This window comes from Canis lupus, chromosome 10, assembly GCF_011100685.1.
Source record: "Canis lupus familiaris isolate Mischka breed German Shepherd chromosome 10, alternate assembly UU_Cfam_GSD_1.0, whole genome shotgun sequence".
In the NCBI taxonomy this organism is placed as follows: Eukaryota; Metazoa; Chordata; class Mammalia; order Carnivora; family Canidae; genus Canis; species Canis lupus.
In genome coordinates this window covers 29,021,316-29,162,867 of record NC_049231.1, presented here as the reverse complement: position 1 = coordinate 29,162,867, position 141,552 = coordinate 29,021,316, and the positions used below count along the sequence as shown (strand labels likewise).

General features: G+C 51.7%; 3 protein-coding genes across 15 annotated transcripts; all 3 read right to left on the bottom strand.

Annotated features, from left to right (window-relative positions):
- Nucleotides 1–13,261: 13,261 nt before the first annotated feature.
- Nucleotides 13,262–19,635, bottom strand: LOC119876746 (apolipoprotein L3-like). The gene is made up of 5 exons (XM_038551574.1): nt 19,281–19,635; nt 18,986–19,099; nt 17,870–17,996; nt 14,221–14,674; nt 13,262–13,453 (listed from the first exon to the last, which is right to left on the bottom strand). The coding sequence occupies exons 2-5, from the start codon at nt 19,014–19,016 to the stop codon at nt 13,262–13,264; spliced, it is 804 nt and encodes a 267-aa protein (XP_038407502.1). The 5' UTR covers nt 19,017–19,099; nt 19,281–19,635.
- A 5,670-nt stretch (nt 19,636–25,305) lies between these two features.
- LOC102156332 (apolipoprotein L2-like) lies at nt 25,306–37,064 on the bottom strand. 13 transcript variants are annotated; one of them, XM_038550693.1, is made up of 8 exons: nt 36,948–37,064; nt 34,922–34,987; nt 31,995–32,033; nt 31,756–31,819; nt 31,378–31,420; nt 31,084–31,198; nt 30,014–30,146; nt 25,306–27,196 (listed from the first exon to the last, which is right to left on the bottom strand). In XM_038550693.1, exons 6-8 carry the CDS (start codon nt 31,112–31,114, stop codon nt 26,359–26,361), a joined length of 1,002 nt encoding a protein of 333 aa, XP_038406621.1. In that variant the 5' UTR covers nt 31,115–31,198; nt 31,378–31,420; nt 31,756–31,819; nt 31,995–32,033; nt 34,922–34,987; nt 36,948–37,064; the 3' UTR covers nt 25,306–26,358. The 13 variants fall into 13 exon arrangements, with proteins under 13 accessions (XP_038406621.1, XP_038406618.1, XP_038406620.1 ...); XM_038550690.1 differs by lacking the exon at nt 36,948–37,064 and adding an exon at nt 36,299–36,453; XM_038550692.1 differs by lacking the exon at nt 31,995–32,033.
- A 3,321-nt stretch (nt 37,065–40,385) lies between these two features.
- On the bottom strand, nt 40,386–131,858 carry MYH9 (myosin heavy chain 9). Its single transcript, NM_001110767.1, is given in 41 exon segments — nt 40,386–41,923; nt 42,663–42,835; nt 42,922–43,030; nt 43,594–43,802; nt 44,027–44,150; nt 44,243–44,331; nt 45,273–45,401; nt 46,575–46,736; nt 47,039–47,251; nt 47,402–47,614; nt 48,914–49,162; nt 50,248–50,400; nt 50,605–50,709; nt 50,956–51,162; nt 51,643–51,787; nt 52,058–52,270; nt 52,991–53,162; nt 54,776–54,899; nt 55,874–56,011; nt 56,500–56,706; nt 57,105–57,236; nt 58,681–58,789; nt 59,641–59,801; nt 61,220–61,289; nt 62,125–62,246; nt 62,590–62,783; nt 64,659–64,773; nt 66,827–67,000; nt 68,802–68,975; nt 69,898–70,050; nt 71,927–72,045; nt 73,087–73,182; nt 73,932–74,075; nt 74,419–74,517; nt 75,256–75,319; nt 75,747–75,839; nt 79,918–80,011; nt 80,815–80,842; nt 94,342–94,498; nt 99,416–99,767; nt 131,697–131,858. Coding segments are annotated over 40 exon segments (5,883 nt in total). The 5' UTR covers nt 99,749–99,767; nt 131,697–131,858; the 3' UTR covers nt 40,386–41,805.
- Between the last annotated feature and the right edge of the window lie 9,694 nt (nt 131,859–141,552).

Below are 141,552 nucleotides of genomic sequence, written 5' to 3'. Positions count from 1 at the left end.
TGTGGGATTCGATCCTGGGTCTCCGGGATCACGCCCTGGGCCAAAGGCAGGCGCCAAACCGCTGCGCCACCCAGGGATCCCGTGTATACCAGCTTTTTCTAGCACGTTACCATTTTGAAACAAATCTGGGGCAGGGTTTCCCACAATCCAACAGAAAAACTTGGCAAATGCTGACAATCCGCAGGACACACACACTTTTTCTTCTCCCATCGCCCCCAGACCTGAAGAGCTTCCAGCTGCCCTCTTCTGTGAGGGTTGTGGCTGGGGTAGCACCTGCAAGAACCTCCGAGCTTTCCGTGACGTTAACTCTTGTACGAAGCTGTGAGTGCCAATGAGGAAGCTGTGAAGTCATTTCCCACCATATTGCAATGATGGGTTAATGAAGAAAGCTACACTTGGATCTGATTCTCTTTTTCTTTCTTTCCTTCTTTCTTTTTTTTTTTTTTTCCAGAGAAAGAGCTCTAGAGCATGTGTGGGAGTGGAGGGGGTGCAGAGGGAGAGAGAATCATAAGGTGCCATGTTCAGCATGGAGCTGGACGCAGAGCTCAGTCTCACGACCCTGAGATCATGACCTGAGCCAAAATCAAAAGTCAGACACTCAACTGACTGAGCCACCCAGGTGCCCGGATCTGACTTTCATTTGGATGAAAATAGTCTCTATTACAAGCAACAGTTCCCCAGGACTTACTCCTTGAAGGAAGGATCAGAAACTCCTGGGCTCGAGGCTGCCAAGCATTGACTAGTTGTGGTGACAGGTACACATGATGACAGAGGTTTAAATGAGGAGGGATTTTCATCAGGATGACTATGGTTTGGGCTAGTGTTCCAGCTACAAAGCCACACAGGTTTTGAGGGGTCTTTCTCAACCTAGCTTTTGCATGAGCCCAATTAGCTGTGGTTTAGGATCTTGCAACATGTATGGTGTCAGAGCAGAGACAGCTGTCCTGATTGTCATGTTGAATGCCATCTACCTACCTGCATGCCTCCAGGTGTTAGTTTAGAACATTCCTTCTACCAGGACACTTGATTCCATCACCTGGAAAGACCTAGGCCATCCTCCAAAGCCTAACCTGCTTGGAAAAACTTTCTTGAGTCCTCTGTGGCAGAGTTGACTGTCACCAGTCAGTGCTTCCCTGGTACCTGTGATTGCTGTAATCTAGCCTCATGCCTCTTTCCTTGTCTGTCTCCTTCTGCTGGACTCTGGTGACTAGACTATGGTTTTCCCTCATGCATCTATGTTCCCAGTGTCCTATGCAAGGTCTAGACTTGAGTAGGCAGAGGTGAATAGTTTTGGAATAAAAGTGGAAATCAAAAAGCATAAGTTGGTGCCCACGATGTTTGGATGGACACAGAGCCTGGATTTTCTGCAGCAGCTTATCTCTGCTTGACTGCATATCCTTACCTGGAAACAGGGGGAGCCAGGAGTGGTAAGTATCACAGTAACTTGGAAGGCCCTCAGGAAGGAAAGCAAATCTTGCTTCTGCCCAATGGCTGTGGAGAACAGGAGTCAGCTCTTGAAGGCTTCGCATGCTAAGGTCTTTACGAGCAGTTTTGAATTTAAGTCTCACATCCACTCGACATTTTCTCAATTAAGAAATCAAAGCTCAGAGAGGAGAACAAATTACCCAAGACCTCAGAGACACAGAGAGAAGTAAAAATCCATGTCTGACCCCAAAGATAGTCTTAATTATTCTGATTTATCTCCAAAAGGAAGTGAGTAGGAGTGGAGCTAGAATACAGAGGCCCAGGTTCACTCTCACTATAAGAGTTTGTTTTACCAGGATAAACATCATGGGGTACCCTGGACCCTTAATAGTCTGTGAAGAGACAGAAGAGAGATGAATATTATTATATCAGAAGAGCACAATGCAGTTTGAAACTTACTTTTTTTTATCATATACTTTTTTAAAAAAATAATTTTATTTATTCATGAGAGACATAGAGAGGCAGAGACACAGGCAGAGAGAGAAGCAAGCTCCATGCAGGGAGCCCGATATGGGACTCGATCCCGGGACTCCAGGATCACGCCCTGGGCCAAAGGCAGATATTCAACCGCTGAACCACCCAGGCGTCCCTATCATATACTTTTGTGTAAAGACAAAATTACCTCCTTATGTATAGAGGGAAATTGAGGCAAGCTCAGGGGCAGTGGTTTGCTCAACATCACACAGCAAGTCCTCAAAGGACCTAAAGCTCAAAAATAACTTCAATTAAGTTCCTAACAAATGGACTCTCCAGCAGATAACAACCATATACTCTGGACAGAGTACAAAACAACTACTTCAGGGCTCAGCAGAGCGAACAAAACTAGGAAGATTTTGAGAGGGGTCAGAATGAATTAAGTGATGAGCAAAGAGTGAGTTCTCCATTTTTGCAGCTTTCCCTTGAAAGCAGATGTAATTTGGCACAACTCAAAGTGACTAAAACTCTGATAGAAAGCCTTCCATCTTTCTGGAAAAATTAAAACCAGAGAACAAAACCCAGGACAACCATGAATGCTGGAGAGTGCCAGCAAATTGTTAAAGGAGAAAGCCAAAGAAGGGAAAACAGTAGACTTAAGTCCAAACATATGAATAACTACAGTGTATGTTAATAAACTAAATACTCCAATAAAAGGCATAGATTATCAGAATAGATGGGAAAGCAACATGCAACCATGTGCTGTTTGTAATTTACAGATTATAAACAAATATATGTAAATAATAAATGTAAAGACACAGATAGGTTGAAAGTAAATGGATGGTAAAATACATACCATGCAGACTGTCACCATTAGAAAGCAGGAATGGCTATCTTAATATCAGATAACATAGACTTCAAGACAAGTATATCACCAGACATAACAAGGGGAATCTCATAATGATGAAAGGGTCAATTCATTTGGAAGACATGATAATAAAAATTTTTGTATGCATCTATAAAAGAGCTTCAAAATATATGATGCAAAAATTAGAAATAAAGGAGAGAGAGAAAGTTCCAACTGGCAGTTAGAAAATTTAACATCCTCCTTCTTAACAGTTGGTAGACAAGTAAATAAAAAATCAATATTCATAGAGAATCTGAACAACACTATTAATTATTTTGATATATACAGTGATATATACAGAATCCTGCACACAACAACTGCTGATTACATATTCTTTTTTTTTAATTTTTATTTATTTATGATAGTCACACACACAGAGAGAGAGAGAGAGGCAGAGACACAGGCAGAGGGAGAAGCAGGCTCCATGCACCAGGAGCCCGACATGGGATTCGATCCCGGGTCTCCAGGATCGCGCCCTGGGCCAAAGGCAGGCGCCAAACTGCTGCGCCACCCAGGGATCCCTGATTACATATTCTTTTCTGGAGCACATGGTATAGTCACCAAAGTATACCATTTTCTGGTCCATTAAGTGAGTATCAATACATTTAAGGGATTTAAATCATGCAGACAATGTTCTCTAACCACAACTGAATTATATTCAAAATCAATAAGAATAAGATATCTAGGAGAATCCCAAATATTTGGAAATAAAAATATTAACTTCTAAATAATCCATAGGTCAAAGAAGAATTCTCAAGGGAAACTTAAAAAACATCCAATTGAACTGAATTAAAATGAAGAGTTGGTGTATAAAAATTGGTGGGATGTTCCAAAAGCAGTGTTTAGGGGAATATTTATAGTGATGATAGGCTCCCAAATATGTTCATGTCCTAATCCCTGGAACTGTGACTATTGCCTCATATGACAAAATGGACTTTGCCAATGTGATTAAGGTAAGGATCCTGAATAAAAAGATTGGTTTGTGGCAGCCCGGGTGGCTCAGTGGTTTAGTGCCGCCTTCAGCCTAGGGCCTGATCCTGGAGACTGGGGATCGAGTCCCACATCGGGCTCCCTGCGAGGAGCCTGCTTCTCCCTCTGCCTGTATCTCTGCCTCTTTCTCTCTGTGTCTCTCATGAATAAATAAATAAAATCCTTTTTTTTTTTAAAGAAAGATTGGTTTGAATTATCTGAATGGGCACAAAATTAATCACAAGTGCCCTTATAAGAGGGAGGAAGGAGGAGATTTGTCTACAGAAGAGAAAGCAGGAAATATATGTTGATTAAAGCAAGAGGTTGAAGTCATGCAAGGAAAGGGTCATGAGGCAAGGAATGCTGGTGCTTCTAGAAGCTAGAAAAGATAAGAAAACAGATTCACGTCTAAAGCCTCCCAAAAGAATCAGTCCTGCTTATACCTTGATGTTAACCTGGCAAAACTGATTTCAGACTTCTGATCTCTGGAACTGTAAAAAAATACATTTGCTGTGTTAAGCCATCAAGTTTCTGGTAACTTGTTAGAGGTAACAGAAGACTAATGCAACAGCTTTAAATGTGTATATTAGAAAAGAAGAAAAGTCTAAAATCAAAGGTTTCAAGTTCTAGACCTAAGGTTCTAGATCAAAACCTAGAATGATAGATCAAGAAGCTAGAAAAAGAAAGAAAATTAAACTCAAAATAAGCAGAAGGGAGATGATGAAGATGGGAGCACAAATCAATAAAATAGAAAGAAGATCAACACAGAGAAAATTAACAAAACCAAAAGCTAGTTCTTTATTTGTTTTCTTCTTTCCCTTTTAGAGAGAGAGCAGGAGTGTGTGTGCATGCGCATGTGTGACCTGGGAGGCGGGGAGGGAACAAGAGAATCTTAAGCAGGTTCCATGCCCAGCGCGGAGCCCAGTGTGGGGCTCAATCTCATGACCCTGAGATCACGATCTGAGCTGAAATCAAGAGTTGGATGCTTAACTGGCTGAGCTACCCAGGTACCCTCAAAAGTTAGTTCTTAAAAAAAAAAAAAAAGCACCAGAATTAATGAACTCCTAGCTAGATTGATCAGAAATAAAAGAGAAAGAGAACATGCATTACCAATATTGAGAATGAAATGAGTTTATCATTATAGATTCTACAGATATTAAAAGGACAGCAAGAGAATATAATGAAAAACTTTATGCCACAAATTTGACAACTTAGATGAAGTGGGAAAATACTTAGAAGAATTCAACTTACTAAAATTGACACAATATGAAATAGAAAATATTGGAGTACCTGGCTGGCTTAGTTGGTAGAATGTATGACTCTTGACCTCTGTCAAACCCCATGTTGGGTGTAGAGATTACTTTAAAAATGATAATAAAATCTTAAAAAAATACAAAGAAACATTCTATTTACAATAGTGCCAATAACACTTGGCCGGATGAGCACTGGGTGTTATGCTATATGTTGGCAAATTGAACTCCAATTAAAAAAATAAAAAAAACAATAGTGCCAATAACCATTAAAGTCTTAGGTATAAGTTTAAAAAAATCATATGAGACCTCTTCACCAAAAACTACAGAACATTGCTGAGAGCAATTAGACAAGACTTAAGTGAATATAGACATATAACATGTCAAGGACTGGAAGACTCAATATTGCTACCACAACAGCTTTCCCTAAATTGATCTGCAGAGTCAATGTAATACCCATCCAAATCCTAGTACACATTTTTGGTAGAAACCAAGAGGCTGATTCTAAAATGTATATGGAAATGCAAGTGATCTGGAGTGGCCAAAGCAATTTAAAAAAGAACAAAGTTGGATGTCTTACATTATTTGAGCATATGACTCGCTTAAGCTATAGAAAACAAGACAGTGAGGTATTAGCAAAAGGACAGCCATATAAGTTAATGGGACAGATTGGAGAATCCAGAAGTAGACCCAAATACATGTGATCAATTGATTTTTGGCAGAGGAGTAAAGGCTGTTCACTAGAGAAGAAGTCTCTTTAACAAACAGTACTGGAACAATTGGATATGCATGTGACACAAATGGTCATTAGTCTTTATCTCACGTCATACACAAAGCTTAACTTGAAATGGATCAAAAAGCTAAATGCAAAAGCCCTAACTTAACACCTGCAGAAGAAAATATGGGAGAAAGTAATTGTAACTTTGGGGCTAGGCAGTGATTTCTTGAATTAAGACTCAAAAAGCATGGACCATAAAAGAAAAAAGTTGATAAATTGTATTTTATCAAAATGAAAACTTTCAATTTTCAAAAAACATTAAGAAAGGGAAAGACAAGTCCCAGAACAGGAGAAAATATTCTCAGCACACATATCTGCCAAATGACTTATATCTAGAATATACTAAAAATTATTTTTTTAAAAAAAGATTAAAAATAAATAAATAAAAATTAAAAATTAAAAAAAGATTCTATTTTATTTTTTTGAGAGAGAGCACGAGAGGGTGAGGGGAAGAGGGAGAAGCAGCCTCTCTGCTGAGCAGGAAGCCAAACAAGAGACTTGATTCCAGGACCCTGAGATCATGACCTGAGCCCTGGCAGGTGCTTAACCAACTGAGCCACCTAGGCGCCCCATACTAAAAATTCTTACAACTCAATAACAAGACTACAACTCAATTTTTAAAGAGGGCAATAGATTTATTTTTATTTATTTACTTGAAAGAGAAAGAATACAAGCAGGGGGAGAGGCAGAGAGGGAGGGGAAGCAGACCCCCTGCCTGTTGCAATACTAGATTGCACGCCACTGAGATCGTGACCTGAGCCAAAACCAAGAGTCAGATGTTTAGCTTCACCGACTGAGCCATCCAGGCTAAGTGGGCAATAAAGATAAACAGACACTTCATAAAAAAAGATACAGGAATGGTTCATAAACATATGATAAGATGACTGACATCATTACCATAAATGCAAATTAAAACATCAGTGAGGGGCACCTGGGTGGCTCAGTTGGTTGAATGTCTGCCTTCAGCTCAGGTTATGGCCCTGGGGTCCTGGGATTGAGCCCCGAGTTGGGCTCTCCGCTCAGTGGGGAGCCTGTTTGTACTTCTCCCTCTCCCTCTACTGCTCCCCCTGCCTGTGCTCTCTCTATGTCAAATAAATAAATAAAAGATTTTAAAAAATCCATCAGCAAGACACCACTACACGCCCATGGGAATGGCTACAGTGAAAAAGACGGCCAATTCTAAGTTCTGGTGAGGATACAAAGCAACCAGAACTCTCATAAACTATTCGTGTGAGTATAAAATGTACAACCGGCCTGGAAAACTACTTGGCACATTCTTCAAAGGGTAAGTATGCACCTACCATACAGCCACTCTCAGCACATACCCAAGAAAAATGAAAACATGCCCATGCAAGACTAGTACAGAGCAGTCTTGTTCACAATTGCCTCATATTAGAAACAGCCTAGGGTGCCTGGTTGGCTCTGTGGGTGGAGCATGTGACTCTTGAACTTGGGGTCATGACTTTGAGCCCCATGTTGGGAGTAGAGATTACTTAAAAATGGAATATTAGAGAAAAAGAAAAGAAACAACCCAAGTGTCTGTCAACAGGATAAGCAAAATGTAGTATATCCATACATATCACTCGGCAATTTTAAAAAATGAACTACCAGGGCGTCTGGATGACTTGGTCAGTTGAGATCGGACTCTTGGTTTCAGCTCAGGTCATGATCTCAGGGTCCTGAGACGGAGCCCCACGTCAGGCTCCCTGCTCAGTGGGGAGTCTTCTTCTCCCTCTCCCTCTGCCCCTCCCTGCCACTCCCTCACTCCCTCACTCCCTCACTCTCTCTCTCTCTCTCTCAAATGAATAAATAAAATCTTTTTTAAAAATGAACTACCAATACACACAACAATGTGAATAAATCTCAAAAGCATTATGCTGGGAAAAAGAAGAATACGTACAAACATATACTATATTATTCCATTGATACAGAATTTCAGAAAATACTACGTAATTTTATTTATATACAATTCTAGGAAATTATATATAGTATATACATGCAATATATATAAGTCACTGTAGCGACAAAATGTCCATAGGGGTTGCCTGGGGCCGGCAGAGAAATGGACCAGAAACAGGAATCTTTTGGGGTCATATACATGTTCCATGTCTTGATTGTGCCTGCGGTTTCATCTGCTAAAGTTCTTTTTTGTTTGTTCGTTTGTTTCCACTGCATTTATTACTAACATAAAAAAATGTTAAAAAGAAAAAAAATTCATTCTCAGTTCTCCAACGGCTCTCATCCTTCCCCCTTGCCCACACAACTCCTGACCCATTTCCTCAGGGCCAGTGCAAAACTGAACCTGTTCACTGTCGTTTTCACAGAAAACAACCAGTGCCAGGGATGTAGGGAAGAAGATTAGATGAGGGCGACAGTACTGTCCAGGTTCCCAAGGGTAGGCTGGGTGGAGATTCACAGAATTCAGACGAAAGGGCTGGTGGCCTCGCAATGACATACTCTAACTAAAGTGGCCTGGAGAGGAGATAGGATAGCCCGTAAGAGGCTTTAGAGGACATCTCATAGGCTTGTGTCAAACCCCAAAAAACCGACACCAGGAGGATGGGGAGACCAGGGAGGCAGTCTTGCGGAAAGTTTCACAATTCTCCCATGTTGGGAGGTGTGGAAAGTCTAGAGGGTATCAAGAGCCTCACTCATTTTGGCAGGAAAACTTACTCCAGTGTTGGGAAGTCATAATGATGCCACGGACACCGAGAGAGGCTACGTACGAGGGGATGCGTGGTTTCACAAAGCACAGTGATCACAGACCAGAGCGGTGGGGACCATGCTACTGACGCAGGATCTACAACACCCAAAAGCAGGGAGAGTGGCCTTTCAGGGAGTGACTCTGCACCAGTCATCCGTCCTTGACCCCAGGTCAACCTGGTGAGTTTCACGGAGCAACTGGCAACTTTGGGGGTAGGATTTGTTACATAAAGAGGACTTAAAACAAGCAGCTAGAAGAAGGGAATGGTAGGAAACTGCTCCAGGGCTCTTAGGAATGGAGGGCAGTACTGGGGGCAGTACCGAGGGCTGGGTGGACAGATGCACAAGAAACAGCACCAGAGGGCAGCCCCGGTGGCGCAGCAGTTTAGCGCCACCTTCAGCCCAGGGTGTGATCCTGGAGACCCTGAATCGAGTCCCACGTCGGGCTCCCTGCATGGAGCCTGCTTCTCCCTCTGCCTGTGTGTCTGCCTCTCTCTCTCTCTATGTCTCTATGAATAAATAAATAAAATCTTTAAAAAAAAAATAAAAAGAAAGAAAGAAACAGAACCAGAGAGGTTTCCTGTTCAGTGGTCAATCGGCGAAGGGGAAGAGGATCCAGGAGGCAGTTGAAGAGAGCAAAGGTGGGGTCCTGAAGGCGAGTCTCTGGAGGCTGGATTGGAAGAAAGCCCACATTCTGGGCACGTGATGAAACACAACTCTGGACCCCAAATGGGGGAGGTGGGTGTCACTGACTGAGGGTGGTGGGTGGAACAGCCTCACAGTAGCCGTCACAGGGCCACAGGGAAATATATGGCCGCAGGGTCAGAGGGCCCCTTCCAGCCTGGATGGGAAGGCACGGTCTCACAGAGGAGGTCCACTGACGCCTGGGTGGTAGAAGGCACGGAGGTCCTCATATCGACAGTGGCCCTTTTTGGCAAAGTGTCGGCAGACAAGGAGGTTGTTGGATTTGTCTTCTGTAACTTGGAGGCCGTCCTTGGGCGGGCAGGTATTTTTGATAAGAGACCAACTTTTGAGCCTTCGGGGATTTCTCTGCTCTTTGTGAAAGCCTCCTCTGGAAGGACCCCCATGGCCTGGTCCAGAAAAAGGAGGTTCAGTATTGGCCCCCCACCAGCCACAACCATATGGGTCACACCTGGGGCCCAGGCCTCCCTGAATTGGGCCTCTACCCCTGGGAGAGGGTAGGAGGCTCAGCTCATCTGCTAAAATTCTTGAATTGTGCACTGGAATTAGATGTAGTTTATCATATGTAAAATTTGACCTCAATACTGTTGATAGAAAACAAACCAACCAGTCCTCTCTCTGTTACACACATTCCATTTGGGTCCCATTGCCTGCAGCGGGTCAGGGGTGGGGAGTGCACAGGATGACCCTGGTCCCTGCAGCAGGAGCGGGAGCACATAGAACAGTGCATGAGGCTATGCTGCGTCAAGGCTATGCCAGAGGAAGCCCGTGGGATTGTGGGAGCCCAGAGGAAGAGCATCAGGATCACCCGGAGGGTCTGGAGAGGTCTAGGGAAGAAGTCACTCTGTGTCGAGGGAGTCATGAAGGATAAGCAGGAGGTGGCCACTGCGGGAAGGGCCAGGATGCAGAGGAACCGAGGAGGAATGTCCCAGGGGACGTGGAGGAAGCTGCCAGGATTTCAGGGTTGCTGGGGCACTAGGGGTGAGGGAGGCACAGGGACGGGATGAACATGGAGAGGGCATGGTTGGGAACCCCTACCCTCCTCTTGCACTGTGCACACATGAGTGCTCCCTTGGTTTCTGAACTCCAGAGAGGGCAGGAACTTATATGATCTCTGTGTCCCCAGAACCTTGCAAGTACCAGGCACACAGAGGGGAGGGATGTCAACAAGTGTTTGACAAATGAATGATGAAATGAATGAATGAATGAATGAATGAATGAATGAATGAGGGGCTTGCCTTGCAGATCCACTTCTTTGGCCCCATTCTGTGGTCTCCTGCCAGTGTTGACACTGGAGCTCACCCCTCCTTAGGTTCTTCTGGGGACCATGCTTTCTCCTGGTTCTTCTGTCATTGGCTAGACAGGTCTGTCACCCTGGGGACAAAGGCAGCTATGGGAGGGATGCAGGTCCCATTTGGACGCCACCTCAATGTTCATGTGAGACGAGGCTCTGGAAGCAGACAAATCTGAAGATTACTTGGGAGAGACCAGTAGACTGTGGAATTCAAGAACAAGGTATAGTGAAGGGGAAGAGGGTGGAACGCCAGTCAGGAGGCCAGTGCACCCCATGGGCCGCCCCTTCCCAAAGCCACCCTTCCCTGGGCCTTGGAGCTTCCAGGCCTGGGGAACCCATGTGGCTTCTGTGGCAACATTCTCTTCAGCAGCCTCCCTCCCTGGAGAGGCGAGACAAGCCTCTGACAGCCTCTGCTCTCAGATCGGTCCCTGCAGGGACCCCAGGGGCTCCAGGATCACACCCTAAGCCATAGTCAGAAGCTCAACCACTGAGTCCCCCAAATACCCCCTAATCTCTTTTTTAAAAAAATTTTATTTACTTATTCATGAGAGACAGAGAGAGAGAGAGAGAGAGAATGAGAGAGAGAGGCAGAGGGAGAAGCAGGCTCCACGCAGGGAGCCCGATGCGGGACTCGATCCTGGGTCTCCAGGATCACGCCCTGGGCTGAAGGCGGCGCTAAACCGCTGAGCCACCTGGGCTGTCCAAACCCTGTCTTTTAAACCAATCTAATTCCTTCCTAATCCTCTGAGTAACCAGATTCCTACAATCCAGACTCCTAAGGGCCTTTTCAATTCTTAGCTGCTGGGTTTTCTCAAGACTACTGAGATCTTTTGCTACTTGAAGGATAGTCGGGATGTCATAGCACCTGAATGATTAGGGCCCACATGCTCCTGGTTGCTTCAGCGATAGAGCCCATCAGTCCCTAGGGTCCAGCGTCCTGTGGCTGAGGCTGGCACATCCCCGTGCATCCCTGTGATGGGGGAGGGACGGTTCCTGGGTCCCACGGTCTTTGATCTGAGAGGTCGGCCCCACCCAGGGCCCTCCCTGCAGCAGGATGACATTCAGAGAATGCCAAGAACAGAATTTGGGGTGGCTGGTCTATTGCTCCTAGCAGTACCCCACGCCATCCAAAGGCCTCAAGCCTCGCACTCTGAAAACTCTACTTTGCATGGAACACAGCAGAGGTTATGGCCTCTAACGGGATGGATAAAGGATGGTGAGAAAAATAAGAAGCCGTGGAGCAGAGCATTTTTCCACTCACCAAAGAGGAGTTATTCGGAAGCCTACTACCTGCTTTGTGTGGAGCCTCCAATAAACGGACGAGGCTCTTTTCTCTCTGGATGGACGCCTGCCTTGGCCCAGGCCTGGCTGCTGCAGCTTCACTACCTGGGGCCCTGGGATCCCCACGTGACTCCTTGGGCCCCAAATCCTAGGTGGTCGTTTGCATCTTCTCAGCCTAACACACCCTCCCATACATGGGGGGATTTGGGTGAGGCTGGTTCCTTGAATTCCTCAAGGCACACCACCTCCTTTCTTCAACTTCCTGTTGTGCTCCCCAGACACAGAAGAGCAATAGGCACGTGGAAAGAAATTAAGGGCTAGATTCTTTACGCCGGGGACATCTCCCATGCATCCTTCTCTTTAATCCCAAGGCAGAAAATCCCTGGTCATGAATCCTAGGTGACAATTGGACCAGAAAACTAGGTGAGGGGCAGCCCTGGTGGCTCAGTGGTTTAGCGCCGCCTGCAGCCTGGAGCGTGATCCTGGAGTCCTGGGATCGAGTCCCACGTCGGGCTCCCTGCGTGGAACCTGCTTCTCCCTCTGCCTCTCTCTCTCTCTCTCTCTAGTAAATAAATAAAATCTTAAAAAAAAAAAAGAAAGAAAAGAAAAGAAAACTAGGTGAGGCTTTTCTTGCCTTCCCCCGAGATCTAAAGGCTGGGCTTGGCCGGTGAAGCCATAGGACAACTGTTTATCCAACCAGCCACAAGGGTGGCCAGGAGCCCCCTCACCAGGGCTCCTTTCGGGGACAGACCAGACACAAGGCAGGATGACTGACCCAGAGAAAGTCAGGTGGGTGGAGTCTGGGAAAGAAAGAGGGAAGAGAGACTCACGTGACCCTGTGGTGCTTGGCAATCCAAGAGGAAGGGAGTGAGGATGAAGTCTGCGGCCCCCAAGGCTCGGGCCTCCTGCCCACCAGGAAAACACAGCCATGTGTCCCTTCAGTCCCAGGTTCTGGACACGGGCTGAGGGACACGCCTGTGCTCAACCCGACGCCAGCCGGGTGCAAGCTTCCCCGGGTGTCCCACTGGGGCCAGCAGGGTGCCGGGGTCTTGGGAAAATAACCAGATGGGGGCGGGGGGAGCCCAGTGAGCAAGCAGGATGAGCCAGGGAGGACATGCTCCCCAGATCCCAGGACACAAGCCCCGGGGAGGGGAAGTCAGGCCTCCAGAGCCCAGGCGAGCGCAGGTGCATGGTCCTGTCCCCAAGCAGTCTGGGGAGGTCGAGGCGGGGAGGCCGCCGGGTCCCCGGTACTCGGCCCCCACCCCCAGCGGGGAGGCTGAGGCTCAGACACGAGGGGTCTCAGCCCCAAGCTGGTTGACCTCCACCTACCACAAGGTTCCTGGACATCTGCTGGCACCTGCTCTCCCTTTTCTGTCCACCCCCTACCCCGCGCTCTTCTCTTTCTTTCTTCCCCCCCCCCCAAATCACCAGGGCTCCAAACACCACCTTGAGAATTTCATTGGAACTTCATTGGTGTCTCAGAGCACCCGGCCCCGAAGAGCCCCGGCAACTCGCCAAACGTTCCCCGCCCTTCTGCCATCGTCCCCACCGCCAGCATCGTCCCCACTGCCACCATTGTCCCCACCGCCACCATCGTCCCCACCACCACCATCGTGAGGAGGTCGCCGCCTAACGAAGGTCAGTCGACTGAGGCGGGAAAGAGTCCGTTCCTGGGGAGGGTGGGCAGAGGAGCACTTCTCGCAGATTCCAACCATTCTCGCTTGAGTATTCGGGCCTCGCTGCGTGTTCCTGCGCGCCCCTCTTTCCCCACATCCCCCGTGTCCTCTTTGGTCCATTCCCCTCTCTCTCTGTCCCTCTCTCCTCATTCCAGTCCCATGTCCCTTCCTCCCCGGGACCCCTGCCACTGCAGTAACCCCACCCTCACTGGGCCCAACTAGCTAAATGCTAAGCTCCTTAACACCCCACCCCCAAACTTTATTTTACCCCCTTTCCCCTCTAATAAAGAGCCTCCACATCATTGTCCCACACACACCCCTGCTCCCTCTCTGCTCGGAGTCATGGAGTCCGGCCCTACTTCAGACTCTCATAGATCTCTTTGAGCAATTCCAACTTTCTATTCAGCTCCTGGGCCTCCTCCCTCATACTTTCAGCTGACCATGTCTTTGCTTCCTCATGCAAATTCCCTGACTTGAACACAAGGCTGACCGCTTCCATCAAAATGAAGAGACCAAGGCTGGCCGTACCTACGACCCGGGCTCCTCTGGCTATTGCCCGAAGAGAGCCTCTAACAACTCTCTTCACCTGTGCCCAACCTAGACCTAAGGCTGTGCTTGCTGTCAGGAAGCCTGCGGCCGCGACTACCGGTTGACAGGTGAAGCGGCCTAGCCTGAGGTTACGAATATCTCTTGCAGCGCGAGCCAGGACTTTCATGCTATCAAGAGCTAAGGAAGAAAAAAAAAAAAAAAAAAAAAAGAGCTAAGGAAGAAATACTGGACCAGTTTTCATGCAGAACCTTTGCAACTACCTCCTCTTTATCAAGAGTTGTCTCGGCAGTTGCAGGCGACTCATGTGAGCCTTCCACGATGCTGGTGGTCACCTGGGTAGCATCAGATGCTGCTCCCAGCCCCACTCCAGCTACCAAGGTTTCCGGACTGAGACCCCCTATGACGGGTACCAGACCCAGACCATGAATGCCCAGAGGGCCAGTCGCAGCACCAGTGGAGCTGGCTACTATATTGGTGATGGTGCAGCCCTCGTGGACCTGGTCAACCTCATCTGCACACTCACGGAGCCTTTTTATGTACCCCTCAAGCTCCACTTTCACCTGGGGAAACACATTCAAAAACTTCTCCCTAGCCTGGCCTTCATCTTCAATATCCATGTCTCCTTCCAGGTCATTCAGACCTTCACGTAGCGCATCGGCGTCTTCCCTGTAACAGCAAAAGTCAGGTGATGAAGAAAAGCTGATCTGTCAAAGGGGCTTGATTCCATCTGTCCTACATAAACCACAGAACTTTCATTAGAAATCAAATGGGATAGAATTTTACAAAGGTAAAGAATTTTTCTTGAATGCAACTTTTTTTTTTTAATGCAACTTCTTAAATGCATTCAACATGAGCAGTGTTCCATAGTACACAGTCAATAGGGAGAAAAGGTGTCCATGTCATGTTAATGCTCTTGAGTGTTGGGTATTTGAGGAAGATAGCTCCTCATCAAGGAAAGGTCAGCACAGCTAGTGTCAGTGTTTGTAGACTGGGAACTCTGTAGATGAACATAGGGAAGTGGGGTGGGAGCAGAAAAACCTTTGCTGGGAAAATCTTCGTATGTGCTGAAGGATTAGCCTTACTCTCAGACCCAGCCCTTTGCCTTTGGCACTGGGAGGTGAGCTCTAGGCCGCACCTAGGGTGTCAAGGGTTCTAGAGTGATGATAGGACTGTCTTGCTTGGCCTGGGCCTCAAGCTGCTGGACAGCCTGACAAGAAAATGTATGATGGGGGCTTTTGGGTCATGTGCAGGGTCATGACCTATGGAAGAACTAGAAGATAAAGATATTAGTGAGACCTCCAGCAGGAGCTGGAGACCACAGGTCAGCCATGCAGGCAGCATGGGTTTGAGCCCCATAAAACTCTGTATACTGAGGCTCAGGATGAAAAAGACTCTTTCCCTGACCAAACATTATTTGGGCTCTTCTGAGCCCTCTTCTTAACTAGGCTTTGACCTTAGTCTTCTGTGCTCTGTCCTTGACAACCTGTAGTGCCCAGTTTTAGCAACAACCCTGTTGGATCAGGTTAGAAAGAATCCTCTACCTTCATGTCTTCTCTTAGTGATTGTTCATCCCCTGCCCCTGAACTTTTCCTTGGCTATAAATCCCTAGGTGTCTTCACTGTATTCCAAGGCGAGCCGATCTCTCTCCCTTACTACATTCTCAATGCCTGCAACTGAATTAAGTCTTCTTTATCATATTAATAAGTGTCATGATATGGTTTACTTTCATACCTTGAGCTTCGCTGGTGGGCAATGCTTCATGGGCTATTGTCACACACTGAATACTGGACAGTAATGCTTCCTGCAGACAATTAAAGCTTTGCATTGACACCCTCCTGGACACTGCCCCAAGTGTCTCTTTCTTCGGTTGATGATAACCCATACCCTGCCCTTTGACACAGCATTACCGAGAGTAACAGCTCTCAGTGAGTTCTACGAGTGCTCCCAAAGAAGCATTCAATCTCAGGTGGTGGGGAACCCCACTCCCCAGTTACCAGTTGGTTTCAAAGTAAGAGCAATGTTAGGGAAATCTCTCAGAATTTACAGTGTAGCTCACTGTGGGCACTTGGAATTCACGAGAGAAAACCAACAAACGCTCAGAGCAAGATGGGACCTTAATGATCATTTTGTTGTGCACTTGCTGTCTCTGAAAAGCATGATGTCCTCTGCTGGGGCCCAGCCACTGCCCCAACTGACTGAGAGGCAGCACACCCGCTACCCTGGTTCCCCTCAGACTCTCCAGCTCACATCACAGACCTCTGACCCAGCACCCCCCGACCTCACAGGTGTCACCAACCTAATTCACACCCCAGCTGGTGACAGATTCGCATGCATGCCCACCAAGACCATGTGCAACTTGACAAAATCTCTTAAAGATACAAGAGAGCTTGAGAACCTTCTATCTGAAGCACTAAGCCAGAAAAGACCTACCTTTGGGCAAGCTGGTGGAGGAAGTACTTTCTTCTTTGGTGGGTACTTCTGAGTTTCCTCTTTGGTGGGCACTTTGGTGTCCTCAATGAGGACAGAATTGGCAAATGCCCCTTAGGTGCTGGAAGTTGTCACATAGCCACACTGACTCCCACTGGCCTGACTCTGCTCTATGTAGAGGACAAGACACTTCCAAATGGTAATCAATACTCCCAACTCCCAGGCAAGGCATAGAGGAAACACCTTCTTATGGCATCAGATGCCTGGGGGGAGGAGATCAAAGAAGAGAGAAGAGAAATGTCCCTTCTCCCTCTCACAAAAGCTCTGTTTGGTCCAAGGCCTCCTCGAGTTTTGTCCTCTAGAGCTTCACCCAGTCCTAGCCCTGCTGCCCAACCCTACCTGGTCCTCCAACCTAGACACCCCTTGTCCATCCTGACAGCCAGCTCTGCCCTGGTCCAAGCCTCCTGGGCCATCAGATGGGATGACATCTCTTGGATCCTCAACTTTGGTTTTTTTTTTTTTAAGATTTTATTTATTTATTTATTTATTTATTTATTTATTTATTTATTTATTTGAGAGAGAGAGAGAAAGAGAGAGAAAGAAAGAGAGAGAGAGGCAGGCAGAGACACAGGCAGAGGGAGAAGCAGGCTCCATGCAGGGAGCCGGATGTGGGACTTGATCCTGGGACTCCAGGATCACACCCTGGGCTGAAGGCAGCGCTAAACCGTTGAGCCACCCAGGCTGCCCGGATCCTCAACTTTGACCTTGCAATTCACACTGAGACCTTTACCACAATCTTATCAGATTCAATTCGAGCTTCCATTAAACAAATAATAAATCTGAGACTCCAAGACATACAGACCCAGAGAACCCACTAGGACTGGGCAGAGATAGAGTCAGGATCCAACCCATCTCAGTCCAATTCAACCCAAGCCTCTCCATCTTGTGGGCCAGCAGGATCTGGTATGTTCATTAAATCCTTTGACTGGGGGGTGGGGGTGGGGGTGGGGAAAGGCTCTAGTCTGAATCCACAGGGCACAGACTGATCTGTCAGTGTTTCTGGCGTGTCCCAGAGCAATTCCTGCTTAGCCCTCATCTCCAGGAAGAAGACCCATGGCCCTGTCTTTTCCCAGCAATCTTCTAAAAAGTTAACATCAATTGAGCACCTACTATGCATCAGTCACTATGTTCAGCATTTTACCTGCAGTATATTAGTTTCCTTGTGATAAAATTGAACAGATGAGGAGATCAAGGAAGAGCTAGGTCTGCTTTAGGTTAAGGCCCAAGGTCGTACAACCTGCCCTCAGCCAATGTCATTGAAGACGTTTCCCTATGGAATGTTGAGAGGAACATACTCAACCCCAACCCCAGGATACTGCTGTGCAGAGATTGGGGTGTCCATCCTGGGACATTCCCGGGGGGGGAGGGGGTTACCTGGACAATGAGGTCTCAGCCACAAATTTCTCCCAGGTTTCATGGTTGATCAGCAGGAAGTGCAGTACCTCTCGATTCACCGTGTCCTGGAAATACTCAATAGCATCCTCAATAAAACTTTTGTTCTCTAGATGGATAGAAAAAAAAATGAAAGGTCGTATAGTTTTTTTCTTTTTCCTGTTTCACTAAGGGAGACAGGAAACTTGGACTTAGCTGGAGGAACCCACAGTGTTAAATCTGAGTATTTATGAACTGATTGGCGGAAGAGGGATAAGAGAGAGCTGGCATAGGGAGAGGTATTGAGATCAATAGAATCAGTTCCTGCTCCACTTTCATATCAGATAAACAGGTGCTTATGGTAGGGACACAGGGCAAGTGCCCTAATATAGCCATCGGGGTGGGGAATGCTGGGAGAGAGGAGGTAAGTAACAGGTTCCAGGTCAAGAGGAGAGTAACAATACTTAGGGAGGACATCCAGTGTAGCAGGTACTGGCTCAAACCACATAAACACAGTATATTTGATCCTCATAACAACATAAGGAAACATCCACATTTATAGATAAGGTTAAGTAAGGCACCCAGGTCACACAGGTGGGTTGTGGCAAAGACCCGACTGGGGGCCTGGTCGGTGTCCCACTGACCCTCACAGAGCAGTCAGGCTGGCAGCAGGGTGAGAGCTGGAGGGAATGGCCTCTGTTGCAAAGCCCCCAGTCATCCTGAGCCATGCCGGAGGCTTGACCAGGGCAAGAGGGCAGGAGAGGCCTCCAAGGTTGCCAGTCTATCTCCCCTCCCACCCTGCTTCAGGACCCATTCATTCTCCCTCCTTTCTTCTCTGTTGTCCCCCCCACACACACACTCCTCCGCATCCTGTGTGCTATCCTGGCCTCACTTCTGAGTCATTTGAAGGATAGCAAGGGGAGGGAGAAAATGGGCATCTAGGTCATGACTCTGAGAAGGCAGGAGGGAAGTGTCCCTACAGACCTTGTGGTGGGGACTCCCCTTGACCCCTCTTGGGGGCTCAATGACACTCTCAAGGGACTGACTCCTCTGTAGGTTAACTCAGCTGGAGGCATCCCCGCAATACCAAGCATCATCCAGAAAGTGGAAGGTGACTACCTGGAGAGAGTTCACGGCCTTCCGAGGTCATGGTGCCAGCAGTGGGATCTGAGGGTTTCCCTACAGTTGTGTCTGTGTCTCAGCTGGAAGGAAGTATTGCAGAAGAGATTCAGCCTTGGGGAAGAGAGAAGAAATGGTGGGGTCAAATGTGAGAGCCAGCTGTGGCAACAGGGAGCAGCCAGGGTCCAGGCCTCTGGTGGTTCCCTCTGGGATGGCCACAAATGCCAAAATGGACTTAATCCCATGTGTTTCTCCACTGGCCTTGGCTGGCTGCTACTTAAGGAAGGTTCCTCACCTCACTCCAACTCACTCCCAAGCCAAGTCAGAGTCCTGTCCTCCTGTTGGGGCACAAGGAGAAGATAATCAGACAAGGAGACTGCCATCTGAGAAGCTACGGAAGCAATAAAACCAAACACAGAAGAAAAGATGGAAGACATGTTCTGGAAATTCCTTGAGGTCAAGAACATGTGTGTTTCCTAACTGATAATAGCTAATATTGATCCACTATCTAGGACAGGCGGGGCTCCTTATGTGATCCCTCACTGAATAGCCACATGCACTCCATAAGGTGGGTGCTCTTGTGGCTCCCACTTTAAAGTGGAAGAAACCATCACCTGCTCCTTCCCCTGCCAGGATGCCTTCCCCCCCTTCCTCACCTGGTCAAAGTTTACCTGTGCTTAGAGGTCCCCGGCCCAAACTCCTCCTCCCCTGCCGGCTTCCCTGCACCCCCCGACTGACTCTCTGGGCTCCCCTTGAATGTGTGCTCTCCTGACTGCAGTCCTTCTCTTGTGTGTTCTCCTCCCTGAACTCTGATGTGCTCTAAGAAGAGACAAAAGCTGAGCAGGCACCAAACATGACAGATCCTATGAATCAAATTGAAAAGACTGAAACCAAGATTTTAAGAGACGTGAACAAAGAATCTCCAGGGAAGGGACTCACCCAGGGTCACACAGCCTCCGGGGGTGGGCAGGGCAGACGCAAAGACCAGGCCTTCTGATGCAGGTGTTTGGCTAGAAATGTGACTTTAACCATCCAAAGGCTTCTAGGTTTTTCTCTGCTGTTACATCCAAACGCGTAAACACAGAGATCTAAGCTCACACCCTTATCGTCATCCCCATGAGTCTACAGTTTGGTGTTTTTAGACTATGAAGCCCAGACCGCCTCGCTATGATGACTCAGCCTTTCTTACCCTGGCCCTTCTCTTCCTTCTGATGGGGACACTCAGTCCGACCTCTTCTCTTCCTGCCCCATGATGTGAGAACAGAGGGTCCGGCGTGAGGTGATGTAGTAAAAGACATTAGGGTTCAGGGCCATGTTCAAGAAAGAATTCATCAGATGTCTTTGGTGCAAAAAGGTGGTTTTATTAAAGAACAGGGACAGGCCCCGTGGGCAGGAAGACCTGCCCCAAGGTCATGAGGAATGGCCCCTTATAGACTTTCAAGTTGAGAGGGGGTTAGGGAGAGTGTGAATCTCTAAGGAATCCGGGAACCAAGATTTCTAGGACCTTGACGGGGCTAGTGACTGTTGGGAGAAGGTCATTTTTTACTGTCTAATAAACCCTTAGTCATGAGACCTTCAGATGTATATCGGTGGGTTATATGCTTGGGGGATGATTGCCAATGAGTATCTTGAGGGTAGAGATAAAGCAAATTTCTAAAGAAATTTTTGTATGTTAAAGTAGACTCACAGGATTCTGGGGATCAGGCTAGGATTGCCTTTTGCCCTTAGCAAACTGTCAATATTGAGGTAGTTGTGTCCCTAGAGGAAGGTCACTCTGCCTGTTTCAAGGACTTGTCAGTGGTCTGTAGGGCGTAAGCATATTTCATAATTCCTCTGCTGCCTTTATTCCCACATCATTCCCCCCTGAACACTTGTGACCCTTAAATCTTTAATGTTGCTGAGAGTGGAAGGGTCATCTTCCCTAACTTCCTCCTCTGATTAGAAGAAGCACAGATGGGATCCCTGGGTGGCGCAGCGGTTTAGCGCCTGCCTTTGGCCCAGGGCGCGATCCTGGAGAGCCAGGATCGAATCCCAAGTCAGGCTCCCGGTGCACGGAGCCTGCTTCTCCTTCTGCCTGTGTCTCTGCCTCTCTCTCTCTCTCTCTCTCTCTTTGTGTGTGTGACTATCATAAATAAATAAAAAATTAAAAAAAAAAAAAGAAGAGGCACAGACATGGCCCCACCTATGGGTCGACCGTGCTCAGTTGGGGCTCTTATAGATACTGGGGTTACAGAAGACAGAGGCAGCTGAATCCATGTGTGAATCCACATGTGTGGATCTTTCTGAGTGGAAAGGATCACCCGTTGGCTTGAAATTATGGCAGCGAAGGTGTCTCGGCACCACGTGGAGAGACGTGGGAGAAAACAGCAAAACATGATTAGTATAACACAAAGAAAGAGAAGGCCAAAGAAGACTCCTCTGATAGTTGACAAAAGTCCTTCTCTAGTCTATGTGTTTAACCAATCGTTAAAGGAAAGAAGAGGGATCCCTGGGTGGCGCAGCGGTTTAGCGCCTGCCTTTGGCCCAGGGCGCGATCCTGGAGACCCGGGATCGAATCCCACGTCGGGCTCCCAGGGCATGGAGCCTGCTTCTCCCTCTGCCTGTGTCTCTGCCTCTCTCTCTCTCTCTCTCTCTCTCTCTGACTATCATAAATAAAAATTAAAAAAAAAATAAAGGAAAGAAGAATCCTTTAAAGCACCAATTTGAGTATACACGTTGCTTAGAAACCCAGATATGTGGTAATCTGGAACATACCCAGAGCGTTTTGTTTTTATGATAGCACAGAGCACCCAGTTAAACATGTAGTGCTGCTCTATTTTGTAAAACTGCTTTATGCATTTGTGTTACCCCAGTATTTAGTGGAGAAATGCTCTTTTGAGTATCACTTAGGGCTTTGACCGTGAACTTACTAAGAGCTTCTGTGTGCCATACGCCACTGTCCAGTCCCAAAGAGGCAACAAAGTTGGATGCGAGGTGGTTATACCAATGAGACACAGAATGTGTCCACCATTGTCTTAAATTTGGAAGGTCGACTGGCTTGGTAATGGTTTTAATAATGCATCTGTGCATCCAGGCAAAACCCTGAGTACAGTGGCCTATCCAGCCATGGGGAAAGCCATGGACACAAGTTAGGGCCACAAGGACATTGGGTCCCATTAGGAGACAATCATCTAATTCTGGGCCTCCCTTAACTGCAGTCAAGATATCAAGGGCGATTCAGGCTTGGAGGGCCACCTTTTGAATTGAAGTAATAAAAGAGGTCTGCTGTCACTTTGTAAGGACCAAGGGAGTCCAGATCCAGGGACAATTTCTCTTAGTTTTTTTGTTGCCTCCAAGGTCTTTTTTTTTTTAACCCAAATCAGTAGCCTGGTATAAACCCTGTATTACCTTCCTTGGTTATATTTGGGTATAATGATTTTTCTTTATTATTACCAACTCAGTCTTGTGGCATTTCCTTGTCTGAATAGCCTGGACTTACAGACTTTATTAGAGGTAAGAGTGGTAAAAGACTTAATGTTGTTTATTTTGTGCTGTCTGCTTGGCTGCATGGTGAATTGTTCCCTTTAGAATCTCATTCCTTTGGATATCCTTTGAGGTGAATTACAGGTACTTCCTTAGGTAGGAGTAGCCTTAAGAAGAGTAATAATTTCAAGTCCTTATTTGTTTGGGGATAATGGCTTGATAATAATCCCCTTTTCTTCCAAACGGCTCCGTGAGCATGTAGGACTAGGAAAGCATATTTGGAGTCAGTACAGTTATTAATTTTTAAGACTTTGGCAATTACAAAGCATGAGTGAGCACTATAACATACCCAGCTATTCTCACTCCATTTTCCACAAAACTATTGCCACCAGAAAACCGACTGTTGTCTGTTGGAGAATCTTTGGGGAATCTTTAAACTCTGGTTGACTAAAATACACAAGGTCACTAACTTCTGAATAGTTGTGCTCTCTGGAACTATGATAGTCAGGCCAGGCATAAGGTAGCTGGTTTAGCATACGTTTGACACGTGTCAAGTGCTATTTCAGGTATGACTATAAGCACAGCCTGGTATTCAAGAAGTTGGCCTCTCATCATCTATTGGTAGCCTTTGGTCTCTATGACACTCTGGAACCAATGTGAAGTCATTCCACTCAGGGACTGTCCCATAGTGACCTTTGAGGCTCCTTGTACCAGGAGACCTGTTGTATGCTTGGCTAAAATCTTTGTTTGCAATTATACATCAACAGAGGTGGTTCTAGGATAAACGTGATTAAGGGGTAATACCATCAAGAAGCCCTCTTTTATGTGAGATCCAACTTTAACAAGATACTAATATAAGGAATCAAAGGCAAATGGGAGAAGGCTGGTCTCAAGGGATATGGGCATCCCCAAGTGCATCATCCAATCCAATCACAAAGCGGGGTCATCCGTTATCTCCACAAACCCACACTTAGCCCCACAGTTTGGGTATGCTCTGGCTTTTAGGGAGGGATTTTGTCATCCCAGCCACACAAAATTGGTCAAGGTGCTAGTTGAGTTATACAGTCGTTGGGGACCCAATCCTATTTTCCAGTTGTTTAAATGATCATATACCCATGGGGTCCTGTTATTCCCACGGAATAAAAAGCATGAAGATTGTCTCTATGAGCTTCTGTGGCAATTTCTCTGAAGTTTACCTCAAGTTGTCGGGCTTAGGCAAACAACATTAAAAGACATTTAGAAGTAGAATTTAACATCCACAAAGGTGGGTTATCGAAACATCATTTTTCTCTCTGAAATAACCCTAATTTCTAGAGATAGCCAAATCACGACTCATTTATTTGAAAAACAAGTCCAGTTTTAACAAACTTGGAATCATTATTTGCATAAGCTCAGCAAGAACAACCATTGATCGTATAGACCCTTAAACCTGTTTTTCTGGAACATTTTATAAGGAATCTCTAGCTTGAACTTTTAGTAGCCTCTCCAGGCAGAAGCCAAGTCAAGCACTCGCCTCCAGCATGCCTGCAATACCTGTAGATGTGGGCAGATTGCTCTTCATCAGGTCCCCAGTTATCCTGAGGTTCTTGTACCTGCCAGGAGATGACGACATTCTTTACTCACCTGGTGAGGCTGCTGGGAACTCTGTAACAGGTATCAGGCCAACTGTTCCAAGGGGCTTTGTGGCTTTATGCACGTCTCTCTCAAATATGACATTCCAATTAAAGCCTTGGTAAAATAACCAATGTTTCCAATGCTCTCCTATTACAGAGAGAACAGATTCTTATTGAACTTATGCAAATTACTGTGATTGTCATGGAAGAAAGAATACTCACTGAGACCTTTTGATTATCAGAGGGTTTAGGTCGACAGAAAAGTTAAACGCTTCAATTTGTTCATAAGTGAATGCTTTATCAAATTTCTGTAAGTCATAGGTATCTTACTTAAGACTTTCCTTATTCTGGAAGCACAGACATGAGAGAACCAGCAGTGTTTCAAACAGAAGTCACAAAACCACACTCTTCTACTTAGTTCATTTAGTCCCATGTTACTAGTTCTTGTTTAATTCGAATGCAGCTTTTTAGTTAGTTCTGGAAATTCTTACCCATTCAGTTTTATGATCTTAAAGATATCGCATACCTGTATTCGTCCTAAAAATCCTTTATATGAACCTCCTTCAGGATGAGACACGGTTGACCTTGGCCCCAAGTTGACCTCAATCTACCACAAGGTTCCTTGACCCGCTGCTGACATCTGCTCTCTCTTTTCTAACCCCCCCCCCCCCGACCCATGCTTTTTTTTTTTTTCCAGATCACCACGGTTCCAACACCACCTTTAGAATTTCATTGGTCTCTCAGTGCACCTGGCCCCCCAAAGCACCAGCAACTTGCCAAATGTTCCCCCACCCTTCTGCCATCGTCCCCACCGCCACCATCATGAGGAAGTCGTCATCTAATGGTCAGTCGACTGGAAGACAAAGGTGAATTGAGGCAGGAAAGAGTCCATTCTTTTTTATATATATAATTTTTTATTTAAATTCAATTTAGTTAGCATATAGTACATTATTCGTCTCAGGGGTAGAGTTTCATGACTCATCAGTGGCATATAATACCCAGTGCTCATTCCATCACGTGCCCTCCTTAATGCCTATTACTCAGTTACCCCCCCACCCCCCACCTCCCCTCCAGAGACTCTCAGTTTGTTTCCCAGAGTTAAGGGTCTCTTATGGTTTGTCTCCCTCCTTGTTTTCCTCTTATTTTATTTTTCTTTCCCTTTCCCTATGTTCACCTGTTTTCTATCTTAAATTCTACTTATGAGTGAAATCATGTGGTATTTGTCTTTCTCTGATTAACTTATTTCACTTAGCACAATACCCTCTAGTTCCATCCATGTTATTGCAAATGGTAAGATTTCATTCTTTTTTGATGGCTGAGTAGTATTCCATTGTGTGTATCTACACATCTTTATCCACTCATCTGTTGATAGACCTCTGGCCTCTTTTCAGTGTTGGACTATTGTGGACATTGCTGCTATGAATATTGGGGTGGAAGCCTGGGTGTCTCAGTCAGTTAAACATCTGCCTTCAGCTCAGGTCATAATCTCAGGGTCCTGGGATTGAGCCCTGAGCTGGGTTTCCTGCTCATGGAGGAGTCCGCTTGGCCCCCTCTCTCAGCTCCTCCCCACCCTTCCCATGGCCTCTCTCCAATAAGTAACATCTTTGAAAAATAAAATAAATAAATATCGGGGTGCACATGCCCTTTGAATCACTATGTTTGTATCATCTGGATTAATACCTAGCACTGTAATTACTGGGTCATAAGGTAGCTCTATTTTTAACTTTTTGAGGAACCTCCACATTGTTTTCCAGTGCAGCTGCCCCAGCTTGCATTGCCACCAGCAGCATCAGAGGTTTTCCCATTCTCTACATCCTTGTCAGCATCTGTTGTGCCCTGATTTGTTCAGGCCATTCTGACCAGGGGGAGTAGAATCTCATCACGGTTTTGGATTTGTAGGAAAGAGTCCACTCCTGCCAGTGCGTCACCACGGGGAGGGTGGGCAGAGGAGCACTTCTCGCATATTCCAACCATTCTTGCTTGAGTATTCCTGGCCTCGCTGCTTGTTCCTGCGTGCCCCTCTTTCCCCACGTCCCCCGTGTCCTCTTTGGTCCATTCTCCTCACTCTCTCCATCCCTGTCTCCTCATTCCAGCCCCATGTCCCTTCCTCCCTGGGACCCCCCCCCAAAAAAACTGAATAAACCCCGCCGTCACTGGGCCCAACTAACCTAATGCTAAACTCTGGAACGCCCCCCCCAAATGTTATTTTGCCCCCCTCCCCTTCTAATAAAGTCCCTCTACGTCTTTGTCCCACTCTCGCCCCTGCTCTGTCCCTGCTCGGAGGTCATGGAGTCGGCCCTACATGAGACTCTCATAGAGCCGTGTGAGCAATTCCAACTTTCTCTCCAGCTCCTGGGCCTGCTGCCTCAGCACTTCAGCTAACTCTGCCCTTGCCCCCTCATGCAAGTGCCTTGACTCTTTTACAAGGCTGGCCACATCCATCAGAAGGAACACACCTGAGCTAGCCATGCCCAGATACCGGATTCCTTTGGACATTGCCAGAGCAGTACCTCCAAAAGCTTTCTGCACCAGATTGCCACTTCGAACTGAGACACTCCTACCTGTCATGAGGCGCCTGGCCTTGTCTACCAGGTGAGGTTGGACTGTGGCTACCTTCTTGGCACTATTATTCTTTGCAATTTTTTTCAGATTTCTAATGACAGATCCTAAAGAAAGAATTTTGAGTATGGTGTTCTGCAGATCCAATCCAACTCTGTCCCCTTGATCAATACCAGACACCAGGTCACTGGCTTCAGCTCTTGCAGACGATGTGTTTGAGTATTCCACAAGGCTGGTGGACATGTGAGTCACAGTAGCTGCAACTCCCAGCATCGATCCAGTTGTCAAGAGTGTCAGACTGAACCCTGCTGTTACAGGTGCCAGACCCAGACCAAGGACGCCCAGGAGGCCAGACGCAGCACCGGTGGAACTCGCTACCATGTTGGAGATGGTGCAGCGCTTGTGGACCTTGTCAACCTCATCTGCAAGCCTACGGAGCTTTCTTATGCGTTTCTCAAGCTCCACTTTCAACTGGGGAAACACATTCAAAAAAGTCTCCCTAGCCAGGTCTTCGTCTTCCATATCCATGTGTCCTGTCAGGTCATTCAAACCTTCACGTAGTATGTCAGCCTCCTCCCTGAAACAGCGAAGGTCTAGTGAGTAAGAAAGACTGATCTGTCAAATGGGCTTGATTTGATCTATCCTACGTAAACCACAGAAAATGTTTACTAGAAATCGAACGGAAAAGAATTTTACAAATGGAATGAACTGTTTCTGCAGTGTTAAAAACATTCTTCCCATTGCTCATGTTCCGTAAGACACAGTCAGGTCGGGGAAAAATAAGTCCGTGTCATCTGAAGATGCTCTTACTTGGTGGGTATTTGAGGAAGATGCCTCTAGAGTCAAGGTCAGGTCAGCTGGTCAGTGCCACAGTGTTTGTAGACTGGGAACTCAGTAGATGAACACAGGGAAGTGGGGTGGGAGCAGAAAAACTTTTGTTGGGAGGCTCTTCATGTGTACTGAAGGATTAACCTTACCCACAGAGGCCTGCCCTTTGCCTTTGGCACTGGAGGTGAGCTCTAGGCCCTACCTAGGATGTCAAGGCTGCTAGAATGATGATGCCTGGGCCTCAGGCTACTGGACAGCCTGACAAGACGATGTATGATGAAGGCGTTGGGTCATGTGCTGTCAGTTCTGATCTATGGAAGAACTAGAAACTAAAAGCGTTAGTGTGACCTCTAAGTGGAGCTGGAGATCACCAGGTGGCCATGCAGGGAGCATGGGACTGACCCCCAATAAAAGTCTATACCCTGAGCCTCAGGTTGAAAAAGACTCTCTCCATGAACAAACATTACTCAGGCTCTTCTGAGCCCTCTGCCTGACTAGGCCTTGCCGTTGGTCTTCTGTGCTCTGTCCTTAACAGCCTGGAGTGCCCAGTCTTTGCAAGAACCATGTTGGATCAGGTTAGTAAGAATCCCCCCACCTTCATATCTCCTCTTAGTGATTATTCATCCCCAGGCCCCATCCTGCTCCTTGACTAAATCCCTAACTATCTTGCTGTAGTCCCAGTTAAGCCAGATCTCACTGTCCTATGACAAACACTCTCTGGACACCTACAACATGAATTAAGTCTTCTTTACCATTTTAATAAGTGTCACGATAATTGTTTACTTTCACACCGAGAGCTTCCCTGCTGGGCAATGCTCCACATGCCATTGTTACACACTGAATACAGGACAGTAATGCATCCTGAGGACAATTGAAGCTTTGCACTGGAAACCCTCCAGGCCTCTGCCCCAAGTGTCTCTTTCCTTGGCTGAAGGTAACCTGTATCCTGCCCTGTGACACAGCATTACCGAGAGTGACAGCTCTCAGTGAGCTCTACAAGTGCTTCCAGAGACTCATCCAATCTCCGGTGGTTTGGGGAACCCCACTGCCACAATTACCAGTTGATGCCAAAAGTAAGGGCAATTGTAGGGAGAGTGCTCTCAGACTTTACAGTGTAGCTCACTGTGGAACTTGGAATTAAAGAAAAAAAAAAAAAAACCCTCAGAGCAAGAAGGGATCTTAATGATCATTTTGCTTGGCACCTGCTCTCATCCCAAGCATGATGTCCTCTGCTGGGGCCCAGCCACTGCCCCAACTGACTGAGAGGCAGCACACCTGCTCCCTGGTTCCCTCAGTCTCTGCAGCGCACATCACTGACCCTCGACCCAGCACCCAGCACACCCGACCTCATAGGTGTCACCAACTTAATTCACACCTTAGCTGGTGACAGCTTCGCATGCATGTCCACCAAGACCATGTGCAACTTGACAAAGAGATCTTGAGAACCTTCTATCTGAAGCACTAAGCCAGAAAAGACCTGCCTTTGAGCAAGCTGGTGGAGGAAGTACTTTCCTCTTTGGTGGGCACTTCTGAGTCTCAGAATCCCTCAATGAGGACAGAATTGGCAAATGCCCCTCTGGAGCTGGAAGCTGTCACATAGCCACACTACCTCCCACTGGCCTGGCTCTGCTCTATGTAGATGACAAGAGCTTCCAACTGGTAGTCAATACTCCCAAACTCCCAGGCAAGGCATAGAGGAAACACCTTCCTATAGCCGCGGATGCCTGGCGGGAGGAGATCAAAGAAGCAAGAGGAAAAAGGTCCCCTCTCCCTCTCACAACACCTCTGCTAGGTCCAGGGCCTCCTCAAGTTTCGTGCCCTAGAGCTTCACCCAGGCCCCGCCCTGCTGCCCAATCCTACCTGGTCCTCCAACCTAGAACCCCTTGTCCATCCTGACCACCAGCAGGAACTGATCCAAGCCTCCTGGGCTTTTGGACGGGATGACTGCCTTTGGATCCTCACCTTTGACCTTGCAATTCACACTGAGACCTTTACCACAATCTTACCAGATTCAATTCCAGCTTCCATTGAATCAATGGCAAATCTGAAACTCCAAGCCATACAGACCCAGAGACCCCCAGGACTGGGCAAAGATAGAATCAGGATCCAACCCAGTTCAGTCCAATTCCAGTTTCTCCACAGACTGATGTGTCAGTATTCTTCTGAATTGTCCCAGAGGAAGTCCTGTTAAGCCCTCATCTCATGGAAGAAGACCCATGGCCCCTGACTTCTCCCAGTAATCCTCTGAAAAGTTAACATTGAGTACCTACTATGTGTCAGTCACTATGCTAAGTAATTTACATGCATTATCTTAGTTTCTTCAGGATAAAATTGAACAGTTGAAGAGACCAAGGCAGAGATAGTTCTACTTTATGTTAAGCTCCAAGGTCACATAACCTGCCCTCTACAGGTTTCCCTTCTCAATCCGAGGCCATTCACTGCCAGTGAATATCATGGAAGACATATTCCTTATGGATTGTTGAGAGGGAACATACTCAACCTCCACCCCAGGATGCTGCCAATCAGAGATCGGGGTGACCATTGTGGGGCATCCCTGAGGTGTTACCTGGGCAATGAGGCAACAGCCACAGCCACAAATCTCTCCCAGGCTTCATGGTCGTTCAATAGGTGATGCAGTACTTCTGGGCTCACGGTGTTCTGGAAATACGCAATAGCATCCTCAAGAAAACTTTCGTTCTCTAGATGGAAAGAAAGAATGAAGGGTTGTTTAGTTTTTTTCTTTTTCCTGTTACACTAAGAGAGAGAGAAAACCAGGGCGTAGCTGGAGGGAAACCACAGCTTTAAAGCTATGTATTTATGGATAAAGGAGGGAAGAGCTGAGAACTGGCCTAGGCAGGGGTACTGAGATCAAAGAATCAGTTCCTGCTCTGCTTTCAATACTGATAAGCAGATGCTTAGTTGGGACACAGGGCAAGTGCCCTAATATAGCCGTCAGGGTGGGGAATGCTGGGAGAGAGGAGGTAAGTAACAGGTTCCAGGTCAAGAGGAGAGTAACAATACTTAGGGAGGACATCCAGTGTAGCAGGTACTGGCCCAAACCACATAAACACAGTATATTTGATCCTCAGAAACATCCACATTTATAGATAAGGTTAAGTAAGGCACCCAGGTCACACAGGTGGGTTGTGGCAAAGACCCGACTGGGGGTCTGGTCGGTGTCCCACTGACCCTCACAGAGCAGTCAGGCTGGCAGCAGGGTGAGAGCTGGAGGGAATGGCCTCTGTTGCAAAGCCCCCAGTCATCCTGAGCCATGCCGGAGGCTTGACCAGGGCAAGAGGGCAGGAGAGGCCTCCAAGGTTGCTGGTCTACCTCCCCTTGCACCCTACCTCAGGACCCCCTCTTTCTCTTTCTGCTGTCACCCATGTCTTTGGGCTGTCCTTGCCTTACTTCTGGGTCATTGGAAGGACAGCAGGGGGAGGGAGAGAAAGTGATCATCTCAGCCAAGACCCTGAGAAGGCAGGAGGGAAGGGTTCCTGCGACCCTGTGGTGGGGACTCCCCTTGACCCCTCTTGGGGGCTCGATGACACACTCAAGGGACTGACTCCTCTGTAGGTTAACTCAGCTGGAGGCATCCCCGCAATACCAAGCATCATCCAGAAAGTGGAAGGTGACTACCTGGAGAGAGTTCACGGCCTTCCGAGGTCATGGTGCCAGCAGTGGGATCTGAGGAGTTTCCCTACAGTTGTGTCTGTGTCTCAGCTGGAAGGAAGTATTGCAGAAGAGATTCAGCCTTGGGGAAGAGAGAAGAAATGGTGGGGTCAAATGTGAGCCAGCTGTGGCAACAGGGAGCAGCCAGGGTCCAGGCCTCTGGTGGTTCCCTCTGGGATGGCCACAAATGCCAAAATGGACTTAATCCCATGTGTTTCTCCACTGGCCTTGGCTGGCTGCTACTTAAGGAAGGTTCCTCACCTCACTCCAACTCACTCCCAAGCCAAGTCAGAGTCCTGTCCTCCTGTTGGGGCACAAGGAGAAGATAATCAGACAAGGAGACTGCCATCTGAAAAGCTACGGAAACAATAAAACCAAACACAGAAGAAAAGATGGGAAGACATGTTCTGGAAATTCCTTGAGGTCAAGAACATGTGTGTTTCCTAATTGATAATAGCTAATATTGATCCACTATCTAGGACAGGCAGGGCTCCTTACTTCAACAACAGCAACAACCAAAAATAAGCTGGACTAAGTAAAATTTTAAAAAAATGACATCAAAAGAATTTTGTAATTTCAATATAATTTCATAAATAAATAAATAAATAAATAAAATAAAATAAAAATAATTTTTTAAACCTTGAATCAGTGTCCTCAGGGAGATCAGAAAGGTGTTTTCTTCATAAAATGAGAGCAGGATGCACTGAAAAGCGGGAAAAAAAAAATTAATGGGACCAAAAAAGAGATCTTGGGTATTAAAAAGTGACCAACAAACTAAAGAAGTCTAAGGAAAGGTTGCAAAGGCTAAGGAAAATTTCCAGAAAGTGAAATGAAAATGTGAAAAAATAAATGGAACTAAAGGGGGAATGACAAGTTACCTTTTGAGGTCTTTTCTTAGAAAATCACTTGAGGAAGAGCTGCAGGAACAAAAAGTTTGTGTGCTTATGGGGGAAGTTGACGGTACTAACCAAGACCGAAAGATGTGAGGGATCCAGGAAACAGGAAACAGAACATAGGGAGAAAGGAATCCAAGGAATACAGCGGGGCATGCAGCAAGCCTAGAGAACAACCAGCCCAGGATGGAATAAGAAGTGAATAGTTCTGTGGGGAAAGGGGACTTGACCTAATACCTCACATAATGCACAGTTGTAAAGAAATTGAGGAAATGTTGAACGCAACACGGCAAGGTGCAAAAACAAAGGCAACTAGAAAATTAGGAAAAACTAAAGCTGTGCAAGGAAGCATGTGCAACTGTATTTCACAAGTTACCTCTACAGTAAACAATACTGAAAACAACACAAAGATGTAAACAATCTTGTTTGCTCTTTCACTTTAAGAACACAAGAGACTATTAAATAAGAGAACTAAATGCCCTCGTTGCCAATCAACATGCACCTAAAGTACAATAGCAGAAGCTGAGAGGTGAAGCATGAGGAGAGGAGAAGGATTAACATCCTCATTTCACAGAGTGCGGAGTCCAAAAATCTTGAGTGCAATTGAGAGGCTAAGAAATAAAGACATAAGAAAAAAAGGAAAAAGAAACAAAGGTGTAAATAAATTGCGACCACTAGAAAGGTTTCTCTTTTTTTCTTTGTTTTTCTTTCCTTTTTTTTTTTTTTTTTTTTTTTTTTTTACTAGAAAGGTTTCTAATAGAGGATATAATATTAGGGCTATATTATTAGGAGAAGGTGGAAAAGTGTGTAAAAGAAAGTATAAAAATAAGTGAAACTCTTCTCTGTCCTGGTAAGAAAGAACTTTTAAATATCACAATTTAAAAATCACATTTTAAAAATCAAGGGAAAGAGATTAGCTCTAGTGGTTGAGGACTACCTGCATTGCGCCAGGCACTGTTCTAAATGCTCTGTGTGAATTAACTCACATACTAGTTCTCACCATGACTCTGTAAGAAAAGGAACCGAAGCTCTGAAAGGTTAAATAATTTAGCCAAGCAGCCGGCTAGTGCCAGAGCCGGGACTCAAATCCAGACTTCCTGTCTCCCGGAGCCGACTCTTGCACCTATTCTGTTTCCAGTGTAAGAATATCACTTAAAGATCTTGATGAACCACGTAAAGAAAAAGCAAAAAATTAAAAGCGCCTGTGTTTCACTGGGAAGGTGGGTGGGCATATGGGTAAAAACAAGTCCGTGAGTAGAGAGGGAATCTGTACTCTCCAGGAGTGGCCCTGGTGGCTTCAGGCTGAGGGGCACTGACCAGAAGGCCGTGGGTGGACCCTGTGTCAGGACAGGAGCAAAGCAGAAACACAGCTGTCGGGTGATCAGGGCAGGTCCAGCGAGGGGGGCACACGGCTCCCAGCAGGTCCCTCTCTCTGTCTCCAAGCCACTGTGGCTCTGCTCGCGTCCTGCCACCCATGCACGGCCAGCTCTTTGCTCTCAGCTCTGGCCTTCACAACGCATTGGTTCTCCTGGCCTTGCTGCGTCCTGCCCACCAGGTCCCACACACCTCCACGCTCCTCCAAGGCCACTGACCACCCCCTCCACCTGCTGCCGCTCGTCTCTGGGCCTGGACATCAGGGACGAGTTTACTGGTCATCTTTGCAGCAAGGGCTGGCTGTCCGGCCCAGCCTCGGCCAACAAGATGCAAGGGGACCTCAGCTTAGGGGGGGTCCCTTGACCCTGGAGAGGGGGGAGAGGCAAGGCAGCCAAATGACACCACGAAGCCCAAGGACCAAGAGAAGAAGGAGGAGAACCCGGGGTGACACCAGACGTTTGCCAGAGGTCCATCCGTCCCGTCTTCTGCTATTCTCGGCCTGGCCCTGCCCTCGGCCTGGGCCTCAGCTGGCCTTGGAGGCCGGACCGTGCTCCCTCCTGCTTGCTTAGTACCCGGGGTCCTCGGCCAGCCTGCGGAAAGCTCAGTTCCCGGCAAGGCCGTCAGGAGGAGGAGGAGGGAACCCGACTGCACGGCCCGGACAGGACAGGGGCCCCCCCGGCCCCACCGGCTCTGTCTAAGCTCCAAGGCAGCAGGACCGAGATCCTCACACAGCATCGCCCTGCAAGTGGCTGCGGCCCCTGCTCCGGGGCAGGAAGGGGAAGAGGAGCCGGAATCAGCCTCACACCCCTTGGCCTGGCCCCGGGCCCCCACCCGCGCACCCCTGTGTTCCTCTCTGCTCCCCACCTGCACGTCGCCTCCGTCCAGGCACCCCACGCACCCCTCCTTCCGGCTTCTATTTTTCTTTTTAATTTTTATTTTAAGGAGGCTGCAAGCCCAACGGGGAGCTTGAACTCACCACCCTGAGATCAAGAGTCGCAGGCTCGACCTGCCCCGGCCTTGCTTCTGATCACACCTCAGCCTCCAGGCCTTGGCTTAGGCCGCTCCTTCCGCCCCGGGATTCCGTCCCCCACCTCCCTCACCAGGTCAGGGTTTGGAGCCCCCCTCTCTGCGCTGAGAGGCCCAGGAGCCCGACCTCCTCCTCCCCTGCCGGTTTCCCCCACTGACTGACCCTCCGGGTTCCCCTGAATATAAGCTAGAGAGAAAACGCTACAAATGTCCTGGAAGAAATATTAAAAGAAAAAAATAATGTCAAGTTGGGGAATCGTTCCTAGTCAAGATGGAAATCCCGGATGCAATAAAGGGAAAGTTTCAGTGATCTGACCTGTTAAAAATTGAAAATTGCAAAGGGCACCATGAACACAGTCAGCACAGTGAGAGGCCAGGAGGTACTAGCCAGGATCTGAGAGCAGAAGAGCTGAGCGGGCCCCAAACACGACAGATCCTATGAATCAGCGTGAAGAGACTGAAGCCAAGTTTTGAAGGGACGTGAACAAAGAATCTCCAGGGAAGGGACTCACCCAGGGTCACACAGTCTCCGAGGGCGGGCGGGCGCACGGGAACACCAGGGCTTCCGATGCAGGGGTCTGAGGAGGAAAGTGACTTTAACCATCCAAAGGCCTCTAGGTTTGTCTCTGCCGGCGGAGACACACAGATCTAAGCTCACACCCTTAGAGTGGTGCCCACAGGTCTACACTTCGGCGTTTTCAGATTACGAAGTCCACCGGCCTCTGCTGCGACCACAGACCCTTAACACCCGCCTCCACCTTCTTTCTTTCTTTCTTTCTTTCTTTCTTTCTTTCTTTCTTTCTTTCTTTCTTTCTTTCTTTCTTTCTTTCTTTCTTTCTTTCTTTCTTTTCTTTCTTTCTTTCTTTATCTTTCTTTCTTTCTTTCTTTCTTTCTTTCTTTCTTTCTTTCTTTCTTTCTTTCTTTTTCTCTCTTTCACTTTTAGTATTTATTCATGCGTGACACAGAGAGGCAGAGACAGAGGCAGAGGGAGAAGATGAGGGGCTCCTTCCCAGGCCCCCGGGATCATGACCTGAGCCAAAGGCAGACACTCAACCACTGAGCCACACAGGTGCCCCTCTGGCTCTTTTTTTTTTTTTTTAAGAAGTTATTTATGATTTGAGAGAGAGGACAGCGAGCAAGCAGCAGGGCTAGTGACAGAGGGAGAGGGAGAAGCAGGCTCCCCTCTGAGCAGGGAGGATGTGGGGCTCCATGCAAGGACCCTAGGATCATGATCTGAGCCAACCAGGCCCCGCCCCCCTCTTTCTGATGGGGACACACAGGCCTCTCCTCTCTTCCTGCCCCACAGAACACGGTAGAGAGGGCCCAGTCGGGGGGGTGGGGGGAGCAAAGCCCGGCCACCCCCCTGCTCTGTCCCCAGGTCACGGTCACCCCACTGTGGGCAGTCACTCCCCCTCAGGTTCCCTGCAGGCCTTCAGAGACAATGTGGGCGACACAAGGACCCCAAATCCTGGTACCTCAAGACAACCCACCCGAGCCTTTGCACCCCACAGAACTCCTTTGCTGGTCAGCCTGGCAGCAGCGCCCTGGGGACGCTCCAGAGGCTCTGACTCCCCTCCCCTCCTCCACCTCCTCTGCTTCCTCCCAATTCCCCAAAGACATGAGCCTCCGGACCTGGCCCTGCCCTCTCGGCCTCGAGGGCCGTCTGGAACCCTCTGGAACCCGGGCTGAGCACTGTCCCCTCCCTCTCTACTGTTTGGGGGCTCAGGGGGAGGGGGGAAGCTATCAGATGAGCGAACCCGGGTTCCAATCCGGGATATGTCCCTGCTTAGCTTAGAGCCTGGGCTGGAGCTCCAGGTCACAAGGATCCTTTCCTTATAGAGTGGCTTGGAGGGGGAGCCGCCGGGCCGGGCCCCAGCCCCCCAGCTTACCAAGGGCTCTTCATCACACTCGGCCCACCACGTCCAGCTGGTCTCAGCCGTGGGGACCCAGTCGCCGCTGGGCGTCTTGTGGGAACCACACGGCTGGGCCCAAAGAGAGCAGGGCCCCGATGGGAAACGGAAACCCCCACTGCTCGTGGTGAACCAATGACACCCAGGCTCATCCGGAGCCCGTCCTCCCTGGGCAGTCCCCGGCCGCCACAGGAGCAACCGCGCCCCTGACACCCCCACCCCCCACCCCACAAGCGTCCCCCTCCACCCTGTGGGTTCCTGCCCAGCCCCCTCCTCCCTGTCCTCCCACCCCACGTCCCCCCACGCCCGCCTTATTCTCCTTCCTGCCCCAACTTGCCGGATGCTCCCTGCGCACCTACCACTTCACAGCCACAAAAGGCCACACCCACGTGGCTCCTAGGCACCCGGTACCCAGATCCCGCTGCAGGAGCACCTGCTTCTGCCACCCGGAACAATCGGGCTCATACATCAAAGCCCAAATCTAGCATCACCGCCTCTGAGAAGCCCTCCGCACCGGCCTGGCAAAGTCCACGGTCCCTTACTCTGCTCCCATGGGCCCTGGGGGAGGGCTTAGCTCCCCGGCTCGGCCACCAGGTCCCGGTCTTCGCGCCACCACCGCGGATCTAACCTGGTGTCTCTAGACTTGTCCCTGATGTCAGGGACACCCCAGCAGGCCCATCCTTGGTGGCCGAGTGCTGTTTGCTCGGGTGCAGACCTTGTGGGAGAGGAAATGAGGGTAAGGCTGTTTTCTCAAAAAAAAAAAAAAAAAAAAAAAAGGCTGTTTTCTCTCCACCTATTTCCACTTGATGTAAGATCTCTTTCTCTTTCTCTTTCTCTCTTCCAGGAAAGCTAGTGTTTCTAGGAAACAGAAACAGCCAGCGAGGCCTCCTTCCCACTGGGAAGGCAGATGCCCAACAGCAGAGTCACGCAGGCGTCCCTTAGCCACTACGTCTAAAACAAAGCAGCATCATGGGTGGGTGGGAGGTGGGCAGCTCGGCTCCTTCCCTAGCACAGTGTTTATGGAGATGGCTCTCTTTCAAGGGGATCCAACAGCAACGAAAACCTAAATCACGGTTATGCTCCGTTACAAAAAAGGGAGGCACCTGGCCAGCTCAGTCCATGGAGCTGGCCACTCTTGGTCTCAGGGTCATGAATTCGAGCACCATGGTGGCTGTGGACATTACTAAAAGTAATTTTATACTTAAAATCCCCAAAGCCAAAGAATAACAATGATGGTGGTTCTGGCCACAAAACATTGTGAAAGTATTTAATGTTACTGAAGTGTTGGGCGCCTGGGGGTTCAGTGGTTGAGCGTCTGCCTTTGGCTCAGGGTGTACCCCGGCGTTCTGGGATCGAGTCCCTCATCGGGCTCCTCGCAGGGAGCCTGCTTCTCCCTCTGCCTGTGTCTCTCCCTCTCTCTGCGTCTCATGAATAAATAAATAAAAATTTAAAAAGAACACTACTGACGTGTATGCTGAACAATGGCTACGACGGGAATGCGGTGGTGTGCATATTTTACCACCATAAAAAAATCGGAGGGAAAAAGCCAGTCACCAAAGAACAAATACTGGATGATTCTACTCATATGAGGTACCTAGCACCCTAAAGTAATTAAACTCCTAAAGACAGCACAGCAGTGGTTGCCGGGGGGTGACCAGGGGACAGGGGCCTAATGTTGAGTGGGGATGGAGTTTCAGTTTGGGAAGATCAAAAAAGTTCTGTAAGTGGACAGTGGTGATGGTCACAGAACAGTGTGAATATGCCTAATGCACTGAACCGGACACTTAAAATTGGTTAAAATGGTGGGGTTTCTGGGTGGCTCAGCAGGTTAAGTGGCCAAATAACTCTTGGTTTCGACTCAGGTCACGATCTTAGAGTCGTGCAATCGCCCTCTGCCTTGTTTTCAGAGAAGAGTCAGCTTGGAGATTCTCTCCCTCTGCCCTTCCCTCTGCTAATGCTCTGTTTCTTTCTCTCAAATGGAGGAATGGATCTTTAAACAAAAAATTTTTTAATTAAAAAAAAATGGTTAAAATGGTGAGCACCGACATCTGGCAACATGCACAGATCTAGAGGATATGATGCTAAGTCAGTCAGTTAGAGAAAGATGAATGCCATATGATTCCACTCATCTGTGGAATTTAAGAAACAATACAAATGAACAAAGAAAAAAGAAACAAAAATGAACTCTAGACTCTTTTTTAATGTTTCAAGATTTTATTTAAGTCAGACTCTTAAACACAGAGAAGACACACTGGTGGTTGCAGGAGGGAGTCGGGCAGGTGTATGGGGGGACAGGGGAACAGGATGAGGAGAGCGCTTGTCATGATGAGCACTGAGTAACGTACAGAACTGGATTTCTGTATTATACACCTGAAACTAATGTAACACTGCATATTAACTATACTGGAATTCAAATTTTTAAAGTTAATTAATTTTTTAAAAGAACGCACTTCTTGTGATGCATGTTGAGAAACAGAAAAAATTGTTTCATCATATTGTGCACCTGAAACGCATATAAGACTGTATATTAACTACTTGAATTAAAACAAAATAAGAAACGAAAAATAATAAATCCCTAAGAAGCTCAACCTTGGTGGAAAGAAATAAGAGCACCGGACTCCTCCACGAGGGCTGTGCATGTAGGGATTTTACCCTCTGCTGTCAAGAAAAAGAAAGAAGATCCCTCCCTGCCCAGCCCCGACGCGCTACCCACCACTGGCGGCCAGTGAGCAACCGCACAGACCTTGAACTCCTTTTCTTCCCCATGGAGCTTGTGTTCCCAACAACCCTCCCGGATTTCCTCCAAAAAGGGAATAAAAGCTACCTCGCCTTTGTCTCTCCTGACTTGCCATGGTTTGTTCTGAACTGCCATTCCTCTGCTGTTCTCGAATAAACTCATTTTGCTGGTAAAATGGCCCTTTTATTTTTAAGGTTGACAGCCCAGAGGGAGAGAAATCCTTAAAACCCTCAAGTATTCTAAAAATGTGGTTTTCAGCCCTAAGTTCTCCCTGTTGGCTGGAGATGAGTCACAAAACTTCCAATACCACGAGAACTGGCTGCTGGATCTCAGCCGGCCAGCGGGTGCGCCCGACAGTCTGAGTCCCCAGTGGCCGGGCCGCAGGGGGTGGGGGCTAGGGCTGGCTGGGCCCATGTTGGCCCGCAGCCCCTGGCGCGGGTGTCAGGTGCTCCTGACCCAGCTCCTCACCTCCAGGGGGTCGGAGAAGCTGCCCTGAAGTGCTTCTGTCAGGGCGCCGTAGGCCCGAACCCCGCTGTGTCCAGGTCTCCCTTCCACGAGTGGTGGAGACTTCAGGGCATCACACAGCCCTGCTCAAATGCCACCCCCCCCCCCCCAGCTTCTCACCACACCTCGGTTTCCTTGCTTTTGGAAAGCGTACATACCTGACCGTGGTACTGAGGGGATGAAGAGAGGAAGGGATGAACTGTGCTCGGCACACAGTAGGTGCTTAATAAGAATTGCAATTTCCTGAGCACTCACTGTGTAGCTCAGGCACTGAGCAGTCCCAGTATCTGCATGACCTCCGTCCGTCTTCCCAGCACACCCTTGAGGGCGTCTGCTGTCCCGGTCACCTCCATCTTCAGACGAGGACACACACGGACTTGAGAATCTAGTCCTTTCCCCCAGATCATGAAGCTGCCCGTCACCGACTCCCTTGGTCCTGCTCGTCCAGAACTCAGCTCCAGAGGAACCTCCAGAGAGCAGGCTTTGTCTGACAGCGAAGGAAGCTCCTGGAACTCAGCACCTAGGTCCGTGTCCCTAACCCCAGTCAAGCACACGTAGGTACTCAGTAACTGAAGTCAGCAGAAGTTTCCAGGAGATCCTCTTAGCGCCCTTGCCCCGGGCCCAGCCTGCCTTTTGAGCTTACCCTTCCCTGCACAACCACCGCCCCTCATCCAAGCCTGTGCCTCAGCCATGTTGCACTTCCAGAAGCTTCCAGAAGATGCACAAAGTAGGTGCCCGCTGCAGAAGCCCAGCACAGTCCCATCCAGGCCACCTGCTTGGACACACAGACACCACCAGACACAGGGCTCGTAGCACATGGTTCTCTTTATTGTGACGCTCAGTGGAAAACATCTGTAAACCAGCTTACTGTAGTGGTGACAGCTGTAACACATGCTAAGGCACTTTTATTATATAAAAAAGGGGTGGGGCTGGGAGCTCCGTTCACTCCTTTGTGACAGCAACTGGGACCTGAATTCAGAGCTTTTTAGCCATATGTAGCTTTCATATATCATCATGACTTCAGTTGGTTTTTCTTTAAAAAAAAAATGCCTTCTTTGCTATAAGTAAGTCTAAATGCAGCATATACAAAACAGTTAGGAATACAGGTAAATTCAGCAACCAGTGTAGACCAGTGTAGGACAAGCTACTCTCTTCTAAACATGGTTCCAAAGGAAAGGCAGTGATAAAGACTTGGAATTTTATCATTTATTATAAGGGGAGGGAAACTTTTTTTTTTCCTTTCAAACACAACCGTGCAGATGACAGATTTTTAAACCATACCGAGTCCTCGGTGCGGATAGTCTACACTCGGGCCCCAGTCTCTGAGTAGGTACAAGGTCATGCGGGAGGGCCACTGGCCCTTTGCAATGCTCTGGCTGTCAGACTCGGGACAAGTCCCTTAACCATTAAATATATTTGGTCCCCAAGAACGTTGGGAGAAGCCACTGCTGGCCTTTCCAGCTTGGCCCTGAGGCCCTGTCTGCTAGGCCTGGCCCCGCTGTGGCAGGGGCAGGCTGCCCTCGGCAAAGGAGGGAAGGGGGTCGTCATTGCACTTGAGACACTTTAGAAACAGGAGGGGACAGTGGCGCTGCCCAGAGCAGGTGGGGAGGAACGACTCTCCTTCCCCGCCCCCCGCAGTCTGTGCCCCGCACAGAGGTGGCAGCCCTGGGCCTGCTCTTCCCCAATCACCCAGGGCCCACGGGAGTTGGGGGGGCCAATGGGGCGGAGGTTGTGAGGTCGCCGTGTGTGATTGCCAACAGCAAAGGAGGAGGGGGAGCTGGTGGCGGAGGTGGGGGAAGGTGACAACTCTCCTGGGGTGTCGGGCTATCAAAACTTCTTAGTCTGAAGAAAAATAGATTCGTAGAAAACTCTTTGCCCCTCCCCGGTGGCCTGCCCTCCTTGCCTCGCCATCTTGTGCTTTTTTGGCAAGAGAGGGCCAAAGATCCTGCTGGTCACTCTGTTCCCAGGCCAGTGGCCCAAGACTCTGACTCTTTGGTATCAGGTTCTGGGGGTAGGAGGGGAGCAGGAGGGGGCTGCAGCAGAGAAAGCCGAACGCCCTGGAAAGGCCTGGGGTGGGGAGCGGGCAGGGAGGCACAGGCCTGAGGTCCCCCGGCCTGGTGGGACTGGGTGAGGAGGTCATAGTCACAGCAGTCCCAAGAAGGTGGACGGGGTGCTGCGGGGCTGGAATGGGGAGGCGGAGTCGTCTGTCGGTCTGTCCATCCGTCTTGGGCAGCCGGAGGAGAGGTTACTCGGCAGCTTTGGCCTCAGCCCCGTCCGCCTTGCCGTCCACCTCCTCGTCTGAGCAGTCGCCAGCACCTTTCCGGGCCACCCGGCGGGGCACAACAAACGGCAGGTCCCCTCGCCTGGGGGCAGAGGCACAGCGTCAGCAAGGTCGCTAGGGTGGCCGAGTACCGCTCACACACTTCAAAGCCATCTTTAGAGGGACACGAGGCCCAGATATCCGACAGGGCCTCAGGCTCCCTGGCTTCCCACTTTACCCCAGAACACGGGTGCACAGACGTCACCTTTCATACAGATGCTCAAATGGCATACAAAATGAGGTGAACCCAAGAGGTCACCGAGTGACCATCCTGTAAGCACATCCCAGCACCTTCTCCTGATCACGCATAAGAAAGTTAATATTCGTTGTGGGCCAGAATGTTGGAGAGAAGTGAGAATCCTGGAGAAAAAGACCCTCTGCCTCCCCCACTTGAACTTCTTCAGTGGACCCGCTCCTCAGGAGCCACACCGCAGCCCCCCAGGGGCGCAGGCCTGGATGGTCAGGGCCCTGGGCCACACCCAGCCCATGCATGCCAGGGACCGGCAGGCCACCTCGGGCCACCACTGGGGCGAAACACCCAGCCTGGACACCTTGTGAGGTTTGGAGCTACCAGGCCAAGTGTGCAGGCAAGATGGGGACAAAGGACCCCAAGAGCCGCCGTGCACCCGGAAGGCCGGGGAGCGGTCCAGCCGCGGAGGACAGCGCAGCATGGGGCGCCTGGCCACTGACCGCCAGGGCACAGATAGAACCAACTCTGGAAGCTTTGTCCACAGTGCACCCTTCAGAGCCCACGGGCTTCGGGGAGGGGAGGCAGGGCTCACCTGAGCTTGTTCTTGAGGGAGCTGACCTCGCGGTTCATGGCATCGGCGGTCTCGGTGGCGTCCTCCAGCTCGCGCTGCAGCTTCCGGCGGGAGGCGTTGGCCCGCTGGGCCTCCTCCTCGGCCTCCTCCAGCTGCCGCTTGAGCTGCTTCAGGCGGGTGGATGCCTTGTCGGCCTGCAGAGACAGGCGGCCGGCAGCCCCGGTTAGGGACGGGGGCGCGGGACGGTCCCGGGGCCCCACCGCTCGGTGTGCACACACACCTGGTCCTTGAACTGCTCGGCGTTCCTCCGCTCGTCGTCCACCTGCAGCAGCACGTCCTTGAGCTTCTTCTCGGCCCGACGCACCTGCTTGCAAGCTGCCTGGCGCTCCCTGCGAGGCACAGACGAGGCGGCTCAGGGACCCTCCTTCACAGGGTCCGGCTACCTGCCAGCAGCCGGATGAGCTGTCCTTAGGCCTCGCTGGCATCTCCCCACCTGGAGGCTCTGAGGCTGAGGCAGGCGCTCGTCACTGAGCACCCACGACCGTCGGTCTACGGGAGGCATGGTGACCAGCTCCATTTCACAGATGAGCAAACGGGCTCAAGGAGGGAGGGGCACAGTCCCAAGAGCATGTATGTGGCAAGGAGAGGGAAAACTGAGATTTGGGGCCCGGGGCAACCTGCCCATTACCACCAAAGAAGCCTCAGTCTTACTGAGCCTGCAGACTGGCTGCCCGATGGGACAGGAACCCTCACCTCTGCTGATTCAGCCCCCAGGGACGGTCACCAAAGCCCCCAACCGCAGAGGTGGGCCGTGGGCTCCTCCGCGAACTCCGTGAAGCCCAGTGGAAGGGACGAGGGCAGGTCAGGAGGGGACATGGGCCCCGGGACTTGGGATTCAGGCAGGCACAGAGCACCCTGCAGGATGTTGCAGGTGATGGGCAGGAACACCTACTTGGTCTCGTTGTCCAGCTGCTCCTCCAGCTGTGCGATCTTGGCCTCGAGGGCAGTGATGGAAGCTTTGTACTTGGACTTGACGGTACCCTCCATCTCCTGCAGCTTGACCTTGAGCTCCTTGTTCTGGCGCTCCAGCTGCTGCCGCGCGTTCTCGTTCTTCTGGGCGTGGCTGCGCTCGAGGTTCAGGTCGGTGTTGATCTGGTCGATCTGTGGGAAAGAGGGCAGGTGACCTCGAGGAAGGCCGGGCACGGGGGGCAGGGAGCACGATGGGGCAGAGGTGGGGCCACTGGGTCCCACAGAGCCCCAAGCTCTGGGCCCTCCCAGGGTAGGGAGCCCTGCCACATCCAGGGTCCAGAGAGGGAAACCAAGGGAGGCTGTTGCAGGTGCCAGGATGCGCTGGGAGGGGCGCCCAGGGGCCCGACCCCGCCCACCTGCAGGTTGGCCTTCTTCAGCCGATCGTTGACCAGCTCCGTGTTGCCCTGCTCCTCCTCCAGCTCCTCCTCCAGCTGGGCAATGCGGGCCTCCAAGCGCCGCTTCTCCTCCAATGCCAGAGCTCTGGGTGAGGCAGGGAGGCAGAGTGAGACGGGGCCTGTCCCGGAGGAGGGGCGCCCCCCACCCTCAGCTGAACACGCCACGCCACGGCTCACCCCTTGCCGCTGCTGTTGGCGATCTCGTCTGCCAGCTCGTCCCGCTCCTGCTGGGCCTGGCGCTTGGCACGCTCGGCAGCTGCCAGTTCCTGCCACGAGAACCCAGACCGTGACCTGCTGGGGCCGCCCACCTGAGGCCCCGCAAGCCCCCTCCCCCGTTCCTGGCACTCTACAGCACCATGCTCCCCAAGCCCCCCAAGCCCTGGCCCTTCCTCTCGAAACCTCTCCCAGGTCTGCCTCCTCCATGAAGCCCTTCCTCATCAGCTCCTCTGATTCCTTCCACTGAGGCCACAGCTTAGGCACCACATGTTTGCAGAGCCCCTAGATCTAAGTGTGGGAACCAAGTCATGTGCTGGGGATGTAGACATAAATAAAAAACCGTTCTTCCCTGACGGGAGGCTGGTCCCTCTGCATCCCAGGGAGACCAGAAGTCAGAGGAACGAGGCAGGGATGGGAGTTAGGGCAAGAGCACGGGGCCTCTGAAAGTCAGGTGGGTAAGGTGGTCTCAAGAGAGACCCACACATGACCTCAGAGGGAGGGATCACCTCAGGCCAGGCAGGTGAGAATGGACTAGGACAGGCCTGGACACCCAGCCCAGCCAGGAGCACCGGGTGGCCAGTCAGCTCACACTGTAGACCACCTAGGGCGGAGGGGAGGCTTCTGGGATATGGCTCACAGGTGACCGACAAGGCAGTGCGGGTCTGGGAAGGTTCCCCCTTGACAGGAGCCAACGCCCAACAGGAGGTGGTGATTATCACAAAGCCTCATTTCACGCAAGGGAGCTGGCCCCAAATGGCGACAATTTAATTCACACAGCGTTTTAATCACACCAGGGAGCCCAGCTACTTAATGAAACCCTGCAGGGAATTGTTTCACGAAGCCAAAACCACCCCCAACCCACTGCTGGAGTCAGGCTAGTTCGCTGCCAGCTGCGCTGGGTGGCCCAGGCTGGCTGGGTGGAGGCCCTGGGTGGCGGCTCTGGGCTGCCCCCTGCTGGTGACCCCGAGTGCCCCCCTGAGGCCCGGCCCACCTCCTGCAGCTGGATCATCTCGGCCTCCATGCTCTTCATCTTCTTCTCGTTCTCCTTGGCCTGAGCCAGGATCTCCTCACGGGAGGCACGCGTGTCATCCAGTTCCCGCACGCAGTCCTTCATCTGGGCCTGGGGTGCAAGGACAGGCTTGACACCCTCACCACGGCCACCGCCCCTCTCAGGGATGCCCCACCCCTAGAACTTCAGGCGGCCCTGCAGCCCGGAGCCATGTTCAACCGACTTGGCGGTAAAAGGGCAAAATAATAAAGACAGTCGTCTCTTTTACCCTGTGCCATTTTCACATGATTTTGACCATCAGGATTTACCAAGCACACCTCTGGCAGCGTTAACGTCGCTGGCTACGCCTTAGCCCAAGCTGCAACTTGGGCCACACTTTCTACAACTGGCTGTTGACCCGAATGCGGCACTCTGACACCATTCCCGGGACACCTGCCACTCTAGGTCAATGCCCACCTGCCGGATCAGCCCCCACTACAGGGTAGAAACGCGTCTCCTCTGTTCTTCTCCCATGATTCGTTTTAACTCTAAAGATCTTGCTCAAATAGGGTTTTTTTCCCTCTTCTGCAGATAAATCCCAAATTGAGATTCCCTGGGCCACAAGGCAGCAGATAGAATTGCCACCAGCAACAACCCTAGGACCTCACCAATGGCCCCGACTACATTCTTCCCGTGGCTGCTCTTCTGGGTACGATGTGGTTTCGATGTGGTTTCTTAGGATTTTTATCTTTAATGCTTATCTTGATGAACACTGAGTTCAGACATACTGACACATCAGTGCATCGTATGCCTGAAACTCATAAATAACACTGTATGTTAACTACGCTAAAATCATTATTAAAGTACAAGAAGGAATACATGAATAGACAAGACTTGTGATTTTTAATCCTTGATGAGGTGAGAGTCTCCCAAGTATGTGTCCTGTGCTCTGGGCTGCACGTGGGGTTCTGTGCTCAGCTCAGAAGCTTCACTCACTGTCCACCAAGACTGGATCAGGTCGGGAGCCAAGGCTCTCTCTGGTTTACTCTGGAAACCCGCCACCAACTGACTACCTCCCTAACGTCACTGTGTTTCGAGGTTTCCATAGCTTTGTTTCCTTGTTTACTAGACACACAGTCAATGATCTCAGAGCAGCTTTGCTTCTGTTTTGCTTCCCCTCAACCCCAGGGCCACAGTCTCCATCTGCGAGATAGGGCTAAGGGCACCCCATCTGTCCGCGGAGAGGGGAGGGTGGCACCTCTCAGCATGTCCCGGCCACCATGCTGCTGGCCCAGCCGACCTCACCTGCAGCTTCCGCAGCTGCTTGATGGCCTCGTCTCGGTTCTTGTTGGCTGAGTCGATGTGGGCCTCCAGGTCCTTCAGATCCATCTCCAGCTTCTTGCGAGCAGCCACAGCCATCGAGCGCTGCTTCTTCTCGTCCTCCAGCTCAGCCTCCATCTCCCGCACCTGGGGCACATGCCAATAGCTTGGGAGGCTGCACCCAAACCCAGACCCAGGCCCGCTCTGAGCCCGGGTGGGCTACACAGGGCCTCTGGGGGCCCATGAAGGTTACTGGCCTTAAGGAGAGGGTCCCTGAACACTGAGACAGAAGACTGGAACATAAGGACAGGGGAGGAGTGGACAAGGAGCCCCCAACACAGCCCAGGGAAAGGGAGACGGGGAGGGGGAGGGAGCTGTCCCCAGCATGCCCCTGCCCAGAGCCGTTCTCAGCCTTGTTCCAGGGAAGGGCAGTGGGAGGGCCTCCACACCTGTCTAACCAGCTGCTTCTTCTTCTCCTCACTCTGCTCGTCGCGGCCCTGCAGGTCCCGCTCGAACTGGGCCTTCATGGCCTGCAGGTTGACCTCCAGCCGCAGCTTGGCGTCCTCGGTGGCCTGCAGTTCATCCTCCAGCTCCTCTAGCTGGGTCTTCATCTCCTCCACCTGCTGCTCCAGAGCCCGCTTGGACTTCTCCAGCTCGTGGACCTGCCACCCCAACCACCAAGGAAGGCTGAGTCAGGAGCAGACGGACAAGGTCCCCAAGGTCCCTGACCTCAGGGTTTGCTCGGCCCCTAGTCCCTTGTGACTTCCCCACTCAGGTCCCTCTGGAACCCTGGCGGCTGACATGGTACTCACGCTCTTGCCGACGTCGTCCTTGGAGCTCATGAGGTCCTCCATCTCAGTGCGGAACTGCTTATTGAGCCGCTCCAGCTCCGCCTTCTGCTCCATGGCCTCCTCCAGGGCCCGGGCCAGCGACAGCGCCTTGGTCTCCTTCTCCCGGGCCTCTGCCTCGGCCCGGTCACGCTCCTCCGCATACTTGGCAGAGATGGTCTTCTCCTCGGCCAGTAGCTGGGGAAGAGGAGGTCACTGTGAGCATGCTGACCTCAGGTGGGCTAAGCACCCGGACCCAAAACTCCTTGGGGAATGAGCATCCTAAGTGCTGGTCTGAGGGGAGGGGAGCACAAAGAGCCGCCACAAGGCCATCACCCAGGGTACCCAGCGGGCTCCAAGTGGGGCACATGTAGTCCAGTGTGTCCTCGTAACCAGACAAGGTGATCTCTGTCAGCACACTGTGAGGTCTGTTTAGTTTGGATTATTGGAGAATCATGATTCTGTACGTCACATGGCGACCCTTCCAATGAAAACCCACAGGAAGCATGACACAAGAAAGGCCCTGTTCTCCTGAACAACCACTTGGTGTTTCCTTTAAAACCCATGTGGAAAACAAAAAAAACAAAACATGTGAATCGGGACGCCTGGGTGGCTCAGTCGTTGGGAGCCTGCCTTCGGCTTAGGTTGTGATCCCGGGATCTAGAATCAAGTCCCACATTGGGCTTCCTGCGAGGAGTCTGCTTCTCCCTCTGCCTAGGTCTCTGTCTTTCATGAATAAATAAATGAACCTAAATAAATAAATAAATAAGTACATACATACATATGTGAATCTGGTTGCTTAGAGGCCCCACCTGCAGCCCGCATCAGAGATGCCCATTTACGTTCAAGTTCTCAGGTGTTCACTCTCCGTGCGGGCCCACCATGGCCAGACCTCGTCTCCCCATCTCCCCAGTCCCTCTTGTCCAGGTACCTCTTTATTCCCCAAGGCCCTTAAAGGGCCAGGTCATGAATGCTCTAGACTTTGCTGGACTCTGCTGCAGAAGCACGGAAGCAGGCAGAGACAGCCGCAAAGAGGGGAGCATGATGGAATCCAGCACAGGGGCACAGGGCTGCACTCGGCTGGTTTTGCCGACCCCTAATTTATTCTATTTTTCTATCCTACCCCACAATCTGGGTCTCTGAAAGCTGCCTCAGACCTTGTGGAATGAGGTGGAGGTATGCCAGATAAATAAAAATCCTACATAATGGGGGTATCTGGCTGGCTCAGTTGGTAGGACATGCACCATCTTGGCCTTGGAGTTGTGAGTTCAAGCCCCATGTTGAGGGTAGAGAAAAAGAAAAAAGGCAGGGGGCGGGGGGGGGGGGCGGAGGGAATTCTACATACGAATAAAACTGGTTCCATAGAAACGATCTGAAAGATGGTAAGAAATGGGAAAGAGGAAGAGATGCCCTGCCCTGAGGGGGACCCCTGTGTGCCTGCCCCGTGGCCTGTGCCAGGTGGGAAATGAACGGTGGGGGGGTGCCTGGGACCCACACCTGGTCAAACTTCTTCTGCTTCTTCTCCAGGTTGGAGGCAGTCTGGCGCTGGTGGTCCAGGTCCACGAGCAGGTCGTCCAGCTCCTGCTGCAGCCGCGTCTTCGTCTTCTCCAGCTTGTCGTAGGCAGCCACCTTCTCCTCATAGCGCTGGCCCAGCCCCTCCAGGTCCTTCTGGAGCTTCCTCTTCGCTTCTTCCGCGGTCTCCAGGCACCCCACGCCATCCTCCATCTTTTTCTTCATGTCCGTCACCTGGGCAGGAGTGTGGAGTTAGGGAGACAGCCCCGTGCCCCAGGGCAGTGGCAGCTGGCCTACACCCCACGAGTGGAGGCCCAGGCACGGGGATGCCCCTCTTCCATGGAGGCAAGAGAAATGGGGTTTCTGCAGAGGGTGTCTGCCCAGTGCATGCAGCCCCGGGGAAGGCCTCTCAGTCGAGACATACACCAAGCCTCTTGTTTCTTGTTTTACAGACAAGCCCAGAGAGGGGAGCCTCCTCCATCGGCCTCTGCCCAGGGACAAAATCTGTCTGCTGCGGAGGCAGGAGCTCTGGGGGGACCCACCCCGCAACCCCTCTTGGCACCCACAGACAAAACTGCCTTGACGCACACACACGGGCTACCCCCACCCAGACTGAACACGGACTATGGGCCACCCCCAGGAGGTGGTGTAGATCTTCTGGCCCGGCAAGGAGAACCCAAGACAGGATGTGCAAAACAGGGCTCTTGATCTATTTCTGGTTGCAGACCCTCTGGGAGTCTGGAAAGAAACTATAGTTTTAATAGGCATAAAATGCATAGGATCAGCAAGTAAACCAATACAGGAAAATGCAGCTGACGGCGGTGGTGCTGGCATGACTTCCTGCCTACATTGGCGATACAAGAAAATGCTACACATCCGTCAGGTTGGTGGAAATACAGACCTGATTATCTCCTCCATCTAAGCTGACAGACCCCTGAATTCTACCTGGGGACCCTGGCTAGGAGCTCCAGCTGGAGAGGGCAGGAGGTCCTGCAGGAGGACACCCAGCTTGGGGCAGGCCTGGGCCTCCTCTGCCCCTCAGGCCTCCCCTGCTATGTCCCAGGCGCCCCCTGCCTCCTGGGCCCCCTCTGTCCTCTGGGTCTCCCCTGTCCCCCGGACCCCCCCTACCCCCGGGCCCCCCTTATCTCCCAGGCCCCCTCTGTCCCCCGGGCCTCCTCAGTCCCCCAGGCCTCCTCCTGTCCCCTGGCTCTCCCCTGCCCCCCTGGACCTCCTCTGTCCCCCCCTGGGCAGACAGGTGCCCAGCAGGAACTCCCCAGCCTGCAGCACCCGAGTCATCTGGGTGGCACGCCGATAAGAACCTGGGCATGGAGGGTGGCGATCTGCTTCTCCAGGTTCCGCTTAGCCTCCTCCTCCTCTTCCAGCTGCTCCTTGAAGGAGTTCTTCTCATCCTCCATCTGCTTCAGCTTGGTGCTCAGGCTCAGCTTTTGTCGGTTCTCCTCCTGGAGCAGCTCCTACACCAAGGATGAGGGGGCCGTGTGTGCTCAGGAGGCGCAGGGTCAGACCCATGTGGGCCCCACACCCCCAATGGGAGGGAGGAGCTGATCCCTTGGATCCGGGCGACAGCTGAATTCCTGGTGGGGGCGGGGGGTGGAAGACCCCATGGATACAGGGAAAGACAGGGCATCGGAGGAGCTGGGACCCGCTGCCACCTTTACCTGTGTGTCCTGAAGCTGGGACTCCAGAGCAGAGAAGTCCTTGGTGAGTTTGCTGGACTTGCTGTCAGACTGGGTGAGGAGACCCATCACATTGTCCAGCTCAACCTGTGGCATGTGGGGGAGAGATGGGACAGGAGGGACAAGGCACATGATTGCTCTGGCGCCACCTCAGCAGTCAGGCAAAGGGGAACTGCACCCCGAATGCTTTGCTGACAAGCCAGTTTGGGGGGGGGGGAGAGAGAGAGAGAGAGAGAGAGAGAGAGAGAGAGGTGCACAGGCGGGGGAAGCCCTGGAGATCTGGGCCAAGGCCGAGGAGCCACAGGCAGGAACTCCCGGCCATGGAGGCCTCACCTGCAGCTTGGTGACCTTGTCCGCCAGCTCTGTGCGCACTCGCTCCCCCTCGGTGAACTTGACCTGCAGTTCCTGCAGCTGGGCCTCAGCCTTCTTCCGCTTGTGCTCAGAGTCCCCTTTGCCCTGCTGCAGGACCTTCACCTCGTTGGCCAGCTCCCCTCGCTCGTTCTCCAGGGTCTGCTTCGCCTTCTCCAAGTTGGCTTTCACCTGGTGGGGACACAAGCCAAGATGTGGGAAGGGGCGTCTGTGTCCGGGCAGAAGGCTGGTCCTCCTTCCAGCGCTGGGAGAGCTGTGAGCTCCAGATCCAGAATGTGCTCTCAGCGAGCCTGCTGGCAGGCCAGTTCAGGGATGGTGTGCTGGCAAGAGCCCTGGACCCAGGAGCGCAGGCCTGACCCACACTCATCACTCGGCTGAGTGTGACACGTGGCCTGGGTCCTCACCTCTAGAACGATCCCTGCCCAGCCTCCTTCACGTTCAAGTGTAAAACGTAATCATCACTGACGCTAGGACTTTAGCAGTGTTAGAAGATGAAGGAAATTATAGTTGCTGGGAGTCAGGCTTCCAGTAAAGCCTCTGAAATTTGACATTCTGGCTAATAACATAACGATCTTCCAGAAAATATAAAAGTGGCATTTATAGAGTCCACCCGACATTCCCATTCTATTGGTCTTGGGGGAGCCCACGCACCCGTTTCGTCTGCTCCAGCTGCTCGGCCAGCTCCTCCACGGCCTGAGAATGCTTCTGCCTCATCTCCTGGATCTGGGCCTCGTGGGTCCTGGCCTCTTCCTCGAGGGTCTTCTTCAGGATGTTCACCTCCTGTTCGCGTTTGGACCTGGAGAGAAGCACAGAAGGGCCTCAGAGCGGAGGCCCGGGGCCGGGCGTGCCGCCGGGCTCTCCCTCCCGTGTGTCTCGGCTGTGCGTCTCCAACCCACACTCGCATACCCACTTTGCGGAGGAATCGGGGCCCTTTCAGCCTGAGAGCCCACCCTGGCCTCACTCGAACTCCAAGCCAGCTTCCTCGACGGGCCTCCCACTCCCGACCGACCTCTGCCTCCCACGCCCCCCCGCCTCAGGGACTTGGCCACTTGGCCGCATGGCACACCTGAGCTCCTGCTGGGCAGCCGTCGAGTCCAGAGTGTCCTCCAGCTCCGTTTTCAGCGCCTCCAACTCTTCCCCAAGGTCCCGCTTCTGCTTCTCAGCTTTATTCCTAGAAGCTCGCTCAGATTCCAGGTCTTCCTGGAGCTCGGAAATCTGCGATTCCAGCTCTCGGATCTTCTTCAGGGCCATGTTCTTCTGGGTGGCTTCCTCCTCCACTCTGCCAGAGAGACCAGCAATATCAGGGGAGGCTCTTCCCACCCAGAGAGCAGAGGGTGCAGAAAAGGCTTCAGAGAAGAGCAGCCACCGCCGCTTCTGGAAGCCATAACCATGCCCTCAGGTGCTCCTCTCCGCAAAAACATCTAAAGCTTCCAGGAGATTTAAGAGCAAAACCACTTTGAGAACTGGAAAACCTCATAGGGGAGCCACGTCATTTTCCAAACTGAAATTCGGTGCTCTGAACATGAGGAGAAGAAAAACTAAATATTAAGTGAAAATGAAATAAAATGCTAGAGTCCATCATTCCAGCAACTAAGGAAAAAATACGAAGGTGCCAGAGACGCTCTCTGGGTGATGACCACCTGTTGGTGCAGGTTCGTTCGCAGCAGCCAGTGGGCCCCCCCGGACTGGGATGTGATAGTGGGGGATGGACAGGGGTGTATAGGAATTCTCTGCACCTTCTGCTCAATTTTGTTGTGTATCTAAAACTAATCTTTTTTTTTTTTTTTTTCCCAAGCACATCTGTAGTCAGAAAGTTTAAAAATGCATGAAAGACCTATGGTGCTTGGGTGATGTTGTGGGTGACTTCTGGGGGGGTTGCAAATAAATGACAACAAAGGAGCCACACGGGTGCTCTTGGTGGACAGGACAGGTCTTGCTGTGCAGCGGCTCCGAGGGCAAGGAGTGCTGGCCCCACCATGGGCTGAAGCGAGGCCCTCACCTGGCCAAGGCGGCCTGCAGCTCCTCCTCTTTCTTGGCCAGCTGCATCTTGAGCTCGGCAATCTGAGCCTGCAGCTCGGCGATCTGGTCATTGAGGTCGGTGGAGTCCCCCTCTAGCTTCCGACGGGTCTTTTCCAGCTCCTGACGCTGCTTCTCCTCTCTTCGGAGGCGCTCTGAGGAGGGAGCCCGGGGAGATCAACAGAGCCCTCAGTGCCCACTGATTCTTTTTCCGTTCTTGTTTTTCATTCTTATGTAAAATACTGAGTTTTTGTTATAACCCACGTGAGCCTTAAAGGATAACGATATGAAGATACTCGTACCCAACGCCCGGATGAAAGAAAGCACATCCCTGAGCTCCCACATCCGAGGTCACCCCAAACCCCGTTGACCTGCCCCGCCAGGGACCTATGCTCCCCTGCAGGTCGTGTTCACAGCCCCCTTTAAGGCTGCACCAGGTTTGCCTCCCTAAAAACCAGCTTTAGTTTTGCATGAACTTAAATTATGTAAAGAAAGTCCTGCATGAATTCTATACGGTCGGCGTGGGGTGTGGGTCAGGGTCCAATGTCTGGCTTTATGATTTCCACTAGGACATCCCTCAGGTAATCCCTTGACCTTGCTGTGGGGCATCTGAGTAACAAGGATGAGGAGACAACCCGCGCCATTAGGTCGTGAGGCTCATGGGCATGAGTATCTGCAAGCACTCACCACAACCCCTGACGCCGTGTGTGTGTGTGTGTGTGTGTGTGTGTGTGTGTGCGCGCGCGCGCACGCGCGCGAGGAAGCGCGCATGCACATGGCTCACTTGGGCTATTCCACATCTTTGTTAACACTCATCAGGGTCAAACTAAGACCCTGTGTGTTCGCCTGCCCAGTGGCTATGCCCTCCTGGACCTGGATGACATCGTGTTTCAGACTGTTCCCGGGTGGAGGGAGATGACGGGCAAGGCCTCTGCCAGCACCTCGAGTCCCCTTGCCACCCTGTCTCACCACATCCCCCAAATGTGAGGGGGGCAGGCGGGGCTGGGCAAACCCTCCTGGTGGTCAGCCTGGACAGTCTGGGCCCGACATGTGCAGGGAGTCAACAGCTGCCTTGGACACGCCAGGTGGCCCCACATCTCTGCTGAGGGAGCACTGGTTTCTGGCATGAGCTCGGAGCCCCCACAGCACTCTACTCTCTCCTCTCCCTCTGCTGTCTACACCTCTCAAGAGGCAGGGGCAGGAAGTCCTCAGATAGACCCAGACCTGCATGCTACCCCGTCCTCCTCCCGGGACTCAGGGAGACAAAGGCACAACGGGTCACCTGGCCTGAGTCAAGCAATGGCCTGTCGCGGCATCTGTCCAGCACAGCAGAGCACGCATGGTGTGTCTGTACGCATGACTCAGTTTAGTCCCCACGGATGCCCGTTCCCTGTGCCCCCTTAGAGGGAAGAGAAACCAAAGCCCACAGAGATTATGGGATAGCTGTAAGATGACCCAGAGCTGGGCTCAGACCTACGACCTCTTAGCAAGTGAATCTTGTGCAACTCATGACACAGACAGTAGAGAAATGCCAGTGTTCTGAGAGCCCTTCACGTGGGGGGACATTCCTTCCCAGTCCTGCCAGTGCCTGGAGGCCCAGACCCCGTGGGGACCAGAGCTGTCGCTGCGGTTTTCAGGGCAGTGGCTGGGGGGTGCAGACAGTGAACCCGAGACCAGTGCAGTGCTCCTGATCCTGGCAGCCGGGCCCACGAGGGCGCTGGAGCAGCGATGCCTCGGTTCCCAGGTCAGATGGCTGTTACCCTCTTACCTTCCAGGTCGGTGATCATCGCCTCATGTTTGTTCTTGAGCTTCGCGAGGCTCTTTGATTTCTCCTCCTCTTCCATGAGGTTGGTGGTAAACTCGGCTATTCTGTCTTCCAGAAGCTTCTTCTCCTGGGGGGGGGGGGGGGGGGGGGCAAGGGTGGATCAGAGCTTAAAGTCAGTTGGGCACAGAACACTTCAGCTCTCTTCAAAGTATGACTTACCCAGAAATTTAGGATTAAACCAAGGAGAGGGCATTGGTTTAATACTTCAGATTCATTAGGATTTTCTGGATCAAAGGATAACCTTGAAAGATCACTAGCACCCCTGAAATAGCTGGATAAGCTTCCTTAGGATATACAAATGTGGTTGCTATGTCACCCCTTTGGGCTCAGGTAAGAAAGGCGTCCAGCCAGCATCGGCAAGGGGGTGGCTCGACGCTCTGTACCTAGCACTCATCCCCTGGGTAGGCTGGGATCTCTGCCTTCCTCATCTCCCCAAGCACCCAGGCTGCTCTCCCCACTTTCTGCTGTGTGGCCATCACTGGAGTCGTAATCTCAGCGAGGTTCCCAACAAGGCTGACTACACAGGTGACAGCACGGGGATCTCGGTCTCGTGTCACAGAGTCCACAGGCAGGCATCCTGTTGCTTCAACCCCCACCACATGCTCGGGACTGAGGATGGCCTTCTGACCCTGTCTTTCCTTCTCTGACACGACTCTGGGCTTTTATCTGCTCAGAAGCAGACTCTGACAGGGACCCGACTTGGCTCTAAGAGGAGCAGTCAGTACCCTGGGGATAGTTGGAGGAGAGCACCTGCCCCTCAACAGTAAGCCACCACGGTGCCCAGAGCCGCTGGTGACGGACGTGCAGAACCTCGCAGGTGGCTCAGCTACAAGTCTCAGGAGCCTGTGGAGAGCTTCGCTAAGAAGGCCAGACCTTTCCCTCGGGCCCCACTCAGCGGACACATGCCTTCGAATAGGATGCTGGTGCTCAGAGGCCACGGACACCCAGGAAAACCATGGCAGGCGGGAGAGGGAGGGTGGTGGTGGGCCCATACCCTGCCTGCGCCCAGCCACCAGCGCTCCGCAGCACCACGGGCCTCACCTTGGCCAGTTTGCAGTTCTGGTCTTCCATGATGATCTGGTCTTCCTCCAGCTTCTTCAGCTTGGCCTCAGTGGTCACCTTCTCCAGCTGTAGCTTCTGGCGCGCGCTCTCCTCCTCCTCCAGCTGCTCCTCCAGTTCCTACCATGGAGTCGGGGAGACCGTGAGGGGCGCAGACCACAGAGACCCCGCCTCGGGACCCAGACCTGGCCCCACCCCGTTGAGGGGTTCAGTCTTCCAAACTGAGGCCAGAGCACAAAGGACGCCAAGACCCCGGACCCATCGTGTGCTCGGCTTGTTATGAGGGGCTTCCTTGAGCAAGCTGCCCACCAGAGGCATGGGCAGAAGGCAGAGCTGCTCGCCCTGGCTCCCGGGACTGGCCGCGGTGAGGACAGAGAGAGGGAAGTTAGTTAAAGTGGCTTTGGTGCTCTTCTGACGGTGCTCGCAGAGGTCTGAGCCCGTGGGAGAAATCACTGCCCCCAGAGAGCAGCTCTAACAGGCAGCCCAAGCAAACAGAAGAGGGGCCGTCCATGGCCCTGGGATTTCTGCGTTTCCTCCGGCTCCGGGGGCACACACCTCCCTGCACCCCATCCCCTTTGCCCCTCCTTGCAGGGAGGGAAGGGGCTCACTTGGATGTTCTGCTGCATTTTCTTCTTCTCTGCCTGCAGGTGCTGGCAGCGCTCCTCCTCCTCCTCTACCCTGGCCTCCAGGTCATGGCAAATCTCTTCCAGCTCCTGCTTCTTGGCGGTCAGACGGGCCCGTAGCTCCTCAGCCTCAGCACACAGCTCTGTTTCTGCCTGGAGCTGCTCCTGCAGCTGCAGCTTCTCTGCCATGAGCTGCCAAGAACACGTGAGCAACGTGAGCCCCCGCATGCTCCTCAGGCCCCAGCAGTGCGGAGAACCCCTCACTCGGCCTTCCGTGGTGAGACCGTCCCAATGAGACCAGTTCCCATCTCTCATGTTCTTGATCTTCACCACTACCCAGCAAGCTGGGCACCGCCATCGCCAGGAACAGGCTCATAAGGCTAACCCAACACTCAGGAGCTTTCCGCCACACCGGGGGCCTCCCTACATCACAGGACCCCGAATGGGGCCTGCAGGGAGGTGAGCTGCTGATACAGTGACAGCAAAACCTGGCTATCAACTCCAAACACGCCCCGCCCGCTGGTGGCCAGCAGGTGGCGGCACCTGGAGCAGCCGCCCCAACTCCCTGGGCAGAGCCTGCTGACACCTACCTGGGACTGCAGCGTCTCCATCTCCGTGAGCCTGTTCTCTGCAGCCAGCTGCTTCTCGCGGACCTTCACCAGCTCCTCCTCCTTGGCCATCATCTCCTCCTCCTGCCGGCTCACCTGCAGCAGTGGCTTGACCTAGAAGAGACGGAGGTAGACGATAACCATTCGGGCCAGCAGTCCCCTCACCTGTGCCCAACGTAAGCCCGAGGGAGTGACGGACACCCAGACACGCTGTGGGGAGGAGGCACACACTCAGACCATCTTTCTGGAGATGGATTCAGTGCTATGCTGCTAAGCACGGGTCAGAGAGAGGACCCCGTGTGTGCATGAAGATGTGCAGGGCGGCATTGTTTACAACGGTGAAATACTGGGAATAAGAGAAAGAAACACCGCGGGAAAGGTCACCAGATAAAATCGGAAACGGCTCCAGGGAACGACATGCTAACTTTTAAAAGATGATGCTCATGGGGATCCCTGGGTGGCACAGCGGTTTGGCGCCTGCCTTTGGCCCAGGGCGCGATCCTGGAGACACGGGATCGGATCCCACATCGGGCTCCCGGTACATGGAGCCTGCTTATGTCTCTGCCTCTCTCTCACTCTCTCTCTCTCTGTGACTATCATAAATAAATAAAAATTAGGGGATCCCTGGGTGGCGCAGCGGTTTAGCGCCTGCCTTTGGCCCAGAGCGTGATCCTGGAGACCCGGGATCGAGTCCCACGTTGGGCTCCCGGTGCATGGAGCCTGCTTCTCCCTCTGCCTGTGTCTCTGCCTCTCTCTCTCTCTGTATGACTATCATAAATAAGTAAATGAATAAATGAATGAATGAATAAATAAATAAATAAATAAATAAATAAATAAATAAATAAAAATTGAAAATTAAAAAAATAAAAAAATAAAAGATGATGCTCGTGAAGGAATTTTAAATGGAAAATACAAACACAACTGTTTATGCAAGTCAGAGCTCAGCTAGGTAAGAATGCATACGGTTTACAGAGCGGAGATTTAAAAGGAGTAAAGACGGGGGATAACATGGAAACATCTACCAGACGCCAGCGCTGGTTCAGCGCTGGCTGAACGGATCACACGGAAAGTTTTATTTTCTTCTTTATACTTTTTGTTACCCTGCCTTTCACCAACTGCCAGAAATTATTTACTACAGACAAAAGCAGCCTGAATGACTTTTGTGATGAAGGGATGGGGGGGTGGGGAGAGAGGCAAGGGAGCAGAAGGCCTGTCCAGCTGTGTGCAGGTTCTGACCCACCGCCCTGCGGCTCCCTGGGAGGACTGAGCCCCAGCATATGGGGCCCCAGCAGCCAGGGCCCTCACACCCTGGGAGCTGCTCTGAGCCTGATGGCAGGCTGCGACCCTCCACGCCACATGCTCTAGACCCCGGGGGGCAGGCCCAGCTCAGGCTCACACCGGCAGGCTGCAGGGCGGTGGGTGAGAGGCAGAGTGCTGCTCCCAGGGCCCTGGGGCCTGCAGAGGCCAGTGTGAGGCCTGCCTGTCCCCTCCACCACATCAGAGGCCGTCACAGCGCTCGTAGGGCTGTGGTGTGGGAGGGGCCCCTTCCAGAACCCACCTTGGTGAAGAGCCTCCACCACTGCCAGTTCCGCAGCTTCAGGTAAGCGGCGCAGTTCCTCTGCAGGACTTTCATGGCTGTCAGTTGCTGCTGCCGCTTGGCAAAGGCCCTGGGGAGAGGGACACAGTCAGGGCAGGGGACCACAGACCTCCAGCAGACCGGAGGTTTTTTCAGGGGAGCCTAACCCTTCCTGCCTGAGACACCTCAAAACAGAAGCATAGGGAAGGAGCCTGGCCTTGGGGTTGAGTCCTGTGGGTGCCCCCGTAGAGGGTGACAAGGACCTAGGTCACCAGGCCACTTTCCTTCACCAAGGGGCAAGTGAGTTCTTGAACTAACGAGTTCTGCATTGAGTATGACACTGGTCATTAAAGAGAGGCAGTGACTTCAGCTTTCCAGCCTCCTGCCACTCGCTATCGGGGGCCTCTGATACAGGGGGACAGGGGGATGTCAGCAGCCAATGTCCTGCAAAGGTGGGCTTAATGTGTCAGCTTGGGGGGCTTTGGGATCAATGAAGGCTCCGCTTGCCCAAACACCACAAAGCCATGCTATGTCTCCCAGGGCTCCCAGCTCACACCGGAACATTCGGCCCCGAGCACAGACACGGGTTCAGGAGGCCAGCATGCAGCTGCCGCGCCCACTGACTGCTGCAGGTGAGTCCCTCTCTCAAACAAATTGCTTGGGACTCAAGGACGGTCTCCTGCCCCAGGAGCACAGGCGACTCGGGGGACAGCCAGGCTCCAGGCATCATCCTCACACGAGGGACATGCTGAGGAATACTGGTAAGCAGGCCTGTGTGGGGCAGGCAAATCAGGCACTGAGTCACCCCCTGCCCAGCCTCAGGCATAAATCCAGAAAGCAGGGGGCAGGGAGCTCCTCCTGGGCGCCCCTCAGACAGACCACCGACTGGTGCCACAGCCCTGTACAGCAGGAAAGCCGGGAAGGGTCCCTTTAGGAACTCACTTCCTGGCCAGGTAGCCCCTGCAGCAGGCCTGGAACCCGATAATGACGTCTGTGATCTTCAGGTCCCGCTCCTCCTCCAGGTGGGCCAGCACGCCGGCCCGGAAGAAGACCTTGCTCTGGCCGATGCGGTACAGATTGCTGTCCAGCTCCAGGGCTTTGATCTAGACGGGAGCAGAGCGATGCATCACACAGCGGAAACACACAGAACCTCCACACTAATGGGACCTAAAGGTCTTCCCTCCTTCCACCTCTCGCCTCCACGCTCTGCAATCACAGCCTACAAATGCCCAGCTGGGCCACTTTCCACCCAGAGGTGGCCGAGCGTCATCATTATTGTCACGACGAGGACATGCTCCAGTTCAGGCCAAGCCCAGGACCAAATGCTGATTAGGTGACCTGGGGCTGTGCTTCCTCAGCTAGAAAATGGGAATAATGCTTTCTTTAATTAGAAGTGAAGAAATCAAGCAACTAACAGAGCCTCCTCCCCAATACAGCTGTGAGAAATGAATAGGAGGGCACAGAGCTTGGCACAGGGCGTACTGTGTACACAACAGATCTGCGTGCTCGTTACCATCACTGTGTGGTTTGGGTACAGGATGGGCTCTCTCTACCTGGGAGAGGATTCAGAACAAGCTTTGAAAAGGGAGGAGTGGGATCCAAGGGAGCTTGGGGCCCCCATACAGTCCCGGTAACCGTGGAAGAGGCCCCGGGAGGGGCCAGCACAGGCATCTTCCCTCCCTGTCTGAGGGAGGGACACCCCTCACTAGGACAGCCACTAACCATGTCTCCTGGAGAAAGGGTGGCCCACGCACCCTCCCTGGTCATGCCCTGCTTCCCCCCAGGCTGGTGAGCCCTGGACAGAGGGAGTGGTCTCCTCCCTCCTCATCCCCACCTCCCAATCACCTAATGCAAGGCTTTCCACATAGTAGGTATCAAATCCCTTCTTCCCTTTCCTTTTTCTGCCAATCCCCCAGCTTATCCTCTCTCCTTTTTGGAAAAGAATGCAGAATAAAGACCACGGAAGGCAGTGGCCACTAACCCTGGCCCTGTTAGGAACAGTGTGACACCCATATAATGGGAAATAGGACAGGGTGGGATCCAGCCCCAGCTTGGCCACTGAGTCACTGTGGGCCACCATTCATTCTAACAGAGGTCAGAGTGCTGCTGCATGTCAGGCACTGCTCCAGGGGCCGAGAGGAAATGTCCAGAAGCGGGCACTGCAGGGGCTAGGGGCAGCTGCCGTGCTCCGGGCCTGCTGCCCTGGTGCCGACCATACGGGGCACAACGACCAGAGGAAACGTGAGCCAGAAAGCATGAGAATGTGCCCCAAAGGAAGGCACCAGCTCACAACAGTACCCTGCCATGGCCACAGAGCATGTCCTCCACCCTGCCCACATGCCACGCGACCATCCCAGCATCCCAGTGCCGAGGGGGCCTATGGCTCGAGACACCCTGCAGATTCAGGACTGGAGCATCAGCAGGTCGACAGGGCACAGGCATCATCCAGGTACATGGATGTGGGTGCCCACCTGCCAAAGGTCTACCCCTAGAGGGAGGCAGAGGCAGCAGCTCTACTCACCATGAGCACACACGCCTGCTTCCCATCCATGAAGCCCTTAGGAATGGAATTTGGTGTCAAGATCTCATATCTGAGGGAAAAAAAAAAAAGGAGAAAAGCCTGGTCAGTCTACCCCTTGCTTGTATTCCAAGTGGCCTGGGACGCACAGGAGAGAGGAGAACTGTCCCTCCAGGACAGCCCATGTAGGATCCTCCTCCCAAAGTCTCCCAAGGAAGGAAAATGTTCGGTAAATCCCACCCTGCTCTTTCCTTAGACTGAATGACCCAGAAAGGCTGCGTTGTTTTCCAGAAAGTGAATGGAAACTCACATTGGACCGTTTGGATCACACTGGACCGTTTGGGTCACTCGGACCTTGTGAGTCACATTGGACCATTTGGGTCACTCAGGGGTGAGCTTTAGGTTGGCCTCACCGACTGCTCATGGCCCGGGATGGCCACACTCCCCATTCCCCCCAGGTGCTGCAGAGACTGCTAACAGGTGGGATGGTCACAGAGTCAGAGGGCTGCATGGCGCCAGCAACTGGCACTAAGCGTGGTTATTACATGAATGGGACCGTGTCACCCATGCCCCTCTCTGCATACATGGCCAGGAGCCACAGTGCCCTGAGATCTGCATTTCTATGAAGCTCCTCTGGCACCCCACTTTCTGGCTGATTCCTCTTTAATGCCTCTTCCAAGATCCTCTAACAGTAGCAAACAGGGCTAGGCCCCCTGGTTGCTAGGCATGACAGCCAGCTAGGTAATTTCTGCTTCGGTAATAAAATGGGGAGATCCTTTCTCATACAGAGGGTGGCAGACAGCAGGGATGGGAGGAGCCAGCCGGACCTCAGCTCCATAGGGATGAGGAAACTGCTCCCTCAAGCAAGTGCCCTGCACCGGATGAGGCAGGCTACAGGCCCCGCTCACCTCTGCCGGAACTCCTGGAAGACCACCCTGTTGGGGAAGCCCTGGCGGCAGATCCGGATGCCCTCGAGGACCCCGTTGCAGCGCAGCTGGTCCAGCACCAAATGCGGATCCAGTTTGCCAGCCTGGAGACAAAAATACACACATGTGGTCTTAAATCTGTGCCTAGGATTGACGGAGAAGGGTGGGGCAGGCCCCTGCGGACTCAGCAGGTAAAAGCCCCCAGGAGAGGGGTCACTGCAGCCCACAGGTTTGGACAGCCAAGTTTCCTGACTGTGGACCGGGAAAGGCTCCAGTCAGGTAGTGCACCCCAGCCGGAAGACAGGCTACCACTGCAGCCTATCTGCTAAGAGTGCCTTGTGCTGACCCGCAGAGGGTCTCCCCCGAGGCTCACGTGTCGGGGGGGGGCGGTGGGGAGGAATCAATCACTTCTGCTCAGGGAGACAGACAGGGGCCCAGCACCCGCACCTTCTTCTCGTGGTTGGGGATGATGCAGCGGACAAAGTTGGGGTTGGTGTTCCTCAGCGTGGCCATCAGCTTGGCCAGCTGTTCCTTGTAGAGCTGGCCCACGGTCCGGAACATGCCCTTCCGCGTTTTAAAGGCCCCGGGCAGCGCCGTCTCAGACATGCCAGCCACCTGGTCCAGGCCGATGATGCGGTCCACTGCAAAGACCACCCGAAAAGCACATGAATGCCCAGTGGGCCTGGAGGGGGGTGGAGGGACAGGAAAGAAACAGACACCCAGACAAGAGGAGGAGAGACCACAGGACAGCAAAACCATTTCTACTTGGAATCTACACAGATGGCTAGGATCAACTCCAAACGCTCAGCAAACTTGTCTTTGTGAACAGGAGGCAGGAAAGGGTTTGGAGAGCCTGGAAAGCCACAGTGGGGTGGGAGGGTGCGCGGGGAGTTCATATTGCACATCTTCAGCCCTACTCAAGCTCTTACTGCCAAACAGATGTACTAAAGTGGCAACACTATTTCAGAATAGCAAGGGGGCTATTCCACTAGGCTGGCTCTAAGGAGGTGTTAAAATCTGATCTACAAAATCCTGTAGTAGTTTCCTAGTCCCATTTAAAAAAAAAAAAAAAATCAATATCCTGAATTCCCACTGACCTTTACCTAAGAGCAGTAGGAGTTAGAAAGTAAGAGCTGTACAGCTACCTATTAGGACTCTGGATGATTCCCTTACCATTTGGAAGCCTGCCTGTGCAGAGCCCCTAAATCAGGGACTTAGAGCAGCACATGGCATCAGAACAGAGGCCCCAAGAACCAGCACTTGTCACAATGAATATTCTGAAGTCTGTACACCCCCCCTTCCTGCTCTTGTGTCTTGCTTGGGCTCCTAGCGCATGGGTCTTTATCATCTCAAACACCCTCCGAGGACATAGCCCTTGCGCCATGGCACCTGCCCAGAGCAATGAGGAACCCTTTCCTCAGGGGTGAAAGCAAAGTAACAAGCAAACCCAACCAAAGTGGCTGGTGATTTGAAGTCAGTTTTAAGCAAAAGCCAATATTCAATCTAAAGCCTTCCACTACTGGATGTAAAAGCTAAGAATTCTGTGACAAAGTCACAAAGTTTCCTATTCCTTTGTGACCAGACCTCTAGGATTTGTCTGAAGACAGCAAAAAGAACAGGTGCTCAGGACAGAAGCCGGGAGTGAGGATAGACCTGCTGAACCGGTCAATAAAAATGGGAGGCACTTTTGACCTCACGCACCCGGAGCACATTTCACTGGCTACTGAAGGTGTCCTGAGAGTGGGTGGCTGGCAAAGGCCACTCAGGTTGCCCAGAGAAGGTCGAATGTGCCCCATGATAACTGGCCGTTTCATGTGAGCATGTCCTGCCCCCCAGAGGCCCAGCCTAGAAGGAACAGGCCCTTGCTGGCAGCGCCAAACAAAAGCAGATGCTATTTTAGTTTTAGCTTTTGGGTGCAAATACACACAGCAGGGCGCACGACACCTAAACCTCATGCTGAGACACCCACAGCCATTCAAGCAGCAAAACAGTGCTGCCTCCCCGGGGTGGAGCTCTGAGGAGGATATGAATGTGTACACTGGGCTTTGTGGGGGTTTTCCCCCTCTCTCAGATCTCTATACAGATCGAGGTCGACAGCCTGCCCACAGGCCAGAGGCAGACCAGGGAAAGGGGCAGTTGGGCAGGAAGAGCCAACAGGTAAGAAGACTCCACAGAAGCGTGCCTCACACAGCCCTGGATGCATCACACACAAGGGACAGCACTCCGGGGGGCCAGTCACCTGGTTCTAGGTGGAGAATGGGAAAGCGTTGATAGAAATAGGCTCTCTGAGTGCTCTGCATCTCTGCAACAGAGAGGTCAAAGCAAAACCAGGCAGAGGGAAAGGAGGAACCAACAGAAGCAAGGAAGAAGAACTCCCGAGCAGCAGCCTGCCGAGGAGGGGCAGGCCACCTGCACCACGAGGCTCTGGGCTGCCGGGCCGTTCCCGGAGGTGGAGGCTGGAGGCCCAGCCCTCGTCCAGGGCGGGAAGAGGCCCGCCGCGGCCAGGGGGCACGTACCATCCTTCCACAGCTCCGAGACGAACTTGTCTGATGACTGGTGCAGAAGCGTGGCGATGTTGTCGTTCAGGGGGTCCATGTTCTTCATCAGCCACTCGTCGGCTTTGTAGTCCACCTGCAAGGGTTGGGGGCCCAAGTCACAGGTTGCCCTGGAGACACAAGCTCTCACCCAAGTGCTCCGGAAAACAGCTGGCCCCCATGGGTGGCAGGGTTTAAAAACACGGACACCCCTTGACCTGGTATTTTCTTCCTCAACAAAGAAGTGAGTAGCAAGGGCGGTTGGTCGTCAACAGGACATTCCCCGCAGTGGGATGTGGAACAGCAAATAAAACTAGACATGACACAGATAGCCAGCAATGGGGGATTGGCTGAGAAGTGTTATGTTGCAACCTTTGATAGAATAGCTGGTTTTTAATATTTTTAAGGTAATATAAAAAAAAAAAAATCCTGGCAGGACATAACCAAAATCTTATAGTATTTCTTTTTAGTAACAGGAAATGGATTTTTGTTTTATCTTTTCAGGATGTGTGAGTTTCCCCTGAGCTTGTATTCTTATCTTTTCTGAAATACATTCTTAATAACTAATCCATTGCACTTTTACTGCAGAACTGCCTCAGCCTCCCTCAGTGCAGAGCTGATCACTGTTTTGGGGCCGATGCTCCTCTACAGCCCCTTTTGGAGGCTCTCGCACATGTGCACTGCTGTGGATGATGGGTTGTGTGATGCTGGCTTCTTGTTACCTCCTGGGAGGTGAACAAAGGCCCAGAGACAGCGCCTTGGCAACCTGGCCATAGCCAGCATGCTTGTCCTTTTAGCTGCTGCCCTGCAGCCCAAGCGTGCACACACAAGGCCAGTTTCGTTTGGGCTCGCCCCCAATGGGTTTTCAGGTGTGCCCATCTTTTTTGCATTATAAATAATACTGCAATAAAAGCCCTGTGAGTGGCTCTGTACATGCATTTCTAACAGAGACAGATGTGGAAATGCAGGCTCAGGGACATTATATTAGGTAACTATAGAAACAAGGTTGTTCGGATTTTTTTGTGTTTTTAATGGTTTTTATTTTATCTTATCTTATCTTATTTTATTTTAATTTATTTTATTTATTTTATTTATTTTATTTTAATGGGTATTTTTAAAGTCAAGAGTTGTGTGCTTCAGCAGCCATAGGAACCAGACAAGCTACATAGAAGAGGCCGGGCAGTGCGGGGCCACAAGAGCAGCAGGTGGGGACCAGGTGTGGCTCGGCAGCAGCTGTGAAAGCTCACAGTTCGCCTCGCCTGATTCATCACACGTTCTGGCCGCGAGTGTCAGGAGCTTTGAGCAAGGAACACAGAACTTGCTGCAACCAGCTTGATTCCCAGTACAGACCTTTATGGACTCGGGATACCCCTCTTCGGTTAGCAAGGAGAGCGATTTTGCCATTTTGTGGCTGGTCAAACTTGGCCATGAACAAAGCTGTCACCCAGAGTGGTGGCTCTCAACCAGGGTGACGGTGCCCGCCTCGTGTTTAGCGATGCCTAGGGACCTTTTTGTCTCATCTAGGGAGAGTGCTACTGACCTCTGGTGGGTAGAAGCCATGAGTGCTGCTGAACAATGCACATGACAGTCCGGGGACACTGCAGATGGTATAGCCCATGGTGTGAGGAGCGCAGAGGCTAAGCAGCCTTGCCCTAGACTGCTGACCTGTGCCGAGCACTGGGCTTCACAAGCTTATTTAGGACACCTAACACTGCCCAGCGGCAGTTACTTATTTTCCAGATGAGGTGATCAAGGCTCAGAGAGATTAACTGGTCCAAAGTCACGCCACTTATGAGTGGCAGGGTTCTAGTTCAAACTCCAGTGTCTGCCTTAGCACAAATGTCACTTCCACACCCGGAAAATGCCACTAATGATGGGACACCTGACTAGCAGTCTGAGTACCTTACAGGACTGCTGCAAGCCCTAAGTACAATGGTGCACAGGACAGTGCTCTCGCAGGTGTGAGAGCCACATGAATGCAAATTCCTGCCACCAGGCACACCACTGGAGGCATCAAGAGATAAGCACTGTCCTTGCCAGCCGCCCCCCTCGGGCTGCCCAGTTCCTAGGCCTAGACAGCATCATCTCTGCTCCCCCCCACCCCCCCGGAAGGGCCAGCCGGCGCCTTCCCGCCCACGTGCTTGCCTCACCTTGCCTGCATAGTGGATGATGCAGAAATCGGCTTTGTCCTTCAGCTGCTTGGGCTTCTGGAACTTGGGGTGGGTGCCCTGCTCCTGCACCACCTTCTCCACGAAGCTCTTGTCAGTGGCTTTGGGGAACCAGCATTCCTCATCCAGCAAGGCCAGGATGCCAGGGGGCCCTGCCTGGGAAAAACACAGCATCACACAGGTGAGCACGACCTGGGGAACCCACCCCACACCTACCCTCACAAGAAGCCAGAGGTTAATATTCAGAATCCCCAGAATCTCAGCAAACGGTAGGTGGCACTTGTCACCAAAGGCAGCTGGTAAAAAAAGCATTAGCAGAACTCAAGAATTCTAGTCTGGGGGGTCTGGCCAGCTCAGCTGGTGGGGCACACAACTTTGACTTCAGGGTCATGAGTTCGAGCCCCACATTGGGCATAGAGCCTACTTAAAAATAAAAGGTAGTTCTAGTTTAAAAAGAAACTTCTGGGGTCTCAGCTGTGGCTGACACACCTTAACCAGATGATCCATCACCAAATTTCTCCAGCTTTGTTGCACTGGAAATCCCCTGGGAGGTCTGACAGATGTGGGCCACGGCCCCCATGCCCAGGGGCTGTCCTCAACAGGCACCTCTGTCCCTGGAGCCACTGAGACACTGCCCCACATGCTGTGTCTGTCCCACTATGTGGTGAAATGTGACACTTCAGTCAAGTCCTCCAAGGAAGCCCCCACAGCCCCAGAAGCACACTGAATTGATAAGAAAGCCAATTAAAATGCTGTGGGGCCTAGCCAAGAAGACTCTGAGCCAGATGGGATCTTATTCATTGGAAAACTTAACTGAGGGGGCACCTGGGTGGCTCAGTGATTGAGCTCAGGGCATGTTCCCAGGGTCCTGGGATTGAGTCCCACATCGGGCAGGGAACCTGCTTCTCCCTCTGCCTGTGTCTCTGCCTCCTTCTGTGTGTCTCATGAATAAATAAATAAAATCTTAGAGGGAAAAAAAAAAGGAAAACTCAACTGATTTAAGAGAAGCTCACCATAGAAGTAAATTGCTTAATGTTAGGATCACCAGTCATTTCAACCCCTGCCCCCTGCCTTAACTAACACTTCCAAGTGCCCAAACTTCTTCCTAGATCTTCCAACTAATTGGCATTTTGGTATAATTCTGGTTGTACCCATTTTCAGCAGCTCAGGACTCTGGGAAGACGTGAGTTCAGTGCTTTAACTCAATCAAGAGATAACCCAGGGGCACCTGGGTGGCTTAGTGGTTGAGTGCCTGCCTTTGGCTCAGGGTGTGATCCCAGGGTCCTGGGATCAAGTCCCACACTGGTCTCCCCAGAGGGAACCTGCTTCTCCCTCTTCTTATGTATCTGCCTCTCTCTCTCATGAATAAATAAAATCTTTAAAAGAGAGAGAGAGATAACCTAGAAAAAGAAAGGGCACACCCTGTCCAACCTAAAACACAAGATGACCCCAACCACATCTGGCAAGACCTTTCGCTATGAAGTGAAGGCAAAGGAGAAGGCTCCTTGGCTACCGCCACCCACCAACAGCCAATGCTGGGGGACGGCAGCTCTGGCACCGAGTTAGTCCTAAGGGGAACAGACCACGCACGCCTCAGCACTTGTACACCCTGGCTCTGCACAATGCCACGCTGCAAAAGCACCTGGGATAGGATGCTATGACACAGACGCATGCCTGTTTCTTTAAGACAAAGAAAGGCCTGTTGAGCCCACCCATCAGGTAAACACTGGGTGGTCTTGAGACTGAAGACGGGATCCTTGGGCATCAGCCACAGCCTCACCTGGCCAGCAGCTGGGTGAGGCCCTCAGGCACCAGATCTGAGCCCGCGGGCTTATTCCTGCAGGTGGCACCCACAGGGAGGGGGCCCAGACACAGCCCCCCATCGGTGCCCCCCCCCCGACACTCAGTGTCCCGAGGGGACGAGTGACAAGCCAGGTCTGACAGGTCTGGCTCTTACTGGCTTCTCGATGAGGTCGATGCAGGGCTGCAGGTCAAGGCCAAAGTCGATGAAGTTCCACTCGATGCCCTCACGCTGGTACTCCTCCTGCTCCAGGATGAACATGGTGTGGTTGAAGAGCTGCTGCAGCTTCTCGTTGGTGTAGTTGATGCAGAGCTGCTCGAAGGAGTTCAGCTGCAGGGAGAGAGGACTGTCAGAGAGGGGCCCACTCTCCTGCCACGACGCCGTGGCCCTCCTCGGGCAGCTCGGTGCTGGCCCTGGGGAGCCCCAGTGGGCAGGCACCTTCCCTTACCAAACCCAGAGCAGGGGCTCCTGCTTTCTGGGGCCCAAGGACCTTTCTAGCTGCTTGGGAAAGCTTCTCTCAGAACAAAGTTTGAAAATGAATAAACTAGATTGACTGATGACAAAGGAAAGGATGCTAAAATATAATCATCAAATTACTGTGCCATACGAATAGATCATGCTTCCTTATTAAAAAGCACGAGCTGCGGGCCTTGTAACTTCCAGAAGTTTGAGGCAGATGAGTGTAAATGACATCAGAACATCTCTACAACTGCTATGCATGAAAAGCATCTGATTTCCACTAGAGACAGACCCCAAGCACTCCTGGGGCAACTGCAGTTTGTATATTTTGCTCAACTCACAGCTGAAAATAAATGTGCCACATCAATGAGATGTTAGTGAAAAATAAGAGGTCATTTCCACCCCCACCGAGTTCATGATCTCTCTAAAACCTGCCACAGACCCCAGGTTAAGAACCTCAGATCTCCTGCAACTATCATTTTTCCCAGGCCTTGGGTCTTCATGGGCAGAGACAGTGTCTTGTCCCAACGCTCAATAAATAGTCGCTGGAAGAGTAAATCTCAGAAAGCACCTGCCCAGGAAGGCTCCCCTCCCAGGACACCCAGTAAAAGGTCCCATTGTTTCTAGCACTGCTGGTTGGGAATGGGCATGAAGCCCCAGAGGGGCCTTGAGCTTAAAATATGCCCAAGTGAGGTGTCCTGTCTCCACATGAGGGAGGAGGTGGCCCACTGAGATTGCCATGGGGCCACAGGAAAGAAGATTCCTAGCCCCAAGAGCTAGGAGAGGAGCTCACATCAAAGATCTCGAAGCCAGCGATGTCCAGGATCCCGATGAAAGAGGCACCCTGCCTCTTGGTCTTGTCCAGAGCCTTGTTAATGCGCAGCACCAGCCAGCGGAACATTCGCTCATAGGTGGCCTTGGCCAAGGCCTCGATGGCAAAGTCAGCCTGGGGTGGGGGGAGACAGGGAACACACCCAGGAGAACAGAATGTCAGATGCAGGTGCTTTTAAACTTTGTAACCCAAAATAAATAAATAAATAAATAAAATAAAATAAAATAAAATAAAATAAACTTTGTAACCCTTTGCTCCAGTAACCCCCCCTGTGGGGGGACCTTCCCCCAGAGACAGCTCTAAGGACAGGGTAAAAACGCTTCGAACACAAGTATATTCACTGCAGTGTCATTTATAATGACCTAAAATTTAAACAACTTCTATGCCCAACAATATAGGCATAGCATTAAGTACTTAGATACAAAAAAATTTTTAAGATAAAGAGACATACTGTGGTAAACTACAGAAGAAATGATGAAACATACGAGGTTTCCTTCAAATAACAGGTGTGGGAGGTGGGGGACTAAGATTAATGATGAGCCAAGACCTGCCAGGAGTCAGTTAACTCTTGAAGCTGCCTGTGCAACAGGCACGTGGGGCTCATTTCTATTTTGCCAATGTTGGAATAGTTCCATGATTTTAGAAAAAGCCAGGGCAACAACTAAATTTTAGGAAAAAAAAGCCTCAGGGTGCGAGGGTGGCTCAGTCGGTTGAGAGTCTGATGCTTGATCTCAGCTCAGGTCTTGATCTTGGTTGTGAGTTCAAGCCCCACATTGGGCTCCACGTTGGGCATGGAGTCTACTTAAAAATAAATAAATAAGTAAAACAAAAATGTAAAAAAAAAAAAAAAAGTAAGTAAAGAACCTTGTAGGCGCCAAACTGCTGTGCCACCCAGGGATCCCAAAGAACCTTGTAGGAAATAAATATCCCACAACGGTCACTGGCTAGGACTGTGACAAATTTTTTTCCCTTTTTCTAGCTTCTTTTTGTATTTTCTGAACCTTGAAGTGTTCATGTAGAAGTTTCGTAACAGAAAGATAAAAGTTCTTTAATTATTAGAGAACTGAAGAGTTGATAATAACTACATGCACTGTCTTTAGAAAACAGTGTCCCTGGGACACCTGGGTGGCTCAGTGGTTGAGCGTGTCTGCCTTCGGCTTGGGGAGTGATCCCGGAGTCCCAGGATTGAGTCCCACATCGGGCTCCCTGCATAGAGCCTGCTTCTCCCTCTGCCTGTGTCTCTGCCTCTCTCTCTCTCATGAATAAATAAATAAAATCTTTAAAAAAAAAAACAAAAAAGTGTCCCTGGCTGTGGTGGGACAGCATTGCCTGTGGGCCACCAGCCACCAGCATGGGGCACTGTGGACAGCACCCTTAGGAAAAGGGACTAATCAAGATGAACTTTGAAGTATATTTGAGAGGTGGGATTAGCACCTTAAAAACACCCACCACCAGTGGCAACAGAGGGGCCTGGCGAGGAGAGGGGACCCAGCTCCTGGGGGAGTCAGGGTCCCTGGTGAGGGTGCAGCTGAGGCAGGATGCTGATTTCACCACACACAACAGGACAGCAGGCGGCGGAGAGGCAGCTGCTTGGCACAGGCCCGAGGGTAGGGATGCCGCCGTCCTGGCCCCAGAATGAGCTGTGCTAAGACAAGCAGCAAGTTCTCGCTTCACCCTGTACCAGCACAGGACGTGCCCCACAGTCGCCGACCAGCCAGTCTTGACGTCGACTCCATGCAACGGGACACCACATACATGTGGCCCTTCCCTAGCCTGCAGTCTCGGGTAGCATCCTGACTCCCAGGGCCAGTTTCCTCGTGTTCCTGCTGCAGGTAAATGCCACCCTGCTCCCCGAGCTGCTGTGGGGACTGGAAGAGGGCCCCCGGCCAGGTGCCTATCACTGCAGCGGCCCAGAGTGGGCCCAAAACCGGCTGCTGTGGCCAGCGACCCTGTAAAGGAGGCAGCCCGACTCCCCGGCCAGAGAGCCTACCTGTTCCTTTGTCTGCGCCTTCTGGACGTAGTCCCGTCCCACCTTGATGCGCGGCGTGAGGATGCCTCGGGTGAAATCCGTCACGTTGATCCCCAGCAGGTGGGACACTTTCTGGGCAGCTGCGATTTTTCAAAGAGTAAGAAAGGGAGGGATGAGAAGTTTTAATTAAACCCAAGAGATGGGCACCTGGGTGGCTTAGTGGTTGAGTGTCTGTCTTTTTCTCAGGTCATGATCCTGGGTTCCTGGGATTGAGTCCTGCATGGGGATCCCTGCAGGGAGCCTGCTTCTCCCTCTGCCTGTGTCTCTGCCTCTCTCTCTGTCTCTCTCATGAATAAATAAAATCTCAAAAAAAGAGAGAGAGAGAGAGAGAGAATGAGTCCCTCTGCTTAGCTGAGAGGTGGTAACCGAGAGGTCACTACTAGGACAACTGGCTCCAGGCCCTTCCTCAGCAGGGTGCAGAGTGCCCAGCTCCCCGCTCAGACCCCATGGCCATGGCACAGCAGCAGCCACTATCCTCACCAGGGCAGGGAGGCATGTGTCCTCGCTGGGGGCCCGGGCTGCTTCCTCTGCCCATCCTTGGCCACAGGGTGAGTGTGGAAGTGGGCCCTACCCGCAAACAGGATGAGAGGAGCAGCCCTGCCACCCCACCCGCAGTGCTAGGAGGCGCAACAGCACACATCCCACGGAAATAGCTTTTATGGTTCAAACACGCATGCATTACTATGGCTGATGGCTCAAATGGAGTTCCCTGCAGTGACTCAAGGGAGCGGCAGTGGCCGAGGAGCAGGTGTGGCGATGGCAGTGTTTCGTGGTCCTAACGTGTTCATGGGTAAGGCACGCGCGAAGATGCAGCAACAGCAGGAATCACTGTTTCACTAACTGGGACAACTGGTTTGGCCTCCAGAGAGAGAGGGAAACCCTGGTCCACACAATCAAGGGCTTTTCTAATTTGTCCTGATGCTTACTCCCTGATGCAGCACCAGAGTCACGTTCCTGTATGTTTTACTAAAAAAAAAAAAAATTACAGAGCATAGCCAGCCATAAATACACATAAAATGAAGAAGAAAGAACTGACTGGACTTCCTACAAGACTTCTCCTGAGCGAATCCAAGCCCAGACCCCGGGCCCTGTGTTCCAGGTGATGGGACCACAGGCGTTACCTGTGTTGTCGGGCATGGACGCCTGGTCGGTGTTACGTTCCTTCTTGAAGACGATGTTGCCGAGCTGGAGAACCCCTGAGATGACTCGCAACAAGCCTTCGGGGGGCAATTAAAGGTAGGGATTTGAGTAAGTCCCTGGGTGAGGGCAATCACTCCCCCAGGGGCCCTTGGACATGTGGAGGGCCCAGCCACCCCAGAAAGCTCACTACCAGAGCCTTGGGCAGCCCTATGCTTAGACCCGAGCTCTGTTAAAACTCCCAAAACTTCTAAATCTGGACCAAGAACATGCCTCTGACCTAAAGGGCCCACTGGTTATTTTTGCAAATGAAGTTTTATCAGACAAAAACTGTGCCCACCATTTACGTACTATCTGTGGCTCAGCCAAGGTGGTTCCAACCCTCACGTTAAGAACAGGGTGTATTCCCTTTCTCCCCCAGTCTTTTAAAAAATGAAGCCAAGAGGCCTCTTTACCCTCTTTCTGGAGAAACAGGAAGACACAGGCATGTTCCACACTTGACCAATGCAAAGATCCCAGCCCTGGCCCCTTTCAATCCTCCACTGAGATGAAGCAGAGATGTTCCTCTTTCAGCAAATGGCAAGCCCTGGAGCAGGAGGCCCAGGCCCTGAGCAGTGAAGCACCTGACCTTACTCCCCGTGTTATCGCTGGGAGCAAATAACCCTGGAACTCTGATCTGAGGTACCATTTCCTCCTGGCCTCTAGAGGACTCTGAGTCAGAGCCAACAGGAAGCTCTCCCCAGGCTGATCAGCTGCCCCAACGCCTCCAATGGCGCAATGACCAGTCTCCCACCTCCCCTCCCTCACCCCAGAAGGGCCAGCTCTGTACCCATTTGTTCTTCTTCTGGGATGCCCATAATCCTCATGGCCTCCATGGTCTCCTGGAACATGTCCTTGTCCTGCTGCCCAGGGATGGTGACATGCCCATTGGACAGGAAGCGGTATTTGTTGTATGGCTCCAACAGGAGATCAGCTGAAAGGGGTGGAGGGCAAAGATGGGGTCGGTGAGGTGCTGCAACCAGGGTTCTAGTCAGCACTGACTGTGACCTCAAAGGTTTTGGAACATGGGAAGCACCCCTGAGGCCTGAGCTATCCCAGAACTACAGAGTAGCCAGTCTCTCTGGGAGACTGACCCCTGGGAACGTCAGGGCCCCGTGATTCACAGAGGCACACTCCACCGCCCTGGCTTTTCTCTGGCGTGCTCAGCACAGAAGGCCAAGGCATCGGAAGGTGCCTGGCACTTTCACTCCCCGACTACAGTGTGGCCCGACTGGGGCCAGCAGCCCATGTGCCAGGTTGCTGGGCTCACTACTCACTCTTCAGGTGCTCTCCAGCCCCAGACAGGAGGTAATAGAAGATGTGGAAGGTCCGCTCCTCCTTGGCTTGGCGGATAGCACGTGATTTCTCCAGAAGATCTTTGCAAACGTTAAGGAGCTGTGTAAGCAGGAGGGAAGGCAACTTTCCGCTTTCCCCACCCCCATCAAAACGAACTGAGGAACGCCTGAGTGGCTCAATGGTTAAGCACATCTGCCTCCAGCTCAGGGTATGATCCTGGAGTACGGGGATCAAGTCCCACATCAGGCTCCCTGGATGGAGCCTGCTTCTCCCTCTGCCTGTGTCTCTGCCTCTCTCTTTCTGTGTCTCTCATGAATAAATAAATAAAATCTTTTTAAATATAAATAAATAAATAAATAACCAACTGAACCTCATGAGGCAGCAAAGGGCAAAACAAAACAAAAGCAAACTATCTTGACGCTCCTTCCGGGGAGGATAGCCTGTCAAACAGCAGCTCTGACACTCGGGAGCCCTGCCTATTTAAATAGCCCCTGCCCATGAGGGGATAGAGACCAGAATATTCTTGCCAGTGAGACTATAAGGCCTACGTCCAGGAGACATAAAGTAGCACCCACTCAAAATCTGCCCCTCTGGGAACCTCTTCATCATCCCATCTCTTCCAAAGTACAACTCCGTCCTGCCACTAACGAAAAACTTGAGCTCAGGGTTGGGTGTTCAATGAGCTTCTCCTGGTACCCTTGCCAATGCCACAGGTGAGGCGTCCCAACAGGCCCATAAGCGGGGGAGGACAAGAGCTGGAAGCGGCCGCTTCCCTCCCCACCAGACCCAGGATTCCTGTGGCAATCAACCAAGGATACAAGTCTCAATGTTGGCTCCAACGATATAGCCATTGACATCAAAGTTGATGCGAATGAATTTGCCCTAAAAAAGACAGAGGAAGCGATCAGAGGCCAGAGGCCAAGGGAGAAAATCAGGAGACCACCCACCTCGGAGGCCAGGGACCCTGCGCCCCGCACTGCAGAGGTACTCAGGACTCCCAGGGCCACGCTGCTTAGAGCCCGGCCCGCACATGGTCAAGAGGGCCCACGTTCCCCACAGAGGTGCAGAGATGTTCTCTCTCCTCGAGCTGGCCCTGGCTTCTAACCCGCTGCAGCCTACAACAGGACAATCCGTGGGACTGGCAGGTAACTCCCCACTGCTTTCTGCACTGCTGGGTTGAAGAAGCCACTTATACAGGCCTGCCCCGACTGGAGCGTGACCCAGCCCACTCCATGCAACAGGCCGGGGAAGGCAATAGGCGCTAAAGCTGGGGATGGGTGCACTGGCCCCGCAACTGGCCGCTACTCACAAATCGTGAGGAGTTGTCATTCTTCACAGTCTTGGCGTTCCCAAAGGCCTCCAGGATGGGGTTGGCCTGCAGCAGCTGCCTCTCCAACTCACCCTACAAGGGAACCCAGACATGCAACTGAAGTCTGGGCAGCGGCATGGGCTGTCACGCCTGCTCTGTCAGGCAGAGGGGACACTGGCAGAGCCATGTCTACGACCCATGTGCCGGGAACAGAGGCTTCCAGATGGGCCCTGGCCACACCGGCCCCGGCCTCACCCCAAGTCACTCGAGAGCAGCCTTCCCGCCAGGCCTTTGGAAATCTTCAGTGGCTCCGACTTACTTCCCAGGACTGACCAAGTAGTGTCCCTAGAAAGGGAAGGTGGGTGGCTCTCCCGGCTCTAGGAACCTGGCACAACGGCCCAGACTGCCAGGGAGGACGTGTTGGGAAGCAGCCTGAGAGTCAAGGAGAGGCACCGTTTCTTCTCCTGGACAGAGTCCCTACCCTCTAGGACAATGGCTCCGCTCTGCCCTGCTTGCCGCTGGGCCCCACCCAATACCCGACAACACTTCTCTTCCTTTTTACAGGACAAGGAGAAAACCAGCTCCAGAAAAGACACCAGCTCATTTCATCCGTGTCCCACTAAACTCTGTCTTTTCCTTGCTGGACCCTGGCCTGCCACCCTCCAAGCCTGCTGCCAGCATGTCAGGTGTCCAAGCAGGTGGCCGACAAGGCCCACTACGGGCTTCGAACCGCCTATCGCTAACACGGACGAACTCTACTGTGGTCTTATGAGACTCCATGGTTGACAAAACACCCCCTTCTACCTCCTATCCTGGGTCCTCATGATGCTCAGGGTGATAAACAAGGTGGTCCCAGTTCCCGGAAAAGAAAACAGGTCGAGGGAGAGGGCATGATTTGCCCGAGGTCACCCAGCTGTCAACCAGCACCGTGGGTACCAAGTCTTCTATCGAGCACCTGTTGGTCCCGGCCGTAGCCCCCACCCTGTACAGCCCTGCTCAGGCTCTCCTCTGTCAGGTTAGATCAATTCTAGAAGCAGCCATCACCTTCCCAGAAGGCCTGGTAATAACCGACACTGGCTGAAGAAAACTCGGCTCTCATTCACCTTAATACCTGGATCCTCTCTAGGGGGAAAGAACATCGCACAAGGGCTAGGCTGGCTTTTGTATTTATTAGCAAGGCTGGACCCCGGCCAGGACTTTACGGGAACGGCTGCCTGTGAGTGATGAAAAGGAAAACTGGTAGTAGCAGGAGCTCCCAGGAGAGTCGTGACAGCCTTCCAGGCACACCTGCTGCAGACAAGACTTGTCTGCTGAGCTCTGAGCCAGAGACGGGAAGGGGCCCGAGTGGGCCCTCCTCCTCCAACTGCTGTCCTCAGCCAGGGCTCCCCACAGGGGTCTGGGGATCTTCTGTTTTCACACCACAGAGATGAATGAAGGAAGGTCAGCAGAGCCACAGTGAAGGGCAGGGGTCCCTGTGTGCTTGGCACCAGCAATCCCAGGACACTGGGCTTCCACCCACAGGGCTTGGGTGGGTCTGCAAAGCCTGCGAAGCCAGCCGATGGAGCCTGATTTGGATGAGCGCTGCTCCCCCACCCACTAAAACGTTCCTCTCGAAGCACAGGCCAGGCTGCCAGGCTGGCTGAGCCACTCCCATTCCTATTTCCACAGACTGGGAGCATGGTCCCCACCAGAGCCTGCCGCCAGTTCCTATTTGAAAGCAGAGCTAAAGTCTGTTTTGGGACCCCACACTGTTGCCGTGGAACGTGGGACCACCTGGCCATCTAGGGAGTGGCGACGTCGGGCTCCAGAGCCAGGCTCCATGCAAACAGTGGTGAAGGCCAACCTATGGGTTCTTCCTTATTGACCCATAACTGGGCACGGGAGAGACCTTTATTTTTCAATAAAATCTGCACACTATGACATTAGAAGGGTCTGTTGGCAGTGTATGCTCATAAGATATGGAATTACCCATCCAGTTTATGAAAGGCTTCACTGGGTGGTGTTTCTGCCAGTGGCTTCCAAACTAGCACATAAAAAAGAGAGGGAGGAAGGGGAGGGGGAGCCAAAGGTCACTGCCCAGGCTACAGAAGTCTACCTGGAAAGTCCCTTCCCCCAAGCTGTGCCTTGCCAGGCTGCAGCTCTGGCCAAAGCCTGGCCTTCCCATGGCAAGGTGAGATTTGGGACATTCCAGTGAGTAGTCTCGGGACAAGCAACTGGGTCAATGCAAGGGAGAGCTCTCGCCCAGTGTATGCCATGATAGGTTCCAGAATACGAGAGCCACAAACCAAGTTTGAGCATCTTGGGCCCCAGCTGTGTGCAGAAAATCACTGTACGGATTCAGGCAATAAATCAACCCAACTGTCAATGGCCTTTACAACTGAGAGCCTGAGCAGTAATCAGAAGCCAGAGGCAACCTATTCAATCTCCCGGCTGGGGACAGAGTGCCTGTCACAGGCTACGACCTGAGACATAGAATGTGACAAGTTTGCTCCCACTTATCACCCCATCCCCAGCACACAGTCTTCTCCAAGCGGGGTGCCAGGGGCCAGTCGGCCCCTCTGCAGCGGGAGCCCCATGGGTCTCCATTCTTGCTCTGTAACTGTGGTCCCATCTCCCATCCTCCAGGGCAGGGACTCCAAGGTCACCCTCCAGAGACCCAGGAGCATGTGAGGCATTTAATAAATAGCTGGAAGATGAATCTGACTGCAAATCCTGAGAAGGAAAACCACAGCTAGGGGACTCCTAACCTCACAGTCCTGTGTTTAAAATAGGCCTCCTAAAAAGAATGGAAAATGGAGGTTGGAGAGAGAGAGCAAGAGAAATTTTATTGGTTTCTAAATATAACCCCTGACACCCCACGGAAAAAGATTCAGAATGTCTTGAGGAGTTTGGCATATGAAAAGTTACTTTTGGTTCAGTTCCAGAAGACTGTACTCATTAGGACATTCTGCAGGACACACCCCAGGTCTGCATGCAAAGAGACACACACCGCTACTTACTGACACGCTGTACACAGCTCCCCAGTAAGGGGGAGCCACAGAGAGACGGCGCAGGTACCCCCGATGGCTTGAGGGGACACCGTGGGCACTTAGACTTCACAAGGAAGCTTAAGAGTGTGTGCTTAGGAGAAAGAGAGAGAGCACCACACGGGCATGCTTTTGACCGATCACCCTGAGCCCTGGGAAGCTCCAGTGTGGGGCCTTCTGGGCGCAGCTCCTGACAGGCACACTGGTGGCGGGTGGGGGGCCAGCCATCTCCATCTGGTCCGGACACTGACCACGTGGGGCTCCAGGGGAGCAGATGCCCGTTCCACTGTGCCCCCTCCCCCCGGTCGGGGTTCTGCACGGGGCCTTATGGCTGCCGCGCGCGTGGGAACAGTGGGACTGGCCAGAGCTTCTGAGAACAGCTTCCGGGACAAGGCCCATACCCGCTCTGCAGGAGCTGACATTTCAGAGTGCACAAGAGGTCACCGTGTGTCACACACCCCCCTCCGCCCAAGACAGTCAGTGAGCCGAGCCTACAAGAACAGAGGTCTAGCCGCAGAAAGTGACAATGGTGTGGAGTGAAAAGCTGCTCAGGAAAAAAAATACATAATTCAAGGGCACACGATGGGCAGAACACGCATTCCCGGTGCAGAACGTGCAGTAAACGTGCAAGCTCACCTAGCGAGGACACTGCTGAGTTCGACCATAATCCATCAAGAGGGAGGGGGAGAAAAAGGGAAGTGAGATGACTTTCCAGTTGCCCTTCCTCTCTTCACTGGGGGAATGTCCACCCAGAGGCATTTCAACAGCGGGGGAAGAGAAGTGGGGATGCAAATGCAGGCCTGCCCGAGAGGCTTCGGGTCTCCATCAACTTGAGAACCAAGTTTTGGGATCTCTCTTCTGACCTCAGGGGTAGGAGGTCACACAGCAATTAGCTGCAGACCCCGGGAGGGCTGCTTCGCAAAACCCAGTGCTCTCCCGTTTCCAAAGCAACTCAGAAAGTTAGGAGGCTGGGGGAGAAGCGGACTGGCTACCACCGGACCCACTCCCAAGACGGCCACGCTGCAGCCGCCGGGAGAGTGGGACCAGCCTCTGCTCCAATTCCCAAAACGCTCCAAACCACAGCTCGTTAAATGCTCTTCCTCAGGAGGATCGGGCGCCTCCATGGGAGGAAGGCCCGCACTCACCTGATCCTTCTTGCTCTTGTGTGAGGAGGCCACGTGCGCCAGATACTGAATGACTTTCTTGGTGTTTTCTGTCTTGCCAGCTCCAGACTCACCCCTGCCGAGACAGCCACGAAAGTTCTCAGGGGAGACACGGCCAAATCCCCAAAGTCTGTCCCTTGCCCAACGTACCGCGCTCCACTATCTCCCACTTGCTGGCTATTAGTGGGGGACCCAACAACACCTAGCGGCGGGAAAGGGAAGATCTTGGCAGATGAATGCTGGGTTCTGGGATCCTCACTCTGGCCGCTTCCCATGGCCCTCGGGCAGCCGGACAGCAGTACAATCAAACACATTGCCTGCCCTGGTCACTTGGCAGCCCTCGTGTCCACAAGTCTCAGGCATCAGTTTTAGGCAGCTATTGACTCAGAGGCCAAAGGCACTTATACATGTCCCTTCGAAACCCCTTGAAGGAATGTTCTGTGCCATCAGCTCCCCCAGCAACAGGGTTTATTTATCTCCTTGTTCGGTTCAGAGGAGGGCAAGCAGCCCCAGTGTCTGCTGCAAAGCAGGTAAAGAAAGCCACTGTTCAGAGCCAGAAGGAATGTGTTCTGGAGGGGCCAGTCAGTTCCCAACTGTGCTTTGCTGAGAAGACTCCTGCCTCTCCCTGATACGAACCTCCCCGCACTGGGAACTGGCTCCTCCGAGGAGGGTGAGTCAGTCTTTGACCCTGAAATAAAGCTCATCCGTGCTGGGGGGCTGCCAAGAGCAAACTTACTACCTCAATTAAGACATATCCCTTGGGGAAGGAGTGGGGGCTTGACGGGGAATGTTACCCATTGGTCTGGGTTGGGGTAGGAGCCCTCAGAGTCAGAACAAATTGGGGTGACATAGGCCCCACCCCCAGGCAGAAACACTTACGTGCACAAAATGGACTGGTCCTCTCGGTCTGAAACAAAGGAAACATCACGTTAACTTCTACGGGATACAAAAGCCTCCCCCTTGGGCTTCCAAAGAGCGGCCCGTTTCACAGAAGCAGAAAGCCTTGACTACCACCCTTTGCGGAGGGTCCCGCACACCAGCCGGTGACACCCACCCAATGCCTCATTGGATGAGGGAGGGACATGGGCAGGTGGCAGGAGCTCAGACTGCCCACCCTCGCGCCTGCCCCACCCCTAAGAGGCCCCCTCCCAGGAAGCTCCCCGGGAATCTGCTGCACTGAGTATTGAGGGGTGGGGTATGCTCTGAACTGGGGCCGGGGACCCGTGTGCTCTGAACTGGGGCGGGGGTCCTTTGTGCTGTGAACTGGGGCGGGGGGGCCCCGTGTGCTCTGAACTGGGGCAGGGGAGACGTGTGTGCTCTGAACTGGGGCGGGGGGCCCTGTGTGCTCTGAACTGGGGTGGGCGCCACAGGGAGAGGAGGCCTGTGCAGGTGTGGGAAGTACCATCCCGACCTCACTCAAACAAGGATCACAGGTGAAGCAGCTGGGTGCGGGCTGGGGTAGACAAGGCTGGCTTTGCAGTGCATCGGCCCTCGGGGTGCGTGGGCCCCCCAGACACATTGATGGGTGCCCAGAGCCCCAGGCCCTTCGTGTGATGGGGAGGAGAGCACACATGCACGAAGCCCCCACGGTGTCTGGCACATGGGGGCCGTGACGCTGGTGCAGGGGCCGCATGGAAGGAACAAGATCACAGCTTCCGACTGGCCTCTGGGACAAGCTGGGTCTCGAGGCCCAACTGTTGGGATCTTTCAGCAACAGTCTCCAGCTGCACCTCAGTGAGCAAGGAAGGATATAAACAGCCCACTCCCCTCGCTGCTGCAAGAACAGTAACATCCACACTCTGCAAGCGAAGTTTGACAGAAATGCTTGCAGGTGTTTGGGCTGACCTGGTTCAGTGCCGGGGGGGGGGGGGGGGGGGGGGGGGGTGCAATTTTAAAGCAACAACTGAGAAGACAAACTTATTTTTTTCCCTCTTCATCCCACCCCATGTCATACCCTCAACTCCTTGGGGTCAAACCAGCCAAATCCTGGACCAGGCCACTTACTAATATTTGAGCTGCAGTGAGGCATTTCAACCTCATGTCTCAGTTTCCTTATCTATAGAGTAAATATGCTACTAGCTCCCTGGCAAGTTTAGCTTGGAAAACAGAAGTAACAGATGAAAAGAACCCGGCAAGGAAACAATGAACTCCACACATGGCTGCGGTTTACTTCTCCGTCATGAAGTCTCCACGATGGGTGGTGGTGGCACTGTCAGGGCAGTGGGAGTACTAGTCGAGGAGTCATAGGAGTACTAGTCGAGCAGTAACAGAAGAGTACTAGCTGAGGAGTAATAGGGAAGTAGCGGGTACTAGTCGAGGAATAACAGAAGACTAGTCAAGTAGTAATAGAGAAGTGCTAGCTGAGGAGTAACAGAAGAATGCTAGTGGAGGAGTGATAGAGGACTACTGGTCAAGCAGGAACAGAGGAATAGGAGCTAAAGAGTAATAGAGGAGTACTAACTGAAGGATAAGAGAGGAGTGCTAGCCAAGGAGTAATAAGCACTACTCAAGGAGTAATAGAAGACTACTAGCTGTGGAGTAATAGAGGAGGACTAGTCACTGTTAGCATTAGAGGTACTGCATGAAACCCAACGTTGGGGACCTGGAAGGACACCTGGAAGGACACGCTTACTAGCTGCCCCTGGCCGGCCAGGCCCTGCAGAATGGAACAATGGGGAGTGACTCATGGCTCCCTGTGTGCACAGCCTCAGGAGACGGATTTAGCCATTCAACACCAACAGAAAGCACTCAGCTGGGTCACCTGCTGGGTCACTTTCCTGGTCGCCAGGAAAGCCTCCAATGTGCCCACCTCAGCAAGCACAGGGGGCTGGGCATTCCTACCATCTCTGCCCCCATCTGACGGTCACTCGGGGCGGCGGGGGGGCGGGGGGGGAGAGGACATTCAGAACAAGAGGCAAATATGAGCCACACACCCGACACCAGTGGCAGCTGCTCCCATCCTCCCCCCAAGAAATCCACGGTGCAGGGGTGCAAGGGAACTCAGCCAGGCACCCTCATGCACGTACCGCACACCCAGCTCACCACTGTGGAACTGCCCAGAGCAGGCAACCTTGCTTCCCCACTCCCGGCCCCTGTCTCCACATTCCCACAAAACAGAGACCAGGTGGCCAGGGTTGCAGGAGCCTCCACAGCATCTTCATAAGACAGATGGGACGAGGCAGGGGCTGAGGGCTGGAAGACGGGGCAGTCACCATCACCTGCCCCCCCTCCAAAGACACTGTGGCAATTGGCACGGTCTGGAATGCGCAGGGCTGTGATCCCTGGGCCTGGCCTCCCCCGCTGCCCACCCCCCACCACCCCACCCCACCGCCCCGCGCCAGCCCCAGCTGCAGGCATGTTTAGTCACTGCTCCACAAGTGGGCAAGAATGTACCTGCACGTTCTGGCAAGCTGTAAGGCAGCAGCAGCCGATGCTACCATAAAAGGAAACATTCCCATCCCTTCCAGAAGGAACCGTTTTCCCAGGGCTGTCCAGGCCCCGTCCCTGGGATGGCTGGAATTCCTCTAATTGTGTGAGGAGGAGTCAGATGCTGGGCTGCTGAACAACAGGAAGCAGAGCCCCACAAACACACACATACACACACACACACACACACACAGACGTGGACAAGCTGCACGAGGACGCAGAGACAAAGATGCGCATGAGCACAGGCAACACACATGAGCACATACAAGCACACATGTAAACACGGACACGTGGCGGGGGCACGCAGGAGCCTGCGCACCTGCACGTCAGTACATACACAGAGGCCTGCATGCGTTTCAATTTCCAAACTGAGACCCAAATTCTATGCAATTTACATCCACCCCACCACCACCACTCCCTCTGCTCCTGACCTTTCACCTCCAATCCCTGAAGCATGACTATCGACACAACCCAAAAGGATACACGCCCATACTTTCATTTTACACTTTAAAGAAGCGTCAGTTCACTTTGCCAGAATATTCTTGTGGGCAAATGCTTTTGCAGGGGAAAATTGATGGAGGCCCCTCTCATCACCTCAGCTCTTATCCCCACTGCTTGGCACCCCAAATCCACCTGTCTACAGTGAAGGACACCGTGGCCCCGTGAGTCTGGAAAGGCCCGTTCAGTTCTTACAGTGAGTCTGGGTCCATCATCTTGTGGCCTCACCACAACCTGAGAGTGAATAAGGCAGGCACCGTCCCTGTTGTACGTGTCTCTTCTCACAGTGCTTCTGGGCTTGCTCCTGAGCTCTGAAGCAACTGTTCCCGGTACTGAATGGTCAAAATTCTCAGCCGCCAACAAGCTCTCTGCCTCAGTTTACTCTGCCACACTCCAGTGCATTCCAGCGGGGACCCTCCCGAACACCCACTCCCTCAGCCCCTCCCCACACGGTCACCTCACGGCACACACACTCCAGGGCTCAGTCTGCTCTGTTGTGACTGAAGTCCTCCTTTGGGCCTATGAGACTGAAGGCTTGTTTGAAAATGCCCTTCCTTCCGCCACACCAGGAGACAGACAGCCAGACAGGAACCTCATGGCCCAGAACCATGGAGGACACCCACCAGAGACAACTCAGTTCTGGGAAACGGGTTCCTTCCTGGAATGAAGGCATGTTAGCCTGCCAGAGGCCCCAAACCCATCCTGCCTGGTCCCTAACTTGGTGGGAGTTGAGTAGAGACAGGACACGAATCTCTCTATGGTGATTTTCAACTCTTTAAGAGAAGCAGCAGCCTTGCCTCAGATACAATCTTCTCGAATTCCTCATTTGAAGAACAGGAGATGAACACCAGAGCTGCCTGCATAATGGAGACAGGGTTCATCAGAGCACCCTTAGCAGACCACTGTCCAGGCATGCAGAGCAGTGCCAGAAGAGAGAGGACAGAGATTCCCACTCTGCACTCCCCATGGAGATGCCTGGCCCCTTGACCTCTCAGAACCAGAGGCCAGGGCATCACCAGCAGGGCTGTTCTAAGGACTGAATGACATCGGTGCCTGAAGCATGCAGAACAGCCCAGGTGCCTGGAAACATTGTCCTTAATAACCCCAGGCCTTTTGCACCTCCAGAGCTCTGCACTGTGCACCATCCCCCAAACAACAACAAAAAGGTTTTAAGTTACATGTTCAGCGATGAGGCCATTCCCTCTCCTGATTTTATTTTAAACCCCAAGCCCCCAGAGACCTTTCGGAGCTGATGGACATCCAATGCAGACAGGTGTTTCCAACCAGCTCAGAAGGCCCAACGCAGGTGGGAGGAGGGGAAACCTGACCACAGGTCTCTCACCCCAGGTACAGACGTATGCTAGGGGCTTTATTTATCGTTCACTTCCTCAGCAAGAGGAGCTGCTGATTCTTGTCCATAAAAGGCCACAAGGCTCGCAGAGTGGTGACATCAGCCCCAACAGGAAGTACAGAAGGAAGAGACCGGGCCTGGTCCACCAACAGCCGCTGCCGGGACTGACTCATCAAACTCGGAGATAAAACCTCTCGGGCCTCCTGCGGACCTGCTCTTGGAGGCACACCTGGATGAGCACTGTGCCCTCAGGATCTGTCTTCAGGCCAACCAGGCTTGATCAATGGCCGTGGGCCAAGAAAAAGGGAAAGCAAAGGGCAGGTTCAGGTTGGCTGACACACCTGCGTGGGGTGAGGCTGACGGGGTGACGCACGACCAACAGGCCTACACTTTCCATCACCCTGGGGTCGCTCACTGTGCTAACTCTTGCTCCTTGTCGCCTGGGACAGGAAGCATCAGGCTGCCCAGGGCAAATCCCTGGGCTCCAGAGTCAGTTCTCCCCAGACTCCCATGAGCGTCAGGATCTCATGGGCCAAAACGCAAAGTCTTTCACCAGGTTCAAACTGTGGAAAGACCTGTGGGTTCAAGCTCAGAACTCAGGGGGCTGGGAAGGCCCGGGGCCACCAGCACTCCTGCCCCAGGCTGCAATGAAAGAGCTGTCCACTCTCTCAGAAGTGTTGGGGGCCTTATAAACTCATCTGGGACTCTGCCCAGAGCCAGCCCCATTCACGAGCTTGGGCTATAGGCACCTGGGGACAAGTAGGGAGGTGAGAACAGTAGGTACAGCTGGCGCTCCATGTTGGCACAGGCTGCACACCGACGCCAAGCCCCAGGCCCCCTGGGTCATGGAGCCTCTGGCAGCCTGCTTGCGGAGCCACCCACTGCCCCTGGCTCCTGAGCACGCAGCGTGGTTGCCAGCAATGTCCTCTCCAAGGCACAAAGGTAGGCCCAGACCAGGGAGATGCTGGCTCAGCAGCAACCCCAGCAGGAACACAGCTGGACTTGGCCCAGAGTCTCCACCCACACCCTCCCCCAGGTGAGGCCGTGTGTGAACCCCACTGAGGCGGCCCACGTCTCTAGTCCCAGGAGGCCAAGAGGCGGAGAACAGGCACCTCCCCCAGCAGGCACCCTCGATAATTAGAAAGAAGCCCCAGGGGCTACACTTACAACTTTCATTATGGTAGAGGGCAGGCGAGGTCCCAAACAAGCCCTCTCTCAGCCAAAATGCACCCAGCCACTCACACAAGCCGAGCTGAGCTGCCGAGCTCCCGGTACGCAGGGACACCTGCCAGGAACCACTGCTGGCTGCTCAGACACCTTGTCCATGGGCAGGGCTGGGAGTGAGAACGTTCTCTGTGTGGGGCTGCTGCTGAGACAGCTCAGACAGGTTTGTCAGGGTGGAGGGAAATTCAAAAGTCACATGTGAGTGCAGACAGCCCACAGCAAACACCACTGGGATGCTCAGAGAGACCAGACCTGGAGGTCGGTCTGCTTTGCTCTTGAACCACATTCCCCTTGGGGAGCAATAGGAAAGAGAGAGGGCACCTGGGTGGCTCAGCGGTTGAGCGTCTGCCTTCAGCTCAGGGTGTCATCCTGGGGTCCTGGGATTGAGCCCTGTATTGGGCTCCCCACAAAGAGCCTGCTTCTGCCTCTGCCTGTCTCTGCCTCTCTCTGTGTGTGTCTCATGAAAGATAAAATCTTAAAAATAAAAAAAGGAGTCCCAGCGGAGTCCCAGACAAGCCCCAGTCCACAGCTCTGCAGAGCGTAGGAAGGAAGACCAACAGGACACTGAGAACAAGGTGGACAGTACCAGGCAAAGCTCTGGCTTTGCGAAATGCCCTTGGGATGAGTTTCATCAGGCTTGTTGGAGAATGGCAGGAACATCTGTGCCAGGAGGTGAACAGTAATGGCACGGAGAGACACATCCTAAAGAAGCCAGGCGCTCCCGTCGCCTTGACGAGGGTCGATCAAATGAAATGAACAGTGTGTTGGTAACTGCTAGGCGAGAATTTGCTCCCAGGGCACAACCTCTGTCCTTGGCTTTCAGCTTAGACCTTGGCCCTGCTGTATTTGTGGACTGGCTTCAGGGTGGAGACCAGATCTTCATCGAGTCACAAAGTCTGGCTGGCATGACATGCAGGGCCCCGGTCAGTATTGACTGTCGCCCAAAGGAGCACCAAGGGTCCTCAGAGTTTTCTGCAAAGGGGGACACTGGGCCAACAGCCTTGGTCCAGACCAGAAGAATTTTACAGAAGCCACTTAAAGAATCCTGACTTTCATGCCTGCAGACTTTGAGCACTGACTTTTCTCTTTAGACAATTAGTCCTGTTCTCATCTGACAGCTTAATTCCAGAAATCGGGCAGGGGGAAGGAAAGCAACCCTTTATTCTGAACACACCAACATTCAGTCCTGACCTATTGGAACACGGCTCTGCTGGAGTCTCAGAGCCAGAACCTGAGAGAACAGGAAAAACGGCGGTAAGCAGGGTTCACAGGCAGCCTGGGAGGAGCACGTCCAGGGGCATTAAGAGCACAAAGCGGCTCAGCCATTACTGATTGTGCAGGTGACTTCTGGTTGTTTGGGGGTGAGGGGTGGTAACAGAGATGCCACGTCTTCGACCACCCTCAAAATTTCAGTTCCTGAAGAGCGCTTCATGCTTGTCCCCCACTTCAGGTGGCCTGGTGCAAAGCACAGCAGGCCTACTGGGTTGAAATTAAAAAACCAAACAGAAAAGTAAGCCAAAATAAAGCTGAATCCTTGAAAAGGATCCGTGAGCCACAGATTCCTCTTCTAGAAAGAAGATTTTACAGAAATGAGACTGGCAGGCATGACCACATCATAACTAAGCAGCCTCGTTCCAAGGAGCAGGCTTTGCTTCTGGGGGCCTAGCAGGGCAGTGGTCTGGGTTCTGCTGGGCCCAGGGCTAGGGTCACAGGCCCCCCACCCCGGGTCCCCACCACACATGGCCAGAGGATCCCTTCAGTGTCACTCAAGGGCTGCCTCCCAAGGGCACGTCGTTCCTCTGAGGCCCCCCCTGAAGCCACGTGGGCCCACGGACGTCCTGCAGCCTGCTTGGGGCCGCAGACGAGACGGGACAAGTCCGAGGCCGCGTCTGCCTGCGCACGCCCGTGTGCTACGCGGCCCTGCAGGGAGGCGCCTCTGACAAGTCACTTCCTGTGTGTGCTGCCACCCGGAGCCCCGGCTCTCACGGGCCTCCTGGAGATGAAGAAGTCCGCCTGGAGGAAGCATTTGGTTATCACCTGCATTAAGCGAGTGGGAGCGTGGAGGGAAGGAATGCAGTGCAGGGAGGGCAGGGGCGGTTCGATCAAGAGGCTGCATTTCCAGGCGCTCCCCACTACCTTCCAGGGGGCGCTCGTTATGGCCCGGCACCGTCCACACACACCTTGGGTCATCCCTGCAATAACCCTCCAAGGAAGTAGGCGTCACTAAGCCAAGAGGCCACAGGGCAAGGAAGGCTCAGTGAAAGTGGCCCCCTAGTCCACAGGGACCGACAGAGCCAGGCCCCGACCCAAATCCAGTGCAAACCCAGCTCGCTCTTCCTCACACACGTCTTGCTCCCAAGGCAAGTTGCTCCTCAGGCTGAGGCTTACAGAGGCCCAGCAAACTGGTGCCGGTGACTTTACTTGTGGAGGAGCTGGGTCATTGGCCAAAGCCCCTCACACTTTGCCCCAGCCCCCGGGCTAGGTGGGGCTCCCTGCCCGGGGCTCGCTTGCTCTCTCTCTCGAGTTCATCTCCCTGCCTCTCAGGACCTCCTCCCGTTGGGCCAGGCCTGGTGAGCACACAGTGACCATGTGCGGCCGGGAGCGCGCCCCTCTGGGGTGGGCCAACGCGGCACCCGCGGCCTCCACGGCACAGACGGGCACTTGGGGCCTGGCTCCGGACCTCCCCGCAGACAGCGGGCCCTTTGTGTGCGGCGGCGGCGGGCAGGGCTCGCTGGCAGGGCCCGAGCCTCCTGGCGGGTGCATTCCTGCTCAAGTGGAGTCATCACATCTGTGGCTGCCTCAGCCGCCGGTCCTGGTGAGTGTGCTCGCAGTCATGCTTCACTGTACCCTTGAAGCATTTCCCCAGCGCCTCACCCACACCGTGCTTCCCACCCTCAAGAAGGCCTTGGAAAGCAGACAGCTCCCCAGAAGCAACTGGCAGGGAGAATGTGCAGAGGGAGTGAGGGCCTGCAGCCAGCCGGCGGGCCAGCAGTCCTCCAGACACAGCCAGAGGACCTGGGGCAGCAGCCCCAGGGGACAGGCACCAGGGTGGCAATCGGGAGACCGTGGTTTCTGGGGCTGACTCTGCGGGCCCTGGACAGGGCAAGTAGATCTTTATTTCTGGCCCGAAGCCTTCGGATGTGAGGCTAGTGCTAGAACTCTACCCCTTGTTTGCCCTCAAAGGTTAGTCAACCAACTGACAGAACGTGGACACGCAGTGGACACCAGGCCACTGCTTGGTGACCAGCCGCTTCCGGCGCAGCTTCCACCGAGCAGCAGGGGTGGGACTAGCACAGAGTCAAGGGTTAAATAGTTCTCAGATTAGGTTAGGCCTGGAATGAAAGCAGACCCTGCTGCCACTCCCCCAGAAATGCTGGGAGCTCATTAAAATACCATGAAGTCACCGAAAGTGAACCAAACCTGGCATTTTACCTAATCAACATTGAGGTTTTCTGCTAGTCTCGCTGGGGAGAGAACAGTGCGCAAGTCGGATTCTTCAGTGGGTGGGTTCTCCTTTCAGAACCCACATACACCCTTACCCCCAGAGGGAGACCCTGGAAGGCCAGGTCCCAGAGGAAGCCAGGAGCGCCATTTCCCAACCAGGTCACACCTTTTATAGACCATGCGCTGCTCCTGCCCTGGGACACACCCCCACGCCCCACAGGGCTGCCGCTGCCCAGAGAGGGACAGCCACACAGAGTTCATGCCCATCCTCAGTGTGCCTTTACAGAATCCCAAGGAACGGTTCAATCCCCAAGGCAGGAAGACCCATTACTGGCCAGGACAACAAATTAACCAAAGGGAAAAGCCAGGGTTGGAAGGGTAAACCAACCAAGTTACCACGGGACTTTAATTAAACCCAAGGTTGAGGATTAAAACAAACAAAACTGCCAGGCACGTCTGGGCTGCCCTGGAACCGCTTATTGACACATACCTGCCAGCCTTTCCACAGGATCCGACCTCTGCAGTGCCTTCCCCGCCACCCCTGGCCTCAGTGGCCACACCTTCCCCTCAACTCGCAAGACACCTGACACCTGCTGAAGCCATGCTGGCACCAGGTGTAGGTAGCAGCTTGTCTTGTCATATAGCCATGGCCCCAGATGTCTGGGTACAAACACGTCTCATCCCTCCCCCTGGACTGCCAGGGCCTCCAGTGCCAGAATAATGTACTAGACCTCTTGGTATTCTGGCACTTTCTATGTCCTATCTCCATGGACTCCTCCAGCGCGCCAATGCTGCCATGCCCCATCCCGTGCCCATGGCAGACAGCACTAATCTATCCCAACATTCCTTGGCTTTGAGTCTTGGATCTTTGACATGCCAGGCCCAGAGGTACTACTGATCCACAGGAGTCGATACTCAATAAAAATAATCTGCAGTGCTTGGTCCAGTGGTGCTCAAGTGGGGGCACTTCAGCCCACCCCTGCCCACCTTGGGAAATTTGGTAGCAAGGTCTGCAGACATTTCTGGTTGTCACCAGAAGAAGGAGGGAGCTGCTGGCATCTAGTAGGTAGAGGCCAGGTTGCTGCTAAATATCCTACAATGCATAGAACAAGCCCCCCACACCCAAGGGAGGATTCTCCGGCCCCAAAGCCAAAGTCCGCCAAGTTTGAGAAACCCTGGCTTACTTAGTCTGATACACGCGCAGAGTGACCATATGATTTATCATCCAAACTGGGCAGCTTTTCAAAGTGAAAAATGAATACTAATACTAACTACAGGACAAGCGGCACTCATCAGGACTCACAGATGAAAGACAGGGAGGCCCCAGGAACAGGCAAAAGGAGCTCATCTCATAAAAGTCCCCAGACAAAGACACCAACTACCTTATTTGGCAGAGTAAGTGCTAGTATGCCATAAGCCACAGGCAGCTCAGGGAGGAAACCCTTTTCTAGTTCCCGTTTAGAGAAAAAGCAAAAAAGGAACTAACTGTGCTTTTTAAGAGGTGAGGGGCAGAGAACACCCCTGTTCTCCCCACAGAGCCTGTGCTAAGAAGCATCCTAACAGCCACTGACCCTGAAGCATCACTGTCCACACCTGACTTAGGGCGACAACCACAACTCCTCTCAAGAACTTTCTTTGCTTAGTGAACCACCTTATCCTTAACAGGAGAGCCAACTTCTCTTAAATAACTTCCTCTCTGCTCCAAGGGAAAAAAAACCTGTTGCTAAGTGCTTTGCAGGTCAGCTGTAAACAACGAGAAGGGATTTGGAAATGTTCTCAGTAGGTCCCCACGGAGGCTAATGGCTGCACCAAGTCCGGCATTCATGAAGGAGGGGAGGGAAAGGCTCGCAGGCTGAAGGTCAGAGATTACAGGGACCCAGCACCCCCACAGATTATTAAAAAGAGGCACCAGCACCTCTGGCTTCCTGGGTCCAGAATGGATTTCCATCCCTGGTCTCCAAAGAATGAAACACCTTCCCGCTTGCTCTCATAATTTGGGGAGCTCATGGCTTCCTGTCAAGGCCATTCCGCTATGGCCAAGACTCTCTGGTCAACACAAAGGAAAGCTCCAGCCTTCTGCAGATCGCTCTCTTTATTTCAATGACCTCCAACCTACAGAGCTGACTTTTGGCCCTTTAAATGTTTTTGTCGTTGGATAAAAATTGGTCAAATCTCTTCAAGAAGGAGTCATGCAGACTGTCGGAAGAAAGGCTGGGAGTCCAGTTCCCAGAACTCCAGCCGCTGTTGTCACGCTCTGCATCATGACATTGTTCTTGCGATAATGGCTTGCCTGACAGTCAAGGAAGCCGATGTGCTAGAAAACCATTCAAATCCAGGATCCAAGGATGGGAACATGCCCTAATTCAGCAGCACAGGGCTCAGGAAGACTCCAGGGTGAATTTGCACCGGGCCAATTAGCACAGCTAGGAGAAAACTGACTCATAACCTCTAGAGACACAGACTCAGGGTCTTCTGGAATCTCACAGAATGTTCTCCAACCAGATTGCTTTAGTTAGCACTTTGAAACACACATCCTACTTTAAAACTAAAGGGCTGGCTTCCTCCAGAAATTTTCATAGACATAAACATAAGCCAAAGGCTAGGCCCAACTTGTACGTCCTGCATAATTCATCAAGCTTGGCAATGAAATGCCTTCCCCACAACACCGTGCAGAACGAGACAGACTTGCTCACTGTCCCTTCAAACCGCTACACCAGGGACTGACTCTGCTAATACAACAAGGTTCTCTACCACCACTGCCCAGCTTCACTGCAATTTTAAAGAAAAAAAAATATGCACATGTACGAGGATTTGGAAAACCACTATCGATATGAAGTCATGAGAATTCAGCCCTGCCTGGAAGTTGGGCTTGACTGGGAATTACACGAAATGCCACCACATGCCAAGCATTCAGCTGAGCTCAAGAATATATAGGTGACACGGGCCCTGTCCATGTCTAGGAGAGAAAACCAAATGTGTAAACACCTAAGTCAAAGTATCACTAAATCAAAAAATAAAAATAAAAAAATAAAAAAAAAAAAAACAAAGTATCACTAAATCTAGCCCAGATATCCTCCCTGGAAGGCAGGAAAGCTTTAGTCTTATGTTTAACAAGAGATTAGGGACCTGCCAGGCATTGCAAGTAGTTGGCATGGGCAAGGTGGCTGGACGCAGGAAGGCCCGGGAGAAAAATGTAAGCAGGTCCATGTGGCAGGAAAGTCAGAGGAAGGCAGGAAGCCAATTACAAGGGCGCTGTTTGTGGCTAGTGGGTTCTGGGGTTACCTCTGGGGCCATGAGGAGCCTTTTCGAGTTTTTTTCAAGATTTCAAATCAAGGAGTTTGATCAGATTTGCATTCTAGAAAGATGACCCTCTGCTGAAAGTAGAGGGAGGGCTCTAAAAGTGAAGGTTAAGAGGTCACAGCAACAGTGCAGGCGAAAACCGTTGGGAGGCCATAACTGAGGTCATGGCCACAGGATAAAAGAGGGGCAAGGCGGTGAGAAATATGGAAGGAGATTAAATCTATAGGCAGTGCTAATGGACCCGAGAAAAGGAGGTAGAAAGAGAGCAGAGAGGGGAGGAACAGCCAGGTTCCGGACCTGGGTGGCTGGAGAAACGGCAGCCCGAAGCAAAGGGAGCTGCTGAGTCCCAGTCCTCAGCCAGAATGTGCTGGCAAAGCCATTCGAGCGGATGTGTCCAGCATCCAGAGGAATACAGGAGCGAGCGATGAGGCCCTAAGGGGCACCAATGCGCAGAGGCAAGAGAGGGGCAGGAGAGAACCATGCAGAGGGCCAGGCACCGATTTGGAGAACCAGAAAGAGGGTCACACAGGAAGGAAGGGCTTTCCAAAGGACTGGTCAAGATTGTCCAACGCTGGGGAGAGGTTAGGTAAGAGAAGAACACATGAGTACCGTGGATTTAGCAATGCAGAAGGGAGGGTAACCTTTGTCGGACAATCTGCAGAAGGGGTGAGGGAGGCCTGTGGAGCAGGCACTTCCTCTACAAAGCTCCACTATGATCAGAGAGACAGCAGAGACAAACCAGAGGAGGTGCAGAACCCAGGAGAGATTTGGTGTCTGTTTCTTAATGATAGGAAAAACTCAAGCATGTTTCTCGACCATGGGGAAGGAGCAAGAAGAAAAGATATGAAAAGCCAGGAGGAAAGGGAGTAACTGGTAGAAGAAGGGGCCTGGAAGTGAGGAGACTGGCACAGAGTCTGGACAAGAATGAGAAATAGCAATAATTAGGAATTGTATTTTTTTAAAGCTTCTAGAACACTCTCTCAACATATAAACACGTCCTTTGATAGCCATTGACCTTGGTTCTCACACACCAGCTCAGAGGTCTCCATAATGCACGGCGCCACCACCAGATCACTGTGACACTGAATGTGAATGAGCACCTGCAACGGTGTCCATGAGGCTGCAGGTGAAGACTCAGCCACCAGGAAGGCCGAGGCACTCACCTTGCATCATACTCCTGTAGGCGGTGTCTGTGATGGCATAGATGTGGGGGGGCATCTCATGCCTCTTCTTGCCCTTGTACATTTCCACGATCTCTTCGGAGTAGATGGGCAGGTTCTTATAAGGATTGATGACCACACAGAACAGGCCTGAATAGGTCTAAAGAAAAGAGGAGCAAACAGAAATGGGTTAGGAAGTCTTGGTTCTTGATAGCGTGCAAACTTCTGTGGCAAAGTTCCTGCCAACAAGGGCCGGGAGTCAGGCTGACGTGAAAGCACCCCCTACAGCCCCTCGCTCCCTGTGCCCTGCCCTGCTGCAGGTGTAGCGGCGCCCACCACCAGCTCTGCGTGTTGGGTGAGGGTCCTCCCTCAACTGCGTGATCGCTGTCAGCTTTGCATGCCAACAAGCTGGTGCCTCGGGCGAGATCCGCACACAGCAAGACAGTAGAAATCCGGTTACAAAACTCAGATCCGAGGACAGTAAGAGATGTGTCTGTCATCGTGAGAGGCAGAGAGAAAAGGATTCAGCTGCAGCAAGCAAACTGCAGAAACACCAAGTGTTCTGCCCTGAAGGCCTCTCATGAAGATATTCAAGCCTCAACTTCTCCAGCACTGAGAAAAACTCATGGCCCACCCCACCCAACCAGATCTTCTGTGGGAGAGGACATATTACAGACAGCTCTCTCCCTCAAATCTTCTGGAGACATTCACATGGCAATCCCTCAAAAACTCAAAGATCATTTCCCCGTCCCCTGTGAGCCTTCTCCAAGACGCGAGTCTCCTCTGAAGGGGAGCCCACTTAGCCAACACCCTTGATGTGAGGCACCCCAAAACACACCCACCCAGTACTCCAAGGCTGATCTGACCAGGTTAAAAAATCAGACCCCAGGGTCAGATGTCCTGAGTTCCAATCCCAGCAAGGCAAGTTTCTTAACCTCTCTCCCTTCCGTTTTTCAATCTCCAAAATGGGGACAGACCCTCGGCTGCCTCACAGAGTAGTTATCAGGATTGACACAGCACCCAGCACAGCGCAGTGAGCAGGTCAGGAGAGCAGATGCCAGCGGCAACCATCTAGACAGATCTTCCTTCAGTGTCTTATGGTCAATTCACATTAATTTGTGACTACTCTTTCCCTAATAACCTGCTTCTTTTTCTTCCAAGATCCTTCTTCCTGGCCGAAGAAGAAGAAGAAGAAGAAGAAGAAGAAGAAGAAGAAGAAGAAGAAGAAAAGAGACCCCTCACAAGCTGGGCAAGACTCCTGAGACCACCCAGGTGGCAGGTGTTCATCTGGGGGGTGCAGCTGTCTTTAACCCTCCAGAGCAACCCAAGCACCCTCTTCTGAGGACAATGCACCAAAGGACCGGAAGCAGCCGCGCAAAGCCAAGATTCACACACACCTATGGCCCTTGACTCTGTGGAGTGACAGCTGAGGGTCAGGAGGCAGTTCAAGGCAGAGCTGGGAGCAGCCCTGGCTCTCCTGCCACCACCAGTGCAGAGCATCCTGGTCAGGGGCCAGTTCTCTGCACCCGTGTCTTTCTGTTTGCGTCATGATATCACCTCACTGTCTGGGGCTGTGCCCCTCAATCCTACAGCAGCCAACACCTAAGGGCGCTGTGCTATGGGCCAACCCGGCCCCCTCCAGCCCCGGCCTCCCTAGTCCTGTCCAAACAGAAGATGGATCTAGTGGCTGAACCTAAAGACAGGTTCCACACAGGAACCAGTCGGGAGGACAAAGGCCCTTCCCAGCCTGGGCCAAGAGCAATGGCACTTGGACTTTGCAAGCAGAAGTTAAACACAGGAAGCAGAACTGGGGAGGGACCCAGTAACCTACAGCGGCCTGCGTGCAGAAGAGCAGCCAAGTTTGCAAATGACCAAGTGTGTTTGGCTGCCTCTTCTGTTTGGAGGCGGGGACTCGGGGCTCTCTGCTTTTCTTTCTTCCTGGGATAATCGGTCATTTGCCTTCCCTCCAACTACTTTTTCACGAGGGACGGGGGAAAGCTCCAAGGCAAAGCAGTCTGCACGTGGTGCTGGCCACCTGCAGCGCGGGTTATCACAGGCAGATGAGAGAAAAGCGGGAGACTTCTGGTTTTTCCCTGGGGGGCAGGGATGAAGAGGAAGGCGGTCAGGGAGCAGTGAGGTCATCCCAGGAGCTCAGAAACAATTGAGCTCTGTTTCTGGGGTTTGAGAAAACCCACACTCTAGGAAATCAGCCCGATGAAAGCCAAGGACACATGGCCACACTTTTAGGGTGTGCCTCGGAGCCAGATGTTTGCAAACAGCTGTCTGTGACAGCAAAAGGGGACTGGGGGTTCCTGGGACCAGGCTTTCTGACAGCTGGGTGGGCAGATGGTCCTGCGGATCGTTCTCTTTGCAGAGCTCCAAAGGTCTCTGGGCTAATCTCATCAAACCAGCAGGTGTGAGCCCTACAGCCCAGGTGGGAAGATGGAGACCTGCCGGCGAGCCTCCCTCTGGATGCTCCTGGAGGTGCGGACAGAGAGCAAGTGGCTCTCTCCCCCACGGCCACGCCAGGGAGCTGCTCCATTCACGGGCCACAGAGGCTCTTTGTGATCGGCCGCCCCCTATCCCAGAGCTCACCCCCCGGGGAAACAGGCAGAGCAGCTGTGGGCCAGGATTAGCCACACCGCCCACAACACCAGGCAAACCCGCTGCACAAAGGCTCCCGGGTCGCAATTTGGAACGACGTGTGCAGAGAGGTGGACCATGAATGAGGCGGTGGCCCCCTGCCCAGCGGCTTTGATCCCCCCCGCAGCTCTGCACCTGCTGGGGTCCCCATTAGGGCAATTGCAGAGACAATCGACTTCCCTTATGGGGAGGATGCTTAGGAAGGGGGCTGGTGTGAGGCAGGAGGAACGGCGCAGGAGGGGACAGATGCAGGAGTTCGGGCCTCCAACCAGAGTTCTGCCTCTCGAGGACAACCCACGCTTTCAGAGGAAAGATGAAGCAACTAACAGTGAACACACTTTAGTACTATTTCCCTTTGTGGGAGAGCAGACCGTGGGCAGCCAGCCAGTAGCGGCAAGCGCAGGCCCCCCCGATGAGCGTCAGGCTCACCAAATCCCTCGCAGGACAAAGGTGAACAGAGACACCAGTGAAGGCCTCACAGAGGACCAGCTGCCTTCACTAAGAGAGCCCAGGCCCTGCCATGAACCAGGTGCAGGCTGGCACTTGCACACTTCTCACCAGCGAAGAAGTGAGGCTCGTGGTAGCCATGGTGTGTGGTGGGGAAAGGATCTGAACCGGGTCCTGGAGGCTCCAACTCTCACGCCGTTAATCACTCTGCTTCCCTAAGCAAAGCCCACGTCGGCTTAGGGACCCACCAGGATGGGTACAATGAGCGATGGAGGCTGCCCAGGGGGCATCCCACTCCCAGATGATGGGACTCAGCTCCCAGCGGGCACAACAGACAAGCAATGCTTCCTTAAAGGTCCCTAGTCTTTCTGCAAGCCTCCAATTCTGAATTTCAGTGGTCAAGATCCCTAGGGACAGAGGCTTTGAATTCTGTCCATACAATGTTCTTATGAAGAAAGAGGCAGCCAGGCTGAGGGTCAAGATACCTGAGCTCCAGTCTCAGGCTGTATGACTCTGTGCTGGGCTCTGGCCCTCTCTGGGCCTCAGCTTTCCCCACTTGCCATATGAGCAGATAGGACTAAGCTGGTTTATAAAAAAGGACTTCCAGGAGGACCATTCTGTGTATGTCCTCACTGGTGGGTCCTGACTAATCAGGCTCATCCCCCAAAGGGTAGTCATCAATGGCAAGAGATTAAGAACCTCCCTATCATAAACCAATTTAGCAATCAGCAAGGAAACACAGCTCTGGCATGCTATCTGGCCCAATCAGGAGCTCTGGGCAACCCAGGATGGTCCATGGCTCCACAGAGGACTTTGGCACATTGCAGGGCACTCGGAAGTCCCTGACCAGTGTGCTGGGGAAGTGCCCTACGGAAACGTGTGCTGAAGTCACCCTCAGATTATAGAGAAAATAAAATGGCTTACTGAGGGGGCCACTTACCATCCTTGAGCCCAGCATGTCCTTTATTTACATATGTGATCATCAACAAAGCCCCAGATCCAAGGCTTGGTCTCCCCACCAAAAGGGTTATAAGACTCTCGAGATGTTTTCTTCCTCCAATTCAAACACATTTTGAGAACTGTTTTTATTCAGCTCCAAGACTGAGAAGGCCAAGGTGAACGTAACAACATATTCAAACAAAGAGCTATTTTAGGAATAATAAGAGCCAGATATCTCTTCCCTACCTGAGACAAAACTAGAAGGAAATACCTTGGAACTGAACAGAAGAAAGAAGGAACTAGAAAGAACTCTGTGGCCCTAGGACCATAAGATCTTGGAGCCTATTACACAGGAGATGGGGCAACGCCCCTCCTCTGATGTTTTCTAAAGCGGTGACAAGCGGTCTTTCTGCGAAGGTGGCCCCGCTGGACAGAAGACAGAGAAAGGGCTGCTCCTTGTCCTCTGCAGGCTCCGGGCCTTACACACGTGCCGTTCTCAGATGCTAAGCCTGCTACGGCACCAGAACTAATGTGCCACATGGGCTGTAGGTGCAAGCCTCGCTCCTGATGCTCGTCTCTGCCCAAAACACATTCCCCGGGGAAATAAGGCACGCCGCTAGGCCTCTACGAAGAACAAGATGGCAGAGAGTCCCAAAAAGAGCCTGGGCAAGCGGGGAGGGGGAAGGGGACCAGGTGGTGCAGGAGGACAAGGTGGGAAACCAGGACACGGCATTCCCTCGGTTTTGAAAGAACTACCCTTCCTACCTCCACCAAGCCTGAGGAACAAGGCCCAAGGGTGGGCACAGCCCACCCACACCGTGATACACTCCTCCCTCCAGGCGACCTAAAACAGGCGTCCTGGTGTGATCTCAGCTACGCAGAGAAAAGCTAAAACAGAACACTCCATTAGGACACCCGCAGGCCAAGGTTCGAGGTCGTCACCCCAGCTTTCCTCAAGTCCCCTACTCCCCCAGGGCACCAGCGCCAGGCCAATGAGGGTGAAGGGACAGAGCCAGACCTCCCACCCCGGGCCCCAGGCCCCACTTACGTAGATGAGCCCTGAGTAGTAGCGTTCCTTGAGGTTGTGCAACACGGAGGCTTCGTTGAGGCACGTGAGCTCCGCCATGTCCTCCACCTTGGAGAACTTGGGTGGGTTCATCTTCTGGATGTCATCCTTGTTCACCTTCACCTTCTTCCCGTTCTCCACCAGCTCCACGATGGCCTCCTCGCCCACCTCCTCCTTGAGGCTGGCGGGCTCAAAGCCGCTCTTGTCGGAAGGCACCCATACCAGCTTCTTAGCAGCCCAGTCGGCCTGGGCCAGCGGGTTATTGATGAAGTTTTTATCCACATAGAGATACTTATCGGCAGCTTGCTGCGCCATGGTGACTCACAGCCAGGACCTACAGCAGACACAAGGACAGAACGTCAGACACAGGGACCTCAGCTGCACGAGGCCCGCTAGAGCCCTCTTATCAGCACTGGAGTAGAACAAAACTTGTCAAACCAGGCTGCACAGCTTCCAGAACTTTCCCGCTCTCCATTTTTGAGAAAAAGATGCCCGTGATTGAAAAAACAAGTTGTCATTAGAGCCTCTGTAAGAAAATCATGGTAAGGCAGATCCTAGGATCCATCCACAATCACACAGATCTATTAACTCCCGTGGTGCCGAATGACAAGCCTTAGTTGAGTTGCACAAACAGATGGAACTATGGTCACTATGCTACATGCACTGAGGCAGAAAAGAGACCACGCAATTTAAGAGCACTTCCAACAAAAGCAAGTTTCTAATTAGCCCTCCCAAAAAGGGCAACAAGCTACAAACCGCGCATAGCGGAAGTTGCCAGTTTAAAAAACTTTTTATTTCAGAGTCAACGAAGAGCGGAAAAAACCCACCACCACCACCACCACAACACACCAATATGTTGCCAAGAGATGATAAGTCCACCTTGAGAATACAGCCAAAGAAATAAGGCTTGAGGAAAAGAAGTCAGGCTCCAGGAAACATCATGAGCAGTAAGAGTGCTTCCCTTCTGGGGCACTAATGCGAAGGCAGCCTTCACAATCCATGTCTCGGAGAACATGTGTGTTTGCTTTTTTTCAAAACTCATTTGCAAAATAAAGATGAAATAATAATCCCTTACACCTGTGTGGTTTAATGGTTTATGAAACTGCTTTCACACGCACTTGGCCACCTGGAAAGATCCTCATCCTAACTCTGTACGGTAGGGGGGCACCTGGGTGGCTCAATAGTTGAGCGTCTGGCTTTGGCTCAGGGTGTGATCCCAGGTCCTGGGATCAAGTCCCAAATCAGGCTCCCTGTGGGGCACCTGCCTCTCCCTCTGCCTATGTCTCTACCTCTGTGTCTCTCACGACACATAAATAAAATCTTAAAAACAAACAACTCTATAGGGTAAGAAAGATGTGTGCTTCATCCCATTTTACAGACAAGGAAACGGAGCTCGCTGGAGGAACCTCGAGGTCCCCCTGGGCAGACTGGTCCCATGGCCTTTCCACAGGATAACCACAGTGCTTATTCCTGCTCAAAGGCTCAGGCTAGGACCTGCTGGGAGGACAGCTGGTTTAGGTAAACAGAACACAGGACTTAGAAACTGTGGTCTGAGACAGAGCCAGCTCACAGCCACCGGAGGAGCATCCCAGAAGCTCACAGCCCAGTTCACAACACAGGAAGGCCTTTTCCTTATGAGGTCAAGGTCCCTTCCCCAGGCCCAGGAAGCCAGGAGGACCCCAGATCCAAATCCAGAGTTACCTGGGCTTTCACACTTCTAGATCCCAACAGGGACCTGGATGCCAATGAGGCTAGAGATTTGGGAGGGAGAGAACAAAAGGAAAAGTCTGGGCCGCCCAGGCCTTCTTATCTGGGCTCATTAAATGCTTTCCAGATCAAGACTAAGGGGCTCCTCTGGACATGCTCCAGGAAAGGGGTTGTTTTCCAGGAAATCTGCTCGCTCGCCACCCCCACCCCCCACAGGAGGGAAGGCAAGTCCATGGAACAGAGCCTGGCAGCCTCCCCAGCAACCTCAGCCAGTGGCTCTGTTTATATTCCCAGCCAAGCAAACCCTCACAGACCCTCTTAGGGGACCAGGGGTATCATCCACCTGCAAGGACCACTCCCTGAAAGAAAGCAGGGCCCAGAGTCAGACAGCAGTCCACAAGGCAGGAAGGGATGGCCTGGCTTCATCTGTGTGGGGCTGGGGTCTCAGGAGGCTGCAGTCCCCAAGCCACGCCAGCTGACTTCCGACTGTCCAGGCTCCCACACCCGCCAGGCCATCCAAGCAAATCAAAGGCTTCCCTCTGCCAGAGTACATATCAGCTGTCCTCTCCCTCTCTGCCATCCAGCTGACCACTAACTAGCCAGGCAGCCTCAAGTCTTAGGACCCAGGCTCTCGAAATCAATCTCTCCAACAAGCCACTGTCCTGGTTGAGGACTTGGAACGATCACACAGCACAGGGCTTCACAGGCTGTTGGTTCTGAACCTTTCTGCAAACTTCAAGCCTGAAATGGACATTCAATCTCCCATCAACATGCAAAAAGGGATTCACTTGAACGCTGTCCCCCAAAATCCTAAGTCACTGCTGGTTAAGAGTTCTAGAGAAGACACCTGAGGATATCACATGCTCTTTACGAGATCCCTCCAAGAGGAAGGAAAGGGGATAGTCATTAGGTAACCTACCAACATCAAGCTCTCTTAACCATCAATCACCCTGCAAAAGATCTTTTATTATCCTCAATTTATAAATGAGAAAACAGGCTCAGAGAGGGCAAGGTACTTGCCCAGAGTCACCCAGTCCAGTCATGGGGTAGGGCTCTAACCCAGATCCGCCTGCCCCTGCCCACCCTACCCCACTGTAGGCTCTTCCTAGCACACTTGTGCTGGGGTCCCTCAGATGAAGTCAGACTGGCATGGGAGCCAGGTCAAACTGTCGATGCAGTGAGTGGGACATGGGATGTGTGGGGGAATACATCCCACAGTACTCAAAAGATGAGTTTGATCGGGCAGGCAGGGAAGCTGACTGAGTCTTCCCAGTGTGGCCAGTTCAGAAAGCAGAGCACAGTGGAATTTTAACGTTCTCACTCCCGTGGCCAACTACTGTCCATGACAGCAGCCCATCAGTGATGGCACAAGGACTTCTGGCCTCTGCAGACTCACTTCATCCCAGCAACACCAGCCCTGGTAGAACCAATACAAAGAAACCATCTGGTGGCCTGGCACCTCGGCAGCACACAGATTCCCTCCGGGCTGCAGGCCCTGGGCACTCAGCCTACCCTGGAAATCCAGGTAAGCCGCTCAGCCAGCTCTTCGGTGGGGGTACACTGGAGGGTGTGAACGTGGCAGCTGCTCTCAGGGCACAACTCCACCTGGCTCCTCGTTCTACCTTCAGGCCTGTCTACCTGTGATGAGACCTGGAGTCTGTACTTCCTGTAAGGAGGGGGGCTCATCCTGGGTCTCCTCAGAGCGGGACCAACAGAGAGGGCTGCCCCCCCCTGCCTACAGGGGTGCCAAGACCCCCGTGCATGGTCTAATGTCCAAGGAGTCTTCCTCTCTGAGCGGAACTTCCATTTCGCTCGCCTGAGCACTGTTTGGCCAGGCCAAGGACAGAGCTATTTGGTGTCAGCAGCTCTGCTGGAATGACGTGGGTTAGCAGCAGTGCCAAGATCAATACATGGGTTGGACAAAGGGGGGGGGGGGCACGGAGGTCACCATAAACAATGGGGTTTATTAAAGCCCTCTCACCAGCACAAACAGGAACATCCACACTCAGTGACAGCCCCAGTGTCCACCTGAGTCAGACGAAGACCCCAGGGCCTTAGCGGCCGCTGACCCATGCACACCCAGTAGGACTGCCAGCGATGCAGATGGAGTAGGCTGTCACTGCTGAAAGCTCTTAGAAATGAAAAGGAGTGTCAAAGAAGGGATGCTAGGGAGGAACAGCCACATCTCCTCTCCCTGGCCTGAGACCACGCTAAAGGGCCTCTCCTGACACTCTGTACAAAATAAGATGAAATCAGAGAGGGAGGCAAACCATGAGAGACTCTTAACTCTGGGAAACTGAGGGTCACTGTGGGGTAGGAATGGGGGTCGGGGTAACTGGGTGACGGGCATAAAGGAGGGCGTTATATGCAACTGATGAATCACTGACTCTACCTCTGAAACTAATAATATATTGTATGTTAATTAATTGAATTTAAATAAAAGTTTTTTTAACTACACATAAGTTTTCAAAATGAAAGAAAAATATCCCCATAAATTCCTAAGACCCTCCCCCTAAAAATCAATTTTCTCTCTTTTTTTTAATGGTCTTTATAGTCTTTGTTCATAGAAACACTTGAGATTTTTTTTTTTTTTAAGGTTTTATTTATTCATGAGAGAGAGAGAGGCAGAGTCACAGACAGAGGGAGAAGCAGGCTCCATGCAGGGAGCCTGACATGGGACTCGATCCTGGGTCTCTAGGATCACACCCTGGGCTGCGGGCCCTAAACCGCTGCGCCACCAGGGCTACCCAACACTTGAGATTTTTAATTGCAGGCAGAGTGTGGAGTTTCACATTGTGGATTCTTCCTATTTATTATGACCATTTGGGGATCCCTGGGTGGCGCAGCGGTTTGGCGCCTGCCTTTGGCCCAGGGCGCAATCCTGGAGACCCAGGATCGAATCCCATGTCGGGTTCTGGTGCATGGAGCCTGCTTTTCCCTCTGCCTGTGTCTCTGCCTCTCTCTCTCTCTCTGTGACTATCATAAATAAATAAAAAAGTTAAAAAAAATAAAAAAATAAAAAAAGAATATATAAAAATATTATGACCATTTGTTTCCCCAGAAGGCCACAGTTTGCTTGCTGATCATTTTTATCCAAACACTTCACTTTACAGCTGACAACACAGAGGCTCTAAAAAGGAAGGGATCCCTTGGGATCCCTGGGTGGCGCAGCGGTTTGGCGCCTGCCTTTGGCCCAGGGCGCGATCCTGGAGACCCGGGATCGAATCCCACGTCGGGCTCCCGGTGCATGGAGCCTGCTTCTCCCTCTGCCTGTGTCTCTGCTTCTCTCTCTCTCTGACTATCATAAATAAATAAATAAATAATATTTTAAAAAATAAAAAATAAAAAGGAAGGGATCCCACTCAGCCACACACGTGGGAAGCGAGAACTAGAATTCAGGACTCTTGACTCCAAGGCCTCCTTGGGAGACACTTTTAATGGCTGCATAATATTCCACAGTGATGTGGTTTTGGTTTTTTTTTTTTTTTAGACCACCACTTACTAGGTTTTTTCCTTATATGGTAGGCCACCTTGAGATAAATTTCCAGAAGTGCAGTTATTGGAACAAAGGAGCATCCAGACACTTTTATGGCCTTGAGAAGTATTATCAAAATGCTTTTTAAAAAAAAAATGCTTTCCAGAAGGGTTGACTGGGGTGCACGGCCACATGAGCAGCCTGCCCATGTGGCAGCAACCACACCAGCTCTAGGAAAACCCTCTGCAGGAAAAAGCTTGGGGGAACAGATTAGGGACCCTCAGGAAATTCTGGAAATTTGCGGGACTCACAGCCAGCAAGGAGTTAAGTAAGGCAAAAGAAGGCAGCTTTCCCCACTGGAAGATCAGATCCGGTGGAGGCCGGCCCTTTCCACACCAGCTTCCTGCGGGTGCCAGTCCAACTCCAAGAAACCCAAGTAGTTGCCTTTTTAGGCCATAATCGGGAGGACATAACCAGAGGCTAAATTAGGACTCTCAGGAAATGATGAAACTGAAAGTAAATAGGTTGACCAAAAATCTCTGCTTTCAACCCAAAATGTAATTCCTTGATTGTCTGCCTTCTCCCCTCCCCCCCTACAACCCCTGCCCCCTAAAACATCCATGTGGACCTTTTACTCCTTTCTGTTTTCCCAAGGACCCTTCTTTCTCTCTCTCTCTCCCAGCTTCCCACCCTTTAGCTTGGTTCTTTTACGGAGTTTTGTGCTTGTTTGGAAAAGAAACAGCTAGCGCCTTAAAGACAGAATTTATTCGCCTGAAGACAAATCACTGGTCCAAACACTGAGTTTGTCCGTTACGGGGGGTCTATGTAAAGTCTTCCGTAGCCACGTTCTGGGCCTGGAGCTTCCCACCCTGTCACTAAGGCTACCCTGTACGAGGGCCTGCCAAGAAGCCCTCTACTTCCTCCATCCCCACAGGTGAGGGCACCGAGGCCCACACAGGTCCTAAAACCCAGGTTCAAACTCCGACCCACTGCGCTTCCCCCTCAGCTTCCTTCCCCAGGAGCTCTCTGATACTCTCTGGAGAGAAAACACCCCGAGCATCCCCTGGTTAATGAAGCAAAGCAGGGCCGCTGACACTAATTGTGCCAACGTGAAGCTGCAGGCCTCGCCTGCTGGGGCTGCTTAGGACCAGGGACTGCACACTCCCATCTTAGATCGCTGGTGCTGAAAGAAAGGTCAGGGGTCTGTCTGACCTTGGGTGAGCCATTTCCGTTCTCTGAGCCAAGGTTCCAGTTCAGAGACCCAGTGGCCCCAACCCAGACACCAGGAGTCTGTTCCAGCATGGTCACCAATGCTTGCGAGTAGGTTCCTCCGATTGTTTCTTTATCCCCAGCCCCACCCAGAGAGCACAGCTGAACATGTCCTCCTCCTTTCTTCCTAGAACCACTGCTTTTGAGTCAAGGAAATTATCAATGTGCCTGAGTTCCACTGTTAGGAAGGCTCTATGAAGGCAGCTGCTGAAGTAATAGAATTTGTCAAACCTCTGACATTTACTTATTCAATAAACAAGTGCATACGGAGGGTCTATGCGCAAAAATACTGTGACAAAGATACAAAAGACCCAAGGAGCTTATAACATAGTGGGATGACACTCATGCCACTAAAGTCCCAATCTGGACAGTGCAGTCTGGACAAGCAAAACCAGGCAAACTCCTTGGTTTTTGTCCTGTGCACGGCTGCATGATGGGTGCCCAATACATAGATCTACCATATGCAGACGAAGCACTTGTTCTGTGGCCGTGGGCACGTGCCACCTCTCTGGCCCATCTGTAATGCGGGCAGCATTACATACTGGTAATCCTGGTAATATGCCACCAGGAGCATTTATGTGTCTCCTCTCTCTGTCTCTCTTTTCCTCTCTCTTGAGGCTGTTTCATTCAATGTATAGTTATTAAATGTGCACAAGGAGATGGGACCCCCGTCACTGTGGAGGGGTAGACCATGTAACCAGCCAGCTCCAACACAAGACTCAATGAAGAAAGAAAAAGGGACAAGTAATGCACTGCGGAAACACAGAGGAAGGGGTAAGTCAATGGAAAACTCAAAGCAGCAGGAACTTCATGGAAGGGATGGGGTGTAAACTGGGTCCCAGAAGATGGAAAGGGTGCTGGTGGGGGTGGGGGAGAGGTGGTAGCAGGCCGAGGGAGAAGAGGGGGCAGTTCTTCATAAACTACGTGATGATGTGATCTGATATGATTGGCTGAGGCAGGGCTGTGAACACCTGGGGCCTCCTAATCTTTTGCTGTGGGGGCTCTCCTGTGTATTGTGGGATATTTAGCAGCATCTCTGGCCTCTCTCCCCACCATCTCCAGCTGTGACTGTCCCTGTAATACACTGTTATGTTAAGGGATCTGACCTGAATCCACTACTGGACTGTACTCTAAAGATTCCTAAATATCCCAATTTAAAACAAAAAAAAACCTCAGGCAAAGGAGGCTGATGTGCCTCCTCCAGCAGGGCCCGTAACTCCAGAACCTCCAACACAGCTGTTTGGCTGGTGATTCACATGTAAGTTCACCAGCGTGAAGGGGTCCAGGTGATTCATGGAAGGCAGGCAGCAGCCACACTGTGTGGGGGGTGGGGAGGCGCTCCTCTGGCTGTGCTGGTTCATGCCATATTCTGGAATTCCATCAAATGCCATTTATTCAAAGTTCTTTTTTTTTTTTTTAAGATTTTACTTATTTGGAACAGAGAAAGAGAGAGAAAGAGCATGTGCACAAGCTAGGGGAGCAGCAAGCAGAGGGAGAGGGAGAAGCAGGCTCCCCATAGAGCAGGGAGCCTGAGGTGGGGCTTGATCCCAGGACCCTGGGATCATGACTTGAGCTGAAGGCCAACGCTCAACCAACTGAGCCCACCAACCAGGTGCCCCTATTGAAAGGTTTTGATAAATCAGGATTAGTCCCAGGGAGGATACCCAGATAAATGTATCCCACCCAGAAATCTCCTGCAAACCCCCTCAAACATATCTGAGTGCCTACCAGTCGATGTCTCCACCCAGAGAACCCACAAGCACCATCACACCTGAACTCCCCCAAACCTGCACTCCTTCTGGGTCTCCATCTCTGCAAAAGACACCTGGTCACCCAAGACCATCACTGTAAACTCCTCTCTGGTGGATTAGCAAAACCCTCTGTCAATCCCATGGCCAGTGCCCGGCTCCAGCTAGACTACACAACAGCCCCCTTCCTGGCCTTCCTTCTGCAGAGTCTTCTACCTCCTTCTAATCCATACCCCTTGCTGCTTCAGGAGGACTCAGCAGCTCCATTTCTTGTGCGTGCTATATCCTATTTTATTGCCTATTTTATTGATAATTACTCGCCAGTTTGAAATGGTTCAATGACTCCACATCTTCTCCAGAATAAAATCTAATCATCTTTGAATGTCGAGGAGGTCCTGTGTGACCCTGCCCTTCCTCATAACCGAGTCCTGTTCACAGCCTCCTCTGCACCTCTCTCAAATCTCAACTCCAACACCCTCCGCTGTAAGGCCCTCCCTGTAAGGCCCTCCCGGATGGCTACAAAAGGACTTCCCGTGAGTAATCAAACAGCTGAACTGCCATTATCTGCAGTTTCATCTGAGCACAGGAGGCAGTCTCATTCATGGATTTCGAATGTCTAGCACAATGCCTGACCCCAGTTCATGCTCAGTTCAAGTTTCCTGAACGAAATGAATGTATGAGCAACAAGGAAAAGAGAAAGAAGGAGTAGTGAGAAAGGTTTCTAGGAAGCTGGAAAGTCGCCTTGAACTGTGCAGAGGGCCAGAGGGTTAGTTGACGGGAACGGAGACCCAAGCTGGCAGCACGCTCAAGAGTCACGGCCACTTACCTAAATTGTTACAAAACCCAGCTCATTGAAGGACTAGTTCTTCTTTCTGTCCCCAAAACAAGAAGGCAAAGAAAGCACAGTAAGGCTTTCAATCCACAAAGAGAAATAGGAGTGAAGATTATTTACTGGTCCTCAAGAAGCTTTGCATAAGGTTGAATAAAATCATCTGTTTTCTGGAACCTTCTGACACCTCCTGACTAACCAAGGTAGAGGCACCCACCATCTACCACCAGACACACCAGAAAGGACCTGGGCCGATGTGGCATGGCTTTTACCCTTGTCAGGACTCATGAAAAGGCCTCAGGCCACCCTTCCTGCCTCTCAGCACTTGGCCTGCATCTGCTAATAAGCAAGTACTGCAGACACTTATCTTTGGTACCAACTCTCAACAGACAGATGGAACTTGGAAAAAAACCACTGCGATGTGGAGCACCAATTCTGCAAATCCCAAGATAAGCCTGTAATGTGCTGTAAGATAATGGAATGGGTGTGACTTCAGAGTCACATGGACCTGGGTTTGAATCTCGCACTCAATTCCTATAATCTTGAAGCTGTTCAATACCGCAATTTCTTAGCTTTGGAGTGAAGACAAAATCTGTATCAGAGGAGCTGTAACTCAAATTGACAGGAAAGACTCAGACACTGAATAAGAACTTCTGGATCTCGTCCTCCTGACCTAATTAATCCTAATCCTTCTCTAGAAGGACACCTGGGGCCTATGAAAAGTTTCTAGGAGTTTGGTGACTCCTTCTCCAGATTACATGAATACAAGGAGAACAACATGGCACAGTGTGACCTCTCCCAGCTGGGAATTTAGCATGAAGGAAGAGGGCTGAATGGCCAAAGAGGTTGGAAACCTGCCTTTCCGTGGCCCTTGTGCAGTCATGATGCCCACAAAATGCTCTGCAGTCAAGGAAACCCGCTTCACTTTGTCCAATCAGGTTAAGCACCCTGGGATATCCTGCAGGAGAACTGCTCCTCAGCGCTGGCCTGGGAAGTGCTGGTCTGGTGGGATGTGCATGAAGCCTTGGGCAGAAGAGCTAAATTTGAGTCTGGCTTGGCACAGACCAGCTGCTTGGCTATCAGGCTTGACCAAGATAGCGGACCACAGGAGCCAGCCTACATAAACACCAGAGCCATTAGAACAGTCAGCTCCAGGGAGGAGTCTGGCATCCTGTCACCCAGGGCTCACCTTATAGTAGTCGCCCACCCTATGGTGCTGGGTCTCCCAGGGATGAGGAGGAGGGGAGAGGGAGGGGGAGGAGGAGGGGGAGGGTCCTCCCAGAGCCCATGAGGCAGAAGCTGCTGAAGACTGGGAGGTTGCCCCCCTCCACCCCGCTTCTCCCCACCTCAGGAATGCTGTCTGCTTACAGAAGAAGCTAGGACTTGTTGCCATTAGCAGTATTCCAACCCAAGCCTGTGTTGATGCTTAGCAGATAAGAAAAGAGACCAGAGACAGGCCAGAGAGGAATTTAGCACCAGAGCCCCAGAACCCACCCCCTTTGCCCTTCCCTCCTCAGAGGCCACATGGAGGGGCTTCCCAGGATTCCTCAAGAGCCCAGGAACACAGAAATGGTCACATTAGCCTGACTACAGAAGGCAGGGCCTGGGGTCACTTTGAATTTGCCCTGTACCCAACACAATCAGACCATCACAAATGACACTAGAGGGACTAAAGGGACTAGAGGGACACCTGGTGCCTCAGTCAGTTGACCAGCCAACTTCTCGTTTCAGCTCAGGCTCAGGTTGTGATCTCGGAGTCCTGGGATAGAGCTCAGCTCAGCAGGGAGTCTGCTTGAGGATTCTCTCCCCAACTCCTTCTGCCCCTCCTCCTCCCTGCGCGTGTTTGTGCACACACACTCTTTCTCTCCCTCTCTTAAAAAAAAAAAAAAAAAAGACACAAGAATTTGGTGCATAGATTCCCTCCCTCCTTCGAGGTAAGGACAGAAGAGAGAGGGAGGGGGAGGGAGGAGCTGGGTCTGGAGGGGATAAGCAGAGCAGCTCACCCAGGATCTTATCACCCACATTGAAGAATGTGGATTTTAGTTGAGGGACAAGGGGAGGCCACCTGGGGTGGGGGGAGGGTGATATCACTGGATTTGTATTTTAAATAGATCACCCTCTCTGACTCACTTGGAGGGGACAGGAGAAGTGAAGAGCTGCAAAGCGGCCTGGACGACCCAGGAGTGGACTTGCAATGTAAGAGAGGGGAGTCTCAGGACGGGGCTAGGGGGGACACTGGTTAAATGCCACAAGATGAGGACAAATGAAGGCACAGGTGTCACCCTGTGATACTACTGCAAACAGTCAAGCTCAGGCCTCAGGGAGAAGCAGGAGTCAATGCCCACCACAGGCATTTCCTCCAAAGTAAGAAGTAACCTGGCATCCCAGGGCCTCTCCAGCCTAAGTGTCTTGGGCATAGATCTCAGGCATCACATGTCATTCAGACCAAAGTGCCTAAATGGGTCTCCCCCACTAAGATCCCATCCCTGTCTTCTGGGCTATAAGATACTTTCTTAACTAATGAATCAATCAACCAGTGGGGGCAGAAGGCAGAGCGAGAAGACGCCCCGTTGTCATTCCATTCAAGAATTCTGACACTGAGCATGCCCATCCTGCCTAAAGAACAAGAACCTCGTGACCTTTAGGACCCAACCAATTCCTGTACCCAACACCTCCCAACTGTCCTTCCAGCCCCCCCCCCCTTCCCCTGCCAGACACTCTCCATTCTAGACATGGCTCCCTAGCGGAGAGCCTGTGCTCCGTGGCCAGCTCTCCCATCACCTGGGTAGACTTCCCTAACACCCCAGTACATTACTCATCTAACTCCCTCCCCTCTCCAGACCTGATGCCAGCATAACCTCCTTATACCAGAAGCACTGCTTCTCTGCCTGTTTTCCCATCAGCCCTCAGACTCCTTGAAGGCAGGGACTGTCCCCCACACCCCGACCCCACACGCAGGTGCTGACTGAGCCCAGGGATCACAGAGAGGGTCGTCAGTTAGTGCTTGTGGAAGTGAACCAAACTGTCCAAGATGCTTGGGTTCATGGCTCACGGTGTGTCTTCTTGGCTGCCCAAGAGAACAACCATTCCAAAGGAAACCCTCCTAAACCCTGCTGTCTAATGTTGAGGGGGTGGGGCACATTAGCAACAGGTTATGCAGCTTTCACTCAATGGGAAGAGGCCGGGTGGAGAGGCGGAGAGGCCTCCGGCTGAATCTGCAGTAAGTCACCTGCACTGGACCCTCGACTTTGCTTTTAATTGGTTCAATATTTGCGTAGTGAGATCACACACGGGCCTCACCTCCTCCGTGATGAGCTTTCACTCAGCCGCCCTTTGGTTCTGCTGATAGGATGGTTTTTCTCTCCTCAAGCATGTGAGCAGTTTGCTAGAACCCAATGCAGAAAAATAACCATACTGAAAAGATCTAATTATACGGCTGCTGTCTCAATGGGAAAGTGCAGCATGCTGGGTTTCCTTTTTTTTTTTTTTTTTTTTAAGATTTTATTTATTTATTCATGAGAGATACAGAGAGAAAGGCAGAGACACAGGCAGAGAGAGAGAAGCAGGCCCCATGCAGGGAGCCCGATGCGGGACTCGATCCTGGGTCTCCAGGATCTCGCCCTGGGCCGGAGGCAGGCGCCAAACCGCTGAGCCACCCAGGTGTCCTCATGCTGGGTTTCCTGAGTCCACATCATGACAAGCAGGGAAATGCAACCTGAGATGAGAAACTAAAGACAATTTCTGAAGACCACTCTGCCCAGGACCCACCAGGCCTACAGCAGCTTGTTATTCTGAGTGATGTTTAAATAATACAAAAAGAAAAAAAAAACACACAAAACAAAACACACACACACAGAAAAGCCCCGAGTAGCGTAGCCACTACCACCAACAACCATCCCAATGCTATTCCTGCTGGGAACCCTATCCCAGGCACCGGTGGGTCCCCGAGGCCCAGCACATGTAAGTGCTGAATAATACTAATGAACCGGAGTAATGGGGAAGGTTCCAGCTTCCCAAAAGGTTCGAAGTCCAGGGGTCAAACACCATAGACTCTCTGCCACCCATTCTCAAAGTGCCTAATGATAAGACCAATAACCCTGCACCTTATTGTCCAAACTGAAGTGACTTCTAGTGTGGTTCGCCTCCCCCTTGAGCAGGCAAAGCAGCAGAGGCTCAGAACAGATGGCCTCCAGGATCACATCACCTTCCTCCTCCTCCTCCTCCACATCCAACCTTCCAGCTAAATGTGATGTTCATTTGTTTCTAAGAGACATATGACCGGCCGAGGTCAACACAAACTTCCTGAATTGATTAAGTAGTCATTTAAGTCAACTCTGATAATGAGCTTCATCACTGAAAGGGAGACAGCCCTTCCAAATAGTGATAACTTATTCATGACCTTCCCAGAAGGCGTCTTAGAAGGATCTCAACTCAGGAGGCAGCCAGACTGGCCCTAGAATTCCAGACCCATTCACTTCCAGACCCACCACTTAAACAGAACAAACTTTGCCCAGTTGCCTTGGCCCCCTGGGCCTTAATTTCTTCTGGGCTTATAAAAGGGAAGTGCTATCAGCTTCCCCGCCCCCAGGACAGCTGTGAGTACGAGAGAGCATGTGGGGGTGCAGCCCCCACCAGGTCTAGCTGACAGTCCCAGTTCTGCAGCATGGTCGGGGCACTGCTCAACTCATAGAACTATTGTGAGGCTCACAATGGGCTAACGGAGGAGCCGTGCTTGGTGGCGCCCCGGGGCCTGCAGGCCCCTCTCTCCACAATCTTTGCCTCTTCTCTCAAGAAGTCTGTGTCACCACTGAGTCCATAATGACTCAGTCGCAAGCTCTGCCCTCACACAGCCCACTTCGGGGGGTTTTGAAGTCACATCCTGCCTAGCCTAACTCAACATGATTTATTCCACCCCAGGAATGTAGCTCATTTCCCAGAATTTTGTAAAGAACTTTCAAGAGTTTGATCTTGCAAGGGACTCCATTTACAGGCTCAGCTGGAGTGGAGGAGGAGATTTCGTTCAGCTCAGACCTGTAGGCGGGAACCACACAAAGTCAGGGCTGAAAGGGGCCCCCAGATCTCATCCTGGAGTGCCAACATTTTTTTTAAATCTCAACCCACAGCTTAAGAAAAAAAGAGAGAGAGAGAGAATTTAATTTAAAGGCTTTTAATCCCAAATACACACAAACAGGTCAAACAAAAGCTCCATAACATGATATATACATGCTATTCTTGGTATTTTCCATTTGAGTCTATTTTATTTCGTGTCTAAAAACACTGGTTGCCGCCTATGAAAGTAATTTCACCACCCACCAACAAGGTTTCCTTTCAGTTGACAGTCTGAAAAATGCCAATCTGACACAACTGTCACTGGGTAGAGGCAGCTCGGACTGGTCCAGTGACCAGACCACAAGTGACCCAAGACCACAAGTTAGGTCAGGCAGAAGCTGGAGCCCAAAGCCAAGCGAGGCTCGGTGAGGGTCAAACCTGCAGCAGGTAGGATGGCAGTCACCTGACATGTGTCAGATACATTCATCGCCCACTGCTCCATCCCCTGATCCTGACAAGCTCAGTAAAGCTCTGGCATGCATCCTGTGGCTCTGCCCTATTCTTGCTCCTCATCCTCCCCCTTAAAAAGAAAAAAAAAAAAAAAAAAAAAGACACTCAGAGGTTCAGGCAGGTGAAGCAAACTGCAAGGATGTGGGCATTTAGGAAACATCCTTTGAGGACCTGGAGCCCAGGGGGGCAAACGTGCAAGGACAGGGTTCCCTTGGTATGCGGAATCCCAAAAAATCCAATCCACTACAATCAGAACATCACCCCTCCAGCCCTAGCTAGTTGCCCAGAAGTGATAGGATAGTAACAGGTTTTTTTTAATATATTTTTTTAAGATTTTATTTTTTTATTCATGAGAAACACAGAGAGAGAGACAGAGACATAGGCAGAGGGAGAAGCAGGCTCCATGCAGGGAGCCTGATGTGGGACTCGATCCCGGGTCTCCAGGATCATGCCCTGGGCCGAAGGCAGGCACCAAACCACTGAGCCACCAGGGATCCCCCGATATTAACAGTTTAATGCAAGAAAGATCGCTATCCTATAGAGATGAGCTCAGAGAGGTGCTCTCTGCATATTTATATCCCTGGGGTAGCATAACCTAACCCTGTAATGAACAGACCCTCATGTCTGTTAATAGCCTGTCGATGGCATTTGTTCACACACACACACACACACACACACGTGTGTGCACATACACACTCTATAAGCAGGAAACCCAAAGTTCTCTCTAGATCATTGGTTCTGAGCACTTTCAGCCAGTAAGGACCCCTTTGGGAACTGGATGAAGGCAGTGAACCCCATGCATGCCACCTTACAGAGCTCACCGAGACCCCCCACGTACAGTTCATCAGTTACAATTTCAAAGGCAAAAGGACCCTCAAGTGACCTCCTTCTCCACCAAGGCAACATGAAAGACCTGAGAGGATCCTCTTTCTTCATTACCCTCCAGAGGCATAATCAGGATCTCACAGAAGAGGTCAGAGGGGGCAAAAGACAAACTGCAGGGCAGCCTGGGTGGCTCAGCGGTTTAGCACCTGCCTTCAGCCCAGGGTGTGATCCTGGAGACCCGGGATCAAGTCCCACGTCGGGCTCCCTGCATGGAACCTGCTTCTCCCTCTGCCTGTGTCTCTGCCTCTGCCTCTCTCTCTCCCTATGTCTCTCATGAATAAATAAATAAAAAATCTTAAAAAAAAAAAAAAGACAAACTGCAGTCAGGACAAGCCAATAGTGAAAGTTGGCACGAAAAGTGGAGGAGTCAGGATGGTGGGGCAGGAGGCCATTTCCCCTGAGCTGCTCTGGATCACCTTGGACTGCAGGAACAAGAAATCCAAACCTATACAGCCAACAGTCTCTTCTCCCTACATCTCCATCACTTTGGGACTATTCATGAGTTTGCCAGCAGATGCCAGCCCGGGGCACATGGCAGCCTGGAGGACAGAGCCAAACCCTCCCAAGAAACTAGGGTAGACAAGCAGCATCCCAGAGCCTTTGGCCTCCGGGCGGAGCAGGGGGATAAATCACTTGAATACTAGTCACACCGTGAAGATACAAACACACATATTGGGGCACCCGGGTGGCTCAGTGGCTTAACATCTGCCTTTGGCTCAGGGCGTGATCCTGGGGTCCTGGGATCAAGTCCCACATCAGGTTTCCTGCAGGGAGCCTGCTTCTCCCTCTGCCTATGTCTCCGTCTCTTTCTCTCATGAATAAATAAAATCTTAAGAAAAAAAAACCCACATATGTCCCACTTTATGGAAAACTTCAATTACTAGAGAAGGCTAATAATCAATCCCTAGAGAAGGCTGGCCAACCCAGCTGTCCTTGAGCAGGGAGCCTGGCTGCGGGGATGACCTCAGCATGTCCTTCACCAGAAACCTGGCTGCTGCTTATTTTACCACCCACCAAGAACTGCTCCTCTGCCCAGGCCGTGGTCTGGTTCCAAAGGGGTCAAGGCTAAGCTGTGCGCTGGAAGGAAAGCACAGCAGCCCCCGCCCCACATAGCTGCCAGACTGGGAACGAACCCACCCCACGGGGTGCACACACGCAAACTGGTACACACACCGATGCAGGCACACCTGTGTGCATATGCACCCCAGGGATGCGGCACCAGGGCAGAACATGACGCTTCTGGAATCAGGCCACCCTGACTCCAGCGTCACAGTCTCCACTCACAGGTCGAGGGAATGTCTGGGGATGTTATTTCAGTGCCCCGAACCTCCCTTCTCTTCATCTGTAAAATGGGCGCTCAGAGGGCCCACGTCCCAGGACTGCGCTGGCAAATAATAACTGCCACTAGCACTTGGTTCTGAGATCTCGCCAATCGGCAAGGCGACCCTGGGTGGTAGGTTGTAGCCATATCCTGTTTTGCACAAGAGGAAACTGATGCCCAGAATATTGAAATGCCTCACTCTAGGACACACAGGTAGTAGCACCTGGTGTCTGCGCCCTAGAGGTCTGCCTCCTGGGCCTCCTGGCCGGCTCACCGCTTCACTCACCCTCTGAGCAGGTGCTGAGCAGCAAACACCTGAAGTCTGTAAAGAGCACAGAGGGATCAGCAGGAAGGGGAAGGAGCCCGAGTGACCCACCACCTGTCCCGCCACACGCCGCAGAAGGGGCAGCCCAGTTTCCCTGGCAAACTTCTTTTTGACCTGACTTCCCCCCACCCCTCCCAGCTGTCCCCTTCAGATCCCACTAGCGAGCTTGGAATTTAGAGCACCCACTGGAGTTGTCAGAGACTTCCAACCACAACCAATTCGGAATGTCCCAGGTCCAGGAGCACAAAAGGCTGCCTGGTAAAGCCCCCGGAAGAGCTCTGAATCCTGCCCCTGATCTTTGCTCAGGTCCACACAGAGTATCACATTCTTCAGATTCTTGTTTGAAAGCCAGAAGGGGGGGAGGGGAGAGGCCTCCACTATGTCAACCTAAGGATAATTAGAGCCTCTGACTTGTTTTAAAGGGGAAGAGAGCCATCCTTTCCCAGCTTCTCTTGAATACACTGGCCTGCCAAGGTGTGTGATACTGCAATAGTCCGCACATAAGGGGCTTCGCATCCTGGAAGCGTCCTCACTTAGAAGAGACCAAGGCTCCAGTGCACTCGGCTATTAGGTGGTGGGGAGGGATGCTGCTAGATCCTCAGTCTCACCCTCAGAGGCCACTGTCCACTCCTTCTCTGACACAAGGCTTGAAGTACTAACCAGAAAGTCAGCAGAACTAACTCCAGGTGGTTTGGAGGAAGGAACTGAGACAGTTGGAGTTGAGAAGTCACAACACTGATGGGGTCCTATAAATGCCACAGTGCCCAGTGGCCAGTAATTAATCCCATAATGAGGCAGTTTTCATAAGCACTTGGCGCAACACAGCCACCTCCTCCTCACCCTGGCAAAGGCAGGAAACAGTCAGTGGGCAGCAGGCCCAGCTCTGGGCAGAAGACAGACTGAGAGCAGGGTACTGTGGGCTAGCAGGCGGCTTGGAGGCGGTGGCACTGGGAAACTGAGGGAGAAAAGCTAGTTTCCCCCACAGGAACCAGGCTGACCAGACCTCACACATCTGGCTGTGCATCCCCACCTGCTGCCGTGTCTCAGAAGGATAGGGAGGCTGTATACCTGGGCCCACAAGCCAGCGAGGCGGCACTGGGCCTCGTGACTCTAAGGCTATGTACAAAAGCACAAACTACGAACCCCCAACTTCACAAACATAGCCTGCCCCTCGCCCCTATTGAAGGGGTTCATTGGGATGAGAAGGCAGGAGAGGCAATGAAAGCAGACATGGAACATGTAGGAGCAGGGGAGGATTGAGCTCTCTCACTGGCTACCTGGGGCTCGGCACTTAGGTTCTTTGAGTCTCAGTTTTCCTAGCTATAAAATGGGAGCACTGAGGTGCCTGGGTAGTTCAGTCCATTAAGCATATGCCTTCAGCTCAGGTCTGATCCCAGAGTCCTGGGATCAAGCCCCACATCACCCCACATTGGGCTTCCTGCTCAGTGGGGAGCCTGCCTCTCCATCACCCTGTGCCTGCCACTCCCCCTGCCTGTGTTCTCTCCGTGTCAAATAAATAAATGAAGTTAAAAAAAAAAAAAAAAAAAAAAAAAAAAACAGGAACAATATTACCACCCTCATGGGATTGGGAGACTTTCATTGCAACAACCTGAATGTGACTTCAAACTTTATCATGATAGAAAAAACTGATCACAATAGGTTTTTGAACCTATTGGATAAGTGGATAAAAGCAGGTATAAGACACTGGCACTGTGCTGGACAAACAGTATATAAATAGGAGTACCCGGTTGGCTCCATCCGTAGAGCACAGGACACGATCTCAGGGTTCTGAGTTCAAGGCCCACACTGCACATAGAGCTTACTTTGAAGAAAAAAATTTTTTTTGAAAAATTGTTTAATTTATATATAAGATCAAACATATAAACAATAGAGCCAAACTTTACTGAGCATCAAAGTCCTCTATGGGGACTCTCATTTTCCTCATTCCACACACAAGGAAAACAGGAGCAGGAAGGGTACATGGCTTGCCAAGGTCAAAGAGCTGGCAGGTGAGAAGATCAGGATCAGGACAAAGGGTCCTGCCTATTACACATTATGAGACGTACACACATCACAATGGTTAAGACTCAGGGCTCAAAGAAATAAGCTTTCTACCCAAGGTCATGCAGAGCTAAGTGCTGGAGCAGATGCTAAGCCAGCACACTCAGTAGAATGAATATATTGACCCGTTTCTCAAGCATACACTAAGTGCCGACTGTAGGCGAGGCCCCGTATAAGGGTCCCAGGAGCAACACCTCTAATGGGAAGAGCAAGACCTGAAAGCAGACCAGCTCAGAGAAGTGCCAAGGAGTCCCGGGTCCAGGGAGGTGTTGACACGGCAAAGGAAGCAGTATCTCGCAGCATCTAGGATTTTACACTTAATTCTACAAACTGTTACCCGTCACTTGTGTAAAAACAGTGTTTATGGCTCATCAGAGGGGAGAAGCCATCTTCCAAGAAGGACTGGTCAACAAGTAGGGGGTGAGGGGTACAATCACCCCGGAAGGAAGGCAGAGCAACCTGGAAAGAACACGAACCCGGCTACCCTGGACCTTGATCACAGTGGAATTGGCAGCAGAGAGGAGGAAGCAGGGTAGAAGGGAAAGGTGCCCTGGTGAACGAGGGGCAGGGAGCAGACAGGTGAGGGTACGGGGACCCACGGTGGGCAGGCATCCTGGAAGACTCTCAGTCCCTTCCTACGTTAGCGACTCCAAGGACACCCACATGGGTTCTACTAGCCACACTTTACAGAGGAGGAAACCGTGGCTTGGAGCAGTGACATAAACACCTGGGGAAATCCAGAAAAGTCCCTTGCACCTGGAAGAATGGAATAATCCAGGACTGCCCTGGATTACTGGAGAGACCGCTACTGACACACTGACACACACACACACCCTCTCTCTTCTCCCGATGCAGACAGACCTGTGTCCCACACCTCCCTAAATGCACCTGTTGAGGCTTTAACCCCAGGACCCCCAAATGGGACTGTCGTACGTGATGGGCCCTAACAGAGGTGATGAAGGTAAAATGAGAGCATTTGGGTGGGCTCCCCAATCTGACCGGTGTCCTAATAAGTGGAGGACAGGAGCTACAGCCACCAGGGATGCCCGTGCATGGAAGGCAGCTGGCTGCAAACCAAGGAGAGAGGCCTCGGAGGAAACCGAGGTGCTTGCACCTCGCTGGTGGACCCCCAGCCTCCCAGCCTCCAGGGCTCGGGAGAGAGAGTCCTCTTGACCACGCTGGCCTGGGGGACTCCGTGCACACCCTCACCTGAGCTGCTTGCCTTGCTGCTGCCTGGTTCGCACCCCTCTAGAATGTAAACCACAGACTCTGGTTGTTTCATCCAGACATGCGCCTGGCACCTAGGCAGTCTCCAGCAAACCCCCAGGAATTATACATATTTTTTTTTAATTTTTATTTATTTATGATAGTCACAGAGAGAGAGAGGAGGCAGAGACACAGGCAGAGGGAGAAGCAGGCTCCATGCACCGGGAACCCAACATGGGATTCGATCCCGGGTATCCGGGATCGCGCCCTGGGCCAAAGGCAGGCGCCAAACCGCTGCGCCACCCAGGGATCCCGGAATTATACATATTTTAATGAACAAATAAACTGGGTGAAAATAACCCACCTGCTGCTTCCAGAGTCACCCACTCCCTTACCCACAGCCTGCCGACTCCTGCTTTATCTAACTCACTAGTCCGTGTACCCACCTCCCCCTCTTCTGATATAGGAGCTGGCATGTAACTGCAGATGGTATAATTACCAAGACAACCTCTAGCGTATATCCATCACCCAGCAGTAGTGTAAAGTAGGGGATGGGAGAGAATCTATCAAGTGCTGCAATCTCCTAGCTCATGTTTTCTTCTTATTACCAATTTCCAGTCAATATGTAAAAAATAAAATAAGATGAGGTTAAGGCATTGGTTTTCCTTGGTTTGGGGTTTTTTTGAGTGTGCGTTCAATGGGTGGCATTGAGGACCTGACAACTGGGACAGAAAGTGTCCTTGTCCAACATGAGCTCCGGGCAGCCGGGTACTGATCCAGGCTGCAGGGGGGCTCAGGGTGATGGACAAAGCCTGAGACACCAACAGGACAGGAAGTGCCCCAGTGACCCCTCCTATCCCCACCCCATGGGGTGGGTGACAAGCCTGTGGCTCCTTTCTGAATAAAGGATCTCTCTCCTGACCTCCAGGCTCCCTGGAGCCAGGGCTGAGGGACAGGAACAGGGACAGTGCAGGGCTGGAAGAGGCAAGGAACACCAAACCAGAGCAAAGGCATTACATTCCAGGTTCTAGACCCTTGACCATGTGTATCTTCTCCCAGCATGCCCAGCTCCCAAAGAACTCCCTTACCATTACAAACACCTATCTGCTCCAAAGGGGCCACTAGGATTCTGAAACTTTCTCTTCACAACAAAACTAAACTGTTGCCACTTGTTGCTACAATCCTGCACCTTCCCTGGGCAGCAGGAGCCACAGCAGAGCCCCAGTGGCCTACTGGATGTTTCTGAGACCACCCCTGCCTCTCTCTGTGACTCAGTCCGCAGGGGATGGGGTGGGTGAGAAAGATCTCCCAGTAGGGCCAGGGGGCTATGCCCCCAGCCCCCCTGTGGACGAGACCCCTTGGAGCCTCTGCCCCTCACTTCCTCCGAGTATTTTCCAGCCCAGGCCTGTGAACTGCATCAGCCATTCAGATCTTCCTCCACTGAGCCCAGAAAGATCTCCCAGGTCCTCATTCCTAAGCTGTGCCACCACTAAAACCAAAGTGGTCTTCCATCTATTCAAACTGGGCACCCGAGCTGCCATTTCCTCCCGGGCTCACTTCTATCACAACCCACAACACTAGAGGGAAGTGCTTTTTCCCCCGGGGTCCAGAAGTGAGCCCTTTGAGGGCAGGGCCTATGACATCTCACGCATCTGCATTCTCATCTACCTCCTAGCCACCAGCAGTTTCTGCCCTAGTACACCCAGGGGAGCAGCTGCTGAATGAATTTCCAAAGGGTCAGGGTGGCCTGGGTGGCTCAGCGGTTTAGCGCCGCCTTCAGCCCAGAGCGTGATCTCGGGGTCCTGGGATCGAGTCCCATGTTAGGCTCCCTGCATGGAGCCTGCTTCTCCCTCTGCCTGTGTCTCTGCCTCTCTCTCTGTGTCTCTCATGAATAAATAAAATAAAATCTTTAAAAAAAGGAGGTCACTAAAAGCCATGGAACTTTCTGACAATGTAAATAATGGTTCTTCCCCTTTGTGGCATAGCCATTAAAATAATACCTGTGGAGACTGCTGGAAGACAGGAAACTTTACAATACTGAACACATGACATTACCTGTCCCCCTGTCACTTGTACACTGTGCATGCCTGTGTACAGACAGGGACCCCAGGGAGAAGCAAGCGGTGGATGCGGTGAGGGGCAAATCTGCTTCCGGTCAGCTTTGTTATTATACTGTTTGTGCCATAAACACCCGCCCTCATTTTACTTCAAAAAGGAAACTAATTCCAGCAACAGTTTCATCTTTCTCAACACTCCATGAAAAACTTCATCCCCCTAGTCCTTCAGCTGGGGACAAGCTGACCACACAACCAGAGGACCCAGGCAGACTGCCCAGCAGCCACCCAGAGGCTAAGGATCCGGGAGTGGAAGGCTGCACTCTCACATTTCGCAGAAAATGGCACACGGAAGTAGATCTTAATGGGCCCTGTGAGCTACGGAGGGGGCTGGGAGTGGGGCTGGGGCCCGGTGCTCCTCAAAGGAGAGGAAATCCTTTACCACCTGAGCAAGAATGCTCCCTGGACATTCCATGCCACGTCCCTACCTGCAATCAGCTCGGAGGCCGCTTCCTCCCAGAAGCCTTCCCAGAGGCCCCTGGGCCCTCTTCCCTGGGAGGCCATCCACTTCTGGAAACAAGGGCCCCACCTCCTTCTCCTTCATCTCCATAGTCCCATTACCCAGCCCAGTGCCTGGCATAGAGTAAGCTCTGAGGAGTGATACCTGAATGATGCAGGTCAGATAAACAAATGAAGAAGGAAAGAAAGAATGCACGTTTGCAAATGGGTTGAGGTCAAGAAGAGCCCACTAGTCAAGATGGCAGCAGGCCCTCTGGCTGGTTGGCTCTCCAGGGAAGACCAGCGAGGGCCCAGCTAACAGCAGCAGGCACGGCGGCCAGGATTCACGCTGCTCAGCCATGGTTTGTCACCTGCCCTCCCTTCGCACCAACCACATACATTTGAAGAATGGCCAGATGAGGTTAAAGGTGACGTCAGTAGCCAAGACAAAGCTACAGAACCAGCAACCCCACTCTGAACAGCCATTCACACTGTGGGATGGAGGCCCTGTTCTGCAGCAGCCCAAAGCTCTGCTCCTCTCATTGATTCTTGGCCACTTGTGCCAGTGGACGCCTTGGGACCAGCCCAACCTCTCACTGTCAAGTGAGGAAACACAAGTTCAGGAGTGAAGGACATCTATAAAGTCACACAGGGGTCTGCAATCAGTGCTGGAATCTGAATACCTGCTCAGTCTCCTCATCTGTAAAATGGAGCTAATTTCAGGACAACTGGGTGGCTCAGTGGTTGAGCATGTGCCTTCAGCTCAGGATGTAATCCCAGATCCTGAGACTGAGTCCCACGTCAGGCTCCCTGCAGGGAGCGTCTGCCTGCGTCTCTGCCTCTCTCTGTGTGTCTCTCATGAATAAATAAATAAATCTTTTTAAAAAATGGGTAATTTCTTACCTCATCGGAAATGAGGTAAAAATTAAATGATTCATGTAAAAGCACCAGCACTGTGCCTAGCACACAGCAAGTGCTCAGAAGAATGTAACTATTAGTACTCCTACTATCAGCACAGCTGGGACTTCAACCCAGACATCCTGATTCTCAGGCCAAAGTCCTTCCAAAGGAGCCTCTTCCTTCTTTCCTAGCCCACATTTCCCATCTTCCCGCCCCCAGCCCCGCCCCCTGGCAATCCTAGCCTCCAGGGGACTGGCTCAAGATGCTCAGAAATCCCCAGTCACTCAGGGTGCCCGGGCCTGCCTCTTGTGACAAGTCTCTCCCCAGTGTCCCAACCTCCTATCAGAGGGGAAGACTCCTGAGGATAGAGCTGGGCTCTGCCCTCCACCCACACTGAAGCCTCACCAAACCCAGCACAGTGAAGGCCATGCAGCAGCAGGCCCAAGGAGTGTTTTCACGACTGAGATTTGCCCAAGAAATTTGGCATCAACACCCTCATACCCAATAGCTGCTCTTAAAAATTAAAAATAGATGAAAACTGGGGGCACCCGGCTTGCTCACTCAGTTTAGCGTCTGACTCTCAGATCTCAGCTCACATCTGGATCCCAGGGTTGTGAGTTCAAGACTCACGTTGGGCTCCATGCTAGGCAGGCATGGAGCCTACTTTAAAAAACAAGAGACAAAACAAAAAAACAGACAAAAACTTTAAAATGACTCCCTGCCACCACTTCTCTTACTCCAGAGATTTCCAGACAAGTGCCTGAGCATGTGCATCTGTCAAGGAGAGAGATGAGTAAATGGCATGCTAAAGCACTAGCGGCCTGGGCCTCCTGTCCCCAGGCTTACAGGCAAAGGCCGCAGTGAGTCCAAACACTTGATACAACTAGGAGCCACCTCTGCACCAGGCACCGAGTGAGAACCGGGATCTAGACTTGAGGAAAGACCCCTGCCTCTGACCTCCAGGTCCCCTGACCTCCTCAGTCGGGTGGCTTCTAACATCTTCTCCCCCATCCCAGACCAGTTGGATTAAGTCACCCAAACCAGTCCCAATGCGGGTCTTTATGTTTATCAGACAGGAAGCTCCTTCTCCAGCCCAGTGACTTCATGCAAAACACAGGAAATTCGGTGGCTTTTGAACACAGGCAGCTCTAAATAAAGGAGCCTCTACGGCTCTGTAACAGCCTTTGTAAAAAAAAAAAAAAAAAAAAGGCTTCATTAACACAGCTCAGATCAGTGTGACAAGGTGAACTGTACCATGTGTATGAAGGATGCAAAGGAAGTGACCGTTGACAAGCTCAGCATCTGACGCACATCTTCTGGCAGGTTCCAATGCCATCCTCACCCCCACACTTTGTTATCAAGGGACAGACTTGTGGGACTAATTTAAAATCTTTAGGGGATCCCTGGGTGGCGCAGCGGTTTGGCGCCTGCCTTTGGCCCAGGGCGTGATCCTGGAGCCCCGGGATCGAATCCCACATCAGGCTCCCGGTGCATGGAGCCCGCTTCTCCCTCTGCCTGTGTCTCTGCCTCTCTCTCTCTCTATGTCTATCATGAATGAATAAATAAAATCTTAAAAAAAAATAAAATAAAATCTTTAAAACCTGACCACGTATTTCCTCCGGCCCAGGGGGGGACAGGTGATGTTGGTGAGAACATGAAAGAGGGGGGAGGAAAGAACTGGACTGGACTGAAGATACTTTACGTATCTTCACATGTAAATTACAAGCCTGAAAAAGCAGGCATCTCCTTGTTGCTGGTGGGGAAACTGAGGCAGTGGTCCTTTAGCTGCTGGAGAAAAGGCGAGGGGCTGCTCCCAAAGCCCTTCTTTTGTTCCCTCCACCATGAGTTTCGTATTGAAAATACAAGAAGTCGATCACCTCGGTCATTCAAGGACTTAAAACGACCAGCAATGAGGAGCGGCTAAGGGACAGGGGAAAGGCGGTGCGGCCCTCCGATCGGCCCACCCTGCTGCCTGGCGCCTCCCCATGTGAAATATTGATTTTTCGAGCTGTGGGAACTTTCAGCTGAAGGCGCCCTGTCCAACTGGAAGCAGTTCAGAGAAACCGAGAACACTTCCCACCCAGCGTCCTAACCGTGGCGCCCCTCCCCTCCAAGAAAGAGAAAGACCAAGGGTGTGGAAGAGCAGACTCTTGAGAGATTAAAGGAGCTAAGTATGTGTTGCTTGGCTAAACGGTGCATAAAGGCCAAGGAAGGGAAGATAACACTTTAAAAACACTTTTAAAACGAGGCCACGTGATTTCGAGAGAAAGGCGCTGAGTGAAACCAGGAGCCCCACGGCTTTCTACCAACTCACAGAACGAGCTTTGGGCAAACGGCTCCTTCTCTGATGGGGTGGGTGGGGGGTGAAATTATCCCTAAGATCCCCTCCGGCGCACACATCCTACGATTCCAAGGAAATTCCGACGGAGGGTTTTCACTGTCGTTCGTTTTCTCTTTTAAGCAGGCCACCAGGTGGAATGAACGGGTCAAATGAAAGGGACAAGTCTCCAAGGGGCAAAGTCCCGGAACCGAGAGAATGCCCGTGGAGGGGGTGGGAGAGAAGACCCCCAACCAGGAGGCCCCCTTCTCCTCGGGGTGGGGCGGCCTGTAAGGCCCCTGAGACCGAGGGCCCGAGAGGCACCCGGGAAGCCGCCGGAGGGCGGGGAGGGCGGGTCGAGCCGCTACACCTCCCACTTCCCTCCAGGCCTCGCCCAACCTGCCCGGGCAGGAAGCCACACCCTTCGGTGGCAACTTCCGGGAGGCCCGGGAGGCTCCCTCCAGCCACTCAGGGAGGGATCCCGGTGGAGCAGCTGGAGTCGAAGGGCCGCAGTCAGGCCCCAGACACTCCCGGGAAGGCCTCACCCTCAGCCAAAGGCCATCCGAGGGCCCCTCTGGGCCCACCTGCGCGGGCCGGGTGCTGTGTCCCAGTCTGGGTGCTGAATCACCTCAGGCTTGGGAAACTAGAGGGCAGGATGGGGCCTGAGAGGTGCCAACAGAAGCCCGCCTCAGTTACTTTTTAAAGAGACACACATCAGGGGCAAGAGGGCAGCTCCTCTCCTGCTCCCCAAATATCTGGTGCCTTCACAGCACAAGGTGAGGACAGGGGGTAGGATACCAGCCAGCATCCAGCCTTCAAACCATCTGCCCACGTGGTGGCAGGCCCATTTTAGACTCAGGCTCATTTTGTGCACTCATGTGTGACTCATGCCATTCCTCTAGGAGGCCCAGAGGCTGCCAGGCAGGGGACACCGGCCTGTCCGAGACCCCGATGGGGGGTCTTCTGCTGGCTTTGCCACAGAAAAACGCCAACTCGGTGGTGAGCAGTGCTGGCAGCTTCTCCAGGACCCACAGCATCCAAGGCTAAGACAGTCTTTCTTGAGAAGGCGATCAAGCCCTCCAATTCAAAACACCCTTTTGATCCCATTTTCTCAAGAACTTGGGCTTTTCCAGTTATTAATACGTTAAAGCCACAGGCCAGAGGCCGGAGGGACAACTGGGGATGGAAGGGGAAGGATCGCTCTAGTCATTACAGTGACCCCGAGTTTTAAAAAGTGAATCCAAAAAAAAAAAAAAAATGTGAATCCAAGCGAATAAAGGTCTGGGTTAGCCCTATGGTCAGAATGGGCTTCCCAGGAAAGAACAGCATATGATTTGGAGTCAGGGGAATTGTGGGAAGCCTGGCAAAAGGGTATCCCGAAATACTTTCCAGACACACACTGCGGGCTTCCTTTTCTCTTACAGCAAAGAAAAAGCAATCATCTATCATTTCCCAGAATATGAGGGAGTGGATCAGAATAGGCGTTTGTTTAAGGGGGTTACTCTGGCAATATGATGTCACGGGGAAGAAAACAGGACCCAAAACGTTGCAGCCACGAGAGCAAGTCAGTCCATTTCCGAGACCCCTCCTCCTTCCTTGCACACAACAGGCACTCATTATGAAATTGGGAATCAAGAGCAATGCGTTTTGAAGTTGAAGCCCACAAGACTGGCCAAAGACCCCTTAGTTTCCACAGGTAATAAAACTAAAAAGGCATGTGATGCTCACTCCCACTCCTGCTTCCTGGGCCCTCCTCCCCTTCTGGAAGCAGCCACAATCCCCAGCATCTCAGTATCTTTCCATGCAGAGCCCAGGCGACATACTAGGTTTTACATACTACTTCGCCCCTAGTTCTTTCCACTTGCAACGTATCTTGCAGAGTGCACCCTATAACTACTCACAGATCGGCCTCATTTTCCCAGGGGCTACACTGCAGGATCCCCACTGTAGAGCTGTGCCATGATTTATCTGACCCTTCTGATGGACAGTTTGCTTGTTTCCTGTCTTTTTTTATGACAATGCTGTAAAGAATATCCTCAGACACTTCCTCTTGCATATCTGAGCTTATCTGTGGGTTGAATTCCTAGAAATTAGAGGGACTATGCTTTGGCAGACATTGCCAAACTACCTTTAAAAAGAGAGTTCTCACAATTTATGCTCCCACCGGTAGGGCATGAGAGCGTGCCCTCAACACGGGGGCATCTCGGAGAAATGAAAACTGATTTTGCCTGTTTCCCGGGCACTCTTGTGTTTACCTGGTGGGCACATAAAGTGGCATGATGTCTTTGTAGGATGGCAGGGCCCTTTCTATCAAAATCAAATTGTCCCCCAACCAGAGCCAGAGACCAGGTCTCCAGACCCCAGGGTCCTATGCTCTTTCCAAGTCACCCCTTGGCTCTACCCTGGACTTCCTGGACCATGGGAAACCATATTTTAGAACTAAAACCGGGGGCAGCCCGGGTGGCTCAGTGGTTTGGCGCCCGCCTTCAGCCCGGGGCGTGATCCTGGAGTACAGGGATCGAGTCCCGCGTCGGGCTCCCTGCATGGAGCCTGCTTCTTCCTCTGCCTGTGTCTCTGCCTCTCTCTCTCTCTCTCTGTGTGTGTCTCTCATGAGTAAATAAATTAAATCTTTAAAAAAAAAAAAAAAAAAAGTAGAACTAAAACCGGAGAGAGTTTGTACACCTTCTGTCTGGGCCAGACCCTGAAATGGGGCTACTGAGCACAAGCTTGTCACAGAGTGCATCCAAAAGCAGCAGCGGATGGGCCCCCCGACCCACCTGGGCTTCACAGCCCGCAAGCACTGCATGCACGTTTGCACACACATAACCACTCCTTTTGAGAAAGCAGAAAGAGCCCTGAGCAGAAGCAAGGAACACCACCTACCCTTCCCTCCCCTGTGTCCCTGCCTGAGGACCCAGGTTGAGACCTGTTATTCACATATTTTCTTAAAACTGACAGAGCCACTATCTATCAGGCCCTTTACACACCTGATTTCTTTTAGTTCTCACACCTAATCCCTGAGGGTAGGTATTCATTCCCATATTACAGATGAGGGCATTGAGGCTCAGGGAGGTTATGTGACTTGCCTAAGATCATAGAGCTAATTAAGTGGCAGGGTCAGGATTTGAAGCCTGGCTCGCTGCAAAGCTCCTGAGCCCACTCTTCCTAACTCTAAGAATGGCATTCTGTGAGTCCCAGGAGCACAGTCACTTCCCAGGTGGCAACCAGGGCTCCATTCTGTTGTCACCAGAGGACTGGAGCCCAGGAGTTCAGTGCAGCAGGGGTTAAGGCCAAGAGGCAGTGACTCTCTGGAGCTGCACGGGGGAAAGTGCACTTCCTGCCCCTGCGGGCAGAGATGCTGTTTTATGCTCAGCAAATTAGGACGTTTGTTTAATTAAGACGACACACAGATTTTGTTATTCTAAATATTTTTGGAACATGATGCTTGGGAGGAAGCTGTCAAGGCACGGGGTTTTTTTTTTTCCCCCTTTGCTTTGGGTTTCTTTCTCCCCCTTCCAAAGAAGGGTAAGGCCAGGCTCAGAGGAAAACAACAGCCAACCCCTCCCCTCCTTTTGAAATAAAGATGTCAAGCTGGTAAGGGCTGTCTTAAGTACTTTATTGAAGGATTAGCTAGAAGAGGAAGTGAAGAAAGCACAGTTAGCCTGGTTTCTAGCAATACCCTCCCAGGCTACACAACAATGCTGCATTTTCTAAGTGTGCTTTTCTCCTTCTAAAAAGCTAACAGATCCTTGTTTTGTTTTTTCTGGAGCAGAAACAGGCAAAAGGCAGCCTGTGATTAACATGCATCCTTCATCCTGCAAGAGGGAAGTTGTCCCATCTCCAACCCCTTAGGTTAAAAAGTTAAAAAAAAAAAAAAAATTGAAAACCAGAGAGCTAGGACCCTGATCCTCTTTCCTCTCCCTTCATGTGCCCTTCAGGGAAGCAGCCCCACAGAAGGCACCTCTGGAGCTGAGCGGCCCTTCCCTGCACAGAGCCTGCCAATCCAGGCACCTGGATCTGCCCACAGGCACTGCCGAGGCTTGCTGAGTGTGAAAAGTAGAGCTCTTTGGTATCACCCGGCAGCCAAGTTGGGGGCACAGTGACTCTCAAATTACACTAAGCCAATCTCTTGATTGCTCAGTTATGCACTAAATGAGGCCTTCCTTTCCAACACTGAAGGCCTGCCTCAGTTTGCCAGATCGGCAGCCAGATCAGCAGTCAGCTCAGGCAGCGAGCTCCTTCGGAGGCAGCTTCCCTCTTGCCCCCCCCCCCCCCCCCCCCCCCCCCCCCCCCCCCCGGACAGAAGTGGTGGCCCCTCTCGGAATTCCTCGAGTCCTTTGAGTCCTTTGTCTCCGGCATGCTTGGGATACTCATCACAGGCTGCCTTTGTATTTTGATCATTCAGACACTATTTCCCCTGAAGGACTGTAAACTCCTGGAGGGCAGAAGCTTCTGGGATCTCCGCACAGTGGGCTGGCTCCCTTCTCCCAGTCCCCATGACTCACAGTACCTTTCCGAGGACCATGTCATCTTCACCTCACATTAGAGTCATCTACAGATTTGTCTCAGCGTTCCCTAAGTGCTCGAAGGCAGGGGCCAGGTCTTACTCAACCTCACACCCCTCCACCACCTGGCACAGAGCAGCCAGTTAAATATTTGCTCAATTACACATCTGTGTACCCTCCCCCTGCACCCAGCAGCCTTGAATATAAATTGACTAATATTATTAATCCAGCGATTGTCTAAACAGGCCTTAAAGCAGCCTCCCTCCTACCAAAAGGGGAATAAACCACCAGGTGGTTATCAGGCAGGTCTCAGTGGAGTCAGAAATGGCCAGTGTTGCAGGAAGCAGCTAAGGCTCTCTTCCCCTTCAACAGTTACTCAACAGTTACTTTGAGGTCCTCTTAAACCCAGAAAAGGATGCAGTGAACCAGGAGTTGTTGCGCCTCCCCACTGCCCAGCGGGGAGAGCCGCCGGGCTCCACGACCTACCAGGACCTGGGACTTCCCGGGAACCTTTCTCCCCACACCGGCTGGGTGGGGCCACAGACTGGGGCACGGACCTCACCCAGCCCCCACCTCCAGGCAGCCGCCAACCTGGTCCTGGAGGTCACGGCGTGGTTACAAACGACTGGGCTCCCTGCGGGGATTGGGGGGGGGGGGCGGTGCAGTCCAGCCCCGGGTGTGGTCCCAGGACAGGATGGAGGGAGCCCCCCCCCCCGCACCCAGCACGGAGAAGTGGGGAAGGCAGGTAACAACCCCGGATCTGGCCCAAACGGGGACGATGCACGAGCGCAGGCGGGGTCCCGAGCGGCAGGGCCCAGCTCCCAGCCCCCGCCCGCGCGGGGCGGCCCAGGTGCGGCGGAGTCAGGTGCGCTGCGGCGGCCCGCGCGGAGGGCTGCGGGCATTCCGGGGCCCTCCTGCCGGGGCGGGGTGCGGGGGGCTGCCCGGGGAGTCCCTCCCGCCCCGCCGGGCCCCGGGCCCCACGCACCGCCGCACGGCCCCCGGCCCCCGCCCCCGCCCCCGCCCCGCCGATCGCGGCGGGCGAATGAGGAAGTCGGCAGCGGAGGGCGGAAACCGAGCCGAGAGCAATGTCTGCGGCAGGACGGTCCGATTCTGACTCAGGCGGCCGCCCTGACAGCTGCCAAACGGTCCCCGCCGGCCCGTTACCTCCGTCCGGAGGCGCCGGCTGACTTCCAGGGGAGCCGCTGCCCCGACCCCCACCCACGCCCCTCGGCCCGGCCCAGCCACAGCGGCGCGCGGAAGGGGTTAAGAAGTTTGCCCAACTTGGGCACTCGGCGGGGCGAGGGCGGGGCGTGCCCGGGCCGCAGGGGAGGTCGAGGCTGCGGCGCCCCGCCGGGGGGGGGGGGGGGGGCGGGCTCCCGGGAGCGCCGGCCCAAGCCTTCCCGGGCTCCCGAGGCCGCGGCTCCGGCGGCGCCCTCCGCGGGCGGAGCAGGGGGTCCCGCGGCCCCTCCCGGAAGGATGCGGTGCGCCCGCCCGGCCGCGCCGGGGCCGAGAGCCACACGGCAGGCTCGCCCCGGACGCCGCGCGCCCCGTCGCCCCCACCCCGCCCCCGCCCGGGGCGGGACCGGCCGGCGGGGCTCGCTCACCTGAACCTGGATCCGCGCCGGGGAACGGGCGCCGCTTCTCCCGAAAGGGCTTCCTCGAGCGCGCGGGCGACGGCGGGGTGGGGCGAGCGCGCGAGGCCGGAGCTGCAGCAGGTCAGTCTCGCTCAGCCTTCCGTGCCCTGCCCGGGAACCGCGGTGATCTGCGCGCCTCACCGCACCCAGCTCGGCTCCTCGCCGCCTCCCCGCCCCGCCCTTGCAGCCGCCCGCCTATTCCAGCCCCGCGCCGGCTCCGGGGCGGAGCCTGGGGGCCCGACACCGCCCCCCGAGCCGCCTCGCCCACTCCAGTCCGTCCCCGGTCTTGATGGACAGGCCTCTTGGCCTGTAGGAAGGAGGGTGGGCGGGGCCTCCGGGGCCGGCGGGGTGGGGCACTCACCCTCCCCATCCGCCCCCACCTCCACCCGCTCCACCTTCCTCCGCGCTTCCTAGGCGGGAGCCCCGCCCCCGTGGGGCGGGCCCGACGGACAGCCCGGTTCCAGGGGGAGGATTGACACGCAGAGCGTCCAATCAGGAGGAGGAGGAGGCGGCTCGCGGAGGACTCGGGCTGGGGATTTGGTGCCTTGCCGGGCCGGGCGAGGCCGGGCGGGAGCCGGCGGGGAAGGTCCGCGGCGCTGACGCCCCGCCCCTCGAGCTGTTTTCCCGGTCCCATGTCATCCTACCAGAAGCACAGATATTAAGTACCATATATGGGAAAAGTGCTATTTTACATAATTATGATGGCCCGTGGGGGCGGGCGTGGACTCAGCCCGGGATCCGCTGCGGGCGCCCTGAGTTCGATTCCCGACCCTCTCTTTGGGTGGGCACGCCGGGGTCCCCCAGCCTCCGGACCTTCCTCGGACCGTTCCCGGGGTGCATTTCCAAGTCTCTCTACCTGCACGCGATTAACTCGCACACTTCCCTTAAGACCTTTGTTACCAGTGTTTTCTTCTGTGTTCTTTTTTTTTTTTTTTTTTTTTTTTCAGGTAGGCAAAGAGCCACTCCTTTTGGTTACTGCCCACTACACGAGGATAAAACCTTTTATATTAAAACTTGTTTTTAATTTTTTTAGGGACGCCTGGCTGGTTCAGACCGTAGAGCATGAGACTCTTGATCTAGGGATTGTGAGTTCAAAGCCCACATTGGACTTAGAGCTTACTAAGATATTGTTTGTTTGTTTGTTTGTTTGTTTTTAAGATTTTATTTATTTATTCATGAGAGACACTGAGAGACAGAGACAGGTAGAGGGAGAAAGAAGCAGGCTCCCTGTGAGGAGCCTGATGTGGGACTCCACCCCAAGACCCCCTGGATCAGGACCTAAGCTGAAGGCAGATGCTCAACCACTGAACCAGCCAGGTGCCCCTAAAAAAATTTGTTTTTTAACTTAAAAAGATGTTTATATTTATCTTTAATCCACCTAGAATTTAAGTTGGTTATGGAATGAGGGAGAAATACAATACAATTTCCCCAAAGGCCGGTTGTCCATTCCTTATTCATCACCTTTCTAATTTATATATGCTCAGACATGCTTCTGAGTTGTATCCATTGATCTTTTTTGTGTATTCCTGTGCTATTTCCAAAATACTTTAATGATGGTAGCTTTATAATACATTTTATATCTAAGGGGCCAAATTTCTCATAACACTTCCCTTTCGGAATGTTCTATCTATCATGACTAACCTATAACTTCAGAAAATATGTATGATGTAAAAGTAAAAAGAGCACTGGGAAAAAAATTTGCAACCCTAATAATTACTACCAACAATATACAAAGAGTTCTCAGTCACTAAGAAAAATCCTAAGTATTCCAAAATAAAAATGGCCAAAAAAGGAATAGACAAGTAAGGAAAGAGAAACATAAATGGCCAATAATCATGGGGGAAAAAAGGTAAGTCACTAGAAATGCAAACAAAGAAATGCAAACAAAATATCATGAGATACCATTTTTCAACCAAATTTTTTTTAATTAGTAAAAGAATAAAAATGCCCACTGTTGGACAGGCTTAGAGATACAGATGGGAGAGTAAATTGATCAATTTTCTCTGAGAATTCACCACAAAAAAATAATTGGGAAAGTGCACAGATAGTGGTTTAAAAGGTATTCCTTTCAACATGGTTTAGAGTCACTAAATATTAGAAACAAAAAAATAATAATAAAAAAATAAAAAATAAAAAACAAAAATATTAGAAACAAATGTGAAAAAAAGAAACAAATGTGTAATATGAGACTGATTGAATAAATGTTGATATATCTATGTTTTAGATATACCCAAAAAGTCACTAAAATTTTATTTAGATTTGTATTTACTGTTTTAAAATATACTAAGTAGGGATGCCTGAGTGGCTCAGTGGTTGAACATCTGCCTTCAGCCCAGGGCATGATCCCGGGGTCCTGGGATCGAGTCCCACATCAGGCTTCCCAGTGGGAGCCTGCTTCTCCCTCTGCCTGTGTCTCTGCCTCTCTCTCTCTCTCTCTCTCTGTGTGTCTTTCATGAATAAATAAATCTTTAAAAATCTTTACAATATACTAAGCAAGGAAAAGCAAATTGTAAAATGCTGTTATAGCAGAATTTCATTTATTTTTGTGCGGTGTTTGTATATCTCCCTGGTGTGTGTGCATGCATGCCTATATAGAGACAGAAAATGAAGTTTAAAAGGCATTGTAGGGGGATCCCTGGGTGGCTTAGCGGTTTAGCACCTGCCTTTGGCCCAGGGTGCGGTCCTGGAGTCCCAGGATCGAGTCCCACGTCAGGCTCCCTGCATGGAGCCTGCTTCTCCCTCTGCCTGTGTCTCTGCCTCTCTCTCTGTCTCTCTCTCTATGTCTATCATGAATAAATAAAAAAAATAAAATTAAAAAAAAAGTAAAATAAAAGGCATTGTATTAAAGTGTAAATAAGATTTATGTCTTGGAAAAAAAAAAGATTTATGTCTTGGTAGAAGGATTGTGACTAATTTTTTTCTTCTGCTTATCTGTGTTTCTAACACATGTATCACTTGCATAATTTTTTTTTTTTTTAGCTTCCAGCTATTTTTTTTTTTTTAATTATTTATGATAGTCACAGAGAGAGAGACAGAGAGAGGCAGAGACACAGGCAGAGGGAGAAGCAGGCTCCATGCACCGGGAGCCTGATGTGGGATTCGATCCCGGGTCTCCAGGATCGCGCCCTGGGCCAAAGGCAGGCGCCAAACCGCTGCGCCACCCAGGGATCCCTCACTTGCATAATTTATCAAAAGTAGAAGAAAATGACTCGCTTAGATGTCACCTCTTCTAAAATGTCTTCCCTGACCCTGCAGGCCAGTTAGGTGCCTATCCTTTGTATAATCACATCATCTTTCCCTTATCTCTTTCGCACACTAGATTTTAATCCTCCATCCACTGGCTGTTTCCTCTGCCCAGGCTGGAAGCTGCCTGAGAACACATAGGGCTGTGCCTTCTTTGTCTCTGTGGACCTGGAGCTAAACAGCCTGGCATAAAATGACTATTTAGTGAATACCTGAGGAGGATTCAGCATCTGTTTCCTTATCTGTAAAATGAATATAATCACGGGATATTCTTTAGCCCCAAGAAGTGTTGCGAAGACCACAGGAGACCCAGACCTCAAGTTGTTTTCTAAACTGTTAAGTAGGGCCACCTGGGTGGCTCAGTGGGTTAAACATCTGACTCTTGATTTTGGCTCAGGTTATGATCTCAAGGCTATGAGGTCGAGCCCAGCATCAGGCTCTGTGCTAGGTGTGGAGCCTGATTAAAATTCTCTTCCTCTCTCTCTCTCTCTGCCCCTCCCACCCTTCCTTTCTAAAACAAAAACAAAATAAGTCAGTTGCTAAGTAGTATGCACTTACGGGTAGAGCATTATTGATAATGTTCATTTCCATTTTCCTCATATCTCCAGCCTCCTGGCACCACCTTCTCCAGGGAACTGAGGTCGCTAAGAAGATGGAAGGCCTCTAATGGCCAGGTCCTGAATTCTCTCCTCCCTATCCACTAGCCTAGATGCTTCCTCAACTCAGGAAATCCTCCCACCGGCAATCCAGCCTGGTAACTCCTCCTCTATCTCCCAAGAACCTATATCCTTGATAAATTTTAGGAAAATATTTCATCTATTTTGTCTAAGAACTAAAATAACATTATGATTAGTATAGAAAATATTAAAAAGAGAAAATTTGAATCACCCACAAACTTACTACCACATTATCGCAACTATTAACAAACCTTGTGGCTGGCTTCCTTCAAATCTGTATACACACACATACATATTTGCATAAAATTGAGAGGTCCACATATACACATGGTCACTTGATATATTACCAAGGTGCCACTGCAAATAACTGAAGAGAAGATGGTCTTTTAATAAATGGTGCTGGGTCAATTGCATATCTACATGTGGAACCATGAATCTTGACCCCTACCCTCACACCATTTATGGAAATAGTTCAGGATACATCACAGTCCTGAATATAAAAAGCAGATAGCATGGGGATCCCTGGGTGGCTCAGCGATTTGGCACCTGCCTTCAGCCCAGGGCTTCATCCTGGAGTCCCAGGATCGAGTCCCGTCTCGGGCTCACTGCATGGAGCCTGCTTCTCCCTCTGTCTGTGTCTGCCTCTCTCTCTCTCTCTCTGTGTGTCTCATGAATAAATAAATAAAATCTATATAAAAAAAAAGCAGATAACAAAAATTCTAGAAGAAGGCATAGGAGAATTTCTCCATGACCTTGAAATAGGCAAAAATTTCTTAAGATAAAAAGTATAAACAATAAGAAAATGTTAAATTGACCTTAATTAAAATTAAGAACTTTTGGGGTGCCCGGGTGGCTCATTCGGTTAAGAGTCTGCCTTCAGCTGAGATCATGATCCCGGGGTCCTGGGATAAAGCCCTGTGTCAGGCTTCCTGCTCAGTGGAGAGTCTACTTCTTCCTCTGCTCCTCCTCCTGCTTGTGTTCTCTCCTGTCAAATAAATAAATAACATAATTTTTATTATTTTTTAAAGATTTTATTCATTTATTCATGAAAGACACACACACACAGAGACAGAGACACAGCCCGAGGGAGACGCAGGCTCCATGCAGGAAGCCCAACGTGGGACTTGATCCCGGGACTCCAGGATCATGCCCTGGGCCGAAGGCAGATGCCAAACCGCTAAGTCAGCCAGGGATCCCCAATAAAATCTTTAAAAAAATATTCGGGGACCCCAGGTGGCTCAACGGTTGAGCGTCTGCCTGCCTTTGGCTCAGGGCTTGATCCCAGAGTTCTGGGATCGAGTCTCACATCGGGCTTCCTGCATGGGGCCTGCTTCTCCCTCTACCTGTGTCTCTGCCTCTCTGTCTGTGACTGTCATGAATAAATAAATAAAATCTTTAAAAAAAGTTCATAGCAGCTTAAAATAGCCAAAAACTAGGGGGAGAAAAGTATATCAACAGTAAGAAGAATATATGGATTCTGTTCATTCAATGCACTAACACAGGGAAGGAAAGAACAAAGTAGGGTTAACATGTAAAAAAATCCGAATGTCCATGAACTGATGAAGGAAAGAACTAAATGTAGCATCTTCATATAACGGAATATTGCCTGCTACAACATGGATGAGCCTTAAAAATATGCTAAATGAAAGTAGCCCGTCACAAAAGAGCACATATTGTATAACTTCATGTATATGAAACATCCAGAACAGGCAAATCTATAGAGATGGAAAACAGATTAGTGGTTGCCAAAGGCTGGGGAAAGGAAGAAATGAGAAGTTACTGCTAATGGCTAGGAGGGTTGGGTTTTTCAGAGTACTTTTTTGTTTCTTTGTTTTTTTGAGGCAATGAAAATGTTCCGAAATTGGATTGTGGTGATGGTTGCACACTCTGTGACTATGCTAAAAGCCTACTGAATTGCATACTTCAAAGAGCTGGGGTTTTTTGGTGGGTTTTCCTGTTGTCGTTTTGTTTTGTTTTGTTTTGTTTTGATTTGATTTTAGACAGAAAGAGAGAGTGTGAGCAGGGGAGGAGCAGAGGGAGAAGGAGAGAAGCTCCTGCAGACTCTGTACTGAGGGCAGAGCCCAACACAGGGCTTGATCCCCAGACCCTGAGGTCATGACCTGAGCTGAAACCAAGAGTCAGATGCTTAACAGACTGAGCCACCCAGGTGCCCCCTGAATTTTATACTTTATGTATTTATGTGTGTATGTATTTATTTTTACATAAGCTCCATGCCTGATGTGGAATTTGAACTCACAACACTGAGATCAAGAGTCACAGCTTCTACCAGCTGACCCAGCCAGGCTCCTTCTCCCCACTCTATAAAAAAAAAAAAAAAGACTACATTTATTTGTTCATGAGAGACACAGAAAGAGGCAGAGACACAGGCAAAGGGAGAAGCAGGCTCCCTACAGGGAGCCTGATGTGGGACTTGATCCCAGGACCCCGGGATCATGCCCTGAATCGAAGGCAGACGCTCAACCACTAAGCCACCCAGGTGCCCCGATATGTGACATATCTCAATCATGCTGTTGTTTTGTTGTTTTTAATGAATGAATCTCACAGACATACTGTTGAGTAAGAGTTTAGATAAGAAAATAAAAGCTAGGGGATCCCTGGGTGGCTCCGCGATCCTGGAGTCCTGGAATCGAGTCCCTCATCAGGCTCCCTGCATGGAGCCTGCTGCCTGTGTCTCTGCCTCTCTCTCTCTCTGTGTCTCTCATGAATAAATAAATAAATAAATAAATAAATAAATAAATAAATAAATAAAATATTTTAAAAATAAAATAAAATAATAAAAGCTACCGTGTGAGTCCATTTATGTGAAGTTCTAAAATAGGCAAAATCAATCTCTAGTGACAGAAACCAGAATGGAGGTTCCCGCTGCAGAGTTTGTGAATGGAAGGGGCCCACAGAGCCTTATGGAGTATCGGAATGTTCTATATCTTGATGTGGTTGGTGATTACTTTGGGTTTACACCTGTAAAATTTATTGATTTGTACACTTAAGAGTTGTGTGCTAGGCTTACTATAAATTATATTTCAATAAAAAGGAAAACAATAAAATAAAATTGGAGCAAAATCTAAATAATCGGTAAAGATGGATACAGTATGAGAGTCCTTTGTACTACTCTTGTGATTTTCTATATTTCATTTTTTTAAAGATTTTATTTATTTATTCATGAGAGAGAGAGAGGCAGAGACACAGGCAGAAGGAGAAGCAGGCTCCATGCAGGGAGCCCGACGTGGGACTCGATCCCGGGTCTCCAGGATCACACCCTGGGCCAAAGGCAGCGCTAAACTGCTGAGCCAACGGGGCTGTCCTTATCTTTTTTTTTTTTTTTTTTTTTTTTAAGACAGAAAACAGACTCCCTCCCTGAACAGGGAGCCTAATATGGGCGCTTGAACTCACAACCCTGAGATGAAGACCTGAGCTGAGATCAAGAGTCAGACACTTAATTGACTGAGCCACCCAGGTGCCCCTCTGTAAGTTTTTTAATTACATAAAATTAAAAGTTACAAATAACGTAAAGAATTACAATTTGAATTATACTCTATATATGGTTTTGTATTCCTGCTAATTATTTTTCTCCTCAACATCTTGGCAGCTCACCCACCTACAAGCATACTTTGGATTCCTCTGTCTTAAAAGCAAACCAGAAAATGGACTGTTACCTAAAATATACAAAGAATTCTTAAAACTCAATAATAAGAGGATGACATGATTAAAAAATGGGCCAAAGAACTTAACAGACACCTCACCAAAGTAGAAACACAGATGGCAAAAAAACATATGAAAAGTGCCATCATGTCATCAGGGCAATGCCAATTAAAATGAATTCTTACTACATACCTACTAGAATGGCCAAATTCTAGAATACTCAAAATACCAAATGCTGGCAAAGATGTGGAACAATAGGAACCCTCATTGATTGCTGGAAGGAATGCAAAACTGCTTTGGAACGCAGTTTTTGGCAATTTCTTACACAACTAAACACACTCTTGGGGAGCCTGGAGGCTCTGTTAAGCATCTGCCTTCAGCTCAGGTCATGGTCCCAGCGTCGAATCAAGCCCCGCAGTGGCCTCCCTGCTCAGTAGGGAATCTGTATCTCCCTCTCCCTCTCTTGCATGCTCTCTCTCTCTCTCAAATAAATAAATAAATAAATAAATAAATAAATAAATAAATAAATATTAAAACAACAACAACAATAAAAAACTAAGCATACTCTTACCATAAGATCCAGTAGAGAAAAAGATGTTTACCGCAGGCTTATTCGTAATTGCCAAAACCTGAAAAAAACCAAGATGTAGGTGAATGGACAATGGTACACCCAGACAATGGAATATTACTCATCACTAAAAAGAAATAAGCTATTGAGTCATGAACAGACATGGAGGAAACTTAAATGCATATCACTAATTGAAAGAAGCCAGTCTGAAAAGGCTACATTCTGTGGGATTCCAACTAAATGACATTCTGAAAAAGACAAAACTGTCAAGATAATAAACAGATCCATGTTTGCCAGGGGCTGGGGGAGGGAGGGATGAATACACAGCCCAGACAATTCACAGGGCAGTGAAATACTGTCTGGTGCTCCAGTGGTGGATACATTCCATGTTCCCCCTCCCTCTCAACACCGATTTCTCCAGAGCGTGAGTGGTCTGCATCAGGCCCTCAGATCTCTCACCTTGCTCTCACTCACCTTCAGCCCCTCCTCTCTCTAAACTCCTCAGAGATCACGAAAGCTGCATGTCTCACCCAGGTCTCACCTTCCTAGACAGCATTTGAAACTAATCAACATCCCCTCCCACCAACAGAGACTTTCTGGAAACTTCCCAGAGGGACCCATCACCTTCCTTGTTCTTCCTTCCACAAGGGCTGGCGCCTCTACCCCACAGCCAGGGTGGACACTCAGCTTGAAGGCACAAGGTTTGGGCTGGGTCTGTTTATTAAAGAAGGTGTTTCATCCAGCTAGCTGGTACCTGTGTAATTCCTGTTATTCAGTGGAGTTTTTTTGCGTTTTTTTAAGAATTATTTATTTACTTAATTAATTCCTACACCCAACATGGGGCTTGAACTCATGACCCTGAGATCAAGACCTGAGCTGAGATCAAGAGTCAGATGCTTAACCGATAGAACCCCCCAGGTGCCCTTTGATCAGTGGTTTCAATAACGGCTCCACCAGAGGCTCACATTTATTCTTTTACCATGTTCCGGGCACTCTGCTAAATGCTTTATTTAAGCCTTAGCTCCGTTAATCCTCACAATCACTGTGAGGGTAGATACAAACATCATCCCCATTTTACAGATAAGGAAGCGGAGGCTCAGGCCAGTTGGTTGGCTTGGGAAATTCAGGCACCTACTAAGCGGTAGAGGTGGGGAGTAGCCCCCGGTCTGTGGAACATCAGCTCTCCTCCTCCCCCCCCTCCATCTGTGCCCTCTGTCCTGGGGCTCCTAACCAACCCCCCTACTTTCACATATCATCTCTGATGGGAACAACTTCCACATCCATACCTCCAACCCCAGCCTTATCCTGACATTGGGTCTATTTTTTTATTTGTTTTTATTGGGGCACCTGGGTGGCTCAGTGGTTGAGCATCTGCCTTTGGCTCAGGTCATGATCCTGGGGTCCTGAGATCGAGTCCCACATCGGGCTCCCTGCATGGAGCCTGCTTCTCCCTCTGCCTGTGTCTCTGTCTCTGCCTCTCTCTGTGTGTCTCTCATGAAAATAAGTAAAATCTTAAAAAAAAAAAAAAAAAAGGCAGTAGAAATAGCTCTTCCTTTTTTTTTTTTTTTTTTTTTAGATCTTCCATTTTGAATTCTTTGGGGTATGTACTCGGAAATAGAATTGCTTGATCACATGGTCACTCTACTTTTTTTGGGGGGGGCTGTATTCACCACAGTGT

Coding starts and splice junctions, on each gene's coding strand:
- LOC119876746 (XM_038551574.1), bottom strand. CDS start 19,016: ATGACCTCGGAAGGCCGTGAACTCTCTCCAG. Junction 14,675..17,869: donor GCTGAGACCTCATTGTCCAG/GTAACCCCCTCC, acceptor TTGCTGTTACAG/GGAAGACGCCGATGCGCTAC. Junction 13,454..14,220: donor GGTCCAGTATTTCTTCCTTA/GCTCTTTTTTTT, acceptor CACCCTCCCCAG/GAACGGACTCTTTCCCGCCT.
- LOC102156332 (XM_038550693.1), bottom strand. CDS start 31,114: ATGACCTCGGAAGGCCGTGAACTCTCTCCAG. Junction 30,147..31,083: donor AGGCCGTGAACTCTCTCCAG/GTAGTCACCTTC, acceptor CTTTCCATCTAG/AGAACGAAAGTTTTCTTGAG. Junction 27,197..30,013: donor GCTGTTGCCTCATTGCCCAG/GTAACACCTCAG, acceptor TCGCTGTTTCAG/GGAGGAGGCTGACATACTAC.